General features: G+C 31.6%; 1 protein-coding gene across 1 annotated transcript; it reads left to right on the top strand.

The window, feature by feature from the left end:
• Positions 1–26,814: 26,814 nt before the first annotated feature.
• SI (sucrase-isomaltase) lies at positions 26,815–126,936 on the top strand. Its single transcript, XM_019023079.4, has 48 exons — positions 26,815–26,878; positions 29,297–29,414; positions 30,645–30,781; positions 36,041–36,158; positions 36,405–36,514; positions 37,747–37,898; positions 39,832–40,003; positions 41,722–41,821; positions 42,777–42,889; positions 45,231–45,356; positions 45,959–46,090; positions 46,178–46,297; positions 49,969–50,082; positions 55,393–55,477; positions 56,030–56,147; positions 58,256–58,427; positions 62,081–62,197; positions 64,759–64,913; positions 65,877–65,961; positions 66,713–66,769; positions 67,826–67,950; positions 69,380–69,468; positions 72,415–72,464; positions 73,173–73,343; positions 74,958–75,113; positions 82,043–82,249; positions 84,423–84,577; positions 86,032–86,200; positions 87,736–87,832; positions 87,929–88,041; positions 88,129–88,254; positions 89,715–89,843; positions 90,556–90,666; positions 92,758–92,820; positions 96,385–96,501; positions 97,786–97,873; positions 98,832–98,970; positions 107,123–107,256; positions 109,022–109,056; positions 109,143–109,259; positions 111,390–111,538; positions 113,395–113,479; positions 113,559–113,615; positions 114,323–114,447; positions 118,613–118,701; positions 122,793–122,842; positions 123,427–123,594; positions 126,399–126,936. The coding sequence occupies exons 2-48, from the start codon at positions 29,297–29,299 to the stop codon at positions 126,465–126,467; spliced, it is 5,484 nt and encodes a 1,827-aa protein (XP_018878624.3). The 5' UTR covers positions 26,815–26,878; the 3' UTR covers positions 126,468–126,936.
• The last annotated feature ends 551 nt before the right edge of the window (positions 126,937–127,487 follow it).

The following is a 127,487-nucleotide window of genomic DNA, read 5'->3' as shown; positions in this document are numbered from 1 at the left end:
ACTATCACTATTAATTTTTTTGTTTCTACGTGTTTTCCTTGATTTCTTTGTATTTTTCATGTATATATTCATTTTATCTACAGTTAAAATCTCAGTAGAATCTTTTCCCATGCTAATAACTTTGTTTTCTTTCTTCTATCTAACTGCTTACATTAGTAGGTCTAATTAACAGTGTTTAAGTGTGGTGATAATGTCCTGGATAATGTTTATTTTCGTTTTTTGTAACAGCATGTTGAAAGTCTCAAATTTCCCATGGATTTGCAATTTAGAGGGCTGGCTTTTATTACTGTTTCTTCTTTTTATTTTACTTTTAGCAGACTTATGTAGATATAACTTACATGTAACGGACAATATATTTATTATACAATTTATTAAGTTTTGATGTATACATATACCCATGAATATATCACCACAACCAAAAAAAGAATACTCCTATCACCCCAAAAGTTCCTTATATACTTCTATAATCTTTCACTCTTTCTCTTACCCTTCTCCTTAGCACCCTTTGCTCTAGCAAAAAATGATCTACTTTCTGTCACTAAAGACTAGTTTTCATTTTCTAGTATTTTATATAAATTGAACCATACTCTATATATTCATTTTTGTTTAATCCATGCTGTGAATGTATTGGGAAGGAAAAATTCTGTTTTCTCTATTGATTTTTAAGTTCTTCACTGAGGGCCCTGTAAATTTGATTAAGAAAGGACAGATTGACAGGAGAAAAACAAAAAAAAATTAACCTGCATTATGGTAGCATTAAAAGATGAGTAATTGAAAGGATTGGCTGGAACTTGGACTTACATACCAACTTAACAAAAGAATGGTAAGTTTTTAGAGAAAAGGAAGTTTATGATTTCAAGGGCAATAAACTGTGGGATGGTAAATAGTAATATATGGGGAGGTGGAATGGAAACTAATTAGATTTTCTGTGAAGGTCCATACGGCACTGACTTTCTGCTGTATGGCCATAGAACTTCCCTGAGCTAGGATATTTATGGCAGTCCTCATTTTTCAGAATTTTCTGATTTTAGTCAGATAAGAGACGCTCTGAGAAAACTTTTTTCTGTATCTGCTGACTCTCATTTGCCTCCAGCTTAAAATAATCGTTATGCCATTTAGCATGGTGTATTTTGATCCTTACAAGTCAATTCAGAGTTCATTCAGTTTTTTCTTCTTCTTTTTTTCATTAAGATGTATTCCATTGTATGGATATAACACAATGTGTTATCAATTCACTTGTTGATGGATATTTAGGTTATTTCTAGTATTTAGCTACTACAAACAAAACTGGTACAAACATTTATTTACAAGTATTTATAGAGATCTATGCTTTCATTTCCTTTGGGTAATTATCTAGGAGTAGAATGGCTTGGTAACATGGTACTTGTATGTTTAAATTTTTTAAAAATTCTAAACTATTTCCCCAAGTGATTGTACTTGGGTTCAATTATTCCACATCCTTACTATCACCAGTTATAGTGAGTTTTGTTTTTAATTTTACACATTCTAAAAGGTTTGTATTAGTATCTCATGGTAGCTTTAATTTGAAGCTTTTTAATGACCACTGATGTCAAGCATCTTATCATGTGCTTATTTGCTGTAGTAAATCTTGGAAAAATCATTTCAGTACCAAGGGAAATGGAGAGGAGTCAGCTGACAAGATCAGAGAGACCAGTTATGAGCCTGTAAGAATGCAGGCAGGAAGTGATGCATATCTGAGTTAAACAAGAAGGATAAAAGGGCTTTAGTGCAAAAAGCAGAATAGATACAGAAGATATTGTCAAATTTTATTACACTTTCTGTCTGAAGTACACAATTCTTATTTGGATCGTTTTATATAAAATGTATTTATGAAATCACAATTTCATGCTATTTATAAATTTCGTTATAGTACCTTTCAGGCTGGCGTGAGCTTAGAAACTCACTTACTTTAAGTATAGCACTTCTAATGGTTATGGAATCCCTAATTTTATTGTCACATATTATACCTTTCATATCGCCCATAAAATTATCGCCAGATACATTTTTAATTGCTTATATGTGAACACTTGAGTTCTTCCTGATTCTCTCACTCAACCCACTTAAAAACGTTGTTCAAATGGAATTGATGTTATTCATAAATGGCTTGATGAATCCAACAAAGATACTTTTCTGATATCAAATTATCACAATTTATTTTAATGTTCTCAAAATAATATATTCCAGATTTTTTCCTCATTAAATCAGTTTGAACAAAAAATCACTGAAATGCTTCTAAACAGTTACAAAATTTTAAGCTGGATCAATATGCAAAGTCAATAGTATTTGATTCATAGATTCAGTTTTAGTTCTTTCTTTGAAACAAGAAATATTTACTCATTTTGATAGCTCCATCTCTTTATCTTTCTACACCAATGAAAAATTAGCATTTTTTCTATAATTTTGAAGTAATCTGAGGTACAGCTAATCCAGAACATGAGATTTAATCCCATACTATAGAAGCCAGGCACTCTTGTGTATCTTCCGCTTTCTTGAGATTTATTCTTCCACCGTACTGTTTTAGTGAGAAAGTTATTTTATTTGCCAGAGAAGATAATCCCCTACAAAAGGAATAAAGTAGTGTCTGTCATATAATATTACATATAATATTATTTTACCATTTGTCAAAAAGAGTAATACTTTATTCATTTTTCAGTCCAAATTTGGTTTATGGGTCTTAGTAATTTTCACAAACTTCTAATTTAGAACATTATGAGTCCACATAGTTGTCTTAAAAACTCATGTGATTCATCTATGTGTTTTTGTTTTTACTCTTTATTTCTATCATTTAAATATGCACTTTGTAAACTTTAAGTTCAGTGAGACTTGTCCTTGCAATTACTCTTTTTATCTTCTAATTTTCTTCTTCATTAATAGCTTTTGATTTCTATGTAAAAATTGTGTTTATGAGAAATTCCCAATAATACTGAATCATATTCTCTGAAGTATCCTACATGGAATCAACAAGTTAATGACATAAAAGACTGTATAGTCATTCATTAATCTTAATCTTCTTGTAAGATGATAATTACAGCTGATCAAAATCAGATGTTTGCTTTTCAAGCAAAGTAAATGTTTTCAAAAGAAAGTTGTAGTAGGTAATTGAATATAATTTCAGCCAATTAATTATCTGCAATTGGAGAGCAATAGAGAGCTTCATACTTTATGCAGAATATAATCCCTTAAGGATTTGGGGGAGAGATAGATAATTATTTGAATATTTCATTGGTTTAAATAATTTGATGGGAGCATCGTTTAATTAGATAAGAAGGCACATCTAAATATATTGTCTATTTTTCTTCATTTTCTTTTCTTTCCTTTCTTTCTCTTTCCTTTTGTTTGTTTTGCTTTTTCTCTTTTGTTCTACCTTTTTATTTTTTCTCATTTAGCAAGACTGAAACAGAAAACTGTTTTAATTTTCAGGAATGAAATAAAACTACTGAATAATAGTTCAAAATCAAGTGAGATATAACAAATAGTAGACCATTATTTCTTCTATTATGTACCTGGAGTCGCAGACTTCTCAAAATATCATTATCATACCAATAAAGCAAAATGAAAAAGTTGTTTTTGTAGGCTGACAAAATTAACATAAAAAGACATTTTCAAAAAATTTTTGATTTTAGATTTTGTTTTCCTTTATATCTAAAGAAAAAGTTCAATTGAATTTTCACATTAAACACAAATTTGCACGTTTATGAACGTGATAGTCCTGTTGAATAAGAATTTCATCAACTTAAAAATGTTTATATAATGATCTTTGTTATTGAGGAGTAGCACAGATACTAAGCTACACACACACATGGCCCATGCTCACATATAGATCCTAACTGATTAAAAATTAGGTAAATAAACAACTAGGCTGTAATTGCGGATACAACCAAATAAACTGATCATTACTTCACAGTGTCAATTGTTAGCATGCTGTTATCTTACATTTTAACTATTATATTTCTTCAACTTCAACTTAATTATGGAATATTAGGAAATACAATTCTTATCAATAGACTCAGCTTTAAAGTTGCATGATTTTAGCATTCTTCCTTTAATTGGTTATGAAGTACAGGCACTTTAGAACCACAAAGATAATTAGGTTACATTAGTCTACAGTTCTTCTCAAATAAAACTGTGATGCAGCTCCAGAGACAAACTTGTAAATTTCTGTCTATATTCCAAGGTTAAGGAAAATAAGCTTTATATCAAATATATTTTTTAAATAAACACCTTGACTAACAAGTAGAAGTGGAAAAAATGAAGTGAGGCAGGGGATTGAGAAGCAGACTGAAAGGAAATGGCAATGATGTGAAATGAACTGTTTATGGAACTGCTAATCCCCCTGAACTGCTGATTGATACAGGCATATAGAATTTCTTATTTGTAAACTTCCTCCTCAGTGGAGGTATATTTGTGTTAACTGATACTGCTCTGAGTTTCTGATGAACTGGGAGGTTAAAAGCTAAACCTTTTCATGGCCCTTCATCTGGATTGTGGCTTAATTGCTCTAGGTGAGCTATTAGACACCATGGTTGCCCAGGGGACTGGAGGCAGTCACTGGAAATTGCCAAAGACAGAATGTTCTGTTTAACTACATGTTGTGTAAAGGACTGTTTCCCTATGTGGATATCACTAATTTAAAATAAATATGTATTGTTACATGATAAACAAATTGTGTGACATTTTAAAATTCTAAAGAGACTCAGAAATTAGAGTGTGTTTTGAACATCATTATGGGAACTGAATAATTTTTCATTCTCCAATATATTGAGGAGATGTTCTAGTAATTCTTTGTTTCCTTTATTGTTTATGTTCAGGAGATATGGATGCTTACTGAGATCATAAACCTAAGTTTTGCATGGCTTTTTTTTTTTTTTTAACCAGGGACCAGACTTCATCTCTTAGTATCAACAAAACATTCAGAAAATGGGTAGAAACCAAAGGATGCTAGGTAGTGCCGGACACAGCTATGATAATGCCCTGAGAATGATCTTCTTAGGAGTCTATCAGCACTGCTGGACCCACAACTTCGCTGCTTCCCAGTGAATTATCTCTGGAAGTTAATGTTGCTGCTGAGGGCAAGGAAAGACTCTATGCTCCCTTTTATCATGAGGGACGGTCCTTGTTTCCCATGTCTGGGATCTTTCCATTAATAGGAAAGATTTTTGAGATTTTATAACTATGATTTTCATTTAGCCAATCTCTATTGAAGATAAAAGAGAATATCTTGAACAAACTTCAGTGTTTCCTGAGCTTGATGCTTCATTACAATAACAACATTAACTAGTAATAATATACAAGAGGCATTATACAAAATTTAAAACTAATCAAAGATGTCCTTTTTAACACCTTAAATATTTTGTCTTATCTTTTCTTATGGTAACATTTGGCAGTCAGCCTTTTGATTTTATGTTTTATTACTTTGTGTTTATTATCTATGATTCAGTGGGTTTTAATTGTGTCTATAAATAACCTAGAATATATTCAAATATAGACAATGATTTTATTATTCCCTCAGAATGGTGTTGCTTTATTTATCATCAAATAGAATAGTTTCGAGGGTCAGGCGTGGTGGCTCATACCTGTAATCCTAGCATTTTGGGAGACCGAAGCAGGTGGACCGTTTGAGGTCAGGAGTTCGAGACTAGCCTGGCCAACATGGAGAAACCCCATCTCTACTAAAAATACAAAAATTAGCTGGGTATGATGGTGGGCACCGGTAATCCCAGCTACTCGGGAGGGTGAGGAGAATCGCTTGCACCCGGGAGGCAGAGGTTGCAGTGAGCCGATATCCTGCCACTGCACTCCAGCCTGGGTGATAGAGCAACACTCTGTCTCAGACAACAACAACAAAACAAAACAAACAACAACAGCAATAAAAAGGAAGAGCTTCTTTTTTGCAAGACTGATTTTCTTTACTAATCTACCAACAGCCATTCATTATCTGCTTTATTTTCAGAGTTGGGTACGGTTTAAGGAAAAAATAAAACATTCCATGATATATTAGGAGAAAATATGATTATAGAAAATTTTACAAATTATACGTCAGAGTAGAATTAAACCAAAGTTCTGTGTAACTTTGAAATAGACATATTATTATTCTCAGTCTCATCAAACTGTCTGTAAAATGGGAATTATGGGTTATACTTAACATAATTTTGTTAAGATTAAAAGTTATTTAGGTAAGACATTTAGCACATAAAGTTCATAGCTAAGTCCACATACATAAAACCATTAGGGAACAAAGCAGAATTACCTAGTATTAAATGTATTTCTAAAATTCTATAGAAATTCTGAGAAGGGGAAAAGCTTAAGAGCTGAGATGATCAGAAGCTTCATGCAAGATCTGACATGAATTCACCTATCTAATGAAAGGTGTTAGATAGCTATTGAGGATGGTTACTTTAGAAATAGTGGCACTAAAAAGGTCTTGAAACATTTTAGGAGCAAGTTGAGAAAAAGAATACTGAATTTGTTTCAGAACTGTCGACTTTGAAACATAGAAGCACATTCAAGTAAAAATGTGTGGCATTTTGTTAGGCATATTGTAGCTTAGGTAAGATGATACTACACAAAAAAGTACAATAGAAAGTTTGGGACATAGTAGTTTTGATAAGAAAAAAATTAGAAAAACAAATTTAGTAGTTTTCAGCATACATACAACAATTAAAGAAAAAATTTTCTGAGGGGTAGGATTTTAAGAAAATACAGAGGTCTAAAGTAATTTTAAATTCAGTAAACCGTATTATTTTTGCTGTTCTTTTAAGACATGCTCAATATTCCCTTCACAATTATGAAAAAAGATTCCACTTTTAAAAGGCAAATGTTGTTTCCATGAAATCCTAGCTGAAAAACACAAATATAAATCTAATTTCATTTTAGCTAATATACTGGTAAAAAGAAATGCTTCATTTATGAATCAGCTAGCTACATCTTTTCTAATGGAATTTTTCTTTCCCAAATACTTTATCCATTTGGTATAAACAATCCTTGAGAAGCAGTAAAGTATCTTTATTTTCTGGTAATGTACACTTTCTAAAAATATCTTGGGTAAAGAATATAAAGTAAAAAACAAAAGTAAAGATAAATTGTAGATAAAAGAAAATGTAATGTTTTTCATCACCTTAAGTTATAACTGAAAATATATTTATAGGCTGGGCGCGGTGGCTCATGCCTGTAATCCTAGCACTTTGGGAGGCAGAGGTGGGCGGATCACGAGGTCAGGAGATCGAGACCATCTTGGTTAACACGGTGAAACCCCGTCTCTACTAAAAATACAAAAAGTTAACTGCGCTTGGTGGCGGGCGCCTGTAGTCCCAGCTACTCAGGAGACTGAGGCAGGAGAATGGCGCGAACCCAGGAGGCGAAACTTGCAGTGAGCCGAGATCACACCACTGCACTCCAACCCGGGCAACAGAGCGAGACTCCGTCTCAAAAATAAAAAAAAAAAAAAGAAAAGAAAAAGAAAATATATTTATAAATTTTTTATTGCCAGTTCATGACAGAAAGTTTTATCTAATGCAGATGATTTCATTTTCTTACAGATTATTAATCAGCAATTGATTATGATTAAAGATAGTCATATCAGATGCTTTCCCTTTAAGACAAGTTGTGCATTCAAGATGTGAATATTATAAGGGTCGATATAATCAAATGATTTATTCACTAGTAATTTTTGCTCTAAAATTGCACAAACAATTTTCCGTTTATACTGTACACCTAAATATATTTTAAACCACCAAAAAGCTAGGATGGACTCATCATTTATTATTATTGTTTTAGTTATACCATGTCTCTTAATATCTTTAACTACTTTCAAGTGTAATCCAAATTCTCAATATTACTTTTTCTGATATTGAAGATACTTGTCTTAATATATTATTTTAATAATTTTCCTCATCTCATAAACTTAATATATACATTCTCATAAATTTCTTTTCTAATATTCTTTTTTTCTGTTTTTCAAAAATACCTTTTTTAAGGAAGGAGAAAATAAGATGGAAAGGGTAATGGATAATATTTACATTTATATCTTAAGTACTTGCGTGCACGCGCTCACATACACACACACTGAACCTCCTTGGGTATACAGTTGAATTGTTGCTACTCAAATTTATTCACCTTTCACTTTGGAGACCAGAGAGCAAGAAACACAATGTAGTCCTGATAATGAGTAATAGAGTTAGTCTTCTGGTTTTAATCTTTTATGTTTCCAGAGATTTAAAACATATTAAATGATCCCAAATTGTATCTTTCTTTTTTAATACCATAATATGTATTTCTGGGATTTCATGCATATTTTTTTCACATTTGATATCATTATTAGTTTACTTAAATTCATTGAGCCTTAGATTGAGGAAAATTTTTTCAGCTTTAATCACACCTAAGGATATCTTTTTCTTTTTCCAAATAGTCCTAATTGGACTATCCCAATTAAATGTCCTAACTATATGAAACCACTACTTTGTGATCACTGACATTAAAACTTGCTCTTTTTTTCCATTTTAAAAGTATGAGAAAAATTCAAGAAAATATTCAAATATAGTAGTTTCACAAAGATTACTCCACAGTTGTTAGGTAGCATTGAGTAGCTCAATTTGTAATTGCTTAGAATATTTTTTCATCTGCTGATGTCTAGAAGTCTAGATTGGAATATGAAGGTAGTTTATGGTGCCAGTATACAGGAGAATGTGTAGAAGAATAAAAAATTGAAAACGGGAAGGTTAAGCATTCTACTATCTGTACTTGGATTAAGCAAGATAAGCAGAAATTTAATCATAAAATGCCATGGTTTTGACTATAAAATTGATTATACCGAACTACCTCCCTGAATAGACCCTTTATTAATCTGTCCTCACACTGCTAACAAAGACATACCCTGAGATACAGTAATTTATAAAGGTAAGAGGTTTAATGGCTCACAGTTCCACATGGCTGGGGAGGCCTCACAATCATGGCAGAAGGCAAATGAGGAGCAAAGTCATGTCTTATGTGGTGACAGAAAGAGAGCTTGTGCAGGGGAAATTCCATTTATCAAACCATCAGATCTCGTGAGACTTATTCACTACCATGAGAACAGTATGGTGGAAACCGCCTCCATGATTCAATTATCTCCACCAGGCCCTGACCTTGATACATGGGTATTATCACAATTCAATGTGAGGTTTGGGTGGGGACACAGCCAACCATATCCGACCCATTTTTGTTTAGGTCTATATTGAGAGGACAAATGGATGAAACTTACTGCCTTAGACACTGTAACAAGGTGAGGTGATATCCTTTACTTTCCTGTACCCTATGCACCAAGACCCGTGAGATAAATATATTCACACTCTCAATATAAGAAACTGATGTGAGCTTTGTGGACAACTGGTTTGATTTTATTTATGAACACTGGAAATTACGTAACTAAGTCTGACTCATTTGGCAGAGACTACTAGAGAGCATAAAACAAAATTTGTTATGATCTGTTCGAATATTGAAGAAATTACATCATCAATATTTGTGTTACCATCAATTCTGGTTTCTTCTAATCATATTTCATGTTTTCTATCATCTTTCTTTGTTCTCTCTCTCCTGCTTTTCTCATACACTCATTTCAAATGTTAATCTATTTTATGATGTTGTTTATATGTAAGTAAACTATAAGTTCTTTTTGTTATTCACTGAGGTAATCATGCGTAAACAAGAAAGGTTACTTGCTAACACATTGAGTGATGTTTGGAACACTGTGTTATTAAGATGGTTGGCAAATATACACAAATATTTATAAAACAGGAAAAGGGAGATAAGAGGAATCTAATGTACCATAATGGGGTTTCAGGGATAAAATGGCTGTTAGCTAGGGTGAATCAAGTGGGGTGGAGGAGTTCAGAAAAGTCTTCATTATAGTGAGAGCATTAGACTTGATCTTTAAGGAGTTCAGATTTAAATATCAGTGCTGTGCTGTATGAAATATAATTATTGTAAATCTATTGAAGTTTCAAGTGAAATTACTTCTAAAATTTTAAATTTACATTTCTTATTATAGCAGCCTGTCCAAATATTTTAAGCTAAGTAAGAGAAATAAATTTCCCCTCACTGATTTGATATGGTAACCTTCCTAACATTGGTAGATTTTAGGAAGGTTTGTTTTCTTCAGGTTTACTAAGTAACTCTGTCTAACATTTACCAATTTACATGTGTCAGGCATGCCATTCACTATGAGAAATGAAAACATGATAAAAAGTTAAAAACATAAAAATCATATAGTGAATTACAGGCTATTTCATGTTTATTATCTTAAAGAAATACTTCAATTACAATAACTTAAGTGAATAAAATATGAACTTATAGAAAAAAAACAAACACAGGCAAAACTTCAAACACAAAACCCCATGATCTTATTCTGTTACAATTATTGTACAAGTATAAAATAAGGAGAAAATAAGAAGCATCTGTTTTTTCTTACTTATTCATACAGAGCATCAGATCTCAGAAATTAAGAGGATAAAATATCAAAATAAAAAAATCAATGCAAAAGTCAATAACCATCTGCAAAAGCAAAGACTTTCATTCTGGAAAGCACTGTGACTGCCAGCGATAATCAGACCCAATCTTATTTGATCTTAATGCACTTTACTTTTTAAAATACATTATCAAATGTGTTATATTTAAATACATTATCAAATGTGTTATATTTAAATACATTATCAAATGTATCAAAAGGCAAGAAAACACAATCTCAGGATAGGAAGAACTGAATTTGTGGCTTAAACTCAATAAACTATTTACACAAAGATAAAATTTAAATAAACATACAATAATTATTTATGTTGATTTATTTTTAGTATTAGAAATGAGGATGCAATAAACATACATATGCATGTGTCTTTATGGTAGGATGATTTATAATCCTTTGGGCATATACCCAGTAATGAGATTGCTGGGTCAAATTGCAGCACTATTCACAATAGCAAAGACTTGGAACCAACCCAAATGTTCATCAGTGATAGACTGGATAAAGAAAATTTGGCACATATACACCATGGAATACTATGCAGCCATAAAAAAGGATGAGTTCATGTCCTTTGCAGGGACATGGATGAAGCTGGAAACCATCATTCTCAGCAAACTAAAACAATAACAGAAAACCAAACACCACATATTCTTACTCATAAGTGGGAGTGGAACAATGAGAACACATGGACAGAGGGAGGGGAACATCACACACCATGGCCTGTTGGGGGTAAGGGGCTAGGGGAGGGATAGCATTAGGAGAAATACCTAATGTAGATGACAGGTTGATGGGTTCAGCAAACCACCATGGCACGTGTATACCTATGTAACAAAACAGCACATTCTGCACATATACCCCAGAACTTAAAGTATAAATAAAAGGGATCCCAGGAAAAAAAAAAAAGAAGAAATGAGGATGCAAACTCTTTTGGTTTCCAACAAATTCTTTTGTGCTTATTAAAGGCTGTAACCAAAAACAAAATAAATTGAAAATAACATAAACAAAGCAGAGTGAGAGGTGGAAATAATTGGATTTGAGATGTTTATGTACTAAGTCTTTAGGATATTAGAGTTAAATATTAGTGTGCTTTAACCACTGTTTGTCTCGCTGTCTTCTCCACTTAATTGTGTAAAGCAAAGTATTGTCATTTTTGCTATTTATCATTTGTGCCTAAAACAATGTCTGATAAAAAGTTGATTAATAAATAAATTTAAAGTACAAAATCTATCTCATAGCAATTAGCTTTCAGAACTGAAGGTCTCTTGGAAATCATTATGTATTTGTGACAAAAATTGCACTTACTCTATAAAATATTTGAAAACTAAAAAAAATTTGATTTTCTCACTTCAATTTACTTAATTAAATATTTATTCTAATTTAGAGACATAAGGGATGCATTTAAGACATAGTTGCCGTTTTTGAGGGGCTTTGTGGTGTCATTAATATGACAAGTATGTGGCAAATTGTAAAGAAAGAAAAGTGTGATTTAGACAAGAATTTATGGAAGTTGCCTCTCTACTTATTTTATGACTCTTAATAAAATCAGACTCCAAGGCTGAAATCAAGGTGTTTCTGTTTTATCTTGAAGCAAAACTGATCTACCAAAATATTTTAACTGCATTGATAATGGTATTATTAACCTACTCTGTTTACCTGAACTAAATTACCTGCCTAGTATTTATTTGACTTTTCCTTTTTTTAACAGAAAATATTTAACTTATGGTTAACCTTTCTTACGTTTTACATTTTAGGTACCTTTCACCCCACAATAAATGGTAGTTGCCCAGGAAAAAGCAAAGCTATGTAAATTTACATCCATAAAATTGAATGTATATATACATATAAATAATATATATAATATTATATATATAATATATAATATTATATATTACATAATATATATTATAATATATTATATATATAATATTATATAATATATAATATTATATATTATATAATATATTATAATATAATATATAATATATAATATAATATATAATATTATATAAATAATATATATAATAAATAATATATAATAATATATATAATAAAGCAATAATTTTGATTTTGAATAACTTTCATTTATGTAGGGAATTAAAAATTAATGTTATTTGTTACATAGTCTTATTAAATATCTTTTCAGTATCTCTATGCATAATTTAATTAACTTATGCAGTTTTACTTTAAATTGTGATGATCAATTTACTTAATCAAACACTTGGTAAATTTATTACTACTACTCTAGTTGCTCAGATGTGAATGCCGTCTTTAATGAGTCTAAACCATATAGATGAACAAAAAATTCCAGTCAGAATTTAGTGAACTCAAATTTCTTATCTTGTACATTATATTGGATGATGACATCTGATCTTACATTCTAAATAAGCTACTAGACTATAATATCTATGAAAAAATAATTTATAGGTAAATATATAGCTGAAAAGAAGCCCCCATGATCAGATTATTTCACTGATAAATTCTAACAAACATTTAAGAAAGAAATAATGCCAATGCTTTATAAATACTGAAGAGGAGGAAGATTATAGAAGAGGAGGAAGCACTTCCCTGTTGATTGTATGAGGTCAGCTTTACACAGATATCGAACCAGACTAAATAATTAGAGACCAGTATCCTCATGAACAGAGACACATGAAAGCCCAAGAAAATACTAGAAAATAAAACCAACCATATGTATTATAATAATACATATGATCCATGTATAATAATACATATAATAATACATATGGTTACGATAAATATATAATAATACATGTAATACATATGATCATGTAGAATTTATTCTATAAATGAAAGACTTTTTCTAACATTAGTAAACTAATCAAGGAAATTCACCAGTTTAACAGAAAGAAAAGCAATTTGATCATCTTAATACAAGCTGAAAAGCTTTAAGTAAAAATTAGCATCCATTTAGCCAAACAAGAAAGGTAACTTTTTCAACCTGATCAAGAGTATCTACAAAGAAAAACCCTATAAATAACATTACTTAAAATAGTGAATGATTGTAGGGTTCCTCTGTGATCAGGAACAAGGCAAAAATGATTAGTCAAATCACCCCTATTTAACATTGTTTTGGAGGTCTCAGTGCAATAAAACAAGGAAAAGAAATAACAGACGCAAACATTTTTGAAGAAGAAATAAAACTTACTCTATAATCAGACAGCGTGGTCATTGTTGTAAAAGTCTCAATGATTATCAATAATGGTACAAAAGCTCTGTGAGTTTAGCAAAATTGCAAGATACAAGATCAATATACAAAAATCATTCGTATTTCTATAATTAACACTTAAAATTAAAATTTAATATAAGAAATTTATTTTACACTAGCACCATAAAACATAGAAACATTAAGGTGTAACTTTTAAAAAATATAAACAAGATCTGCATGCTGAAAACTTCTAAATGAAGAAACCAGAGAGCCTAAATATATCGGAAGATATGCCATGTTGATGGATTGAAAGACTCAATACTGTTATGACGTAATATCTCTCGAAACTGATCTATAAATTCAAGGCTATCACAAGTAAAATCTCAGCAGGCATTTTTGGTAGAAATGTCCTAACTGATTCTAATATATATATATATATATATATATATATATATATGGAATTCAAATAAGTAAAGCAATTTTGAAAAAGAACAAAGCTAGAGGATGAACTCTACCAGTTTTCAAGAATTACTCTAAAACAGTAAATAGTGTAGTATTTGAGAAATGCTAGACATAGATCTTTGGAACAGAATAGAGTCCAGAAATGGACCCACACTTATATAGACAATATATTTTAAATACAGGTGTGAAAGTTATTCAATCGAGAAAGAATACATTGGTTTCTAATGAGTGGCACTGGAAAAACTGTACATCCATATGCAAAAAATAAATCTTCCCAGATTTTACACAGTTAATAAAAATTAAGTCACCATGGGTTAGGCGAAGACTTTGTAGATATGACACTGAGGTGATGAACCAACAACTACAAAAAAAGTTAAACTTTAAAAAATTAAGAAAATTAAAACTATGTTACACGAAATGAAAATTTCACATGGTCTTTGCAAATTAAATATATAATAAATATGCAAAATTTTATATAATTATGTGTACATTATATAATCACATTATATATTTTATATAAGCTGTATAATCACATTGATAGTATATTCAATCAATATATAGTCAGCTATGTAAATCTGTTTTAAATGCATAAATTTATTTATATAACTACATACATAAGTATATTAGTTGCATATATTTTAAATTATATAACTGATTATATATAACACATAGGATTATTATAATTATTACATATATTCTGTATTATACAATAACACTACATTGAATATATATGTCACATATGTCATTATGTATACTTATATGTACGTTTTTCTTTGTGGCCTCATTATAAGTGTACTTCAATGGTTGAAAAGTTCCTTTCATTTAAAGGTTAAAATTTTTACATATAAAGCAATATATATGTATATTTTAGTAAACAACACAATTTTATTTCTCACAGTTCTAGAGGCTGGAAGTTAGAGATCACGGTGGCAGCATGGTCAGGCTCTGGTGAAGACTCTCTTCTGAGTTGCAGACTGTAGACTTCAGATTGTATGCTCACCTGGCAGAGACGATGTGGGGGGGTTCTCTCTCTCTCTTTTTTTAATAAATGCAGTAATTCTAATTATAAAGGCTCCACCCTCAGTTCCTAATTAACTCCGATCTCCTAATACTATTACATTGAAGGTTAAAATTTCCACATGTACATTTTGGGGAGAAAAACATTGTCTATTGCAATTCCCAAGATTTCATTACAAAAAGAGCTGTCATTTTCCACCTTCTTGCTCTGTCCTGTTTCTTTCCTCAATCTCTGTCTTTGTCTCTGTCTCTCTCTCTTGTTTCTCTCTGTGCCTCTCTGTTGTATTTTTCAAACTGAGGATGTGAGCTCCAATGTTATAAAGTGCCCTGTGTATATGCTTACATGCCAGAGAACGGAGAGAGTACCTAGGCCAACAGACAGGGAGGAACTCAGGCAGAGAGTAGTTCAGTCCACACTGAATCCTGGTAGCTCGTCCAATCCAGGTTCATTTGAGACCACAGTCCCAGCCTCATCAGACACCCTGAGGAAAGGCGCCCAGCTAAGCCTTGCTGATTCCGGTCCGTACAAATTGTGAAATATTAAGTAGTTGTTTAAAATACTAAGCTTTGGGGTGATGTTGTCAAAGAAGAGCAGATCGCTAACCTCATCTCCCAGGGCCCAGGATCCTTCCTCTCTCTGCTCCTGCTCCCCACCCTCAGAATCTCTACAGCCACACTGGCCCCTTATTCACTTCTGACAGATTCACTTCCAGTTGTGAGTGTCTGCACCATGGGTGGCTGCTCTTTGACACTGTTTCCAGAATTGTATAGGGTTGGCTCTCTAAAGTCATTCTGGTCATAACGTAAATGTCACCTCAGTGAGGCATTTGGGTCATGACTTCTTAACCCTCTCTCCCAACATCTTTATTTTTACTTATAAATCAATAGTTTAATCTCTCCTGTTTCTATTTAATATTTGCTCTCTCATTAGTTTTATATCTTTATCACTTCCTTCTGAATTCTAGAAGGACATCTCTGTTTTTCTTTTGTATCTTCTGATTTAAATTTGCCAGTATGAAAGCTAAAGACAGCCATAACAATATTCTTCAAAGAAGATGAATATACCAATTTAATTTAAAAAAAAAAAAAAAGAAAAGAAAAGTCCGTAAAAAGTTAAAACGAAGACAGCAAATTTGGGAGGTGAAAAAGTTCATTTGAATGTGGGTCAAAGGTCTCATTTCTAAGTTGATGGTCAAAAATATTGTTTTTAGCTTGATAATGTTAGCTAAAATTTAATTATCAAAGCAATATTGATTTTATAGTAAATAGCAATACAACCTGAATCCCAATCATAGTTAAAGTTTAGTTCTTAGTATTTATGTACAGGAATATTTGTCCATTTTCTTAATACATTTTTCTAAATAATTTAGTCAGAAATTGGTAGACCACGTTAAAAAGTTTAAAACAAAATTTTAAATGTTTATATTCAGTTCAGCTTCTGAATTCTGAATTTTAATGCTACCAGCAATTTGACCCATGTTGTTTTTTTTTAATGTATTTATTATTTATTTATGAATTAATTCAATTTTTGAGACAGTCTTCACTCTGTTGCCCAGGCTGGAGTGCAGTGGCACAATCTCGGCTCACTGCAACCTCCACCTCCCAGGTTCAAGAGATTCTTCTGCCTCAGCATCCTGAGTACCTGGGACTACAGGCGTACACCACCGCCTAGCTACTTTTTGTGTTTTTAGTAGAGACGGGGTTTCACCATATTGGCCAGGCTGGTGTCAAACTCCTGACCTCATGATCCGCCCACCTCGGCCTCCCAAAGTGCTGGGATTCCACGTGTGAGCCACCACATCTGGCCTATTTATTTATTTTTTGAGAGAGAGTTTCGCTCTTGTTGCCCAGGCTGGAGTGCAGTGGTGTGATCTGGGCTCACTGCAACCTTAGCCTCCTGAGTTCAACGGATTCTTCTGCCTCAGCTTCCAGAGTAGCTGGGATTATAGGCATGTGCCACCACGCCCAGCTAATTTTTGTATTTTTAGTAGAGACAAGGTTTTGCCATGTTCTCCAGGGGGGTCTTGAACTCCTGACCTCAGGTGATCCACCTTCCTCGGCTTCCCAAAGTGCTGGGATTACAAGTGTGAGCCACTGTTCCTGGACCTTTATTTTTTATTTTAATTTTACATACATATGAATTTTTTATTGTCTTAAGTAAAAATAGTTTTCATGAAGAATTGTAAGTCCTACATATATACATAAATAAGCACGGGTTAGCATTTCTCCTGTAGTATACCTTCTGGCATTAAAACTTCATAGAATGTACGTATCTCATTGCATCACCAAAAATTTGCCTCAATACATTTTAATCAGCTAATGTGCCATCACTAATATGTTTACTGAATAAGGTAAATAAAGGAGGATACTATACCATCCATGTTTTTATGGGCACACATTATTTAGCATAGTTGGATAATTAATATAAATCTGATAGTAAAATTAAACCGGGATATCTTTTGTAGGATAGTGGAGCCTGAGGTAAATAGTGTAATACTTAACGCCTGGAAAAGGTTACATTTTTGCCTTTGCTAGGCCTTTGTTGTGGAATGTTGTGTCAATCTAGTTAGGAGCTAAACTGGGTTTGGATATTGTTGTTGCTATGAGTACCCTAATTGAACTATAAGCTTCATATATCTATAGAATCTCTTTAAGATTGAAGCAGGGGTGGTTGTAAGGATGGTTGGCTTGCAGAGTGTGTTTTTCTCGATGTCTGCTGATCCTTGGTTTTAGGTCATATATTTTCCTCTGTGCCTCAGAGAATATCTCTTTCCATGCTCTTGACCATTCCCTTAACAGTAGACTACTGTTCCCTGTTTCTCAATGCTCTTTACCTGGTTTGATAAGGGTGTCGTTCTCTGTTCTAGTTTGGCCTCCATTATAGCATGTGCTGGGTCCCTGGGTCTCAAGGGCGTGGCCTTCTCAGTGTTTGTGTTCCAACCCAGGGGCAGGGAGACCCTCCTAGTGGTCCAGGTCCAAAACATATTTCTGCCCATTCTCCAAGAGAGTTTTTTTGTTTTCTTTTGTTTTGTTTGTTTGTTTCTATTTCATTCCCCTAGCTTCAGGTCTTCACCTGTGTCCTAAGGACACCAGATTTGTTACCTTTTCCCAGCATCCTAAGGCCTTTGCTCTGTAGGGGAGCACGTGGGATATTGTACTTTTCTTGCAGTAGCAGTCATATATTTCCACTGAAACTGTCTCATAAGGGAGGGATTCACAAAACTCTCCACCCAGTCTGCAGTTCTACGCATGAGAACTTGTGAGTGGGTGCAAATTCCCCTGTGCCTTTGGCTGACAGAGTTTCCACACTCTCATGATTGCCCACACTCAGCTTTAGCAATTCATTACAGGTTTCAGTGGCATACTCCTTACTCACTTGCATGACATTGATGCCCATCTGCTTCAAGAACACAAGAGCTAATATCCTGTAACTCTTTGAGCTCTTCTGGATTTACTTAGATTTTGAGTTAATAGTTTTACTGTAACTCCAACTGCCAAATGGGTTCAAGAAAAGTTGTATTTTGAAGAGTATTCAAATGTTTTCTTATAAATGTGGTAGCCTTATGACCTTTCCAACTTTCTAAATTTTGTGCAGAAGGCAGAATCTAGACATTTTGAAGCGTAAACTACTTTTTGAAAAATCCTGTTGCCAAATTAACCTAACAAAAATGTAGAAAGTCCTAACAATTCTGTATTTGTGAAAGATGCTGACATATTATTCTCATTAAAGCATGTCTTGATGTGGTGTTTTCAGTTTTGTGCCAACAACCTAGTTCCTATCCAAAGCACAGCATTAGATGTTTCTAGGATCTTTTGTTGGGTAAGAGTGAAACAACTCATTAGGCTTATGTATTATGGGTGACATGTAACATGGATTTTTTTTGCAATTAGGATTTCTTTTTTTTTTTTTTTTTGAGACGGAGTCGTGCTTTGTTGCCCCAGGCTGGAGTGCAGTGGCACAATCTCAGCTCACTGCAACCTCTGCTTCCTGGGTTCAAGCAATTCTCCTGCCTCAGCCTTCCAAGTAGCTGGGATTACAGGTGTGCAACACCCTGCCCCGCTAATTTTTGTACTTTTAGTAGAGACATGGTTTCACCATATTGACTAGGCTGGTCTCGAACTCCTGACCTCAAATGATCCACCCACCTCGGCCTCCTAACATGCTGGGATTACAGGTGTGAATCACCACACCTGGCCAGGATTTCTTTTAATATAATTTGAGTACTACAATGTAAACCTAAAATGAACCCCAACTATTAGTCTGATGTCATATTGTAGCTATAGAACTTTGCGTATTCTGGGGAAAATAATTACAATGCTAGTATTGTAACATTTGTCTTGTATATTATGAAAACATCAAAGAAGTTTTTAACAACATAAAATGTCTTCACAATGGCTGATTCTCTCATTTTAATTGAACACTTTTCCAATTTATTCATAAAAAGTTTAATAAATTGAGACTTTTGCATCCAGTAGAAGTGCACACATTGTTTATGAGGCAGTGATTGTAGAAAGGGAATATTATTCTTTCATTTATCCTCCCTATTACAGATATGGCATTATTTAACATACCGATAGGTTAGAATGGTCATAAAAATCTCACACTGTGGTAAATGTGAATATTAGAGCTGGACAGCGTTTCTTGATTATGTTGGTGGCCATTGGCTTAGAAAACATTTGAGTTAAATGAGCAATTGAACCCATATTTTGTGCCCAAAAACTTATGTTTCTAGAAATAATTGATTATGTGGATGAATACAAAAAGGAGTTTTGGAAGATGATTGCTGTAATCTTGATTGAAGAATTAGAAAGGTCCACGTCTTGGAGATGCTTACTCATAGAGACTGCTTCATTACTTTCAAAAAATTTATACTTGAATTGATTTCAAATGTACTTTTAGTAACTGCTAGTTAATTAACAAATATTATTCCAATTAGGTTTTATGTGTGAAGAAAAGATAAAGTAAATGTTTAATCCCTGTTTCATTGATAAGTTACTATCATTGTTAAAACCTTCATAGAATTAGAATTAAAAATTAGTTTGAGAGAGTCTGGTGAACACCCAGGTCTATGAAGTTTTACCAATTAACTTTAATAGTATAGCAATAACCTTAGAGAAATTTGAAGAAAAAACAAGTTTCTAAGCTGGTTTTAGGATTCTCAATTTATTTGCCAAAGAAATATGGCCATAAGTTTCTGTCAAATATTTAATTAAAAGTAGGTAAGCCTCACAGTGCTCTAAGCAGAGTGGATTAATTTCAGAGTTGCCTCACTTTATTTTTATTTATGTTTACTGTTATTTGTGAAACTTCTATTTCAGGAATGTATAAGTTAATAACCGTTACAGAGAAATCATGTCCTGTTTAAATTTCTTATTGTCTCTAGTCTTTTTAGAATAGCTGTTTCCAATATGTGAACAAATATTTCACATTCCAAAAGTGATATTTTCTGTAATAAATTTCCTAGAATAAAATATGGAAGTAGGAGAAAGAAAATTATTAACAAGCTGAATATTTTAGGACTGGAATATTTCAGGAAAGAAATGTATTTTCAATTATATTTATAATATTTATAGTGATAATTATAAATATTCTCAGACATTCATTTTTATTAGTTGTTAATTTTTGTGTATTTCATAGCATGGATAATATTATACAGAAAAAAATTTTTACATATCAAATGACTGAAACTTACTAGGTAGCAATTTGTTTTGTCAATTTGCTTCAGTGAAGATTAAAGAACGTTTTTTAAATATAACTGGGAGGAAGTTCCCCAAGAACTTATATTTGAAATCAACCAGCTCTTCTCCATCTATCTTAGTCTGTCTGGGTTTCTGTAACAAAATACCACAAACTTGGTGGTTTGTAAACAATAGAAATTTAATTCCCACAATCGTGGGTGTTGAGAAATCCAAGATCAATATGCTGCCAGATTTGATGTCTGGTAAGGACCCATATCCTTGGTTTATAGATGGTGCATTCATGTTGTGACTTCACAAGGTGGAAGGGGAATAGGTTCTTTTTGGGGCCTTTTTTATAGAAAAGCACTATTTTCATTCACAAGAGCTCCATCTCAATGACCTAATCACCTCCCAAAAGCCCTAATTCCTAATAGCATCATCTTTAGGGTAGGAATTTCAGCATATGAATTTGGAGGGGATGTAAACCTTCAGACCATAGCACCATCCAAGTCCACAGTTCACATTTCAAAAATGCAGATTTGACAACACAAATAAGACTTTTGTCATCAAACAACAAAGCATGAGTGAAACTCCTTTTCATTTTACAATTATCTATAATGATATTATAATCCTTTTAAGGTTTTTGTTTTTTATTATTTCTTCTTAGTCTTACATGTTTATTCAGTGTATCTATGCAAATAGTTTCCTGATTCATAAAAATACTTGGCAAGTTACATAATGGAAGGCCAAAGAAGGTAATAGATAATGCACATAATCCAACTAAGAACCTCTAGATCCATAGTAGAGGTACTTAACATTTTATTGTTAGAATTCATAATTCAATGGCCAATATCTTGTCATATGTTATTAGATGAGTATGAAACAAGCTACTCTAATGAAAAGATTCAAATGTTCACTGGGTAAAAGAAGATAGATTATTTCTTTTTCATTTACTATTCAGAAGAAGGTGAACAATCTAGGGTAGACAGGTAGCTATGTTCCACAAAGTTGTCATGGAATCTTATGAGCCTTCTAACTTTTTACTCCACTATCTCCAAGGAAATACATGGTCAAAGCTGACTTACAGAAATACATATGTGTTTGGTTCATAGAATGAAGTAAAGGATGAATGAGAGAAAGCTGTTTCTTTTTAAAAGAAATGTACTATGGAAGTCACATGCATGAAATCAGGTTTCATCCCATTGACTAGAATTTAGCTACATACACAAAATTAGCAACATGAAGGGTTTAATAGCATAATCTGGACAGCCACATACCCTATTAAATTTAGGTGGTTCTATCACTAAAAGAAAGAAAAGAGAGAAAATGAAAAATTAGCTGTTAATGGTCAGATTATAATAAACCATGTTTTTAACAAGGCCATATTGTAGCTGCAAAAATTGACTTTTGAGTATGTTGCTGTTTTATTACCAATGATATATCCCTAGCATGATTTTGTGTCTCCAGTGTCCTGAACAAAGATTATGATACCTGGCAACTATGTTACTGAATTGCTCTTACTTCTGGGCATTATTCAATTCAAAGCTAGCCTTCCTTTCTCTAGCCTCTATAGCCACACAGCACAAGTCTAAATCCTATAATAAGCCTCTTCCAACTTCCTGTTACTAAGAGACCCTGCTCTTCCTTGTTTGACCACATTTGAGTTCTGTATAGACTTTGACTGGTGAGCTTTGATAAGGGAGAATTGATATGGATATACAAGTGGCAGTCACTGCTATATTCTACTGCATTTAAAACATCCTGAAAAGCATTTTGAATTAAGGGAAGGCAAGGAAAGCATTGTTCTGGCTCTCTCTGCATTTTGTCTCACATGACCAATTGAAGCAATTATGGATAGCTTTAATATGAGACAAGCTAAGACAGCACTATACTACAAGCATGAAACACATTGTTATGAAGGGAAAAGTAGGGGAGATGAAATGGCAAATATGAAAGGTATAGGGTTTTAAAAATAAGGTTAAGAAATTTGGTTCTCCGCCTCCAGGCATTAAGTATCATTGGACTACTGCACTGGGAATATAATGAGTTGAATTATTTTGTGGTGAGAGGTGGGTGGATTTACTTTAGAGAAAAGAGAAAAGTTGAATAACTGGAGTTTGGGAGACCAGTTAGGAAACAATTACAATAATGTAATTGTTATACCAGTAGCAGCAAAGTAAATAGAATTACATATGAGACACTGAGGAAGAGCACTTGCAGAATTAAGTGTCAATGTATAACGCTTAACAAAAAGGAATTAAAAGTCTTGAGCTCACGTTGCTTGGGGAGATGTAAAGATATCAATTGAGATAGAGCTAGATAAAGAATTGTCTTGATGGAGCTGGTAAAGAGTTCTACTTTAGACTGTTGAAGATATCTGGAAATTTGGGCATGAAGCTTCTAAGAATCGTTACATCTAGAGATACATCTAAAAAGTCATCTGTGCTATTTATTAGCAAATGTGTGATGATATTTATTTATCTATGCATCTGTGTGTAAGACTGGAATACCAGCACTTGTATATGTCCTATTTTCTGGAAGCTCTTCACGTAACTCTCCATCTTTTGGTCTTTCCAATGGTTCTGGTGTCTTGCCCCTGACTTTGTCTTCTCCTTCTTCTTCTAAAATCTTTTGTATCCAATATTTTTTATGACCCAGGCAGGAACCTCGGCTTCCCTTTTTATATTTGTGTTCTATTGCACCTGCTTCTGTCTTCTAGGAGAAAGAACTCAAACAAATTCAACACCTCCCAGAGCTTTCTTCCATTCCTTCTTCTCTTGCCATGTGGCTGTTTTCTTTCTAGTTTTTTCACAGGCCTCTAAAAGAAGCAGAACATTTTTTATTATTTAATATTTTGAAATATCTCTGCATTATCGCTGTGAAAATTCGATTTTTGTCTTTTTGTTGCATCCTGGTGGCAAGTAACATATAAAACTAGTATATTAATTCATGTAACTTTTAACCTAAAGTGCATATTTGAGGTCCATGATTTAACTACTGTAGACGTCCATGATTTAACTACCATATGTTTGAAATTCTGACATGCACATTTCAGAGAGAAAGTACATAATACTCCCTAAAGAGAGTAGTTGAACATTAATCTGTTCTAATTACACTAGGTGTCAATCACCAGTTATGATTCACTTTTGGTGTTCACAACTCATCCTGCCTGCTGACTATCCAACTCAATTTGGGGATCATTTTGCTTATGAAGTTTTAAAGTTTTTGGACAACTTTATATTAATAATTGAAATTTTAAGAATTTATATTTGTTTTTAAATAAAATGATATGTTTTAAGTTAAAACGCCTTTTTAATTACTGTACATAACTTCCTTATGCTTATAATTGAATACATTTATTTTGTGATTTTTATCTGAATTTACCTTCTAAGCATTTTTTGAACACCTTATTCTATTGATTGAGGTTCATTGTTGGAACCAGAGCTAGGGTGGCAGAAGTAATTGCTTAAAACAAAGGCCAGTTTGTCGACATGACAGGGAGATAAAGATACGAAATAGAAGGTACACAAATTCAAAATCACACAAAGTTTTTTTTTCTGTTTCTTTAAGACTTTCTTTTTTTTAATTATACTTTAAGTTCTAGTACATGTGCACAATGTGCAGGTTTGTTACATATGGATACATGTGCCATGTTGATGTGCTGCACCCATTAACTAGTCATTTACATTAGGTATATCTCCCAATGCTATCCCTCCCCCCTTCCTCCACCTCATGACAGGCCCCAGTGTGCGATGTTCCCCTTCCTGTGTCCAAGTGTTCTCATTGTTCAATTCCCACCTATGAGTGAGAACATGCAGTGTTTGGTTTTTTGTCCTTGTGATAGTTGGCTGAGAATGATGGTTTCCAGCTTCATCCATGTCCCTACAAAGGACATGAACTCATCCTTTTTTATGGCTGCATAGTATTCCATGGTGTATATGTGCTACATTTTCTTAATCCAGTCTATCATTGATGGACATTTGGGTTGGTTCCAAGTCTTTGCTATTGTGAATAGTGCCACAATAAACATACGTGTGCATGTGTCTTTTTAGCAGCATGAAAATCACACAAAGTTTTTAACTGGAGAGAACAAAAGCTGTTACTTGAAATATTTCTATAAATAAAGGAACATGTAAAGGAGGACTGTTAAAACTTGACAGAGGCTTATCGTTTCAATTCAATGATGTGGAAAGCTGGAAAGAATCTTTGCTCTCACTTTTAAAGGAAGAAATAAAAAGACAACTTGTTAACTATTTATCTTGAATCTATCAGAGAACTAAAATTAAAGAGAAAACAATTGATCTGAAATATAAGATTTATCAATGTTGTTGCATAAATCAGTAGTTTATAACTTTTCATTGCTGAGTAGTTTGCTATTGTATGGATATGCCAGAGTTTACAGACACTTTTGTTGTTTCCAGCTTGGGGAAATTATCAATAAAGCTGTTATACAAATTGGTATACAGAATTTACAATCAGCTTGTCTATATTTACTTCATGGAATTTTGATTTAGATTATATTTTATGTGTAGATCTAATAGTGGCAAATTGGCAGCTTAATACTGAGTTTTGCAGTCTATGAATATGGCATATCTCTCAATTTTTAAAATCTTTAACTTTTTCATCAACATTTTTTGGTGCTATTCTAATTGATAATCTAGCTATCGACATATCTCTGTCTATATCTATATTTTAGTTTCAGTTTCCAATTCTTCCTTGCTATTATGTAGGATCATGATTGACCTTTGTATGTTGACCTTATATCCTGTGACCTTGCTTTGCTTGCCTATTGGTTCTAGGAGCTTTGAGTTCATTTAGTGAGATTTTACACATATAAAATAATGTGGCATATGAATAGAGAGTAAATCACTCAAAAGTTTTATTATATTTTTCCTATTTAGATCATTCTGGACTGATTTTAAACTTATTGCTATATAACTGATTTTATATACTGAAATTTCTCCTTTTTATAGCTACTGAGTCTTAAAACAATCCATGCATACTTTTTTTAAATTTTCTTTTTAGACTCATATTTAGTTTGCTTCAAAAACTAATTGCTCTACTTTATGCAAACACATTATTTTAATATATATTTTGTTGAAAAGATAGTATCCAGATGGTATGCAAGGCTTAGACTCTGACAATTTCAGAGTCAAATTGGGGTCAATAATAATTAAGCAATATTAGCTCATATAATTCTCTTAGTGATTTTATAGGTAGTATTTTGCCCACAATTTCTCAGGTAAGCATAGTACAGCCAGCATTTATATCCAAATTTATTATATCAAATCCATTGCTTTTAAACATTATGCTAGCTTAAACCAGTAGTGTAATTAATTTTATACATTTTACTACATGAAATGAGAAGGTTTACAATATGATTTTTTATAATTCAATGAGTGCTATCTGTGGTAAATAAACAGATAAAAATGTTGATTTTATCTCTAAATTACTGATCTGGGCACCTCTACTTTATGTTTTATACTTAAGGATTTGGTCACTTTTTCAACCTTAAGATCGAAGACAAGATACAGGGAATAATTTTTATTTAATCATTACTTTTTATAAAATATTATCTTCTAATTGTTATATCGTGAAAATTTTTCACAGATTCTGTCTTTCAAATATGTTTCTACTTTCCAGTGAGGATCTAAATTGCACACAATGAAACAAAATAGTTATTATAACAAAATCCCAACATAAAATAAATATAATTTTGAAAAGAGAAAAAATAGAAAACTACTTTTATGTTCTTAAGATATTAATAGTTCACAGCTTTGAGAAATCAAAGAGTATCTGACAGTACAATTACTAATTAACTTAGATTCCCAGAGAGAAACATTTATGTAAACTACTTTCAGGGTTAAGGCTTTTAACAATTGTATGTTGAGCAGAAGATTATTAAATACTGATAGGCTGGTGAGGGTGCAATAAAACTTTATGAGTAGGTCAATATATACCTAAGCAGCTTTCCTTGATCATTATTTTGGCAGCCTTATCCAAGTCTGGTACAACATAGCAAAGAGAACAGGCTATGAAATAAGGTAAGTCTATGGCTCATATGTTTTTTGTTATTTTTATGTTTTCAACTAATTATATTTTTTCTTAATTTGTGTTAGCAGTATTCCCGTCTATCTGCCCTAGGCTAAAATAGCAATATCATATATTTTAAGTTGCCATTTGAAATATGTAGTACCTTGTATTAAACAGGAAAAAATATTTCTAATTTTTTTTTTAAATACAGGATTTTTTTTGGCCCAACTCTTCATTATAACTTTTGTAAGACTTAGGCGGACTCATAGCAAGTTTTGTTTAATGACTCTATACGAAAGAAAATGACTATTGATTAAGATTTTGAAAAATAGATGAATAATAAAGTATGCTTAAATATATTTTAAGAAAATCTATATAAAATAGAATGCTACATTTATAAAACATTACTGTTTTCTAGCTGACCTTTTAAAGATCATTCAAGTTGTTATACAATAAAGTATTATTCATCTTCATAATAAATATGCAGAGAAAGGGTATCAATATATATTTTCCAAGAAGAGTTGCTTAAAATTACTGTAATCCAAAAATTACAGGGATCATATTTTTTATCACAGTAATTTTAAGCAATTGTTTTAAATTTTGTTTTGATTTTTCTAGACAAAGGAGAGTTTGTTTCATGACAAAAATGCATTTTTTAAGACTTTCCTTATCAAAAAGGAAAGCACAATTCTCATTATTGACTTCTTGGTAGCAAAGTAGGTTATCACTTCAAATGAGATTTACACTTATTTAAAGTTGTACACTAAATGTAACTTTGTCATTTCTCAACATAACATCACGCAACTGGGCTTCATTTTTCGAACAGCTTTGTATGTTACCTGTCGCTCTGTTTACTTTACATTCATTTTCTTTGAAAATTACTGATGCAATAAACAGCTTACATATCTGTAACAGAAAATTGTACACTAAGAATTAATGCTAATCTGCAGATATTCATTTATAAGCTATACTAAAAAATTAAGTTTTTGCTTACTTAATATTAGCCTCTGACTACTTTTATAATTTTTGCTAACAAGAATGTAACGATCTAATGGAGGAAATTAACATATACATAAATAATTGCAATGGACATTTAATATGCTATGGTGAATGAAGAAAGGCTAGATTAACTGTGCCTCAGAGTGGTAAGGAACTCACCATGGCATTTGAATTGAGCAAAATTTAGAATTCACCTAGAAGAGTGGATGGGGAGGGATTGAAATTGAACAGCAGGTATGAAGGCAATATGTTATCTAAAAATTATGCTGTGGTGCTGGGGATAAAATGAAGGCATAATTCTAAAAATACTTTGAAGATAAAGTCAAATGAACTTACTGAATGATTGAATGTTGTAAAACATGGAAGAAGGAATAAAAGGTGTTTAGGTTGGGACAACTGGGTACATGAGTTGACATAGTTACAGAACAGGGACCATTGTGAGACCAAAAAAAAAAAAAAAAAAACAAACGGTGATTTTAAACCCAATAATTTATTAAAGCACTTACTGTAGTAATTCTAAGTTCTACTTTGGTATATGTCTTTGAATTAAGATTTATACTAAAATCATAGAATACAGATAATCCATGGAAACTTGAGAACTAAGAAAAATAAGATATATGTGGTCAAAATTTAATTAAACAAATATGATTTCAGATAATTATTGGAGATGTGTTCTTTCCTGTCTACATTTGGGTATCTTCCATATGCTACCTCAAAAGTATAATGTCATTTAATAATAAATATGTATTCTTGATATAAGAGTTTTGTATATCTCATTTGCTGCTGTTTGATGAAGGAACTTGGTGAAAATTCAAAAGATTTTTAAACAGAGTAGCAACTCCCAAATATATACTATTCTGTCAAATATATGTATTTATGTTCTTTTCGACAATATTGTGGAAAGTAGTGTTGGAATTAGAGAGAGGAGAGTTCAAGAAAAAAACTGAAGTTTTTAACTTTGAACTATAACTTATTCTTTGTTAAGCTTAGAGTTCCTGATCAGTAAAATGCGAATAACTATTTCCTTCATAGAATTGTTGTGAGAATTGAGAAACAGTGCAAGTGGAAGCCTTTGCCTTGCAAAATGCTCTAAATGAGAAGGCAAGACACACCTACTTGAAGATCTTTTTTTCCATCTGTATTTTCATCTTAGTGTACTACTACTACTGTAACGTGCATCAGTAATTCATTCCTTTCACTTTAAATTGCATGTGTTGCTTACATTTTATATCAGTATAAGTTTCAGGTTATTAAGTACATGCTTAATATATTATTAAGTAAGTGCTTAATTTAGGATATTATGTAAGTGCTGTCTTCAACTCTGCATTATACTTAGTAAAAAACAGAATATGTAATTTAATGAGAATTGTTGGTGGTTTATTATAGTTATATATTTTACATTTTAAATATATATTCTTTTGTGTTTTTAGATGGCAAGAAAGAAATTTAGTGGATTGGAAATCTCTCTGATTGTCCTCTTTGTCATAGTTACTATAATAGCTATTGCCTTAATTGTTGTTTTAGCAACTAAGACACCTGCTGTTGATGGTAAGTAGTACATTAAAAGCATGGCTACATTATCGTGAAGTTAGGAGGAAGTTACTCCACAATAGTTATAGGTTTTAAAAAATAATCTGTGTACGATGAAACACTCATAGAAAAATCCAGGGTAAGTTACACAATTACTTCAATTTTTTCTATTCATTATATTCCATTTATTTCAATGATGAGCTCTTGTAATTAAGGAATCCATGTGCTTTGACATTAATTGCCTTCCCTAGCTACTTGACAAAGAGCAAAGAGGCAAAGGGATCAAATTGTTAATGTAAGGTGGAATAATCGCCTACTGGTGTGAGCATCATCTCATTAGTGGGAAAACCTGGGTTTTTGCTCCAGCCTTCACACACTTGCAAAGGAAATAAGGATTTTAGCAAATATTCTTTGTTCTGGTTAGATTTTATTTTAAGGAGAGAGAGAGGTTGTATGAGAAAGGCAGGTAGAGGAAAGTTGAAAAAAGACTTGGATAGTTTAATTATCTTTTCCTGAATATTTTAATTCTAATTTAGAGTTGGTACATATGGAATGCTGAATCTCTTTCTTCATTATTCTCTCTTGAGCAAATCAGCATTGTAAAGGATGTTACACATTATCTTCTAGACTACAGTTAGCATTTCCTATTCCTGTTAATCTTTTGTTTTACCTACTTCCAGAAACTGAGAGCTTACTGTATTATGAAGCAATATATTTTAATGATATCTCATTGCTGGAATGTTATTTATATGGCGTTGGTATCTACCATTCTTCGCTATTCCAGCTTTCTCTACTTAACTATCAAATTATTCCCTTGCAAGGGATAATTTGAATAACTTTCACCTACTTTCCTCTTCTCTAATTTCTTCTCACCTTCTCTATATGTTTTTCATAACTCATATTGCTCCATCTTCTTTCTTCAGCTATAAAATACAAGTTGTAAGTACAGTATGAATGTATATTTTGTTACCTTCTGAATCTACACCAAGTTCTTTTGTAAATATATTTTGTATTTCTGCAGAAACAGTCAATAGGATTCTACACTGTCAATTTTAAAAGTATGATTGGATCTTTTCCTTTTGATGACTAGTGCTTGAATTTGTGGGTCTTTTTAAATGCAAAATTTATTTTAAAATTTTCATTTTATATGAATTCATGTATTCTTTCAAAAAGTACTTATTACTTGATAATTCTGAGAAAATTAATTTAATGTCATGTTTTATTTTATTGAGTTTTTTCCTCCCCCAGAAATTAGTGATTCTACTTCAACTCCAGCTACTACTCGTGTGACTACAAATCCTTCTGATTCAGGAAAATGTCCAAATGTGTTAAATGATCCTGTCAATGTGAGAATAAACTGCATTCCAGAACAATTCCCAACAGAGGTCTGCAGCAAAAGTCTTTAATATTTTTAATGAATATATACATTATTATATTAAGATAATTGCTGAATATTGGATCAATCTTATTTAATAAAGATCTAGACATAAATTAGGCTGAATTTATCATTTTATTATAGCTTCCTATTATAAATGATAGATAATGGAAGTTACTGACCTTGCTTTCCTTTATCTCTGCTCAATTTAAATTAACAAGTTAATATTCATCCATATTTAACAAGTTATAGTTAATTTTATAAATCTTCATGAAATTCTGTCATCTCAAATCTACTTCTTGAAGAAACTATGCCTTTGATAATATAGAACATTTAGGAGGGAGTATATATGTTCCAGCAGAGTATTTGTAATGATAGCATTAAGAAGTATCTGTGGAAAACAAAATGATACTCATTTTATGAAAATTATTAATTGTTTTTAATTTAGCAATTAGAAGTGAAGAAGAGAAAATGGAGAAAATTAGGAGTAACCAATTGGATTAATGTAACCCAAGTTCACTCTTCCTTTTTTTTCCCACAAACCTGTGTGGGAATAAAAGTCATTGTGGGTGGGTGTATATGTACAGTCCTTCATGGGTATCCTCGGGGAATTGGTTTCAGGACTTCTGAGGATACCAAAATCTGCAGATGTTCAAATCTCTTATATAAAATGGCAGTATTTGCATATAACCTATGCACATTCTCCTGTATACTTTAAATCATCTGTAGAGTATTTATAACTCTAATACCATGTAAATGCTATACAAATAATTGTTATAATGTATTGCTTTTTATTTGCATAATTTTTATTACCATGTTGATATTTTTTGTTCCTTGAAATATTTTTGATCCACAGTTTGTTGTATCCACAGATGCAGAGGGCTGACTCTATATATTGACATTTTGCAAATATTTGCATTTGCAAATATGATATGCAATTACAAATGTCACCTTCTCCACTCCACCTTACCACACACAAATTAACTGAATAAACTATAAAATTTATTTTGTCCCTATTCTGTCTTCCTTACATCATAGTAAGCATGTAATTTTCTAATTAATTTGAAAAAAAATTGAAAGAGATGAGATTTTCCTTTGAGTAACATTACAAATAATAGGTCCTATAGCTTACCTGCTGATAGAAGAGCTAAATAACATAGTATTTACTGAGATACACTGAGGAAAGTGGCCAGATATTCTCTCTACTTAACCTTCTTAGACGGAGCTTGCAGTGGGCAGAGATCGCGTCACTGTACTCCAGCCTGGTTGACAGAGCGAGACTCCGTCTCGAAAGAGAGAGAGAGAGGGAAAGAGACAGAGAGAGACAGAGAGAGTAATGACTGAAGCTGAACATAGAATTCTATTAGGAACAATATGGGTTTTGAAGGTCTTATAGGGAAACAATATTTGAAAGTCAGTGGTTTACATTTTTCTTGCCTAATATTAGTCTTTCGTGTCAACCTAAACTGTTAGATTGCTGAAGAATGTTTTCAGTGTGAAATAAACTGTATTTGTGAAGTAAGCAAGTTAAACTTCAGCCAATATATTTGTGCTTGTTATTTATAAAAAGACAACTTACAGTTTTAAAAGTTTAACTTAGTATATCTCAAAAGAATTTGAGTGTTTTCTTGACATTTTTAACTAGGAAAAGTGCAACTTAACAAAATGGTTTTAAGGAGATTATCATTTAAATGGTATCTTATTCATAAAGTTTTGGATTTATATGGAAGCTTAGACTGTTTTTCAAGGCTAAATTAATATTCCAGTGTCACTTTGCTAGTTTACAGGCAAAACTGGAATTAGAACAGTGGTATGCAAATTTCAATGGGAGCTCATGTTTCACGAACTCAGTAGTCACTGTTCTTTAACTAGCATGTCATAATTTTCTAAGTAGATGAATTTTCAAGGTAGCATTTTTCTATTATAGGAAATGGATTTAAAAAATAAATCATAAAGGAATGAAAAATGAAATCTACCTGAAATCAGAAAACGGGCCTAAATATTTGCATTTTTTTTTCTTCAGGAGATGTTGCAATTTTCAAATATGATTTTTATTCAAACTTTGTCACTCAGGGTTTTTTGTTGTTGTTGTTGTTATTTATAGCTATGTATCTTTAATAATACTTTTCATTAAATACCCTAAAGATTCTTTAAAATACTTCAAATGTTCATTTTCCACCATCTTAACGGATCAACTAAAGCAATTATTTATCATCTGAAATATATACCCTTACTCTTTTAAATATTTGAGAAGCATTCCATCTGACTAAATATTATTTGTTACAAATGCAGTGGTAGAGATTGAAGTTGGTTAAAGTAATGATTTTCTAAAAATTTCCTTAATTTAAAAAAAAGATTTATCTTAGGTTTTCATATACATGAGGATAGATCATGATTGTTAAATATTGGAAAATTGGTTATATTAAACTTACTGTATAAATTATTGTATACTAGAAATGGCATGTTTATTGTATATTAGAAAGGGCATGTTTACTTATTGCACAATGATGACAAAATATAGAATAATCAAATGGTTACCTAGGTAACAGCCATAATTCCATGCAAAGTGCATTAGCTTGGGCTGCCATAACAAAATTCCACAGAATGGGCAGCTTAAACAATATCAATTATTTTCTCACAGTCTTGGAAGCTAGATGTCCAAGATCAAGGTGTCATCAAGGTTAGTTTCTAGTGAGGCCTCTCTTTCTCGCTTGTAGACAGCTTCCTTCTCATTTTGTCCTCACATAGTATTTCCTCTTCGTGCACAGAAAGAAAGAGATCTTTGCTGTCTTTTCCTCTTCTTATAAGGTCACCAGTCCTAATGAGTTAGGGCTCCACCCTTATATCCTTATTTAAACTTAATTAACCCCTGAAAGGACCTATCTCCAAATACCTTCACATTGGGGGTTAGAGCTTCAACATATGAATTTCGGGGGCATAATACAGTGAATATACATATCTACATATTGAATACACATTATATATTATTACATATGAAATTATTACATTTAATATATAATCACTTATAATTGTATATACATATATATGGTAAAATATGTTAAAATATGATAAATTTATTATACTTTTATTTGCTAGAGTTTAACTGTGTCAAATGAAGGCAAAAGGAAAATAATTAGATGAGAAATTAAAAATAATGAGGAAAATGCCTAAAACCCTGAAAAATAGGAAGACCAACTAAACATAAATAACAAGTATCAAAATCTTCGCAAGATAAATTAAAATTACTAATATTTTGAAAGCAACAACAGGGAGATACATTTTTAATTAATATATTGGAGTGTATATGTAGTAGGTTAAATAATGTTTTCCAAAAATTCGTGTCTACTTGGAATCATAGAATATGAGCTTATCTGGGAATATAGTTTTCCAGAAGCAATTAGTTAAGATGTAGTCGTAGTAAATTAATTTGGGCCTTGCGTCGAATGACTAATGTCCTTATAAGAGGAAGGAACCACACACAGAGACAGTCAGGGAAGAAAGCCCTGTGAAATGGAAGCAAAAATTGGAAAAATGCGCCTATAAGCCAAGGAATGCCAAGGATTGCCAGGAGCCACTAGAAGCTAGAGAGAGACAAGGGAGAATTATTTTGTGAAGCCTTTGGAGGCAGCATGGCTCTGCTGACACCTTGAGTTAGGACTTAAAACCTCCAGTACGGTGAGAGAGTAAATTTCTGTTGCTTTAAGTCACCTTTTCCATGGTTGTTATGAAAGACATAGGAAACTAATATGGCATATTTTCAGGAAATTAACGTAAGCCTATTTTACTATATATTTTTAATTATGTAAATTGTGATTATAGTGTGCTTATTTCTTTCCTTTTATTTTTTAAACTTAGCACCTTTGCGTGTTTATAGATGTATTTATATAATTGTATTTAGAGTTTTATATACAAATCTTTCATAGAGACTGCTGTAAGTAATTTTTTTGTAGAATTGTCTCTTTGTATTGCTAGGTATTTCTACAGGTTAGATAACTGGAGATAAAATTGCCTGATCAAAAGTTGCACACACTTTAGACTCTAATAAGTTATTAGATCCAATTGTACCCCAGTTTGCCATGTATATGTGTATATGTGCGTTTGGGTATAAATATATAAATACATACTCAAACACACACACACACACATATATATATATATGGTGTTTAGAGAGATTTTATATATATAATCATATATGTATATTTATTATACATAAAAATAAAACTATGTGTATTTTTTATTCTATATAAACATATTTTATATATAATATATACTTTAATATATAAATAAATATATCAAAATATATTTTGTATATAATAAATATACATATATCCCATATACTTATCTATTTAAATATTATATAAAATATATAAATATATAGTACATACACTATATATATTATATACGTGTGTGTGTGTCTGTATCTGATACCATTTTAATTTGAGGATAAAAGAGGAGAAAGGTTAGTGCACACTTTCAGCTGATTAAAATGGAGGCTTTTAAAAACTTATTTTCATGGAAAGTAAGCAAAGGGGAAAATCCTACAATTTTTCAAATTATGAAAGTGTGTCACACTATTAAATTTACATAGATTTATAATTATACTGCTATTCATGCATAGCATCACTATTTTGCTAAACTATTTATAAATAAACATTTATAATTTTTCTTTCACTTCAGATAGTATTTCCGTATGGTTAATAAAATTACTGAGAATTCAGTATTTTGCTTTATTAATTGAATGCTATTGCAGCAACTACTTGTGATACCTGGCACATAAACTAGTTAAGATAGTTTAAATAATTAAATATGAACTAGTAAGTAGGTAGAATTAAATCCCTTACACATTTTAAGTGGGTTTAAATTCAAGGCCATATTTTCATCCTCCTAGTTTAAATTTCAACTTGATACATAATTAGTACAAAATAAATATTTCAGTTCTTCCATGTCAATACCATGACAACAGAATAAATTATAATTACTTAGAGATCAGGTTCCTTTAAAATACATGAGCTTACAAAAATTTGTATAGATACGTGATTTTAATAATCACATCTCAGGTCATAAATTTCTGACAGGGTGTAATTAATTCAATGTATTAAATACCTGTATTTCTTCCAGGTAGAAGAAACAAAAGAGCAAATGCTATTTTGGCATATTATACATTTGAAAAAATTAGATTATTTTAAAATATTCATTCCTTGGAAAAATAGAGACTGGGACATCTGATAATAGTAGTAATGATATAATTCCTTTAAAAATATTTTATCAGGGAATTTGTGCACAGAGAGGCTGCTGCTGGAGGCCGTGGAATGACTCTCTTATTCCTTGGTGCTTCTTCGTTGATAATCATGGTTATAACGTTCAAGATATGACAACAACAAGTATTGGTAAGAAGTCCTCTGTTATAATGATTCAATATGATATATTCTAACTGGAGCGAAAGTGTGGAAAAATACCTTAAATAGAATCAAATAAGAGATATGTTCCTGGGAATGTTCAAATTCCTTATTTTTGCATGATTGTAGCAAATTTAAAAAGTACTCATTTGTGGTAAATACAATAACATAAATATATTTAATAATTGTTAACATTATAAATCAAGTCACTCATGGCAGCTTTTTTTATTCTTTAAGGAGTTGAAGCCAAATTAAACAGGATACCTTCACCTACACTATTTGGAAATGACATCAACAGTGTTCTCTTCACAACTCAAAATCAGACACCCAATCGTTTCCGGTTCAAGGTTCGGTTTTTAAGGTTTCCAAAGATTTAATACTGAAAGACATTTGATGGGCTGGGCGCGGTGGCTCACGCCTGTAATACCAGCACTTTGGGAAGCCGACGTGGGCGGATTACGAGGTCAGGAGATGGAGACCATCCTGGCTAACAGGGTGAAACCCCGTCTCTATTAAAAATACGAAAAATTAACCAGGCGTGGTGGCGGGCGCCTGTAATCCCAGCTACTCGGGAGGCTGAGGCAGGAGAATGGCGAGAACCCGGGAGTTGGGGCTTTCAGTGAGACATTTGATGAACACACCTTTCATCCTACAAATACATTTTCTCTCTTGAGAAATATTTATTCCGAGGCAAAGAATTAATTAAACTGCACTTCTCTCAAATTGTTTATGCAAATATAACATACGAATAATAATAGTGTGCTCTGCACTTATTTTTGGAGGCTTTAAATAATATCGTTCATGTAAAATATTTAGCTTAATGCCTTGAAGAAAATAAACATTCTCAAGAAACATCTGAAAATTTTTATTATTTAAACTACAGGCTATGATAGAAGATTAATCTAAAATTTAATTTGAGAAAAGTGTTAGTGTCGTATACATGCAACATAATACTTTCACTGATTATAAATTTTATTCATGATTTTAAAAACTATGATTCTTTTTTTTAGCATGTAGTTTACTAGTATAAATATTTTGGATTTGGGAGTAAAAACAGCACCAAATTCTTTGTATATCACCTTTTTAGCAATAATTTCACTGGAACTAAATTTTTCTTTTTCTCAGTGATTCTGCTTTATTTCAGTGCTTCTTTTTAGTTTCTCTAAAATTTTTTTAAACAGAATTTCTTATCTTTACGGATAAGATTCTTATCTTTATATAGTTATATAAGGACCCGAACACTGAAAAGCATTGAGATTGATTAAATTCACAAAGGTCTAATATTCTGTAATCAATATTTGGTAATACTGTCATTTTTATATCAGTCAATAAACATCTGTACTTAATTTTATACATAATACTTCATAACCAACTAATTCTACGTATTCTTTAAAATTTATACACTTTATCTGTGCATAGCCATTCAAAAATATTAAAATTAAGATTCTGAATTAATACTCTTCTATGAAACTAATAACCACGTTATTTTTTATTTGGAACTTGCATTTAACAATTCAGAATTGGAATATTAAATAATAGTTTAGAATCAAGTAATGCTACCTTGCTTAAATCTTTCCAGATTACTGATCCAAATAATAGAAGATATGAAGTTCCTCATCAGTATGTAAAAGAGTTTACTGGACCCACAGTTTCTGATACATTGTATGATGTGAAGGTTGCCCAAAACCCATTTAGCATCCAAGTTACTAGGAAAAGCAATGGTAAAACTTTGTAAGTGCATTATCTTACAATTATATAAGTTTATTCTATTATTATAGAATTGGAAAGTCTTAATTTCAAGACATTTTCAGTAGAAATAAATTTCCTCCCAAAAGAGGGTAGGCGGATAAGTTTATAAAAATTACGGTGATAAAGGAGTTTGGTTTCTTGTGGATGAAAGATACTGGAACATAAATTAGAATCTACAAATAAAGGTTGAACAAAGATGAAGGTGGAGAGCTTCACTAATGCAACCCTAGCCTTGCATATATTTGTACATACCTAGAATAGCTCTTGTGTCTTTCCCCCTTATATTTATCGTATTTTGTTGCCAATTTGTAGAATCAGACAGTTACTATTCAAAGACCAAAGAGGAGTTATTTCCCATATTAATATTAAAATAATTTATATATATGTAGAATCCAATATAGACTGAACACCTTCATTATGATTGTGTGAGGGGTGTAGGTGCAAGAGATTTGGTAATTTCCTAGGAATGGTTTCAAGATAAATGCTCTTGTATCCCCAAGAATTGTTAATAAGGCAATTGTCAAGATTGAATCTCAGCAATTACTCTTATTAAATGTATCTTAGTACTTTTGTTTATGACTTTGTGTTAAATCATAAAAATATTAAATGCCATGTGAAATAAGCCAGGCACAAAAAGGCAAATACTGTATGATCTCCCTTGTATGTTGAATCTAAAACATGTTGAGATCATAGAAGCAGAAAGTAGAATTACGGTTTCCAGAGGCCGGGAGTGGAGGAGAATGGGGGAGATGTTGGTCAAAGGATTAGACAGAAACAACATGTTTTTGAGACCAATCAACATGATGACTATAGTTAATAATAAAATAATAATTTAATATATATTGCAAAAGTACTAAGAGACTACTATAAATTCTAAATGTTTGCGGTAAAATGTATGTGGTGTGGTGGATATGTTAATTAGTTTTATCATCAAATAATGTACATCAAAACATCATATTGTATCCCATTAATACAGACCTCCCTCAGTATCCATGGGAGACTGCTTTCAGGATAATCCCCGCTCCCCCACTGAGTGTACCAAAATCCATGGATGCTCAAGTTCCTTATATAAAATTGTATAGTATTTGCATATAAACTATGCACATCTTCTTGTATACTTAAATCATTTCTAGATTACTTATAATAATGAATACAATGTAAATTATATGTAAAGAGTTGTTATACTATATTGTTTAGTGAAGAATGACAAGAAAAATAAGTCTGTATATGTTCAGTATAGATGCACCATTCTTTTCTTTCCCCTTAAATAGTTTCTATCCCTGGTTGATTGAATCCGTGAATTCAGAACTCACAGATATGGAGGGCTGACTGTATATGCAATGACTAATTGTCAATAAAAATAAAAGCATACAAATTATAAACATCATTTAGCATTTCTTGTAGTAAATATTTCATCTGCATAACACATAAAACTTTTTGGGGGAAAAATGCTTTCAAACTTAATTTTTAAGTGTGGAAGCCAGTAAAATAATGTATTTTAAAATCTAGTACCTAGAGCAAGCAGAATTGGGTTTGAAACTTGGCTCTCCTGCCTACCAGTTTGTGACCCCTAAAAACATCAATTAATTATCCCAGTTTGTGTCATCTTTGAAATGTGATTGATAATGGTAGTTATGCTTTGAACTTGTGATGAAAAGTAAAGAAATGGATGTGAAAGATATTGGCAAAAATTGTGTTGATGCAGTGAACAAATTTCTTTTATGGGGTAATTTGTGTGTTTCTAAGAAGTGACCAAAGCTAACCACTGGCATGTTTATAATGAAATCTTCTGGATGATGTTAACATAAACCTGTATCTGGTAGAACATTATATATATATATATATATATATATATATATATATATATATATATATATATATATAAGATTATTTCTTTATTTCTTTTATGGTGCAGGTTTGACACCAGCATTGGTCCCTTAGTGTACTCTGACCAGTACTTACAGATCTCAACCCGTCTTCCAAGTGATTATATTTATGGTATTGGAGAACAAGTTCATAAGAGATTTCGTCATGATTTATCCTGGAAAACATGGCCAATTTTTACTCGAGACCAACTTCCTGGTGATGTAAGAAATTACTTTTCTTGTTATAAATAAAATCATTATATTGCAGCAGATGAAAATCTTAGCATATTTGAAAACAGCATTTATTTTAACTGATCAACTAAACTATTTGAATGTCACTGATACCAATATAGAAGCTTGTTTAGCTTGGGGGGGACAATTGATAGGTTCTAAATTGACTCAGTGACCAACAGATTTTGTAAAGGTTTTCACAGGATTTCCAGTTTATAAATGTTTTATTTTGTCTTTCATGATCGTATTTTATTATTCCTTTTTCACTCACCTTGTACTTATATCCATCAATGGCTAGCCATTGCACTAGAATAATTCCAAACACTGTTTTACATGTCTTCATATAATACAATGTCTGCCTAGCTACCAGATATTATCTCACGCATCTCTGTCCTTCTTACTGTTCTATAATATATGGTCATTTTCCGTAACTTCAAATCTTTGCACAGTTTGTTTTTTTGGTAACTACTGAAACTTAATGTTCTTTATCACTCATATATCATTCAGCACTCAACGAAAATTTTATCTCATAAGAACTTCTCCCAAACTCTCCCATAAGGGCTTAATCTTTATCTTTATACTTGACTTAGTACAATAATCCTATTAGTGTATTATTCCTGTATATGTTTGTTTTTATGTTTGTTGCTCAAAAAATGTGAGATTTTTGAGACCAAACATCATAACTTTAAAAAAATATTTTTGATTCGTGATGGATTTGGGTCAAACGTTTGTCAGTTACTTCTTTTTAAATGGCAATGCTAACTATTTCTATATCAAAGATAAACCAATGAGTAGTTGTTTTAAAGAGTTTCATTTGGTACAGAATTATTAATAAATTTTACTAATCTCTGTTTGCAGCATCACTATCTATAATCAACACCAGAGTGAGACTGTCAGAGCTAATTTCCATACATCCTTTCCTTTAAAAATCCATATCTAATTAGTCAGGAAGCCTTTTTCCTTTCATCACATCAGTGTATTTCCAGTTTGTCTCTGTTATGTCAGCTCTTCATCAGCTCTCAAGAAACAGACTACTAAATTTTTATTAGGGTACATATCATTTTGGAAGCTCCTGCAGTACCTTGGGCATACATGGGCCTAACTGATAAACATGCCATTACCTTATCATGACTAAGTTACTATTTTTATTTATTTTTATTTTTTATTTTATTTATTTATTTTTGAGATGGAGTCTCGCTGTGTCACCTAGGCTGGAGTGCAGTGACGCTATCTCAAATCACTGCGACCTCCGCCTCTTGGGTTCAAGCGATTCTCCTGCCTGAGCCTCCTGAGTAGCTGGGATTACAGGTGCGTGTCACCACCCCCAGCTAATTTTTTGTATTTTTAGTAGAAACAGGGTTTCATCGTGTTAGCCAGGATGGTTTCAATCTCCTTTCTCGTGATCCACCCACCTGGGCATAAGTTATTAAAATTAATGTAATTAAAATGAAACAGGACAGTTAAGTAATATATTAATAGTATTATATATGTTATATATTTTCTACATTACAATATTAATAATGTTAAAAAGTTTGAAGTTTTTTGTTTTACCTATAATGTTTCACTGGTACATGTAGTGAAGACAATTTGTGTAGAAACAGGAGAAGTAAATTATAGCAACAAATTAATTCATAAAGAGCATATAAAATATATAATCTTTTTGTTTTAAATATATTTGAAAATCGTATTTTCAAATTCTTGCCTTATAGAATAATAATAATTTATACGGCCATCAAACATTCTTTATGTGTATTGAAGATACATCTGGAAAGTCATTCGGTGTTTTTTTAATGAATAGCAATGCAATGGGTAAGAATAATTCATTTGATAATATATTTATAGATTTCACTTGAAATGTTTTAACTGCTCTCTTTATTTCAATCATTCATATTGTATGTGAGAGTAAACTCTATTATAGTTAATATTAACATGTGACATTATTATAAGAAGATTTTGAAATTAAAGACAAAATCAATTTTTGCATGCCAGCGCATCTATTTTGGGGAGAGTATGCTATGCTGTGGTATTCAGGCTCTCTATTTTCCTTTCAAAGGAATATTGAAACACATCCATGCCAATGGTCGTTTTCATTCCCACAATCTCATTTGTCGAGATGAGTAAACATGCCACTACAAATGAAAACAAAAAAGATGTCTATGGAAGTAGAAAATAGTATTTTTTTAGTTTATCGTAATTCATATAATGTAGTATTTTATTTTTTAACATTATGAGTGTAGTATCTAATCGGTGAATTGGTGATAACAAAAAATTAAAGAAATTAATCACATTTCAGCAGGATCAGTTTATTACATGGTTTTCCAGCCAGTTACTGTGTCTTACATTTAGAAAAGTTAAATTAAAACTTTTGACATTTTGTCTTTTAGAAATTAATATGTGATAATTTGATCTTTCAGATAATCTTCAATTCAAACGACTAATTAAAAATGCAGTTTTAGAGAAAAATCTTTTGGTCGCCAGAGAACTAATCCTTTGCAACTAACCCTTTGCAACACAATATCCAGGGGAGCTTTTGCCACCATCTGTGAAAGAAAATAGCTGGGATATTTTATTATAAGCCTCAGACATGTTGGCGTTTTACCTTTTTCCTATGTTATTCCTGCATTCAATATTTCATTATTTCTTAATTATTTAAACATATTGTAAAATAATGTAGTTAATACAAATTAATTTAAATGGACTTTGCAATTAATTACTATAATCCTTTTCGCTATTTACATATAAGTTTACCAATTTTATTTTGCAGAGATTTTTATCCAGCCTACTCCAATAGTAACATATAGAGTTACCGGTGGCATTCTGGATTTTTACATCCTTCTAGGAGATACACCAGAACAAGTAGTTCAACAGTATCAACAGGTGTGTTTCAGGTCTATTTTATAAAATTTTTTCTGCATACTTTTATTTCATCTAACATGACCACATATTTAGATGACTTTATTTTACATTGTAGGGGCCTCTTAGCTAAATGTTTTCGAAAATCTTATCATATTTAAGGTGCAGCTGGGTGTTTTTTTTCCCCCTATACAATGAGCTCTACATATACTCAAGTATCTATGTTTCTGAATTCAAAATTTCTTACCTCTAGGCAGCTGAGTTCAAGAATTGGAATTCATTGAGATGTTGAATATTATATATTTACTTATTCATGACTTTATCTGATGGAATAAAGCAAAAGGAACTATCTTATTTAACACTGAGGATAGGCAATAAATGTGTAGGTCATATATCCTTTTGGTCAAAATCCTAGAGGTAACTGAGTTGTGAGAAGACCAATGAATCTAGCCATAAATTCACAGCAGGTAAACTCCAGGAAAATTGGCTCTTATCCTGGGGACTTCAGAAGGTTGAGTTTGAAACCTAGCCTGAAACTTTACATCTCCAGTTACTATCTAAGCAACTCTTATTCACATATTAAGTAACGTCTTGTATACCTGAGCCCAATATGGGCTTTACAGAGGTGGGGAACCCAGGACCTACACTGAAGATGATTCTAAAACTTTCATGTAATTTCTCTCTTCTAACTGTTGATATGTATGATTCCTGGTGTTACAATGGAAAAGAAAATTATTTTCATTGGTTTAAGATTTTAAGATTATGCCTATTTTAAAAATCTTATTTTCTTGATATACCTTTTGACATAAAATTCCCATTTGCAAAAATGATCTCAAAAGATAATTGATTACTATAAAAAAATTTTAAATTAGGATCCAAAAAGCTGAAATGAGAGCAGCTAAGGTTTTTTGCAGTTTAATCATTTACAATGTCTAATCATTCCCAAATTCATGTTTATAAATGTAAAATTTAGAAAAGAAGCGCAGAAAGTTTACAGTATCTGTAATATAAAATCATAATTACAGTTCTAGGCTGGCCTACATATAGACTTTGTGTGTGGTTATCACATGAACAAGAGAGAGAAACAACACTCTTTGATATTCCAATTGTCAAACATAAGTTGGCATAGCTATCTCCCACATGTTAAGTAAAGTCAGCAGAATGTCAAACTATTTCAAAAAGAGTATTGTTACATATATGTTGATTCTTCACATATATATGAGAAAAAATTTACGTCAACATATATGTTGATTCTTCACACATATATGAGAAGAAATTTCAATCACATGTCTAAATCTTTAATTCTATGGAACATATGGTGTTTAGGAGTATAGTTTAAAACATACTAATTCTTGAGAGCTTTATTTGATATCAGGTTTATTTGATATCAAGTTTGAAATAAGTTTAGTATTTCATTTGAATAGAAAACAATAACCCAACATGAGTAATTAATTTCTTTTTGATTGTTACCTAGTAACTTTTTACATATGTATCATGGAGAAATCATGGATCCAATATATATATATATTTTTAATATATATACCAGATATATATGTATATATATAATATATATATGATATGTATATAAAAGCCTAAACCAAAGAAAATTTATTATGTTGAGTATGATTATGCATCATATATAACCTAACTGGTGAAAAAAAAAACACCAGTTACATCCAAATTTCCATGTGCAAAATTATATCATCTGTTGTAATGTGACACTGATATTCTCTTGCACTGAGATTGCTTGGGCCATTACAGAAATAGGAAGAGATGTCGATCCATTTGTCCCCAGGAGGAAGAAATGAAGCTGAGGCACTGCATGTGAATAAGAAAGAGCCTATGCAATAACTGGGTGGGAGCATTGCAGAACATATATTTTATTAACATTTTTGCAAACCAGGAGATAGATAACTGCCAAAATGTAAGGAAACAGAAATTCTGTACTTTTAAACATCTTTTCTGTTTTTCTTGTATGGTGACTTGTAATAGAAAATAGGAGTGTGGTGGAAAATTTTCCCTTTTGTTATTTATTTGTTGCTTTTCTTGTATTATCTTATTTAACTTTCTACAATAGACAAAACATATCTTGGCAAATGCTACTTTCTGATATGCTACACTTTCTAATTTTTAAACACAAACTAAAACGTGAAGTACAAGACATAAACTTGTTAAAAATTTCATAACACATTCAAATAGAATAGGAAATTGTTTAGAATCCAGGTAACACTAAATGTTTGTTTAAATTGTATAAATTTAAATGAATTTTAGAGATATAAGAAAATAAGAGGCACATTAACCTTGGTTATTAATGCTAAATATATTTATTTGTATTCAAACTAATTACATGCTCATTTACTTTAAGCTTGTTGGACTACCAGCAATGCCAGCATATTGGAATCTTGGATTCCAACTAAGTCGCTGGAATTATAAGTCACTAGATGTAGTGAAAGAAGTGGTAAGGAGAAACCGGGAAGCTGGCATACCATTTGTAAGTAGAATAAAGGGTCCGTGGGAATATATATCGAGTTAAATATTGTCACATAATAAGAACTGTAGGAAATTGTCAGGAATATCTACTATATACATTATATAATATAATTACGAGGCTGCCTTTTAATTGTAAAATATATTTTATCTCATATGTAATGCCCTTGCCTCCTGAAAGTACAAATATATGCTTTTGAAGAATCAATTGTTAGTTATACTAGAACAGAATACATATTCCACTGTAAACAAAATCATATTTAGTTTTTAAAATAGACCTTAATTTTAGAATCTATATATTTTTAAAAAATTTTCTGAAAAGTGTATTTTTGATTTTTGTATGTTGAAATCCACGTATATAAAAACAATGCATTCTAGTCATTATCACTGACAAATATGAATAATCACTTAATGCTTTTGTACTTAATAATTAGAAAAACCAGTTTACAAACAGTACAATTGCTTCTTTAGTGAAATGAAAAGGATGGACGTTCATTTATTTTTTAAGGGTTATGTTTATAATACACGTTCAATGGAGTTAAAGATTGACCTGATTAGAGAGCTCTTTCAGTACTATGTATTGAAATATAATCTTCTAACTTTCAGGATACACAGGTCACTGATATTGACTACATGGAAGACAAGAAAGACTTTACTTATGATCAAGTTGCATTTAATGGACTCCCTCAATTTGTGCAAGATTTGCATGACCATGGACAGAAATATGTCATCATCTTGGTAATAATCAGTTATACCTTAATACATTTTTAGTGTTTACACATGTGTAAGTTAATAGATTTTGCAGTTTCTTCTTTCTATTATTAGGACCCTGCAATTTCCATAGGTCAACGTGCCAATGGAACAACATATGCAACCTATGAGAGGGGAAACACACAACATGTGTGGATAAATGAGTCAGATGGAAGTACACCAATTATTGGAGAGGTAAAATATGATATTTATTAAAACTGTGTTGCTCAAATTTTCTTCTCTGAAATAATAAAGTTTCTGTGGATGTGCATGTGTGTGTGTGTGTGCGTGTGTGTGTGTGTGTGTGTGTGTGTGTGTGTATCTGCTTTCAAGTCTGAATTTTATATTTTAATTGTGGAGAAAAATATTAGACAAAGAAACTATTCCAAGAATTTATAAAACAGTTCTTATAAGAAGTCATGCAAAATGTAAAGATATACCAGATAAATTTTGTCATGGTTTAATCTTAGTAGATTGTATGTGTTTAGGAATTTATGCATTTCCTCTAGGTATTCCAATTTATTGGCATATAGCTGCTCATAGTAGCCTCTAAAAATTATTTACATTTCTATGTTATCTGTTGTAATGTCTCCTTTTCAATCACTGATTTTGTTTATTTGGGCCTTGCTTTTTTTCTTAGTCTAGCTAAAGGTTAGTTGATTTTGTTTATATTTTCAAAAAACCAACTTTTCATTTCGTTGCTGTTTTGTACTGTTTGTTTTTCAATTTCATGCATTTCTTCTCTGATCATTTTTTCTTTCCTTCTACTAATTTAGGGTTTGGTTTGCTCTTGCTTTTCTAGTTCTTTAAGACATATGATTAGGTTGTTTATTTAAAGTTTTTCAACTTTTTTGATGTAGGTGCTTACTGCAATAATTTTTCCCCTTAACACTGCTTTCATTTTATCCCATAGACTTTGGTACATTGTGTTTCCATTATCATTTGTCTTAAAAACATTTGTAAATTTTTTCCTAAATTTATTCATTGACCCAGTGGTCATTCAGGAGCATATTGTTTAATTTTCATGTTTTCATATAGCTTCCAAAGTTATTCTTGTTATTTATTTCTGATTTTGTTCCATTGTGGTGTAAGAAAATAGTTGATATGATTTCAATTTTTTAAAAAACTATATTTTAAGACTTGTTTTTTGGCCTGACATATACGGTCTACCCTTGAGAATAATTCATGTGCTGAAAAGAAGAATGTCTGTAGCCATTGGATACAATATTCTGTAAAAATCTATCAGGTCCACTTAGTTTATAATAAAGATTAAAGATAATGTTTCTTTGTTGGTTTTCTGTCTGTCTGGATGATCTGTACAATGCTGTACAAAGAATTCTCTTTAGCATATCTTATAGGACTTGTCTGGTGTTGATGAAATCCCTCAGGTTTTGCTTGAGAAAGGCTATATTTCTTTTCCATGTTTGAAGGATATTTTCACTGGATGTAGTCTACTATGATAAAAGTTTTTTTTTTGTTTTTCTCTACAGCATTTTAAATATGTCATGCCACTCTCTCCTGGCCTGTAAAGTTACACTGAAAAGTCTGTGCCAGATATATTGGAGCTCCTTTGTATGTTATTTGTCTCCTTTATCCTGCTGCTTTTTGCATTCTTTCTTTATCCTTGACCTTTGGGAATTTAATTATTAAATGTCTTGAGGTAGTCTCTTTTGGGTTAAATCTGCTTGGTGTTCTATATCTTTCCTGTACTTCAATATTGATATCTTTCTCTAAGTTTGGGACGTTTCCTGTCATTTTCCCTTTCAATATACTTTCTATCTCTCTCTCTCTACTTCCTCTTTAAGGCCAGTAACTCAGATTTGCACTTTTGAGACTATTTTCTACATCTTGTAGCCATGCTTCATTGTTTTTTATTCTTTTTTTGTCTCCTCTGACTGTGTATTTTCAAATAGCTTGTCTTCAAGCTCACTAATTCTTTCTTCTGCTTGATCAATTCTACTATTAAAAGACTCTGATGCATTCTTCAGTATATCCATTGCAGTTTTCAGCTCAAGTTTCTGCTTGATTCTTTTAAATTATTTCAATCTTTTCATTAAATTTATCTGACAGAACCCTAAACTCCTCCACGTTATCTTGGATTTCACTGAATTTCCCCAAAACAGCTATTTTGAATTTTCTGTCTGAAAGTTCACACATCTCTGTCTCTCCAGGATTGGTCTCTGGTAACTTATTTAGTTGGTTTTGTGAATTCTTGTTTTCCTGGATGGTCTTGATTCTTGTGGATGTTTGTCACTATCTAGGCACTGAAGAGTTAGGTATTTATTATAGTCTTCACAGTCTAGGCTTGTTTTTGCCCATCCTCATTCATAGGTTTTCCGGGCATTCTAAGGGACTTGGGTTTTGTGATCTAAGTCTTTGTTAACTGCAGCTGTATCTGCTTTAGGAGGCACCTCAAGCCCAATAATGCCATGGCTCTTGCAGACTCATAGTCTATGGCTAGCGCTGTTCTAAATGCTCCATCCATGGGTGTAAGCTGATTTCTGCCCCTTTGTACTTTCTGCTGTGGCAGGCCAATACTGAGCTCCAATGCAAAAGACCACAATCACTTTGCTCTCCCTTCTCAAAGTGCACAGATTCTCTCTCCATGCAACATGGGCACTGTTGAGGAATGTGAGAGGGGTGGTGTATGCAATCCAAGACTCTCTTTCCTACCCTCTTCAATGACTCTTCACTTGATATGATGCTAAAATCAGGTACTGTGATCACTCACCTGAATTTGGTTCTTAGGAAGGTGCTTTTTTTGTGTATGGGTAGTTGTTCAATTTGATGCTTCTGCAGTGGGGAATGGTCACTGGAGGCTTCTTTTCAGCCATTTTTCTCTGTCTCTCTGCCATAAGCTTCATTCTTATCACATTCATCCAACTTAAAGTTTCCTGTGAAAGTCTTTTAAATAATTATGAACTCAAAAAGAAAGCCCACACAATTTCCTACCCTTAATTAACATTTCACAGAATACATGTTAACACCAGCTTTGTTCCTTATGGACAGATCAGACAGCCAATTTGAAATGTTTGGATACAAAACAATATAATTTAGCTCAACTTATCTGAAATTAAATTCTCCTTGCCTAATGTGATTATTGTAAGTAATAAGTCAAATAATGTAAAATAATTTCAAGAAGCCTAAATCAGAAAAAGACAGCATAATACACATAGTGTTTAACAGCATGGACTCAGGTGTAAGACTGTTTGGGTTTAAATTGCTGCTGTACCTGTTATTAGTGGTTTGACTTTGAACAACTTACTTAACTTCTCTGGGCATCACTTCTCTAATCTGCAAAATGACTTTAATTACAGTACCTATCTCATCTGTAAGTGGTGATAAAAATAGTACCTGCTTTCAAAAATTCTAATGAAGATTATATGTTAGTAATTATGAAAGTACTTGAAATAGTGCCCAGTATGTATCATATTTATGTTTATTCATACAAATAAACATAAAAGACAGTTTTTAAAATTGCTTGGAGGCATACACCTTTGGAAATAAGCTAATCTGCTTTATTTTATGGGATATAAAATATATTATATAGAATATTTATTGTGTATGTATTAAACTATCCTACAAGGATGCTTAAAAACAAATTTACAGTCAAAATAGCAGCCTTATACCATGTTCTGATAATTTTTTTCTTCCTAAATGTTTCATGATTTCACCTTTTTTTTACTGCTCTTCTTTAAATGCATTTTAAAGTCATGATATTCTTGTAAATTTATATATGAGTCACATATACCTAAAGAAGTAGAATAACTTTATTGTTTTTACTATTCTCAACTTTATTAATTTGAAATTCCATTTATTTATTTTTCTATTTTTTATGTATATATGTGAATGATCTATTCTTCTAGGTATGGCCAGGATTAACAGTATACCCTGATTTCACTAATCCAAACTGCATTGATTGGTGGGCAAATGAATGCAGTATTTTCCATCAAGAAGTGCAATATGATGGACTTTGGATTGTAAGTAGCTATTTTAAACCAGTGATTTTGGTCAATGACCATAGACTTATTTATCTGTAAAAATTACTAAGTCAACAAAATATTTTTTTTCTGATGTATTCAACGTAAAATTTAAAGCTACTATAATGTTTTTTCCTAGAACGGATAAATATACCCATCGTGTGCATAAGTAAGAAAACAAAACAAAAAATGCCAATCAAGTTTTTCTTTTTTAGCAATACACTTTATAGAATAAATTTTATTTCTGTATGCAAGGTTTTGTTCCTTTATGACTAATACTTTACCTGAAAATTAGTTAATAAGATTTGGTGATAAGCCTATTGCAGTGCAATCAGCAAAACATTTATTAAAGTTGACAACAGTCAAGCAACAGCAGCAATATGATCTGAATAAGCCCCTGTCCTTTAGAGACTTCTCTTTAGTAAGCTATGGAACAGAACAAATAAAAATTGGCAATAGGTTAAGTATTACTGTATCTCAAAAAAGCAACAAACAGAATCCTAGTTTGCTCATAAACTTATTAAAGAAAAATACAGTCTTGTGTGGTGGCTCATGCATGTAATCCCAGCACTTTGGGAGGCTGAGGTGAGCCAATCATTTGAGGTCAGGAGTTCGAGACCAGCCCGACCAACATGGTGAAACCCCATCTCTACTAAAAATACAAAAATTAGCTGGGCTTGGTGGCACATACCTGTAACTGAGGCAGAAGAATTGCTTGAACCCGGGAGGTGGAGGTTGCCCGTGAGCCAAGATGGTGCCACTGCATTCTAGCCTGGGCAACAAGAGTGAAACTCTGTCTCAGAAAAGAAAAAAAAATACAAGTGTTTAAGAGTTTCTTTAAATGAAGTTGTGTATCTGTAGTTATTGATGGCCTGCTGCTAGGGATAGAAACTAAATTACCACTGGCAAGAATTTGGAAAAAATACATAATGGACACACTAGGGATGACTATATTTTCTTTGGTTTTTAGGTCCACACCATCTCTATTTTCCTTAAGTGCTCATTATTGATTCAATCATTATTCTAATTATTCACTTATTTATTAAATCAATCAATCATTTAGTTAGCAAATATTTATTTTGCACCGTGTATCTATCAGACATGTTGTTAGGAATACAAAGATGGAAAAATTATGTTTCTGCTGACAACATGGATTTGGGTAAAGGATTAGCATAATCTTCAGGATTCCTATGATGACAGTAACAAAATGAAGATGAAAAGGCTTCAGTTATTTAACATAAAATCAGTGATATCACACCACTAATAACTAGCAATTGGTAGAAATAAAAAAAATTTACTGTGATCTTGAGCTTTATTTTAAATTCTAGTTCTTATATTATTTAACCTATATTGAAAGTTTCTTTAGTCTTATTTTTTTCTCAGTTAGGAGCCACTTTGATTACGGTAAAGTTACAAGTATAAATAACACTGTAGGAATAGTGAGACAGAGCCTGATTGCGTTACAGAAAGAGTGAATGTTGCATTTCTTGCATTCATTGAGAACTGAAATTCCTGATTCACCTCCAAAGTGTGGGAGAGAAGGTTATCTGAGAAAGGCAGAGTATTTCCAACACTGCTACAGAAGCACTGTAACTAAGCCTTAAACAAACAAACAAAAAACACAACATAAGAAGCAGTATAATTTCAAAGATCAGTGAACATCAGTGAACTAATATATATCATGGATAAACAGTGGATATGCTACTTGTAGCTATTACTTATATACTTGCCATATCACACTGCTAAGTGGTTTATCTAATTATTTCACTTTCTTCAGATTACTGTTTCTGATCCAGCTAAAACAAGTTGTTATTCAACTGATAAAGTTTTAATATTTATGTCAAGTATAAAAATAGTTTTATAATTTACTAGATTTGGAATTTAGTTTCCATGCTAATATTTGTGAATTTTAGGTTTAAATATTAAAATCACTTTGGGAAATGATGTGAGCTTAATTGTCATTGAAGTATAATTTTTGCGTATAAAATATAATAAATTTGAATTCTCTTTTTTTACATCATTTATGAGATAATCGAATAGTTGAGAAACAAAAGCCTACTGTACTTAATATAATTAAGACCAAAGCTATGATTTCAAAAGTGTTAGTCAATATTTTTAAAATTAAAATACCATTTCCATTGTTTGAATACGTATGCATATTTTGATATCATGTTATTTTGGTTCTATTCTTAAAAATCTAATAAGCAAAATTATTCAATGAAAAAACTGAATAATTTAATATATAGTATTTGGAAACATAAATTTTATTAAGAAGATATGCCCAAATAAGTTTACATATCCAAATAACTAGAAGCTTATTTGGTTATATTCTTCCTACATTTCATGTGAATCTTATAAAAATGAAATTCTTTTACAAATTCTTTTAAAAACAGGGCTATATATATTTAGATTTATTTTAAATGTGAGTATAAAATGCCGTCAGATCACTATCACAATTTTTAAGGAATTTTAAAGAAGCTTGAGGTACATTCTCAGAAACAAAGTTGACGATTTTTTTTTTGTTTTTTGAGATTAAGTCTTGCTCTGTCACCCAGGCTGTAGTGCTGTGGCGCTATCTTGGCTCACTGCAACCTCCGCCACCCAGGTTCAAAAGATTCTCCCTGCCTCAGCCTCCCTAGCAGCTGGGATTACAGGTGCACTTCACCACGCCCAGCTAATTTTGTATTTTTAGTAGAGACAGGGTTTTTCCGTGTTGGCCAGGCTGGTCTGGAACTCCTGGACTCAAATGATCCACCCGCCTCGGCCTCAAAAAATAGTTTTTAATAGACTTAAGATGATTTGAATGACACCTACATATCTTTAGATGTTTTTATTACTATCAGTCCACTGAGGCTTTTGCCTCATGACTACAGTGTTCCAAATCTACTCATTGTAATATTAAAAATCTTAATTTAATGCACTGGTATATGACATTAAATAACTGTAGTTTCACTTAAATCATTTGGATAAATTAGAGAATTAAAATGCTTTTATAATTTTCAAAATGCCACTTAAAAAACACTACAATAGATAAATTATTTTAAAATATGGGTAGTAAGTTAAATTTAATATGATCTTGCTATATAGACATACTTTAGACATATTTAAGGAAGGTTACTAAAACATTAAATGTCATGTATTATGTAAAATATGGTTAAAATTATGAAAAAAATTTTGCCTCAGTAGGTTAATAATTTATATTCTTGGTTCAGAAAACTATTTTCCCTTTTATTGTGAGCTGGCAAAATAATTACATTCTGATTCAATCATGTTGAAATGGTCATACAATAAAACTTTTAAATATTTTTAAAATTATTTTCAGTAAAACCAATTAACTTTTTTCTAAAAAATTGTTCATCCTTAAATTACATAATAATGTTTACTTTCAGTGATGAAAGATTTTGTGAAATTTATGGCAAATTTACACATATTTAACTCAAATAGAAATGATATTAATATCATAGTTCAGTGTTTTACCCTTGCAATTCCTCAACTATATTATATATTCGAATGTTAAAATTGTTTAGAAAAAGACTCTTAAAATTTAAAATAATGCAGCCCACTATTCCCAAATTATACATTTCAGCAGCAGTTTTTTAAAAATTTAATGTTATTGGTGGAATCATGAAGAAAAACGTAGTTTACCTACACTTATTTGCTGCGTAACTATGGTATACCATTATTAATTTCTACTGGACACAGGAAACAAAATTGAATATAACATTCCAGACAATTTCAAAAAAATAACTCAATGTAGCTTTAGATATTTTTGTACTTTGGAATAACTGTATTAATTTCTCTCATTTCTGCTTACTCTGAAAACATTTGGGAAGTGGAAATATATACCGATTTAACGTGTCATGATAACAAATCTATTCTTTTTTCCCTTGAGCACCATTAATTTATCATTTCAATTCCATGTATCAAATTTCCTTAGCTTCTTTTTATATCCATAGTTAGAAACTTTTATGAGAATATTTTGAGAATAATAGAGATGAATAATCATATTGAGTGTGCTTGGGTCAGAGGAACTCAATATTTACGGAAGATTTTGCAAACTAAATAAGTATGTCTAGTTATAGTTATAATTTTATGAAACAAATGACTACAATACAAATGATTCACCATTACATGTTTTTAAAAAATTATTTTATTAGTGTCTTTGAATGACACCATCGGTCTCAGATATTTTCTAATCTGTTAATAAATATTATCTGTTTGGGAAGTCTCAGAAAGTAGTATGAAAGATAGGTTTAATGATTGCAAAGTTAATATAGGAGTGTTAAGGTTAAAGGGAGGATTGAAAGCTGAAATAAGAGGGGAAGGATTCAAGAAGCTGAAAAGCAGTGAGTCTTAAAATATGGGCATGATGTGGATGGGGAAAAGGAAATGTAATCAAGAAAATCTACTTTTTCTGAGAGAAATAAAAGTAACACAGACAAGGATGTGACTGAATGTGATGTCTTTATGTGAAAGGAGACTATTATAGAGATGAGAAAAATAAGGCTTATAGAAGTCCTCAACACAGTTTGCAGAGAAAAAAGATGAAATGCATATTTCTTGAGTATATGTACTGTGATATATGATTTTATAAAATTTATCTTTTTTAGTGCAAAGACTTAACTGGGTTATGGTCACATAGCTAGCAGGCAGTGGGACGAGATTGGGGCCTATGTTAAAATGGCTAGAAAATCCATGGACATAATATCCCACCACTATTTCTTCAAGAGCTGTTTAGGTCTTGGTTCTCAGAGTGTGATCATGCTCACCTGGGGTTCTCTGAATGTTTCAGAGATTCTGTGAAGCCATAACTATTTTAATTAAAATACTAAAGGCTATTTGCCTTTTTACAACTTTCATTCTTTTATGAGTGTATAGGAGCTGTTGGTAGGCAAATTTTGCTGCTAGCAATGTGCTTAGCACATCACAGAAACTAGGTAAAGTTTAAATGAAACCAAACATATTGAATCAATGAATATGCAAGGAATGTGTATATTAATGGACTCATAATGAGAAGACTAACAGCTATTTAGAAATGACTTAATACTTATAATTAATGTAATTATATATAATCAAAACTAGACACATGAACTACATTTTGATTGTTTAAAATCTCTCTATCCCATCTAAGATACTTATCTGATATAGACATTCTGTTTATTTTTAGGTTGGTAGCTTATATTTATCTTCTAGGAATTAACGAGCATTATGGTTATCTTATATAAAACATTTTCAAACAACTAGAGAGTTTCTGCTAATAGGATTTATAATTATGTAAAATCTGCTGTTCTTCATTTTGTATCCATTCAGGACATGAATGAAGTTTCCAGCTTTATTCAAGGTTCAACAAACGGATGTAATGTAAACAAATTGAATTATCCACCGTTTACTCCTGGTAAAATTTACTTGGTTATCTAATTACTGTTTTAATTGAGAATAATTTTGTAGTTGACTAGTAATTTCTGACATATATTTCTAAATTACAATTTTTGGTATAGTTCTAAAACCGTAAAATCAACTTGTTTATCTTTTCTTCAGACAAATATTTTCTGCCTAGGATTATATTTAAATAGACAAATCTAGTATAAGGCTTTAAAATTGGTCCATAAATATATGATGTACAATATAGTTTGGTATAGGTATATTTCTATATTGTTAAAGGTTATTTTTAAAGTTAAATTATTTGTTATCGAAGTTAGGAAACAGAGTATTTGCCAATGTAAATATAAATCTAATAGTTAATCCAAGTTTAGCAAGAGTGAAGGATGAGGACCTAATTGGAACTTATTTTAGGTTTAATTGGATTGTCCTTTGTCATTGTTTTTGACCAAATATGGAATTTCATAACACAAATGAAAAGGAATATGACATTTATGATGGAAAATATATATTATAACATTTATAATGGAAAAAATATAAGAAATGTTTCTTATGTATTTTCTCAAAGATATTCTTGACAAACTCATGTATTCCAAAACAATTTGCATGGATGCTGTGCAGAACTGGGGGAAACAGTATGATGTTCATAGCCTCTATGGATACAGCATGGCTATAGCCACAGAGCAGTAAGTGCAATTTCATTCAAAGACTTCTTTCATATTTATTGCTTAAAAATGTTTTTGATAATTTATCAATGTATTCATAGTTAGGAAATAGGAAAGTTGAAAAAAGAAAGATAATATTTTATGCCTGCTAAAAAGTTATGGCATTCAAAATATCACTTCTCTTACTAATATTCATGAATTTGGGACTCATTTATTAAGAATGACATGGTAGGCTGGGTGCAGTGGCTCACACATGTAGCACATTGGGAGTCCGAGGCAGGCAGAACACCTGAAGTCAGGAGTCTGAGACCAGCCTGGCCAACATGGCGAAACCCAGTCTCTATTAAAAATACAAATCTAGCTGGGCGAGGTGGCAGGCGCCTGTAATCCCAGTTACTTCGGAGGCTGAGGCAGAAGAATAGTTTGAACCCAGGAGGCAGAGGTTGCAGTGAGCCGAGATCATGCCACTGCACTCCAGCCTGGGTGACAGAGCTAGACTCAGTCTCCAAAAACAATCAAACAAAAAAGAATGACTCTCTCTCTCTCTCTCTCTCTATATATATATATATATATACATATATATATGTATATATATATTTAACTAAGACTCTTTTTTGTAACTCCTAGATCTAAATTATCCTTCAAAATTTTACCATTTCTGAATATAACTGTGTTTTAAGCTTGCATCTCACAATTGGCCTGGGAAAATATTGCCCCAAGAACAGGTCTTTAACTATTTTTCAAAAAGAAGTATTTTAATTAAAATGTAGTTTTCTAATTAATATCCTTCTAACTAATTTTCTAATACATTTTTATAAAATATGATACAAAACAAAAGAAGAAAACAATCATATGTTCATTATCTGCTAATTTTCAAGCATTGTTTATGGTCCTGTGATATAATAGTCAGTAAACCAAATACTATTCTCAATATACTTACGATTTTCTCATAATTAAACAGTTGTGATTGAGTGTTTATTCAAATTTGTATTTTTATGGTCTTAAATCATACTGATACCAGAACTCTTAACCACTGTATTCATGGTGTTACTTTAATTTACTTTGTAAACTCAATGGAGTATTACATGAAGCAGTGTTTAAGTTAATATATCCTAGGAAAGAAAAAACAGGCTATGTTTTAATATAATAAAGATTATAACATGGAAAAGCACTTGAGAATGTAGTTACACATTTCCTAATTGTTTCCAATTATGAAAATGTTATCAATAATCGTTAGGTAACGTGAGTGATGCTTGTAGTTGTGGACAGTGGTTAACTTCTAAAAACTAAAAAAAAAATCTTCTTAAATACGTAAGTTTTATCCCAACCTTGCCTGCTAATATTTGAAAATGTAGAAATAAATATATAATTGGAGTCACCACACTAAAAAAAATGTATTAGGTTCAAGTTCAGGTATAATATTTTCTATTTATAAGGGAATTCAATTACTTTAAATAGTATATTTCAAAACCAAATGTTGAGTGGATACCAAATGCCCATGTTTATGTAATTTGATAAAGGATGATTGAAGTCATTCAAAATTTAGTGATTTCTAAAAATTCCTTTTCACTGTATTTTACCAGAATATATTTAAATAAGTAAATATTAATAACAAAATACAAAATTGATACAAAATTTTGACATAATTATTATAAATATTATGGCATGGTGTATTAGCCCAGTTTCATGCCAGTGATAAGACATACCTGAGACTGGGCAATTTACTAAAGAAGGAGGTTTATTGGATTTACAGTTCCACATGGCTGGGGGGGCCTCACAATCATGGCAGAAGACAAGGAGAAGCAAGTAACATCTTAGGTGGATGGCAGCAGGCAAAGAGAGAGCTTGTTCAGGGAAACTCCTATTTCTTTAAAACCATCAGATCTCATGAGACTCATAAACTATCATAAGAACAGTGCAGGAAAGACCCACCCCCATAATTCAATCACCTCCCATCGGGTTTCTCTCACAACATCTGGGAATTGTGGAAGTTACAATTCAAGATGAGATTTGGGTGGGGACACAGCCAAACTGTATCACATGGCTTTGGAATTATGAAATTTTAGAATTTAAATACCAACTTTATTTTTTAAAATAAATTGTATTTGTTAATTTGGTTTTATTTTTAGAGCTGTACAAAAAGTTTTTCCTAATAAGAGAAGCTTCATTCTTACCCGCTCAACATTTGCTGGATCTGGAAGACATGCTGCACATTGGTTAGGAGACAATACTGCTTCATGGGAACAAATGGAATGGTCTATAACTGGAATGCTGGAGTTCAGTTTGTTTGGAATACCTTTGGTAAGACAGTTTCATACAGTGTTACTCATAAAAGCTACAATTACATTAATTTTTAATGTAATCTTAATTAATTTTAGTGAAATGATCAAAAGGCATGTTACAGAAATAATTCAGTTTTTTATTTTTATGGAGTTTATGAGGAAAATAAGAATACAGATGGTATCTATAATTTCCAACCATCAAAGTGGGAATGTAGAACTAATAAAATTCAATGAAATCAAGATAATTGAGGAAAACAAATATAAATATAAACAGCATAGAAAAGCTTATATGAAAGATGTAAAGAAAAAAATAAGGTGGTGAAGAAAAGTTCAAATATATTGGTTATAAAAATAAATGTCAGAAGTCTAAGTCTATTTAAAATACTAGATTACCAGTTTAGATTTTAAAAGATAATCTTTTGTTTACAATATATATAAAACATAAGAACAGAAGAAAACGTTTAAAATTTCAAAAGTGGAGAAAATGTGTACTAGGAATTGTAGACATGAAATATCTGAGAAGTCTAACTCTATCAAACAAAAACATAGTATCCAATATTGATATTCAAGACTAAAGAGAGACACTACATAACAAAAATAATGTAGAAGGCATTATAAAACTGTAGTGATTTGTTTTCTTTCATATGCACAAATAAAACAAACACCAAAAACCCGATCAATAAAAGTAACACCCCCCCACACACAATCTTCTGTTTGAAAATTGAAAAATAGGCTGGACAAGGTGGCTCACTCCTGTAATCCCAGCAATTTGAGAAGCCGAGGTAGGTGGATCACTTGAGGTCAGGAGTTTGAGACCAGCCTGGCCAACATGGTGAAACACTGTCTCTACCAAAAATACAAAAAGACGGGCATGATGGCAGGCACCTGTAGTCCCAGCTACTTGGGAAGCTGAGGCAGGAGAATCGTTTGAACCTGGGAGGTGGAGGTTGCACAGAGCCAAGATTGGGACTCACTTTTTTGAGACCCTATCTCAAAAAAAAAAAAAAAAATTGAAAAACATATTACCAAATTCATTCATGAGTCAAAAGATAAACTGAATAGAATTGAAAAATAAAACAACCTAAGAATTAACTGTTAACAATTTTACTTATTAAATCTTGGGAAATTTCAGCTGTTAATATTTAAAGAAAAACTTACTGATTTAAATACTTAAAAAGAAAGAAACGCTGAACAGTGAGTGAAGTGCATGAATTTAAAAAGTGGAAAAGGAAAAACAATAAACCTAAAGAAAGATGTAAGTAATTAAAATAAGAGAAAAAATTAATACAATATAAACAAAATCTCTAGAGGAACAATTTTAAAATACAAAGGTGGCTCTACAAAAATTTTAATAAAATAGATCAATTTATAGCATATTTGTTAAAAAAAGAAGGAAAAACAAGCAATATTCAAATGTATTTTAGTATAAAGTGTCACTTATTATAGCAACCAATTAATAAACTGTAACCAACAGTCAATATTAAAACTAAATGTAGGACTTTTTGAGAAAATATAAGTGATAGCTAAGTAAATTAAAGATATACCCTGTTCAATAATAAGAAGGCTCAATATATTAGGAATAGGCATTCTCTACAAAATGTTATCAAAATTTTGTGGAATTCCAATTTAAACAATAAAAGGGATTTTGGGAAACGTAAAAGGTGACTCTAAACTTCATATGGAAAACAATACATTTTAAAGAAGTAGAGAAAAGGAATGAGGATTAGTTCTAACCAGATAAAGCTATAGTTATTAACACAATGATACTGGACTGTGGATATACAAATAGATTAACACAGCAATTTAAGACACAGGCCCATGCATGTATAATTTGTTAAATGACAGCAGTGAAGGGAAGTATCAACTATTTATATGGACTATTGACTCAGTATTTAGGAAACAATATAAAATGTGTCAATTTCTCACACCATGCACAATAAACAGTCCCAGATAGATTAAGGGACCTATGTGTGTAAAATAAACTTTATCCATTTTAGAAGAAAATATAAAATGGTAAATTTATGACATCAGGTTAGAGAAATAATTTCTTAAGCAGAATACAAGGAGAATAAATCTTAAGAGAAACATACATAAATTTGACTACAACAAAATGAAAACTTCTGTTCATCAAAAGAACATTTGAAAAGTTAAAAATTAAAAGCAACTCACCAGGAAATGTTATTTTCAATTCACATAGTCTATAAATGATATTCAATTTGAAGTTCCTACCTTAAATCTGTAAAAATTAAGAACAATAGAAAAATAAGTAAAAGATATAAACAGGCAATTCTATAGAAAGAGTAATCTATAGGGACCCAATAAAAATATGAAAAACTTCTCAATTTCCCTGTAATCAGAGAAATGCAAGTAAAAACTGTGGTGAGATATATTTTATGAAGAAAGGTGATAAAATTTGTCTGAAAATATCAAGAATTGGCAAGAAAATGAAGAAGGGGAATCTTTGTGTGCTATATAGTGCTTGCAAATGGTTACAAACAGTTCCAATTATACAATGCACATTATAAGTAAACCAGAAAAATAATCCTATGTATGTACACCATAGAATAAGAATATGTTTTTTACATATTCACAAGGATATCTATACAGGGTGAGTAACCCCTATCCAAAATGTGTGGGACCAGAAGAGTTTCAGATTTCAGGTATTTTCAGATATTTTAATATTTACATATATGTAATGAAATGACTTAAATGAGCAAATTTATGTTTCATATACACCTTACACACATAGTTTGAAGGTAATTTTATATAATTTTGTTCAGGAAACAGTTTTGACTGCAACCTGTCACGTGAGGTAAGGTATGGAACTTTCCACTTCTGGCATTATGTTGGCTCTCAAAATGTTTTGGATTTTGAAGTATTTCAGATTTTGGATTTTTGGATTAGGGATGCTCAGCCTATATATAAATTTCACGGAAGAATTTTTATAGTCATGAGTTCCCATATATTGGAGAACTAGAGTGACATTAATATTGAATTTCACACAAAAAGGAAATTACATTATAATGCATACAACATGTCATTTATACAGTTAAAACATGCAAAACAATGCTATATATTGTTTATAGATACATATATACTTACACAGAAAAAATAAAGAAATGTTTGTAAATGGTAAACACTAAATTCAGGATAGTATTTTCTGGAGAGTCCTTGAATAAGGATAATGCAGTCTTACATGGGTACACATTGGGCAAAGCTCAATTTTATTTGGAATAATTAATTTCAAAGCTCAACATGAACACATGGTCACAGTTTGTTATTTTATTCCTACAGTTACATATTATATTATAAATAAGAAAAATCAAATCAAAGAAGTTGAGTTAGGGATTAAGAAGCAACATATTTTAATACAGTAATTTCATCTTTTACAATGAATTAATGAGAACATCAAAATAAAAAATGAGTAAAATGTAAATACAAAAGGATAAGAAAATGCATAAAGAGACAATGAAGGAAAGAACATATAAAATAATGCAACTAGAGACAAGGATGGAGCAAAAATGGAAAATAAATTGGTTTAAGGAAGCATATATAAAAGGAGTAAAACAAATTGTATATAAGGCACATTCATCAGTTGAGGCATACAGTGTGATGCTCTAGGCAAATTTGAGAATCTTAACATTATAAATAGTAAATATGTATGTTATTTAGGTTGGAGCAGACATCTGTGGATTTGTGGCTGAAACCACAGAAGAACTTTGCAGAAGATGGATGCAACTTGGGGCATTTTATCCATTTTCCAGAAACCATAATTCTGACGGATATGAAGTAAGAGCCTCTTGTTCTCCATGTTGTGAAATAAAAAACAACCATAGTTTTTATTAATGTTCTTAAATTAAATCTATAGATTATATGGTCTGAAAGATTGTAGCATAATTTATAAGACATTGTTAGAAGTCCCTCTCTCAAGTCCTATACATATTTTGTATATTTTTACATTTTTTAAAAGACGGTCAAATAAGGAAATCATGAAATGAAATGTATTCACAGCACAAATATTTTAGTTGAGACTAACGCATAACTGTACAAGTATATTAAGTTACCGGTATTTTAAAGTAGAGCCAAAGCTTTTAGAGTATGAATTCTTGGATTCTAATAATGTAAGTTCCAGGTAACTTTTATACAAAGAAAAGTTATAATATACTGTCATGGATTTTGAGTTTGTGTTTAGTTCATGTAAAACAAGAATTTAAAGATAGTCACAAAACAATTAGAGTCCAGCGTCTTTCAATAATAAATAGAACTGGCATAGAGACAAAAACAAAACTAACACTTTTAAAACACAGTTTTGGACTGGTAGGAGCAGAAGTGCAAGACAATACAAAGCTAGTCTACCAGCCGTGGGAACTCAGCATACTGTGGGCTCATGATCATAGGCATGTTTTTCGGAGAGAATAGTAAAATTCAGTTAAACCATTAAGTCAATTAAGCATCTGTTGGTTAAGAAACCATTCAGTGTTCACACAGTGGTTGCATACAGGGCTTATATTGTGTTTGAGAAGAGGGACAACTACTGAGCTCAGCCTGGAAGGAGGCATGATGGAAAAGAATTAAAAGGTACAAATTGGAGATTAGTTTCTTCCTAATACACAGAAATGATACTTTCAGGAAATGTGTGTCCATGGGAGATTTTGATAGAAATTACATGACACTCTGCGTTCATTTGTATTCTCCAAAATGCTGATGATAAGACAGAAATAAATTTTGAAATTTATTGGTGAAATAATGTGAATGACAAAGGGAGTGGGCATGAGAAAATGAGGAGAGCCTGCAGACCACCGTTCAGGTCTGAACTTGATGAAGATGAAGGGAAGGAAGGTGGTTTGGTAGGGACAATCCCGAATTGCAGCCTAGTTCTAACCAAGTTTCAATCAAGTGAGTGGGGAGTCCTTCAGGGAAAGTTGACCATTGACCTTTCTTGCATCTCCCAAGAATAGGCCTGCATGGTGTTCTTACTATGCACATTCAAGGCTGGGAGCAGCACTGGGAAACATGGTTTTCAGTGCAAACTTAATAGTGGATTCAGGGAGACAGTAGTTGAGGTCTTCAGTTAATATTGTTACCCAAAGCAAGAGGTCTAAACAGCCTTGTCCATATCAGTGTTACTTGGCTGAAGGAGTCACTTATCTAGCCTGAGCTCAGTAGAGAGGCTGCACTACAAATTGTAAGTCTACAGGCTGTCCATGTAGCTCTGTTCACTGTGTTCCTGAGCCAGCAACCTACCTGTGATAATTCTAATAGCAATGGGATAAGACAGTAAGTCCTTAGGCAAGCCCATTTCAAGCCTCTGCTTTAGTGTGTCACATACAATAACATCCTATTGGCCAGAGTAGTTTGCATGACTGAGCGCCACATCAAAGCATGGGTAGGTACCCTCCACCTTCACTGGTAGGGATTACAACATTCCATGATAAAGGCTGTGGGTACAAGGAAGCATGAAACATTGATTTACAAGATAAAAATTCTATTTTGTAAAAAAAAAAATTTATTTTTTCTGTGGCAACACTTTAAATATGTTGAAATGTCCACTTCAAAATTAAGTTTAATTAAAACATATAACAAAACCTAGAAATATTCATTCAGACACTTTGATGATGAAATAGGAATAATTTTAATTTCTCATAAACAAGCTGAAATTTATTTAGTTGCTTTAAAAAGCAGATTAAAATGCTTCTACTTTAATTTTCACTCATACTTTAGCTTTCTTATTTTATTTTATTTATTTTTTGACTTTAGGAAACTTATTATAATTTTTCTTCAGAGAGAAAGCATTTTTTTCTTTTTCTTTCTTTTTTTTCTTTTTTTTATTATTATCATTATACTTTTAGGGTACATGTGCACATTGTGCAGGTTAGTTACATATGTATACATGTGCCATGCTGGTGCGCTGCACCCACCAACTCATCACCTAGCATTAGGTATATCTCCCAGTGCTATCCCTCCCCGCTCCCCCCACCCCACAACAGTCCCCAGAGTGTGATATTCCCCTTCCTGTGTCCATGTGTTCTCATTGTTCAATTCCCACCTATGAGTGAGAATATGCGGTGTTTGGTTTTTTGTTCTTGTGATAGTTTACTGAGAATGATGATTATAAATCATGCTGCTATAAAGACACATGCACACGTATGTTTATTGCAGCATTATTCACAATAGCAAAGACTTGGAACCAACCCAAATGTCCAACAATGATAGACTGGATTAAGAAAATGTGGCACGTATATACCATGGAATACTATGCAGCCATAAAAAATGATGAGTTCATGTCCTTTGTAGGGACATGGATGAAATTGGAAAGCTTTCTTATTTTAATTTCTCTTTCTATCTCATAGCATCAGGACCCTGCATTTTTTGGGCAGAATTCACTTTTGGTTAAATCATCAAGGCAGTATTTAACTATTCGCTACACCTTATTACCCTTCCTCTACACTCTGTTTTATAAAGCCCATGTGTTTGGAGAAACAGTAGCAAGACCAGTTCTTCATGAGTGAGTACTATGTACAATAATTATAATAATACCTTTTAAAGTATGTTCAAACTTACACAGAAAAGTTTAATGGAGATAAATCAAGATATCAATTAAATTTCTGCTGCTTGTTTTTACATTGGTGTAAATGATTTGAAGAGCTATATAATAATGCCAGTAAATATAATTAATTGGACAATATTTAGGTAGAAATGAGAGAATTAAATAGAACTTACAAGGAAAAGATATATAACATATGTTAGGATATTATATCAGTAAAGAGATTAAGCATAGAATTTTTAAAAATACATCAACTAAATATTGAAAGAATAAACTACATATGGATCAAGAGTTGAGTATAAAACTTACAAAAAAGGGAAGTTGTGCTTATCTTTGCATGTATCTTTGACCAGAGCAGGGCCTTTCTGTGATGACTTAAAGATCCTTTTAAATTCAGGTAAAAACTAGAGCTTACCACAAAATAGTTAAGTGAAGAAAGTAGAACATGAAAGATTTCCGATACTTTATGATCCTACTTATAGGAGAAAATAATTTAACAGAAAAATTTTTGTATAAATAAAAAGTAACCTTGTCATCTGTGATAGATTTTTCTGAGTATGAGATAAACTTTCTCCTTCTCTCTTTTCTTCCTTCCTTCTTCCCTTCCCTACCCCTTTTCTACTTTCCTTCCCTCTGTTCCCATCCCTTCCTCCTATCCTCCCTCCCCTCCTTCTTTCCTTCATTTCTTCCTTTTCCTTTCTCCCTCTTCTACTCCCCCCTTCTTCCTTCTTCCCTTTCTCCCTTCCTTCCTGTCAGGTGAACAATAAAGGATGTAAGAACTATGAATTGAAAATGTCATCTGAAACAAGCACAATTCAAGATAACAACAATTCCAAGGAAAAAACTGAAAAGATAAACTGAACCAGGAATTTGGATAAACTTATTTTTTCATTATTATACTTTAAACATTGTCATTGTTCTTAGGTTTTATGAGGATACGAACAGCTGGATTGAGGACACTGAGTTTTTGTGGGGCCCTGCATTACTTATTACTCCTGTTCTAAAACAGGTAGGCTCTACAGGTTTAATAACCTTATTGTTTGAACTTTGTATAACTAAATCGACCCTACATTACAAAACATCTGAATAATAGATGTTACTCAGTGGACTGTTTCAAGCTGATAAATATCAAGTTGGAATTCTACGATGTGAAACAAATTTCAAAAAGTTATAAAAATATTAAGTAGATTGCTTACCAAATATGTGATATCTAACTGGGGACAAGAAAATTGTATGAAGTTATTGTTTTCCTGAAAAAAAAACTGTATTATCAAATCAAAATCAATTCATAATAACAAAGTGTTCTCATTTAAGTAGACATATACATTGAAATTTTGCTCAATTGTAAATAACGAGGAACTGGAAAACTCGCTGATCAGATGAAAATGTTGGAGAAACACTGGAGTGGGTTGATAATTATTACCTATTTTTAAAAGGTGCATGTGTCCATTGAGGTATACAGAAAGAAACATATTCACATTCACAATGACCATGTGGTTTATAACAATACACGTATATGCATGCAATATTTTAATTGCTATCTAAATTACTTTTTTATTTACCTCTTTGCTTTTTTAAGTTTTACAATATGATATTATCTAAAGCTAATAAAATAGCCCTTTGATTATTATCTATAGGAAATATTGGAGTGTAACAACATAAAGTTTTTTTCCCTTGACTATGAAAACCCAACTTAATATTTGATAAGATCCTCTTTGTTAAAAATTGAAATTAAAAAATACATATTATCTTTATTTTAGGGAGCAGATACTGTGAGTGCCTACATCCCTGATGCTATTTGGTATGATTATGAATCTGTAAGTAACCTTAACACACTAATGGACTCACAAGTATTATATTTTCAAACACTTCTACATAGAAACTTAATTCCATAGAAACTTAACTACATAGCATACATATTTTTAGAATTTCTGTCATTACTATAAAAAATAATAATTTCAGACTTTAAAAATGTGTTAAAATTTGTGTAAGTATACCCTTTGTTGCACATGAGCTAGACTCAAATATGAAGTTATATTATTTAGCATAAAGAGATATTATTTATTTTTAAATTTTGGAAATAAAAGGTTAGCAGTAATTTAGGAAGGAGTGGCAACTTATTTTAATGCTTTTTCCTATTTTACATATTTATCTTATTGCCAGAAGACTTGAGTACTGAGCTAGTCTTATATATTTGTTTTTATATGGTATATTCAAATATTTGAAAAAGGCTTTTATTTCAACCTTGAAGAGGCAAAATAACAGCACTCAAATACACCATCCATTTTTTCAATTGAACAAGACCTTTTGAGCAATATTTATTTTATTTTTTTTTTGAATTTTTTTTTTTAGTAGAGATGGGGTTTCACCACGTTGGCCAGGATAGTCTCGATCTCCTGACCTTGTGATCCGCCCGCCATGGCCTCCCAAAGTGCTGGGATTACAGGCGTGAGCCACTGCGCCCGGCCTGCAATATTTATTTTAAATGATATTATTTTGCATATCACTTACATTGGCTAAGTATACCCTTTATTTTTACAGAAATAATCATTTTAAGAAAATCCTTCCTAAAGGCATAAACTTTAAACCAAAACAAAGAATAAAAAAGCTAATTAAAGTACTGTTAATTATTGTAGAAAGAAAATGAGTCTCTTTTTGTTGATTTTTTTATTTTTGAGAAAGTGAACTTATTTTTCCTCTGCTTTGTTCAGCAAACTGAAAAAAAATTCTCCTAAAGTTAGAAAACAATATATTCATATTCATTTGGATGACATAAATTGCTCATAATAAAAATTCATACCTTTTAATTCTTGTGAAATAGAGTTTAAAGTCTTCAATAATATTAAGAATGTTTTTAATCTTCCAATTATTAGGGTGCAAAAAGGCCATGGAGGAAACAACGGGTTGATATGTATCTTCCAGCAGACAAAATAGGATTACATCTTAGAGGAGGTTATATCATCCCCATTCAAGAACCAGATGTAACAACAACAGCAAGGTAAAATGAAAAATCATTAGTTGAAATCTAAAATAAAATTCAAATCTTAATATTTCATATTTGCATTAAGAATTAGAGATAATATTTAGTTTCTGCACCAGAAGATATTTGACATACAGAGGTAATACTGAACTATAACCATCATAGCTATAAAAAGAATGAAATTATTTATATTATTATAAATATCTTGATTTTCAAAATTTCTAATTTACTTAGAAGTTAACTTCCTGTATCAAAAATTTGCCCACATTAGCATATTAAAGATAATATTTGATTCTTAATAACTATACAAAACGTGAATATTTGTTAAATAATTGAGTGAAGTATTCGTTAATTTTTACATATTTGAATTTCCATACATAAATAAATCCCAATGTATTTCTTTCTGCTAAAATACTTTAAGTTCATAAATGAACTGGATATTTCATGTTAGGTAAAGAGCGAGAGAGAAACTAAATTGCTCACTAAGTGTAAATCTCAGAAATATTTTCTGAAAATAAAAGAAACTTGAAAATGCTGGTGCTCCATTTCACATATTCATTCTGAGTACAAAGAGCACAGAAAGTGCCATATTTAATTTACATACTTTTCCCTATTCTGCCACAACCCAACAGGAAGTTACTCTTTATTCCTTACCCTACTGTATTTTCTTCATAACATTAAGAATATCTGAAATTATATTATTTATTCTTTTCTTGTATGTAGTATGTTAGCGATATGCGTTAGTAATTAGTAATTTAACTGTTTTGGCATTCTGGAATGGACTAGTATCACAATGTAACTGATACAAGAGTATGTTCTCAAAAAATTGTTATACACCAGAGCTGTAATGATCAACAGCAACAAACACTTTGGTAAATGCATACTGGAAGGAATACATCCTATACAGTCCAGGAGATGCCTGGTAAAATGTAACTAAAAAAAAAAAACATATTTCTTGACTACATCTCATTACTCCTGTTATAATCATTTCATTTATAAGATTCTTACAGATTCCACTAAACTTTTTTTTAATTTTAATCATATTTTTTATTTTTTTCTCATAAGATGTAGACTTAATACGTTGAGATTTAGGATTATACAGGTTGAGTTTAGCCTTAATAAGACATTTAATTTTTCTTGTTTGAATTAAAATATTATATTATTTCAATTTTGCAAGTATCTCAGCCTTCAAAAAATCCATTATTATTGCATTTATTACATTTATTCTTTTGACTTATTTTCTACATGTATAAATTATTTCGGTATTCACATAAGAGCATTGATATCGGTAAATTATTAATACATATAAATACAAATTTATTGATGTCAATGTCCTTACTGAATTCAGGGCCCATAAAACAGACAGGTTGAAGTGGACTTGTTCATAGGATATTGTATTATTATGGATTTATTTTTAATCATATATGCACCTAATTTTTCTTAACAGCCGTAAGAATCCTCTAGGACTTATAGTCGCATTAGGTGAAAACAACACAGCCAAAGGAGACTTTTTCTGGGATGATGGAGAAACTAAAGGTAAGTCTGAAAGTAATATGCTTTAAATGTTCACTCTGATAATGGGAAGTTTTGGCTTTATTGATACAGGTTGTATCATTTTTTAAATATCACAAATTTTTATTTTTAATTCCTAATGTTTTTTATCTGTTTCAGGCTTTTAGGCTACTTTAAAACTTTTAACATTGTTATTTGCTTTATCTATATGTAACTAAAATATCCAGTTTTGTGCTTTTGTTTGTTGTAAGTCTTTGGCAAGATTTTTAATCTATCTTTATCTTTTAGATTAAAATAGTCAATAAATTCTCAGATATACAAATTGCATTATATTTTCAACTGTTTTAAAGTAAGGTAGTGATTATAACTAATATTTTGTTACTGTAAACAGAAAATAAAACCAACATTTAAAGATTTAGTTATTTAATGTCATATTATTTGAGGTAAGAATATCATCGTATCAATTGTTTACAATTTATTTTCCTTATTATCTTTAATTGAATTTCTTGAGCTCCAAACTTGGGAATTCAATATACCGAACAAAATGTTTAAAAGTAATTTTATGCTATGGTATTTCTAATTATGCCATAGTAAGTTTGTCTATTTGTATTTAACTATTCACTTACAATTTTCCTTATACATTTTTAGAAACTTTTTAGAAAAATCTCGTTTCTTCTAATAGAGGGCTGTTAGGTATGTGTTTTATATATGAGAATAAAAAATTATAATTTATCTTCTATTTTAATTAACTACTTCTCAGGTGTATTAAGGAATATCCTTGTACAAATTTTAAAGAGTTACAGATAAATATAGGAAGGACAACAAGAAGAAAAAGACTATCCTAAATGCCTTTAAATGTATATGAAACGTGAATATTTATTTATTTATTTTTGAAAATGTGTATATTTAAAAATTACCACAGGATTCTATAATTCTCTCCTAAGACTTACATTCACCCTCAGTTAACATTCATTTAAATAAATTACATTTATTTATGGCATTATATCAATGTATTAGCAATCAAACTTATTCTAAGGAAAGATCTATTCTCTGGGTGATTTTCTCAATGCAAGCTATGAATTACTTGTATCATTAACAGTATTAATTATAAATATTCTCTGTCTTTTAATTATTACTATTCTTTACCAGTAGTCCTTTCCTTGATAAATGTAGTCTTTTATACCATTTACCTGACTTTCAAATTTATATCTCCAAACCAGTCTTCTATGTACTTCTCTATTTGTTTGTCTAATAAAAATCTAAAGCATAATCTGCCAAGATAGAACTTGGATCTTACCACCATGTATCTGCTCCACCTATGGTGTTCCCTTTGTCAGTTGATGGTAACTTCATTGCTACAGATGCCAACACCTTGGAATGGGCTATTATCTCTCACAACCTAAGGATTTCATTGGTTCTACTTTGATCTGAAGCCTCTCATCAGTTTCCCCACTGTCACCACCATCTTTCATGTTAATTTAGGGCAATAACTTCCTAACTGGCCTGTAGCTCTTTTTAACCCCTTTTAAAATTGTATTACAATCCAGCAGGTAGAGTAATCATTTTAAAAGGTGATTCCAGTAATTGCATCTCTTCTCAAAACCTTCTAATGATCCACCATTTTACTCAGTTAGGAGACAGAGTTTTATCGAGACCTAGAGAGCTTATTATTTGTGCTTTAACATGTGCACACGTGCATGCGCGCACACACCTACACGCACGCACACACGCATAAACACATCATCCTGTATTGCTTTCTATTTCTCATTGAATTTTAGCACACCAATCTTCTTGCTCTTTCTTAAATACCCTGGGGTGTAAGCACACTAGGGTGAGGTCTCGTGTGAGATTAGATTCCAAACCTATTCTCTGGCTTTTGTAGTAAGCCGAAACTTAGTACATAGAAGTGTTGTAAAAGTGGATTTCAGCTGAACTTAACATTACTTGTAGTCATCAATCAAACAATGTTGAGATAATACCTCCATCGATAGCATGTGTGGTGCAATTATAAGATTATTCCTATTACTCAAATTATATAAATATTCCAAATACATACTGTCTACTGATAAAGATGCATATGAATAGCTTACTTTCATATAAGTAAGTAGTTAAGAATATGAATAATATAATTCAATCAGTTATCTAATATGACACCTATGTAGCTATGTGCATTTAAAAAGTGAAAGAAAACCAGAATTCTGATTAATGGATTTGTAAGCAAACATGGAGACAGTAAAGTGATCTTCAGTTCAGGTTCTGAATATAATTTTATTTCCTAGGACTAAAATTTTAAGCAAATTAATGTTATGGAAAGTATATTATATGAATCCTAGGATTCCCTTTATATTTTAACACTGTTTATGACAAACTATTTCAGTCCTTATCTTCAGTTTTTCTTTAAAGAGATACATTGAATAAAAGTTATATTGCATATACGGTACAGAATCATTGTATTCATCCATTTTCCTCATTAAAGTTTATTTAAATTACAGACTAAAGTTTATTTCAATCTTCAACATGTCTCCAGATTTATTTTTTCCTTGAATACCAAAATAATAGAAAAAAATAAAAAGATGCAAAATGTATTATAATATGCCATGTTTTCCTAAGAAAAATGTACTGTTATGAGGTTTACAAGGGAGAGAATATCTTTCAAAATAATACATTTTTAATTATATATTATTTACTGTAAGTTTTGCTTTCTCTTAATTTCCAGAAATATCTTGGTAGTCTTTGAAAAAATAAGCAAGGCAAATATGTATTCATTACCTCTACTTGCTGTGAAAATAAAATACCATTATTATATAATTTAGAGACAATTAAAAAATTTAAAAACAAAATCTGTTTGGGATGCTTCATTAATAAACAGCATCTAGTTTGTTCAAATTTCTTAAGTGTTATATAAGTGTAAAACCAGAGCAGAGAATTTAACATTGCATTTTGTACTGATCACGATATTTTTCATTTCAGATACCATACAAAATGGCAACTACATATTATATACATTTTCAGTTTCTAATGTAAGCACTCTCTTTGTACATATACTTAAATGTATAATTTGTTCATGCCTAGGTTATTCTTTTATGATGAATTTTTTGGAAAAGATGTTTACATTTGCCTACAGATTTTAATGGAATGTAATGAAATAAATTGTTCAATTAAATTGTTATATTTAAATTGTTAAATTATAAATAAATTGTTACCTTAAAATTTTATAAAGTTTGTGACCATGTAATTGATGGAAAGAAACCTTTAGACTTCTTGACATGTTATGTTTGGTTTTAGGCAACATGCCCTAGGAAAACAATTTCAACATATCTGAAAATGTTTTAATCAATTGGTCACAGTAATAATTTGTGTGGATTTTGGTTTATTAAATTTTGAATAGTTAATAGAAATGATTTTTTCATAGATTTTGGGTTTTTTCATACATTCTTCTTTAGCAAAGCTAAATTATTCTTCATCAATGTTAGGGCTAAAATAAGAATGAGTATATATGTGTTGCATATGAGTAATTAAGTTTATCTCTGAAAATAAAATTTTCTGGCATATATATAAAAATGAAAATAGATATTAATGAGTATATTTCTATGTGCTACTTGGATGAGGAGAGCTGGTGGGAATAGAGATGTAGATGATGACCTTTTTTTGCTGTTTCTTACCTGTATTGTTATTTCAGGTTTGTATCTGATGACCTAATATATAATATCTTATGCTATTTTTCTCAGAACACATTAGATATTGTGTGCACACATTCATCATACCAGGAAGGAACTACCTTAGCATTTCAGACTGTAAAAATCCTTGGGTTGACAGACAGTGTTACAGAAGTTAGAGTGGCGGAAAATAATCAACCAATGAGCGCTCATTCCAATTTCACTTATGATGCTTCTAACCAGGTAATTACAATCTTTTAAAATATTTTAGCTATCATATAATCTCACATTTAATATTATATAACCATTCAGGCACTTATCCTATTTCTCCTCACAGTGTGTCTTCCTTTCTTCCCTTCGTTGCTTCCTTCTTCCCTGCATTTTTTCTTCACTTTTTCTGAACAATATTCCAATTTATGTCAATCCAATTTGTATTTAGATATCAACATGAAGGGAATTCCTTGCTATTTCTCTCTATATATTTCATTTTCTCATGCATTCTAATTATATGGGACTTTCTAATATTTTCCATAAAAATTCTTCAAATCTGAACTCTAACCTACCTATTGCACACAAAAGAAAATCCCAAATGTTTTAGCTGCTTTAGACTCTTTAACAAATTGGTTTTGTTCATTTCTTTAGTCTTTCTCCTGTTTCTTTTTTAGTGAGGTCTCATTGTCCTCAAAATATATCTTGTACTTTTCTGACTTTAATTTTGTGTTTACACTTTTCTTCTCCTGTAGAAAGCCTTCCTTATATTGTGATTTCTGTCTCTTTTTACAGTTGTAGTATAGAGGGGAAAAAATAACAAAATGGGATGCACTGTTATTGGATGCACAGATTATAACTCTGCTATCTCTGCTTCTAAACGCATTAAATCAATCTCTCATTATTTTAGCTTTCTCATTTGCAAAATGTAATATTTCAATCATAATGTTGTTTTGGGTAGTAGATTGATGTATTAAAAAAGAGACTGTAATATTTAAAAACATGAAAGCAATTATTTTTGTCATTTACCCTTTCTCCATTTATATAATACTAAATTATTAGTAATATTACCATAAATAATTTCTAAATTATTTAAGATATAGAACATTGTCTTATAATATTTTTGTTTTAACTCATAAGACCTCTGGCCCAGGGCTTTTCAATTATTAGTTTTCAGAAAATATGTACTGGTCAATTATTTTTTATTTAATAGGCATATTATGATTTATATTTCCTAACACTATAAGAATAAATTGATATAAATTAAGTAATACAAGCTTATTGTGAACTTTATGACTCTAATGGAGATTAAAAGAGGGAATAATAAAAAATAATTTTATTGGTTATGTATGCAATATAAAGGTCTGTCTGTGGCTATTTGTATGTCCACTTTTATGCTTATAAATATATATATATTATATATATAATCTTCATAATTCTGCTGTGTATAGATTGATCTCTATATGAATTTTCATTCCTTAAAGTTTTGCAATTATGTTTGGTGGGTATCAAAAAGTAAGCTATGCAGATGAAAATCTGGGTGTGGGATAAATCTTGCTCACATTATTCCCAAGGCATATAAGCAATAATCAAACATAATTTTGAAATCCCAATTATAGACACAATTCTATGTGTGTGACATGTACATATGTGTATATATGTACATAAATACACACATATATATTGCATATATATTTTCTGTTTTTCTAGTATTTTATCAAAACTATTAATGATTTAATTTGAAGAATTGCCCTCGTTGCCACATTTTGTGAAATGTAAAATGTTTTTTTAAATCATCCAATGATCAGATACAGTGTTTAATGTTTTTGTTTGTTTGTGTTTTTTTTCTTTTTTTTTTTGTCTTCAAAGGTTCTCCTAATTGCAGATCTCAAACTTAATCTTGGAAGAAATTTTAGTGTTCAATGGAATCAAATTTTCTCAGAAAATGAAAGATTTAATTGTTATCCAGATGCAGATTTGGCAACTGAACAAAAGTGCACACAACGTGGCTGTATATGGCGAACGGTAATAATAATTTTAATTATTACTCATGATATGGTTATCACATAAGCATTTTGATGCAAATTTTACATATTATAATTTTAAATCAGCAGCATATAAACTAAATTCAAGTAGATAATCATTTGGAATTTGAAGTTAGCATCTCTGACAGGCAATTCACTTTTATCTTAATTAATTATCCAAAGACATATCTTAGTAAATGCCAGGCTGAACTGATGTGTAAATTGCTTTCCAGGCACTTTGGATAATGTAATTTTACTTAAAAAAATAATACTCAGTCTGAGAGTTACACTCTACTTGGTGTTGACTGTAGCTGATTTGCTCATTTGGGTAAGATATGCCAGTAGTGGACACTATTTTGAAAGAGTTGTCTCAAGTTATTAAGACATATGATTTTGAGTAATGGGCTACTTCTCTTCCACTAAGGATGATAATCTCTTGCCAGTTATTTTGGCTTTCATTTTAACAAAATGATGATGGCTGAGGATGGCAGGAGTTTTTACCAATGTCACAGGAAGGACATTGTAAAACATTCCTCTTGCTATGCCTGTTTTTCAAATTCTGGGCTTTTCGTTACATCATTGAGTTTTGTCAACAAATATATTTATTTAATATAACCAAATAATTAAATGCATTTGTTGTATCACTGAGGTGAGTCAAGACATATTTGTCAGCAATTTCCCAGAGACATTTACATTTGTATAAAGAGATGCACAGAATCTCTGCCTCCAGAGAAATTATCCCAATTTCTCTCCATTAATTGTTAAAGCAGCATAATCTGTATCACTAGTGAAGAATAGGGAAGAATATAAGAACAGAAAAAGTAAGGAGAAGAAAAGATTCTAAAATCAATAAGTCAAATAGTGAAGTTCACTTCTCTAAACCTTCTCTTTAAGTTGCCTGTTTTCAGCCAAATACACATCCATTCCCCTTTGCACTCAAAGTATGCTAACTTTATCAAAACGAATATAAAGGACAGGTGGGAACAATTCATTTTACTAAAGATTAAATATCTTCTAAACATGAAAATGTGAAAATTTATCTTTCCTATTAATTTTAATGTTATATATATAATGCTAATGTTACATATATATATACATATATATATGTATATATATACACCACAGTTTTTTTATCCACTCATTGATTGGTGAACATTTGGTTTGGTTCCACATTTTTGCAATTGCAATTGTGCTGCTATAAACATGCACGTGCAAGTATCTTTTTTGTATAATTACTTCTTTTCCTCTGGGTAGATACCCAGTAGCGGGACTGCTGGATCAAATAGCAGTTCTTCTTTTAATTCTTTAAGGAATCTCCACACTGTTTTCCATAGTGGTTGTAATAGTTTACATTCCCACCATCAGTGTAGAAGTGTCCCCTTTTCACTGAATCCATGCCAACATCTATTTTTTTTTATTTTTTGATTATGACCATTCTTGAAGGAGTAAGGTGGTATTACATTGTTGTTTTAATTTGCATTTACCTGATCATTAGTGATGCTGATCATTTTTTCATATGTTTGTTGGCCATTTGTTCATCTTTTCTTTTGAGATTTGTCTATTCATGCCTTTAGTCCACTTTTTGAAGGGATTGTTTGTTTGTTTTTTCCTGCTAAATTATTTGAGTTTGTTGTAGATTCTGGATATTCGTTCTTTGTCAGATGTATAGATGGTGAAGATTTTCTCCCACTCTGTGGGTTGTCTGTTTACTCTGCTGACTGTTCCTTTTGCACTGCAAAAGATCTTAGTTTAATTAAGTCCCAGATGTTTGTCTTTGTTTTTATTGGATTTGCTTTTGTTTTTTGGTCATCAAATCCTTGCCTGAGCCAATTTCTAGAATGCTATCTTCTAGAATTTTTGTAGTTTCTGGTCTTAGATTTAAGTCCTTAATCCACCTTGAGTTGACTTTTGTATAAGGTGAGAGATGAGAATCTAGTTTTATTCTCCTGCATGTGGCTTGCCAATAATCGTAGCACCATTTGTTGAATAGGATGTCCTTTCCTCACTTTATGTTTTTGTCTGCTTTATCAAAGATCAGGTGGCTTTAAGTATCAGGGTTTAATTCTGGGTTCTCTATTCTGTTCCATTGGTCTATGTGATTATTTTTATACAGTACCATGCTATTTTGGTGACTATGGCTTTATAGTATAGTTTGAAATTAAGTAATATGATGTCTCCAGATTTGTTCTTTTTGCTTACTCTCACTTTTGCTATGCATGGTCTTTTTTGGTTCCATATGAATTTTAGGATTGTTTTTTCCAGTTCGGTGAAGAATAATGATGGTGTTTTTTTGATAAGAATTGCATTGAATCTGTATATTGTTTTGGCAGTATGGTCATTTTCACAATACTCTTTCTATCCATCCATGAGCATGGGATGTGTTTCCATCTGTGTCATCTATAATTTCTTTCAGTAGTGTTTGTAGTTTTCCTTGTAGAGGTCTTTCACCTCCTTGGTTAGGTATACTCCTAAGTATTTTAGTTTATTTTATTTTCTGCAGCTATTGTAAAAGAGGTTGAGTTTTTGATTTGACTCTCACCTTGGTTGTTTTTGGTTTATAAAAGAGCTACTGATTTCTGTACATTAATTTTGTATCCAAAAACTTTGCTGAACTATTTTATCAGTTCTAGGAGCTTTTTGGAGGAGTCTTTAGGGTTTTCTAAGTAAACAATCATATCGTCAGCAAAGAGCGACAGTTTGACTTCCCCTTTACTGATTTGGATGCCATTTCTTTCTTTCTCTTGTCTGATTGCTCTGGCTAGGACTTCCAGTACTATGTTGAAAATAAGTGAGAATGGCCGTCTTTGTCTTGTTCCAGTTCTCAGAGAGAATGCCCTCAACTCTTCCCTATTCAGTATTATGTTGGCTGTGGGTTTGTCATAGATGGTTTTTATTACGTTGAAGTATGTCCCTTGTTTGCTGATTTTGCTGAATGCTGGATGTTTAAAATGTTTTGCTGTGTCTATTGAGATGATCCCGTGATTTTTGTTTTTAATTCTGTTTATGTGGTGTATCACAATTATTGACTTGCATATGTGAAACCATCCCCGTATCCCTAGTATGAAACCCACTTGGTCATGTTGGGCTATCTTTTTGATATGTTGTTGAATCTGGAATTTGGTTAGCCAGGATTTTGTTAAGGATTCTTGCATCTATGTTCCCAGGGATATTGGTCTGTAGTTTTCTTTTTTGGTTATGTCCTTTCCTGGTTTTGGTATTAGGGTGATACTGGCTTCATAGAACAATTTAGGGGGGATTCCCTCTTTCTCTTTCTTGTGGAATAATGTCAATAGATTGGTACCAATTATTCTTTGAATGTCTGGTAAAATTCTGCTATGAATCCATGTGGCCCTGGACATTTTTTTGTTGGTAATTTTTATTACCATTTTAATCTCACTTCTTGTTATTGATCTGCTGAGGTTATCTAATTCTTCCCGATTTAAGGTTGTGTCATTCCAGGAATTTATCCATCTCTTCTAGGTCATCTAATTTATGTGTGTAAAGGTGTTCATAGTAGCCTTGAATGATCTTTTGTATTTCTGTGGTGTCAGTTGTAGTATCTCGCATTTCATTTCTAATTGACCTTATTTGGACTTTCTCCTTTTCTTGATCAATCTTGCTAATGATCTATGAATTTTATTTATCTTTTCAAAGAACTAGGTTTTTGTTTCAGTTGTCTTTTGTATTTTTTTGTTTCAATTTCATTTAGTTATGCTCCAATCTTGGTTATTTCCTTTCTTCTTCTGAGTTTTGGTTTGGTTTGTTCTTGTTTCTCTAGTTCCTTGAAGTGTGACCTTAGATTTTCTATGTGTGCTCTTTCAGACTTTTTGGTGTAGGCATTTAGGGCTATGAACTTTCTTCTTAGTACTGCGTATGTTGTATCCCCGAGGTTTTGATAGGCTGTGTCACTATTGTCATTCAGTTAGAAGACTTTTTAAATTTTCAACTTGATTTTATTTTTGACCCAATGATCATTCAGGAGCATATTGTTTAATTTGCATGTATTTGCATGGTTTTGAAGGTTCCTTTTGGAGTTGATTTCCAGTTTTATTTTACTGTGGTCTCAGAGAGTGCTTGATATAATTTCAAATTTCTTAAATTTATTGTGCCCTATCATACAGTCTATCTTGGAGAAAGTTCCATGTGCTGATGAATAGAATGTATCTTCTGTGGTTGTTGGGTAGAATGTTCTGTAAATATCTGTTAAGTCCATTTTTTCTGGGGTATGGTTTAAATCCATTGTTACTTTGTTGACTTTCCATCTTGATCTGTCTAGTACTATCAGTGGAGTATTGAAGTCCTCCACTATTACTGTGTTGCTGACTCTCTCAATTCTTAGGTCTATTAGTAATTGTTTTATAAATTTGGGACCTCCAGTGTTAGGTGCATATATATTTAGGATTGTGAATTTTCCTGTTGGACAAGGCCTTTTATCATTGTATAATGTCCATCTTTGCCTTTTTTAACTGCTGTTGCTTTAAATTTTGTTTTGTCTGATATAAAAATAGCTACTTCTGCTGGCTTTCAGTGTTCATTTGCATGGAATGTTTTTTTTCTACCCCTTTATCTTGAGTTTATGTGAGTCCTTATGTGTTAGGTGAGTCTCTTGGAGGCAGCAGATAGTTGGTTGGTGAATAGTTATACATTCTGTAATTCTGTGTCCTTAAAGTGGAGCATTTAGGCCATTTACTTTCATGTCAGTATTGAGATGTGGGGTACCATTCCATTCATTGTGCTATTTGTTTCCTGTATACCTTATTTTTTTATTTTGTTTTATAGGTCCTGTGAGATTTATGCTTTAAAGAGGTTCTGTTTTGAGGTATTTCTAGGATTTGTTTCAAGATTTAGAGCTCCTTTTAGCAGTTTCTGTAGTACTGATTCTGGTAGTGGACAATTCTCTCAGCATTTGTTTGTCTGAAAAAGGTTATATCTTTCCTTCATTTATGAACCTTAGTTTTTCTGGATACAAAAGTCTTGGCTGATAATTGTTTTGTTTAAGGAGGCTGAAGATAGAGCCCCAATCCCTTCTAGCTTGTAGGGTTTCTGCTGAGAAATCTGCTGTTTTCTTTTATAGGTTACCTGGTGCTTTTGCCTCACAGCTCTTAAGATTTTTTCCTTCGTCTTAACTTTAGATAACCTGACAGCAATGTGTCTAGGCAATGACCTTTTTGCAATGAATATCCCAGGTGTTCTTTGAGCTCTCTTGTATTTGGATGTCTAGGTCTCTAGCAAGGCCAGGCAAGTTTTCTTTAATTATTCCTTCAAATATGTTTTCCAAATTTTTAGATTTCCCTTCTTCCTCAGGAACACCAGCTATTCTTAAGTTTGGTCATTTAACATAATCCCAGACTTCTTGCAGGCTGTGTTCATATTGTCTTCTTCTTTTTTCTTTGTCTTTATTGGATTGAGTTAATTCAAAAACCTCATCTTGAAGCTCTGAAGTTCTTTCCTCTGCCTGTATGATTCTATTGCTGAGACTTTCATTTCTGTGTTTAAGGCCATGTGGTAGGATGATATCATCAATGAAATAAGCTTGAATAGATGAGAAGTGTTCAAAGACTAAACCCTGGGCGATTACAAAGTTTAGCCAAGGAGGAAATGACAAAGGAGGCTTAGAAAGAACAGCTCAAGTATTGGGTTGGAAATAACATGCTGGGTCCTGGAAGCCAATTGAACAAAGCATTTAGAATGGAAGAAATGATCAACTATGCAAATTGTTTGTCAGTAAGATAAGGACTGGAAACTGACATGTGGATTTGGCAACATGGAAGTCTTTGGTAACTTTAACATGCAAACATTAGATGTAGTACTAGGGATAAAAGCCTGGTTAGAGTGAGTTCAAGAGAAAATCAAGGGACAAATTAGAGATAGTGAGTATGATGAACACTTCTATGTTTTGCTGTAAAGAAAGCAGAAAAAATAGAACAGTAGTCAGAGAAGTTACTGAAGTGACATTTACTCTAAAAAAATGAGAGAAATAAAATCAGTTTATGCTGTTAAAAATAACATAATGAATGAAATATTATTGATGCAAGAGAGAGGGTGGAGAATTGAGGGAGAAATATTTTTATAGGCAAGGAGGCCTGGGATAGGGTACACAGATGAAATTGTTCACTTTAGATAGAAGCCAGACAGTACACCCTTAAGAAGATGAGTCAAACAGAGTATCTCAATTTAGTTAGCTTAGGCCCCTTTCTTTTAAAGAGCTTTTATGAGGACCTACACAACTTCTTTAAAAGGAAATTGGAAATGTAGATAAATATACTATTTCTCTGCAAAATATAATAATTTAATAAACAAGGAAGATAGGGAGAATGGATTGTGGTATGGCAACCAGCCATCAATGCCACAGTTTATAATTCTTTTTCTTAGGTTTTATCTCTCACTTCTATGTTAAACCAATCAACTCTGATTCTTGGCCAGGGTTCCTATTTCAAATCCAGGTCAGGATGTAATTAACCAGTATAAGAACATGTTAAAAAAAAAGAAGGATTCAGAGTTTCATTATAAGTAACAGGATTCTAGCACTTGCCCTTTAGAGGCATGTTATAATGCCATTTTTATACACAATAATCAACAATCAATATGAAGAGTAAGAGCAAACATGGAATCAAAATTTATTAGTAATATACTTGCTTTTGCAGACAACACAATTTAATGCTATTTTTTGAGTTAAAAAATGTATGACATTTGATCCTTCTGCTCTACCATTCTTTCTCTAGAGTGTAAATGTAAATATTTTGTATAAAATTTTAGTACATGGGATCGCAAATTGCATAAAATATATTTTGTGTTATAACTGATATTTCATTTTTGTATTAATGAAACTTGTAAATCATACAATGTGTGACTAAACATCAGTATAGTTTTAAAGAGTCAAATATTACAAGGCTTATAATTTCTGGCAATGAACGTGCATTGTGTTTTTAGGGTTCTTCTCTATCCAAAGCACCTGAGTGTTACTTTCCCAGACAAGATAACTCTTATTCAGTCAACTCAGCTCGCTATTCATCCATGGGTATAACAGCTGACCTCCAACTAAATACTGCAAATGCCAGAATAAAGTTACCTTCTGACCCCATCTCAACTCTTCGTGTGGAGGTGAAATATCACAAAAATGATATGTTGCAGTTTAAGGTATGCTTGATATAAACTACCCCAAAGCTTAACTCATCTTGTGAGATGAGATTTTGAATAATCCTGTGATTGATATTTAATGTAATATTAAAGGTTATTAACAGATTTGATAATATTTTGATTCTATAAAAATATTTTTTCCTACACAACTCATAGGTAGGTGCCCAATAAATGAAACTGTTCATTCCTGCTAACTTTGTGATTAATACAATGATGATTTTAAAAATAAATTTAAATTCTTACAAAATACATAAGTCATTTATTATCAAACTATGCTGATAATGTAATTAAAATAAACAAAATTGGATGGCTACTGTTTCTATTATTTTTAAGTTGTGGTCTTAATTTTCTGGCCAATGCAATAAGACATACCAAAGCAATAATTTCATTCAACTTTTAGAGATAGCATTTTTTAACTTAAGAATTCCAAAGGAATCCATTAAGAATAGTATTATAAATTTAAAATATCAACAAAATAACTAGATGTAAAATTATATTTCCAAAGATATTTTCTTGTGCATTATTGCTCATTATTTAGAAGCAGAAATGGCAACAAATCTCATTAGCAAACTCAAATGAAAAAATCAAATAATAAATCATCAAAAATTATAGGACTAAGTGGAGTATCTATAAGGAGAAAAACTATTAAAAATGTTCATATTAAGTATTTTAAAATTATAAATAAAAGTAAACGATATTTTAAATGTTAATTCACTTTAGCTCAGTCGCTGCTTTTAAAGTATTTTCATATAAATCTTAGTGAAATATCTTTTGAGACTTCATAAATTAACTTAAGTTTGTCTGAAAAAATAAACATCTTGGAATTGTTAAAATTCAGCAATGGGTAAAGAATAAAAATTCATATAATTAAAACAGGGTGGAACTGGAGATAGCATTGCCTGGTTGTTTATTGAAACGAGACGGCACAAAAGCATGGAAGATGTTTTGTGTGTGTGTGTGTGTGTGTGTGTGTGTGTGTATGTGTGATGTCACAAAAGCATAGAAGATTGTGTGTGTGTGTGTGATGGCACAAAAGCATAGAAGATGTGTGTGTGTGAAGAAAGTTTCGCAAATTAATAATGAAGAGGTAGGTTATTTAATAATTTATATAAAAAAGTGTCTGTTTTTAATCATACGCTAAAATAAAATTTAGAATGAGTTCCATGTGAAAACTAAACATAAGCCTAAAATAAATTTAGCTGCATATTTATTTTGTATCTGGCTAGCAAAGGCCTTTCAAGCCACAGATTAAAAGGCGTTAAGTGACATAGGTAAAAATCTACACATTTTCTAACATAACAATAAAATATGTTTTCACATCAAAAAACACTATAAACAATTAGAGGACAAAAAATGGGTAAATATCGGATAAAGATGTGACATAGGGAAAGCAATTCCAATTCATATAATCAAGAAAAAATATCAAGACCTCTCATAAGAAGACATTTAACAGAAGAAACTAAAATATCAACATAATTACACTCATTAAAAATTCCAGGAGCAAAATGCAGTTTAAAGTACAGTGGAACATAAATGTTGAATAATAATGTAGAAAAAGATGAAACCTCATAAGTAGGAAATGAAATGATTAACAATGAAAAATAAATGCTTTTAATTTAACATAAATTAGCATTAGAGTACACATTTTGGTGAGAAAATTAATCAGTAAACAAATTCTGGAAAGCAGTTTGTCAATAGTTATCAAAGACCCTAAAACGGTAAGTATACTCAGACCCTAGTGGTATTTAAGAAATGTGCTGAAGAAATAAAAACACAAATAAACATAAATTAGCATTAGGGTTTATTGTATAATCATATGTATTACAAAAAATATTGAAACAACTTCTGTTTTTAACCATGAAATAATTTTGGTATACCCATACAACAGAATATTTAGCTCTAAAATTTTTGTTTTGATTTCTTATTATTTAGAAAACAAATCACAAAACATTTTTTAAAGGTTCAAAAATGCAGTACTCAGTTAGGACCCATTATAAATGTGTATGTGGAATTCTATATTGATATAGTTATATGGACCATGAATGTAGAATTAGAAATTATATGGAGAAAAATTCTAAATATTCTTGTCTGAGCCATTATTTAACTTAGTTCATGATATGTACATGCTATGTCAGCAATCAGAATAAACTTTTTTACTACTTATCTGCAATAGATTTATGATCCCCAAAAGAAGAGATATGAAGTACCAGTACCGTTAAACATTCCCACCACCCCAGTAAGTACTTATGAAGACAGACTTTATGATGTGGAAATCAAGGAAAATCCTTTTGGCATCCAGATTCGACGGAGAAGCAGTGGAAGAGTCATGTAAGTAATTGAATTATTTGATATAAAGGATATTTTAATTTTAGCTTAGGAAGGGAAAAGTAAAATGATTAACAGCCTTCACTGTCCTAGAGTAGCATCACACAAAAAAATTTAAGTCGTGTTAAATAACTTTGCCCATTTTAATATTTCTAGCTAAACATAGTCCATGGGACTATTTTAAAGGATTGGCCCACAATTTTATCTACACTTTGGAGGTGTTCAATTTCACTATTAGTATCAGACTCATTCTTCTAATCAAGTTGAGAACCGAAACCAAAACCTCTTTTAAAAAGCATGATGAGTGTTGGCAAAAATAAGTATTTGGAAACGTGAAGTAAATATTTTATTAAAACTGTTGAAATAGTTTATTGGTGCTTGAATCTGATAGAATTAATAATTTATCTGCCAGGTATTAGTGAAAATAAGTTACAACACATAAGTCTAGATATATTTTTATGTTACAATGAATAAATTTAATTTTAAAATTGTAGTCTTTATTTTATTCAAAAGATCTATAAACTATAATATATTAAAATATACTTTTATGTAATTTAAGTTTGCCATGCCATTCCTTAGATGATGTTATCAGGATGTTTTCTGGTATTGTCAAGATATGTACCAATAATATCTAAAACTATATCTGGATTATTTTAATAATTTTGTTGTTATGACAATATTTTTGTTCAAAAACATGGGAAGCTAAGTCATTTTATAAAAATATCCTGGTGCAAGGGCATTATTTATTGTCATTTGACAAGCATTATTCTCGATTAAATAGTTTTCCAAAATAATAAATATAAAAAGTTAAAATATGCCCAGATTACTTGTAATACTTATGCTTCCTCTCCTTGCCCATGTTACTTTCCTTCCTCTTTATGTTCTTCTTGCAAATGAGTTGAATAATAATATGTTTCTTGTAACACATTTCTTCATACACAGCTATTTTTGTGAACATAAAAAAGGAAGAAAAACACAATTGGGAGTAGTAATTGGAGAGCGTTCAACATTTGAATACCCGTTAAACTTAAAATTCATTATAATATTGATTTATTTTTATTCCATATGTAGAAAAAAATGTATTGTGATTATCTCAAGGGAGCAGGAAAATTGAGACCTTTTAATTTCTAGGTCACACATTACTAAGTCATTTATGATTTCATATTAATTTTATTTTTAAAAGGAATACTTGTCTAAAGAAAAACATGTACAATCATATTATTTATATTATGATTCTCCTATAAGTATATGAAACATATTTTACATATTCCTTAACTTAGCTAAAAGAAAAAATGTATTAGATTAATCATCTATTTCCATTTGGTACCTGGGTATAATTAGGAATATGGAAAATAATATTGATTTTTAGATAATCTAAGAAAGAATTACCATTATTATTTGTGATACTACTTTGCATATATTTTGACAGACATAGCTTTATTTTCTTTTGTTTTCAGTTGGGATTCTGGGCTGCCTGGATTTGCTTTTAATGACCAGTTCATTCAAATATCGACTCGCCTGCCATCAGAATATATATATGGTTTTGGGGAAGTGGAACATACAGCATTTAAGCGAGATCTGAACTGGAATACTTGGGGAATGTTCACAAGAGACCAACCCCCTGGTGTAGGTACCAACTTGTGACCACTCCACGAGGCAACTAGGACCATGAGTAGAATCCAAGCCACTTCTTTATGGGCCTGTGCTTTAGGATTGAAGTAATGACAAAGGCATTAGCTAGAGATCTCCAGAGCAGCTATAGCAATTTTCTGAGAAACAAACCCAAAAAGTCACCATAAATTACAGGTGGAAGTAGACGAGTGGATAGATAACAATTTGCTTGACTACTGTGAGAAGCCAGGCTTTGACTCAATACCTTAACTGTTTCAAATGCATACAAAGAATATGCTGATTCTGTATTCCCTGTCAAGTTTACCTTTACTCCAGCTTTTAGAAAATAATTGCCTAAAGTTTTCCTTGATTGTTTTTACTTCTCAGGTACTGATTTGATCTTTTTTCCCTTTATAATCTACAGTTGCAGTTGGGTAACTTTATGTGGTCAAACTGCTAATTACATCTTTACAATGTGTTTTTATATACTCATGACTCTTTTTCCAAAGATTTGTCTTGTTAATGCAACACATTTTATGAATATTTAATGTACTGTGCAACAAATAATATTATCTATAATATTCCAAACATATCATAAAAAATATATTTTAATAAAAATTATTCTATTTGTATTTTTCACATGTGATGTATACTTAAAAGGATATACTCAGTACCATACTATAAGTCTGCGAACTATTGTAAGCATTTTTTATTGTTAGGTGCTCAAACAGCTCGCATTTATATCATAATACTCCAAACTTAGGTTATTGAAGGGTGTTTTCTATTAACACTAACTTGAAAGAATACGTTTTACCAAAACTGATTTCTTAAAATCCCTTCAGCATTTGTACCGATATTATTAGACTAATATACTTTTGATTCTTGATATCTAAAATTACTTCCACTAGTAATTTTGTATATTACTAAAAATAAATTACTATAAAATCTATTTCACTGGTAATTTTATATATATTAAGAATCAAAAGTATATAATCTAATAAAATCTGACTATGATTACAGTATGAAACAATAAATTAAATATTTTATAAATATAAAACTTTAAATGTTCTATAAATATAAGATATATAAACAGATATTTTCTGGACAGTTTAATTGTATTCATCACTTTTATCATTTCTAGGATATTTTACTATGGAAAAAATACCAATTTATAGATAAGTTAAACACATAACCTTTGGAAATAAACCAAACTACTCTAATGGCAATAGTATTCTACATCATTTAATGTGGAAGCATTTGTAGTTGTTACATATTTGTATATTAATACAAATATATACATATTTGTATATTAATTTCTATTAATATACAAATATTATAGAAACATTTGTAAACTACACGAAAGCAGGAAAAATTTAAATAATTATTTTCTAGGGAGACACATTTATTTGAACTGAAGCATAGTTTAAGGTTGGGAAACAGGGGAATTTAAATATCAAGTCTCAATTGTATAATAAATTTTAAAATAACATTGATTAAATTCACATGCTATTGTTACTTAAAATATATTGTGCTTATTTTTCATATTTCAGTACAAACTTAATTCCTATGGATTTCATCCCTATTACATGGCTCTGGAAGAGGAGGGCAATGCTCATGGTGTTTTCTTACTCAACAGCAATGCAATGGGTAAAAGAATCATTTGTTGAATGTCTTTTATTTTATGTGAATTTTTCATAAACTAGTATACATAGATGAAAATGGGATCTTATTTTGGATTTCCAGATGTTACATTCCAGCCAACACCTGCTCTAACTTACCGTACAGTTGGAGGGATCTTGGATTTTTATATGTTTTTGGGCCCAACTCCAGAAGTTGCAACAAAGCAATACCATGAAGTATGATTGCATATTTCTTTTTAAAAAATTAAAAATTTTTATAGCATAAAGTAATTCTCTTAGTTCACACATGAATTTTTTTTAAAGGTAATTGGCCATCCAGTCATGCCAGCTTATTGGGCTTTGGGATTCCAATTATGTCGTTATGGATATGCAAATACTTCAGAGGTTCGGGAATTATATGACGCTATGGTGGCTGCTAACATCCCCTATGTATGTATATCAATTTTAAAACAATGTTAGATATGGAATATGTAAAAGTAGAATGAAATAATTAAACATGTATACTTTAATTTAAGCAGCTGGTAATAATGCTTAGCTTTTTTTACTGGCACCTTATGTATTGGATATGAGATTTATAAACAGTGTCTTTGTCAGACTGATAAAGGAGAGGAAGAAATACCATTCCTTTTCCTTTTCCCTACCTAATACTATCATGCTGTGTTGTGCTAAACAAGTCACTGTGCACTTGATTTCCTCTCACAAACTCTGGGTTGTACAGGCAGTCACTATGTTCTCTTCATGTTAACGTTCACAGAAATATGTATCGTCAATAAGATAAGAAATCTGTATCATCAACCAGAGAACAAGTTGGAGGTGGAACTAATTTTTTTTTGCCCTAGAATAGATAATAGTTGTAATATATAATACAGATTCACTCAATATTCAGGAAGCTAAATATTCCAAAGTATTGATCAATCTCTGAATTTCCTCATTTTTTATCAAAATTAAGGAATCCTAGGGATGCTGCTGCTAACACCTAAACATTAAAATATAGAAGCCTTGATATATAAGAGTTTATTCTAAGAAAAATCAGAAAAACCTCATTATAAGACATTGGTATTTATAGTAGGGTCCAATATAGGGTTCCTGAATAACTAGTATGGGAAATTAATTATATATGTTGACAATACAGAAACATGCAAGTGGAAATTTATTATTTAAAAGGAGGTATACATTATTGACCATACTTTCTATAACACATAGAAGAAGAAATTGAGATAATGTCAACTAACAGAAAATAATTAACAAATTTTGTATTTAGGCTTAAATTGAATATTCCATGATATAATTCAAATTTTTGTTGGTTTAAACATACTTGCAATTACCTATCTTAAAGCAATTCTTGCTTAGATAAGCAGGGCTGTTATCCTAAAAATGACTTTGATGGATATTACAAGAACAAGATTATAGTAATTGATGTAATTGTTAATACTCCTTTTGCCAATATTAGAATTATTTGAAATTACCCGATATTTGCTGTATAGTTCCCGGAAACAGCAACATCTCTTTCTGTATATACTGTACAAAAGTTCTATTTGTCATTTAACCTAATTTCATAGTATCATAAATCCTATTGCTCAGTGTCTTTCTGTTTCCTTTGAGGATTACATAATATATACCAATTTAGAACAGTTTTTACCTCTAAATCAAAATGACTAAATGAACTGTTGACAAAACAGAACATTTATAGAAAGTTGTTCTTACAATACTTTACATCTTTACATGCTACTTTTATTCCTTGAACACTAAACCACTTAATTCTTTTTAGGATCTAGTGAGGAGGAACTCAAACTTTCATATTGCTGTTAGTTTTATAAGTATGATAAAATATGATACACTTACTATTTTGTATTTTTTGCCCTACTTTGATGAATTTTTGTGTATTTCAGGATGTTCAGTATACAGACATTGACTACATGGAAAGGCAGCTAGACTTTACAATCGGTGAAGCATTCCAGGACCTTCCTCAGTTTGTTGACAAAATAAGAGGAGAAGGAATGAGATACATTATTATCCTGGTCAGTACTTGGAGTTTATCTGAGTCTTATTTCTTGTTTCCATTAATTCACCTAAAATGGGGGGGAGAAGATGTTTCAAAATAGAAAGTATACAACTTTGAGTAACACGCCCAAATCTAAAACTCTCTTCCTTTAGCACTTCATTTTATTTGCATGGGTTGTGATCAGCTACCTTTGTATTTAGGTATATCCCTAGAGATTTAAAACCAAAGCTGAGTTAAAGGGAAGCTGTTCTCTAGTTATCATCCAAGCTACAAATTGGCCTCTATTTATGGGAGTTATCAAAATGTAATGGTAGATTTTCTATTTTTATACAATTATTAGTTCATTCTCTGGGATTGCTTCTGAAGTTTTTCATATTTAAAAATTTGCCTTCAGATTGGTGATTCAGTGAAGATAATTTTTTATCACTATCTTATAGGAAGTAAGCTAGGTAGCCAGATATCTCACCATAGAAATAAAAACAAAATAAAAACCTCTACTAATCTTTCTTGAAATGATAGCTGATGCATTTCCAAGAATCCTTAGAATTTCCTTCTAAGAAATTTGGAGGGTAATCTAGCTAGAACACTGATGTTTATATCATTTGTCATTTCATGTGAGAGCACATTATTATGATAATGTAGTAATGAAAACTTATGCTTCATAATCACTGTCCAAGTAGTTACGCTTTTTTCATGTGTACCTTGTTTATATTTCATTTTAATTTTAGGATCCAGCAATTTCAGGAAATGAAACAAAGACTTACCCTGCATTTGAAAGAGGACAGCAAAATGATGTCTTTGTCAAATGGCCAAACACCAATGACATTTGTTGGGCAAAGGTACTAAATCGATATCTTGAAATAGAATAAATACAAAAATTATATTTCAATGAAAGTTTCCATTTAATTAGTAAAAGTTAAAAACGTTCAGGAGAGCTATATGGAAATGTAATGATTTAATAGCTAATAAAATAATGTACAGTCTTTGGTTCAATCCAAATTAGACACAAAGAAAGAATTCATATAAGTCACATGTCCAAATATGATTTGTTTCATCTTTAAGACATATTTTATTATATTTATTGGTGCCACTTGTAATTTATTATAAAACTACCATTAGTAAGATGGCTACTCATTATTCTGTACTGCAAGTTATTTAAATGTTCACTTCTCTTGAAAACATATTGTTAATAGTAGCAACAACATGTTTTGACAGCTATACTTATAGTTAAAACTTAGATCATGAAGTATAATTCACTGTATTTTATATAAGCAAGTATATTCAGACCTGATATATTAATATATTACAAAAATATTTTGATTTGGCTTTTATATAAAGCAATCAAGAAAAAAATATCATAGTAAAAACTAGAATGAACAACAATGATAACACCCTCAAAAAAATCTATGATGAGGGCCAGGCGCGGTGGCTCACGCCTGTAATCCCAGCACTATGGGAAGCCAAGGCGGGCGGATCATGAGGTCAGGAGATCGAGACCATCCTGGCTAACGTGGTGAAACCCTGTCTCTACTAAAAATACAAAAAAATTAGAAGGGCATGGTGGCGGGTGCCTGTAGTCCCAGCTACTCAGGAAGCTGAGGCAAGAGAATGGAGTGAACCCGGGAGGCGGAGCTTGCAGTGAGCCAAGATCGAGCCACTGAACTCCAGCCTGGGGGACAGAGCGAGACTCCGTCTCAAAAAAAAAAAAAAAAAAAAAAAAAAAAAAAATCTATGATGAGAGACACAATTAAATGAAACGTGAGAGGCTTTTTGAATCTTGGGCCAAAATTAAGACATTAGTGATTAAATCTGCGAAATGCAAACATGTTCAATAAATGTTGATTGTACTGTATCAACATTAATTTCCTGGTTTTGATAAGTTCACTATTGTTATATAACATGTTAACATTAGAGAAAGCTGAGTGAAGAATATAGACAGGGCTGGGCACAATGGCACATGCATGTAATGCTTGCAGTTTGAGTGGCTGAGGTAGGAGGATTGCTTGAGCCCAGGAGTTCGAGATCACCCTGGGCAACATAGGGAGATTTTGTATCTACAAAAAATTTAAAAATTAGCTAGGCATGGTGGTGCATGCCTGTAGCCCCAGCTACTTGAGAGGCATATTAATCCAGAAGGTTTGTTTTTTTTTTTAACTTCCTACTTTCTCCTCATTCTGTATTTCTACACATTTTGTCAGATTTCTACCATTTCTCCCCTTCCTTTAGAGCACTATTCTCTACCATCAGCTAATCCCTTGTAAATAATTCCTTTTTGGTGGATTATTTATATTTTTATATAGGACTTTCTAACTTCTACAATATAGATCCAAATTTCCAGAGCTTTCAGCAAATTGAATTTCAGCTCTGTTTTGTGTGTTTCTGGTCAGAGTAGAAGAAAAAAAATGTTGGTAGGCAATGAGGTCAGGCTGGGAATAGTGGTGGGATGAAGGGAGAGGAGGATTTAGTACTAATTCTGAAAATCACTGGGATGTTTGATTCAGCATGACATTATTCAATCAGATCTTTGCTTCCTTTCAAACAAAAAGATTTATTGTTTTTAGTTTTTAACCCTGGAGTAATTCTACAAATAATTCTAATATACTATATTAAATTAAATTTAACTTATATTTTTCATATTAGTTTTTGACCAGAACCTTTTGGTTATATGTATTATTTTCAAAATCACTAACTACCATAAAGGTTGGCAATGCTATTTTGTATTTGCCATATTAAAGAGTAGACTAACATGGAGAATGGGAATAGTTCGCAAATGATATGTGTGTCAATAATAATGAGATTTGAAGGGATTACAGATCTGAAGACTTTGAGTTAATAATATGCCTCTAATACTCCATTACACTTCATCTACATAGCAATCATATCATGCTGACTATGTTTTGATCGGCTTTTCCATGTCTTGTCTCTTGTAGGTTTGGCCAGATTTGCCCAACATAACAATAGATAAAACTCTAACGGAAGATGAAGCTGTTAATGTAAGTTTTACACGGGCTAACTATACAATGAAAAGAAATTCAAAACTTAGACTTGATTATTTTAATCAATAACTAAATTTGAATGCTTTTCTTTAAAAATAGATGGCCATTTTAAATTATCGATATCAGACCATATTTAGATAAAATTTACCTAATTTTCCTAAATAACAAAGTACCAGTCAGCCTATTAAACAATTCTATATTTTGCTTTATTTAATCCAAGCAATCATTCCTTCATTTAAAAAGTTATGGCCTGGCACGGTGGCTCATGCCTGTAATCCCAGCACTTTGGGAGGCCAAGGTGGGTGGATCACGAGGTCAGGAGATTGAGACCATCCTGGCTAACATGGTGAAACTCCATCTCTACTAAAAATACAAAAAAAATAACCAGGCATGGTGGCAGGAGCCTGTAGACCCAGCTACTCGGAAAGCTGAGGCAGGAGAATGGTGTTAACCCAGGAGGTGGAGCTTGCAGTGAGCCCAGATCGCACCACAGCACTCCAGCCTGGGCAACAGAGCGAGACTCCATCTCAAAAAACAAAACAAAACAACAACAACAAAAAATTATTACAGTAATAACATTTAACATTAGATCTACCCTCTTAATAAATGTTTATTCATATAATAAATCATTGTAAACTATAGGGGCAATGTTGTGCTGCAGATCTCTAGAATTTATTTACCTCGCATAATTGAGATTTTGTGTCTATTTCTTAGCAAGCCCTTATTTTCTCCCACTTACAGTCCTGGGGAACTACCATTCTACCCTATGCTTTTATGAGTTTAACTGTTTTAGATACTTCATGTAAGTTGAATCATACAACATTTGTCTTTCTGTTACTGGTTTTTTTCACTCAGTATAACATCCTAAACATTCATTCATGAAAGCAAAAGGAATGAATAAGATATTAAATGCAAATGATAAACAGAAGGGAACAGGAGTGGCTATAGTTATATCAGAGAAAATACATTTTAAGACAATGACTGTCACAAAAGACAAAAGAAGTCATTATATAATGACAGAAGGGCCAATTCATTAGGAAGATACGATGATTATAAATATTTGCTCCCAACATGAAAGCACTTAAATATTTAAAGCAAACATTAACAGAACTGAAATGAGAAACAGCAATGCTGTTTGAAGACTTTGTTGCCACACTTTCAATAATAAATAGAACAATAATAAATAAATAATAACAATAATAAATAATAACAATAATGAATAAATAAATAATAAATGATAATAAATAAATAGAACAATAATAAATAAATAATAACAATAATAAATAGAACAACCAGAGAGCAAATCAACAAAGAAACAGCAGTTTTTAACAACACCGTAGGCCAAATGGACTTAACAGACATACGTAGAACTTTCTACCCAAAAGCAGCCATATATACATTCTTCTCAAGTGCCCATAGAACATTTTCTAAGAGTGATCACGTTAAGTCACAAGACAAGTCTTAAAAATTGTGAGAAGATATAAAACATACCATTTATCTTTCCCAGCCACAATGAAATTAAACTAGAAATCAGAAAAAGAGGGGAAATAAGTCAATTCAAAAATACGTGGAAATTAAACAACCCACTTTTGAACAGCCAGTGGAACAACGAAAAGATCAAAAGAGAATTAGAAAATTTCTTCAGACAAACAAAAATAAAAATACAACTTAGCAAAACTTCTGGGATGCAGCAAAAGCAGTACTAAGAGACAAGTGAATAACAAGAAACACCCACATGAAGAATAATAAAAATCTCAAATAAATAACATTACCTCTCAATGAATTAGAAAAAGAATAAACTTAAAGTTAGTAGAGGGAAGAAAATAAAGATTAGAGGAGTAAAAATTAAAAGAAAAACACAAAATAAATAGAAAATATCAACAAAACTAAGAGTTGGTGATCCTTCTTTTAGCCAGATGAATTTATAATCATTAAATTATACAAGTTTAGGTAACTGTGAAAAATTTGGGAGCTTAAAACTTACCAAAACTACTTCTAAAACAGAGTCAGATAATTGAACCTACTGAACTATGTCATTGAAGAAAAAAGTGTTATTTCAACTTAAGTTCCACCCACTATTCTTGAGAACCACTAGAGAGACAGGCATGGATTTTTATATAGGTGTTGGAGGACAGTGTCAATTTACGTAGAATGGCTTATGCAGAATTCCCTGGGATTCTCTTCCACAAAAGGTATCAAGAGTGTTGGATTACATGTACCTGATTGATTTTCTGGATATAATCAATGATTTTATACAAGTGATAGAAGCAGCCAGCTAATAGAATAAGTTAAACTAAAAAATGAATTATGTAAAGAGCAGAAAAGTGAAAATTAATGAAAAAGATCTGGTGCTACCATTTGTTATTAATTATCATACGGGAGATCCTTGCATAGAAAATATTCAATATAATCCCACCAAGCCTTATGAGTAAAATGTAATTAATGGGTAAGATGATAAAATTAAGTCCCTTTCTACTCTTGAAGATATTCATCATAGGCCAGGTGCGGTGGCTCACGCCTATAATCCCAGCACTTTGGGAGGCCGAGGTGTGTGGATCACCTGAGGTCAGGAGTTTGAGACAAGCCTGACCAACATGGTGAAACCCCGTCTCTACTAAAAATACAAAAAATTAACCAGGCGTGGTGACGGACATCTGTAATCCCACCTACTCTGGAGGCTGAGGCAGGAGAATCCCTTGAGCCTGGGAGACAGAGGTTGCAGTGAGCCGAGGTTGTGCCATTGCACTCCAGCCTGGGCAACAAGAGCAAAACTCTATCTTAAAAAAAAAACAAAATCCATCATATGTACTTTGTAAATCTCTATATTTCCTACTCTGTGCATTTTCTGTATGTCCTCCGATATCTTGTTCATAAAGAAGACTGTTAAGGCCGTTACAACAGAATCTTAACATGTGCCAAAAAAGCATCCAGGTTGTCATGTCATTTTTTTGAGACATACCCAATTAACTTAGCTGCAGGTCAATCTTTTGCTAACACACGGTTACTCTGACACTGGAACTTTTATGTTTCGACTGGCAAGTAGGGAATATTCTTAGTAGAGATTGGAATAAAACACCTCTTCTCTGTTGGGATGGGAAGGGCTAGATGTGAGAGACAAAAAAAGAAGCAGTTGATTAGGGTGGTGAGATGGTTCTGGGAAGTGAGAAAGCTATATAAAAACAGGCTTTATACTATGGTCCTTTGCTGTTTCATTGTGCTCCACAAAGGTAAACCTGAAGTATGGGCTCTGCAGTAACAGAGAAAAAAAGCTTCCCCATTACTCTAGGAAGCACTAAAAATAATGCTTTTGTGGGTTGTGAACTGTTCCTTTATAATTCACATAGGATTCCAAAATGGCTCTATTATCTCCACCGATGTCCCTCTTTACTCTATTGAAGTGTTGAGGAAGAAACCACACACATTTATGTAATTAAGATTGATGTCAATTTCCTTCATTATTAGTCATACATGACTTGTGAATCTGTCAAATACATTCAGATTTATATGTATATAATCTCTCTTAAGACTTTCCACATGTGAGCCTAAATTTTGGTTTTACAGGCTTCCAGAGCTCATGCAGCTTTCCCAGATTTCTTCAGGACTTCCACAGCAGAGTGGTGGGCCAGAGAAATTGTGGACTTTTACAATGAAAAGATGAAGTTTGATGGTTTGTGGATTGTAAGTAAGCTTTGAACAATCTATGTTTTAAGTTATTTATTGTGCAGTGATTATGCAAAATTAGTACTTGGCTCAAATAATGTCAACAAAATATTTTATTTGAAAACTAGTCCACTTTTTTCCCCCACAGAACTTTCTTACGCAAACAACTGCTAAAGTAAAGTTTTAAAAATTAAATTTATGTGTATGGATGCTATTTCCTGGACTTTTTCAATTTGCAAAATTCAAAAAGCAAAATATTCTATATATTAATAAATCCTTGTAAATATTTATTTCACTTTTATTTAATATAGGAATAAGTCTCAGGCTTAAATAACCATTAGTCCTTTGTATGAGAGATAAAAATTTCTTAAATTTGGTAACATTGTCTTTTAAAGTTTCTTTTTTGAAGTAACCTTAAAATGTTGGTAGTAAGATTTTTAATAATATATTTTTTGAGATAGCATAAAAATAATTTACTTTGCTACAAGTAAGTGCTTAATACAGAAAATTTTATGTAATATATTTCAATTTCCAGAGGAAAAATTTTTTACTTTGTTGATTTTTCCAGTGTAAAGCATTAATTTACTTATTTTTTAAATTGAAAAAAGCTTTATACAGCTGTCACTATGTGGAAACTTTGTAGATATAAGATTGTATAAAGCATATATTTTGTTTAAAAATTCATGGAACATCTATGTTTATTAGATGTATCAATTGGTATACCATAAGGGATTCTCTTAAGTATATTCCTGAGAATGTCATCTGGATCCAGAGAAAATTATCTTTCTCAGGTGGAGGCAATCCATTTTAAATGGTGGCTGACTTATTTATTTAGATCATGATTCTTTTAAATATGACTACTGAGATTCTGAGATATGTACTCAATAGAGATGCTTCTTGAAATTATCTGCATTTGTAAACTATTAATATATCTTGTAGTTTTAGCAATAAAAGCAATTGATATCAGGCTCAGGGCAAGAGTGGAGGGGAAGGAGATGATAGGGCACATATTATTATAATGCTATGTCTTAAAGATATGAAAATAAACTATTTTTATGGGTATAATGCATAATACAGAGAAAATAGAACATCTTATTTTTCAAAAGGAAACTGATTGAAAAAAGCAATCAATGAGATAAACTAATATCATTGAGATGTTTTACAATTTTGTTTGTTTAGAATAGTGACTATATATAACATTGTTCAAATATGTTAACCTACTTACTTTTTGAACTAGCTCTTTTGAGAATATACGTTGTAAATTTATTTTTTGTTTACCTTTTTCTGTCATCTTTTTTTAAGGATATGAATGAGCCATCAAGTTTTGTAAATGGAACAACTACTAATCAATGCAGAAATGATGAACTAAATTATCCACCTTATTTCCCAGGTACAATATTGTTGGTATGCCTTTGATATTATCATGTTATTATTATATATTAATAGGTATATAATATAAACTGATATATATCAGTTAGCTATACATAGAATATATATATAGAATATATATATGTATATATAAGAAATCAATTTGATATATATAGAATGTAGGGAATAGGATTCACACACCCAATTTTCACTACCCACCCACACACTGGACCACACCTTGACCCATTACCAATATTATTTAACACTATTTTGAGAAAAAAATCAAGGAATATATTTTATCTACATGAACACAATTCTAAATTTGTTTGAAGTTGTTATTTTGGTTTGCTTAATAATTTTCCCAGATTCAAAAAATGTTAAATACTCTTTAAGATAAAAAATAAAATTATTTTGAAAGGAAGTTTTTATAAGTGTTTCTTTACTAAGGATAAGGGAAAGAATGCTAACACTTATCTGTTTACCTTTGACATAGAAGGAAATGAAGATGAATGTGATGTTTCATATTCATCATCATTCTCTTATGCAGGCAGAAAACGTCACAAACTATTAGCATATAAAGTGATGGCAAAACTCTGGAAAAAAATCTTAAACTGAGAAAATGTGGATCAAAAGGCAGTGTTATAACATTTGCCTAGCCCTTAAACTCTGGGCTTTATGATACCAAGTGAATTTTTAATAAAATTCTAATCAGTGTTTTCCATCTAAATGCACTACAAAGAGTAGACATTGAGGAGTGTACTTATTTTTCAGGTTTTTATTAATTCATGTAATTCAGTTACAATTTCAGGCCATTTTAAGTTGATAATTAACTCATACAAAGTATACAAATGGTTAAAATATACATAGGTTTTATAAAACACTGATTAATTTCTTTGTCAAGGAATACATAATTATGTGTTACACGTTTCATTGTAGGGCACTGTATAATATATTAATATTTTTTCATTGATTCTTTCCAGAACTCACAAAAAGAACTGATGGATTACATTTCAGAACAATTTGCATGGAAGCTGAGCAGATTCTTAGTGATGGAACATCAGTTTTGCATTACGATGTTCACAATCTCTATGGATGGTCACAGATGAAACCTACTCATGAGTAAGCAATGTTCTGAGTTATCCTCCATGACTCTTTTATTCTTTGGATCTTACATTTAATGCTATCATTTTAACAGTCCCAACAATCTTCTCTTGTATCTCTTTACTTCCCAATTGTTCTCTGTAACTTCTTCCTTCATAGCATTTAGAAAAAATGTGTTTCTTTCTAATTTATCTAAATATCTTTATTGTGATATTCTAATTTCTATACTATTCCAAAATAAGTCCTAGACCATTTTTATTTTGTTTCTATGTGCCCAGCATAGTGCCTGGCCAATTGTAGGTGCTCAATTAATAATATTTGATTAATATTAATAAATGAATTAATAACATATAATTTGATATCATTAAGACATAAAGCATCAAACATTTGACTAAATCTGTTATTTGAATTCATTGTCAGGCCAGGTACAGTGGCTCACGCCTGTAATCCCAGCACTTTGGGAGGCTGAGGCAGGCAGATCACTTGAGACCAGGAGTTCAAGATCAGCCTGGCCAAAATGGTGAAACCCCATCTCTACTAAAAATACAAAAAATTAGCCAGGAGTGGTGGTGCAGAGCTGTGGTCCCAGTTACTCGGGAGGCTGAGGCACAAGAATCGCTTGGACCTGGGCGGCAGAGGTTGCAGTGAGCCAAGATTGCGCCATTGCACTCCAGCCTGGCAACAGAGCGAGACTCTCTGTTTCAAAATAAAAATAAAAACATAAAATAAATAAATTCATTATTAGTAAATTAGAGCCCTTTTAATGAACTTCTCAAATATTAATGATCATACTAATTATCTGCATTTTTAACAAACTTTTATGTAAGGCCAATGATGATGCAATACAGACCATTCACTGAAAATCAATTCTTCATTAGCACTTTCCAATACAAGTTTTGCAATGATTGAAATCTTCTGGCCAGGCACAGCAGCTTATACTTGTAATCTCGACACTTTGGCAGGCTGAGATGGGAGGATCACTTGGGCCCCGGAGGTTGAGGCTGCAGTGAGCTGTGCTTCTACCACTGCATTCCAGCCTGGGCAACAAAACAAGAACCTGTCTGAAAAAATAAATAAATATATAGAAATCATCTATAATTCTGGGTGCCAATGTGGTACTTACCAGCCATATATGGCCATGGAACAATGTGTCTAGTGTGACTCAGGAATGGAATTTTAAAGTTATTTAATTTTAAGTAGTAGTATACAATAATTAAATATGAAATCATAGATAATTAGTGGCTACCGTATTAGACACTGCAGTTGTAGATCCCTGGCTTTTGACTACATATTATAATCACTTGGAGATTTTCTTTTTAGGGTTTAGATTTTCTTTAAGTGTCATGTGCACATAGTAGGTGGGTATATATATTGGGTAAGTGAGATATCTACTAAGCATGCAATACACAGTAATCATCTCATAGAAAACAGAAGGATTTTTCCCCCCAAGATTCATCCTTTGTGTTACAAACAATCCAATTACACTTTTAGGTTTTTTTTAAGTATACAATTAAACTATTATTGACTATTATTGACTATCGTCCTGTTGTGCTATCAAATAGTATATATTATTCATTCTTTCTAACTATATATATAGCACCCATTAATCATTACTGCTGTATTAGTCTATTTTCACTCTTCCATAAAGATACTACCTGAGATTGGGTAATTTAAAGATGTTTGTTTAAAGACTGGGCAATTTAAAGAGGTTGAATTGACCCACAGTTCTGCATGGCTGGAGAGTCCTCAGGAAACATACAATCATGGCAGAATGTGAAGGGGAAGCAAGGTGCATCTTACATGACTTTAGGAGACAGAGATAGTGATGGGAGAACTGCCATACTTTAAAACCATCAGCTGTCATGAGAACTAACTCACTATTACAAGAACAGCATAGGGGAAACCGCCCCCATGATGCAATCACCTCCCACCAGGTCGCTCCCTTGACAGGTGGGGATTGCAATCCCTGATGAGATTTGGGTGGGATCACAAAGCCAAACCATAACACTTGCTTTCCCTTCACCCCCACACAACCCTTCCTAGCTTCTGGTAACCATCTTTCTCCTGTCTATATATATGAGTCCAATGTTTTGCTTTTTAAAAATTTTTAGCACCCACAATAAGTGAGAACATATGAAGTTTGTCTCTGTGTCTTACTTAATTCATTTAACATTTAATGACTTCCAGTTTCCTACATGTCGTTGCAAATGACAGGATTTTATTCTTTTTTTATAGTTGCATAGGACTCCGTTGTATACATGTACCATATTTACTTTATCTAATCATCTGTTGATGGACACTAAAGTTGCTTCCAAACTTGGCTATTGTGAACAGTGCTGTAATAAACATGGGAGGGCAGATATCATTTTGATATATCTTTCTTTTGGATGCATATTCAGCAGCAGGACCGCTGGATCATATAGTAGCTCTATTTTTAGTTTTTGGGAAAATTTCAAACTGCTCTTCATGGTGGTTGTATGAATTTACATTCTTACCAACAGCGAAAGAGCATTACCTTTTCTCCACAGCTTCAACAGCATTTGTTACTGGCTGTCTTTTGGATAAAAGCCATTTTAACTACGGTGAGATGATGTCTCATTGTAGTTGTGATTTGCATTTCTCTGATGATCAATGATGTTGAGCACCTCTTCATATGCCTGATTGCCATTTGTATGTCTTCTTTTGAGAAATGCCTATTCAAATATTTTGCCCATTTTTAAATCAGATTATTAGAAGTTTTTCCTATAGAGTTGTTTGAGCTCCTTATATATTCTGGTCATTAATCCCTTGTCAAATGATTATTTTGCAAATATTTTCTCCCATTCTGTGGTTTGTCTTTTCACTGCATCTTTTGATTGGAGTGTTTAATCCATTTATATTCAATTTCATTACTGATGAGTAAGGACTTACTCCCACCATTTGTTGTTTGTTTTCTGGTTGTTTAATGGTCTTCTCATTTCCTCTTTCATTTCTTCTTATTTCCCTTTTCTCTGGTGTTATTTGATTTCTTGCTTTTAATATTTTGTATATCTGTTGTATGCTTTTTCATTTGCAATTACCAGAAGGCTTGTGATTTTTAAATAAATTATTATTTAATTGGTCTCTTTTATAGCCTAAGCATCTGAATATTTAAAACTTTCCAGGCAGTTCTAATGAGCAGACAGGGTTGAAAACTTCTGTTCTAACAAATAGCTGAAGTTGATAAAAGAATAAAAAGCATTTTGAAGAGTATGGATAAAATTTCTCACTTTGTAAAACCTACTTATCTTATTTCTAGCAATTAACTCTTAATCAACTCAGAATACATGAATGTATGACCAAAAACTCACTTGTTCACCAAATCCAAAAATAAAACACTAAGCTATTTTAACAGTGAATAAACTGGCATTGAACAATGCCTTTTCACTGGGGCAAATGTTACTTTTGATTAACCCTGCTGGAACATAATATTGGGGCATAATTATCCACAGCTAAATTTACTTTAACTAAAACTGTAGACATTAAAAAGAACAAAAATATTGAAAATTGACTGATGATCTTATTGACAAAAATTATGTGCTTTGAGTTGAAAGTATGTAGCTTAACAAAAATTGAAAAAAAAAATTCCTCTCCACAGAAGACAGGAAATAAGTATACTTCTGAAGCACATTACAGAGTCAAACATGATTCTTGACACATTGTGGATGCTTAGTAAATTTAAATAAATTCATCATTATCCTGTTATAATCACAGGTGTCAAAGTTATTTTGATAAGTTCAAGGTAGATACAGGTAAATTTCCAAATAGTCCATATGCAGAGATATTTAAGCATATGTAAGGTCCATTTCCACTTTTAAGTAAAATTATGAGGAGGAAATCAGCACAATCTTCCATGGAATGTCCTTGAAAATGAAATCAATATACATATACTTATTAGTGCTAATTTTGCTCTCGTTCATAAAACTTTTCAGTGCAAGTTTCAATCACATTACTTATATTGAGTAGATTAATTGGATTAAGTATTAAGTAGCCTACTTTATGCAGTCTTAGATTTTTCATATGTTTCAGATACTTTCTTAATATTTTAATTTTTTCAATTACAAAAAACTGTTGAACTCGGAAAATTTTAGAGATTAAATAATTAATTACATGTATAAAGACCTTGACAAATGTAAAAAAACACTATAAATAAGGTACATGTTACATTTAAGCAAATTATGAAGAGTAAAGTCTTTCTGTTTATCATTGAGGAAAACTGAACAAATTATAAACACACGTTTTTTTCTCAAGTTATACAGACCATAGCATTTTGTTTTTTAGTGACTTATTTTCTGTCTTACAAACTGCCACATATTTGACATTTAGCTATTTCTTGCTACTGTGCTCTTTCACTTAACATGAAACAAACAAGAAATGCAACGAAAGAATAGCATGCATGGATTCAGAAATGGGATTTAATCAGCTTGAGAAATTTCAGATAGTTTTACACAAAGAATCATGGACACTAATGGCAAATAAAAAAAGCTTCATATAGAAATCCTGCACAAAAAGTTTTGAGTCTTCAATTGCTCTCATCTCTTGTAATTTGAAATTCAATGTTGTACTGAAATAAAGCCTATTCTTCAAATGTAGAAAGAAATACATTCAAAAATCTACTTCAAATTATGGGTTCAAATTTCAGACAAATATTCAAGGATTATGTAACTACACATATATTATTTTCATTTTTACCAAAAGCTTTAAAGATGTTAGGGATTAGTACATACTATTCATTAGAGAGAACTTAGAAAATTAAACATCTTTGACTCCCTCTGAATGCTTAGGTTGTGTTTTAATATACAATTTTTAAATAAGTGCCCAAGAGTTTTGTAATCATAAAATGGAATGGAAAAAGTCAATATTTATAAATTATTTTTGCAGATATTCTTATAAACTGGGATAATTTGCAACTTGGAAAATTATATTTAATGTAACTTTCTGGAAAAATAAGAGTGCCTTTTTGAAGTGGGGGCATTGTAAACTCTAGGAAGTGGTCTCTTGTATATATTTTTTTAAATAAACAAAAACTAGTCTATGAAAAACAAACACAGTATACCTCACCTCATTCACTAATTTAGAAGTTACTTTAGTTATAGCTGTAACTTTCTATTAATCAGCTGTTCGTCTCAAGACCAGATAGTAAATGCATGTCTTCCAGACATTAGAGTCTGAATGATATAGATGAATAGAACGTTGATACAATTGGTATATCAAAATATAAAATTTGAGATATGAATCTATAAAACTCTTACCATGATATAGTCTTTCACATTGTCTTCTTGCTAAAGGAAATTTCAAATTTCATTAATTTGTTATACACTAAAACATAATTAAAATATTTTAGCCTACAAAATACTTGTTATCCAATTTCAAAATTAAAACAGATATTACATTTTCTGATCTAATGGTGACTATTTGAAATGTGAATTGGGAAAATTTATATTTCTAATAAATACTAAATATATAATACTAAATATATTGCCTTCAAAAATAATTCAATAAAATATCTTTGATTTTTCAAAGAGTTGTTTTCATAAAAATGAGGATAACAATTCTGTAATAACTTTCTTTTCTCTACTATACAGCAGTCTATATTCTAAAATAATTTAACACCATCCAATCATGAGAACACCATCCAGTCATGAGATAGAAGTGTTTGGAAAATGTTTATAAATTGATTTCATCAGTAATTAAAGATAATAGTCACATTAATTAATTTAACATTTTCTTTTAGAAACTATGACTAAAATAAAGATATTAATTATTGTTGGAAGATTAAAAATATGTTTTAAATTTTTAAATTTAATATTCTCTTCACATTTCATTTTTGTAGTATATATGTAGAGTTTCTGGTTTTACTTCTATAAAAAACTTTTTTATAATAATTGAAGATATATTCTAATTTTTAAAATATATTTCAAGAAAATGCTCTTGTAGGCAATAATAAACACACAACAAAAATATCTCTTTCCTATAAGCTGAACTCTCCAATGTCAAGTGGTAACAAAGAATAAACTCTTCTGGCTTAAAGCTGTTTCTCAAGAATAACTTAAACTAAGTTAATTGTGACTGAACAATTTGTAAAATTGAAACACTGTTGGAAATAATTAGAATATATTTACCGTGTTTGAACTTTATATCTTTAGTGGCATCAAATACATATTCTGTGTGAGGGTTTACAGAGGAGATTCCTCTTATATAAGAGTTTAGAATTCCCTTAAGAGAAAATTATTATGAAAATACTTCATTTATTTTATAGTTTTATTTTAATTTACAATTAACAGTAGTAAATATGGAGTACCTTGTGATGTTTTCATACATTATACAGTGTGAAATGATCAAATAAGGCTAATTAGCTTATTTATCTTCTCAGATATTTATCATTTATTTGTAGTGAGAACATTTAAAATTCTTTCTTTTAGCTATTCTGAAATATACAATATATTAACTACGGTCATCTTGCTAAATTTATTCTTCCTATCTAACTTTGTGCCCATTGTGTGAAACTACTTTATGTAGAATCCTTATCAACCTGATAAGCATATATTCAGCTATTAATTTAAAGTATCAGTAAAGAATTTTTTCAAGTGTAAGATATATAATAGAGAAAAAAAAGAAATCCTCCAGAAACATAATTTTCTTGCATGTGAACACGTGAAGAATTTGTGACAACACTGTCCTTGTAAATAAATTTTATATTAAACAAAACTAATTTTGTTTGCAAATGAACTGAACTCCAAAAATACATTTTCATATAGATTTATAGAATTATCACCAATTATTACTCTTCATATTTATATATTTATTTCTTATTAAATTTCAAAAAATATATGTAATGTATATTTAAAAGATTAATATTCCTAAATGGCCCTTTTATATTTGTTACGAAAAAATAAAGCAGTGAAGATCATTTTCTTTTATTGGTTTTTTAAAAGAGTGACAATTAGTAGAACATTTTAAGTTAACTAACACAATATTGCCTTTATTAGCAAGTGATGGTTCAATATGTTATGTCTGTTTAATACATTTTTAGTTTCCTGTACTTTTGACTTGAGACATTAATTCCGAACTTTCTTGAGCTACTATTACATGCCAAGCATTGCATTAGATATAAGGGATGCAAGGAAGATTAAAGTATAGCACTTGATTTTAGGAATCTCAAGGTGTCATGGAAGGAGCTTTATATACATACAAACACTGGGATCCTGCTGTAACAAGGAAATGACTCAATACTTTTGATAATGTGTTAGTGTCCAGTAAAGTCTGCCTAATTATGTTTTTGTGGTATCTTCTAAGATAGTTCTGTAGCTCTTATTCATATTCAAATTATTTGAGTAATATAAAAATAAAATTTTTATTTCCAACTAATATTAGAGTAAAACGTTATTGATACTCTTATAATATAATCTGTGTTCAGTCAGAGAGAAAGGCAGAGGGAAAAGAAAGGGAGATAGAAGAAAACAGATGAAGATGATATAAAAATACTTATTTTTTTTTCTAAAACTAGAACATATTTTAACATGCATGTCATTAAATTCATTCTCCAAAGACTGAGAAGGGAAATAAATCATATGATTTCATTTACACAACCCATTCTGTTGAGAAGAACTTACTCCCAATAGATTCTACACTTGAAATGGAGCAATTCTTTTTAGTTTTAAGACCCGAGAATACTTTGCTCTCTTCAAATTAAACCTTTAAAGCAAAGAGTATGATAGTAGGCATTGTCTGCACAGTAATATGTACATTAAGTGTTGATATGTTACAGTTGAGAGGCGTTGGGGCAATGAATAGTTAGAGCATAAGCCTTTATTAAAAATACATTAAAGTAAAATAAAAAGCTCAATGTGATGAATTTGTTGATTTCATTCAATTAATAGTTGATTTAACTTGTATACATTGAAGGAATATATAAAGGCCTCTTAATATCTGCATGTCACTCTGGTAAATGTTGGAAGGGAAAAAGACGTCCTTTATGTTTTGAGGATTTTATAATTTAATGAGAGAAGACAAACTTATCAAGAGCCAGTTGTAATAAGTGACAATATAAGCACCACAAATCACTATTTTTTTTTACAAAGTAGTCATAAGTAGATATATTTGGAGAAAATATCTCATGTAAAAACTCAAAAATACTTCTCTACTATATTAGTGCATTGCAGAAGACAACTGGAAAAAGAGGGATTGTAATTTCTCGTTCCACGTATCCTACTAGTGGACGATGGGGAGGACACTGGCTTGGAGACAACTATGCACGATGGGACAACATGGACAAATCAATCATTGGTAAGTGAAAGTCACCATCTTTATTATTATTTTGTGTTTTCTATTAGATACTCACTTTTGCTGGTGCTAGGTCATAACATTTATAAGTCCTCAGAATTTTGCTCTTCACATCGTACTTTATGTCATATAGCATCAGAAAAAGACAGTGGGCCAGGAAGCTGGATTGAGGGTGCTGTGTAGAAACTAATGATCTTCAATTAGTTTATTTTGAGGAAATAGTGTCATTGTTATTGGCCTGAGTTTCCTTACTGAAAAGGGCAGTAGCTGGCAAAGATAACGTCTAGAGCTGATAGAGAGAAATGAATAGAAATTCTAGATTTCATGGCTATTATTAAAAAGTCAAAAAATAACAGATGCTTTCAAGATTGTTGAGAAAAGTTGACACATATACTGTTGGTAGTAGTGTAAATTAATTAAACCATTGTGAAAAGCAGTATGATGATTCCTCAAACAGCTAAAAACAGAATGACCATTCAACCCCAAAATCCCATTAGTGGTTATATACCCAGAGGAATAGAAATGATCCTACCATAAAGACATGCACAAGAAGGTTCATTACAACACCATTCACAAAAGACACTCTTCACCAAAGACATGGAATTCGCCAATTTGCTATTCACCAAAGACATGGAATCAGCCTAAATGCCCATGAATGGTAGACTGAATAAAGAAAATGTGGTACATATACACCATGGAATATATACAGCCATAAAAAATGAGATCATGACCTTTCAAGGGACATGGATGGAGCTGGAGGCCATTATCTTAAGCAAACTAACAGAGGAACAGAAAACAAAATACCACATATTCTAACTTATAACTGGGAGCTAAACACTGTGTACACATGGACACAAAGAAGGGAACAACAGACACCAGGGCCTATATGAAGTTGTAGCGTGGGAGGAGGGTAAGGATTGAGTAACAGCCTGTCAAGTACTATGCTTATTATCTGGGTGACAAAATAATCTGTACACAAAACCCATGTGACAAGCAAGTTACCTAAATAATACACCTGCAAATGTACTTCTGAAACTGAAATTTAAAAGATTCTAGATTCTAGGGAATATAAATCACTGATAGATGCTAAAAAAAAAAGAAATATTTCGAACCAAATTTGGAAAGAAATTTGTGACAATAGTAGAATAAGTGCTAAATAAGACATTATCATTTTAATAGGGAAATAGATACTTTTGTGCTCTATGTTTAGTCTTAAAATTTGTTCACCACTGATAAATAAATTCAAGGAAAACAATTAATTCTTAGAAATATTCCTTTAAAATAAGAGCTCAGAAATCATATTCATTGTATTTTATAGAATTGATTACTCCTTAGAGGATTTGTTTAATAAGAATGATTCAGTTTTTTTCAAATGATAGTCTGAAACCAATTGAACCTATAGTTCAATCAGACCTATAGTTAAGTAACTGCAGAAATAGCATATTTATTTTCAAAAATGAAACTGTGGACACCACTTTCTTCTCACACTATAATGTGTTTATAATGTATTTGTTGTCTGAATATGTCACCTTGCAAGTGTCAAGGAAGCTTATAGTATCTTATTTTTGTAAATGTCATAAATGCTACAAAGTCAAAATATGTGAGCATTATGAGAAGCATTATGAGATAATTATATTAATAATCTGAAAAATGTTTCAGGTTTGGAGGTTGATATTAAAAAGAGAACATCATCATAAATAGAAATAAAAAACAATATTAAAATACATGAAATAATAACTTTCTAAGATATTTTTTCTAACTTTTTCAGGTATGATGGAATTTAGTCTGTTTGGAATATCATATGTAAGTAGTTTTATTCCTTTTATCTTCATAAATTATAAACATTCATAAACTATTCAAATTTAACTAAATATAACAATATATTTTAGACTGGAGCAGACATCTGTGGTTTTTTCAACAACTCAGAATATCATCTCTGCACCCGCTGGATGCAGCTTGGAGCATTTTATCCATACTCAAGGAATCACAACATTGCAAATACTAGAGTATGTAATTACTACATTTACTTTCAATATTTTCTTACTTGGGCTATGCTTCATTATACTTTAGTGTACATGGCTTGGTTAGCTGGTATATTTATTGATGTTATATATAATTTTGGAGTAGTGGTGAAATTGTCTGGAGGAACTTTTTTTGAGTATCTGGGGAGACATTACTAAAAATTATGGAAGAGTAGGAACAGTTAGAGCCAATATCTAAATAAGCACTAAATTTCATGATGCTGACTTTCAGTGAAGAAATGCAGAAAAATGATAAATTAGCAAAATGTGCATGATGGACAGGTTAAAGACAGAGCTGGCCTTTAAAAGATGTGCTCTGCCTATAGTAAGTAAATGGCAGAGCTCGTGATGTGCTGTGAAATCTACATGGTCCCCGCACTGGAAACTTGGGTAGAAATAGAGAGTAGGATTTATTTTAGAAAATGCTGAAATACAAGGATTGTAGGCAGAATGGAACCACGTTTGAAAGAATTTGAAAGCTGGACAATAGAGACATAACTTGATGAAACAGTAATATCTCAACAGGAAAATTTGCTGTCAATAATGCAATTTAGAAAGCTGTAATATTGGGAAAGTAGAGCATGAATCAATGAAAGCTTGGAGAGAGATTCATTATTGAGAATATACTATTTCATATTTACGAAGTCCTTGCTCAAATGATTTATATATTCTAAAAAGGGATATAAATAATAGACCATTTTATATGTAATAGGTCAGATACAAATAAATGTTAATAAGGGAAAATAGATTAAGCTAAAGTGATGGAGTTTTATAGAGATTCTGCTTTAGGAAAAGTGCTCAGAAAGGTATTAAATGAAGGAATACTAGAGCTGAGATGGGTGTGGGGAACAGTAACCAATATAAACGTATGGAGAATTCCACATGGGAGCGACAAAGTAAAATACCCAATGATTGTAATGTGGTTGGTGTTTTTAAGGAAAATTCAAATGCAGAAGGAGGGAAACACTGAGGAAGTATTTCTAAACAAAAATCTAGAGGATAGAAAACTCTACTTAAGTTTAAATATGAGTTGGTACAAATGAACTATTGAAATGTATTACTCGAATTGTATAGTTTAGAATTAGATGCTTGTGTATCAACATGTTAAAACTAAAATCATATTAATGAGGTCAATAAGCAACAGATATGATCTTTGCCTTTTTTCTTCTTATTTAACTTTGGAAATACCAGCAATAGGATTACATACAGCTTAACAGTTCTTGGACCATTTTTACTTTCAAGATTTTCTGTATTCTAATACTGCATATAACAGCTATGGCACGAAATTTTCATTCAAACTTTCTTACTCCTAAAATACAGAAAAATTGGAATCATCATCGATATGACACAACTATAAAGGGCTCCAGTCATGCTGATGTCAACGAAAAACATTTAAATATTACCTCGAGCTTTGTGATGGCCTTGCTTATTCCCCTGGTGCAAATCAAAATACAAAATAGTAATAACTTTTCCTGCCTATTATTTTTTAACTAATATGTGCAAGAACTTTTTTTTGTAGACCTTTAATCTTCCACTCTAAACTTTAGACTAAAAATTTTAGTCTTTTGAGCTGGAGTGTGCATTCCAGAGCATACTCAGGCACATTATTTCCTTTCATTCAACTTTATGCCTTCCCTTCTATCTGTACTATGTATTCTTTAGTATTCTTTAGTACCATAATCTGTTCATTTCTCCTGAGAACCCACAATGTGCATGGTCACCATCATTTGCTCTGCTTGTCTATGTTTATTTCAGTCGACTTTGGATAGCCTATCATTTCATTTATCTCCTACACTGATCACTCTAACACTGACTATCACCTAATTGACAACATATTTGTCATCCATTAAAATGTGAACTTTTCTTTGGGTATGTTCACTTAAACTAAATCAAGCCATGGATTTAATTTGAATTTCTCTTATTAAAATGTTGTGTACCTTTTCTCTTTATCATGTGATAGAAATATTATTGTGTAAGATTTGGGGAAGAAAGTACATAGCACATGACAATCAATTAATATCATGTCTTACTTTTTAGTTCTTCAAATATGAATATGAATATTATGACTTAAACAAGGACCAAAGCTTATAGCTATGTTATTTTGCTTTGTTTCAGAGACAAGATCCCGCTTCCTGGAATGAAACTTTTGCTGAAATGTCAAGGAATATTCTAAATATTAGATACACCTTATTGCCCTATTTCTACACACAAATGCATGAAATTCATGCTAATGGTGGCACTGTTATCCGACCCCTTTTGCATGAGTAAGTACAAAGTTTGTTTTCTCTTATCACAGAGAGGTACTTTTCACTTAATTTACCCGATGATCTCTTATAGTGCAATATAAAATATTTTAGATTGGCAATTTTTCCATTGTTATATTAGCATACATTTTTTAATTAATAAAGCATTTACACAAATATGTCCATTAATAAGTAGACTAGCATAAGCCATTAAAGAATGAACCACATTAATTAGTTATTAAAAAGTAATGATTCTATTTCAGAATAATTACTGTATACAAGGTATTGTTCTACATGCTTTGTATATGTGCTTACATTGAGTATTCTCAACATTTCCAGGGAGATAATTAATGCCCCTCATGATTTAATTAATCACGGTTTACTGCAGTTACGTAAATCTACTATATACAGATGTCTTACTGGAGACCATTCCACCTTTTCCTTGATGTATCCCAATGAGATACACAGGAACAGTTTCAACATTATCCTTATAAATTTGTTTTGGATTCACCTCTTAAAGCTCAAACTTTTATATGACCAAATCTTAAAAATTCTATTTCATGGCGCATATTTGCAAAAATTTTCACCCATTTTATTTTTAAGTTGAATACAACAAAATTCTTATTGTAGATATTACAAAAAGCAAAGCATGCAGTCAAACATAAAAAACAAAAAAACCCTGAATAATCACAGTATATTTAGCTTTTTGAGCACCCTATATTACCAGAGTAATTGAATGAGATTATCTGTTAGATTTCACTATTGATAAGCCCACTTAAAAAAGGCAAATATTTACCCAAATTAAAACCATACCCAAAGTAAATTTACCAAAATAAGAAGTGAATTGGTATGCCTTCTCTTTTGATGATAGGATAAGCGATCCAGTTTTCCTAAAACAACAACAAAAGATTCTTTCTGGATTCAAATTATGTTCTGGTTGCTTTATTAATTTATCATCTACCATAATCCCTTCCTTATTTCTGATAACATTTTATTGATCTCCTTTTTATTTACAGACTTTACCCCTTTTTGTTATTCTTATTTGCTTCCCAGGATAATGGAGTATCACCTCCGGGCTGAGTCACTAGTCAGAAATATTATTAACTATACAGACTGTTGTTCTATTGAGATTACCTGGGTTTCTACTTTCATGAGTTTATGGAGGTGTAAGCCCATCTTTCCAATTCAGCATTAATCTCAGCTTTTAATAAGGCAAAACAAAACCACAACAAAAGAACAAACAAATTTTAAGAAACAGCTTTTCTTTTTCATTTCAATTGGAGAAGAAATGTGAACATTTAATAGTGGCTCTTAAGCCATTAAAAAACAAAACAAAACAAACAAACGAAAAACCTTTGTTTTTCCTAGCCATTTGCATCTCAAATTCAGAAATCCATTAACATGTTACAGAGCCTTTAGGAACATGTAAATCTACTATTTAGAGAGTTTATTAAGTAAGATAAGCAAACTCTTTTTAAAATTAATGAATTAAAATTCTTACAGTATGTCTCACAATTTTCTTCCAGTGTTTTTAATGTTTTTTAATTTGTTGATCATATACTAGGCAAAGTTAATATTTGTACCTCTATTAGTTCTCTTCCAAAGTAATTTCTCATTTAGTTGATGTTACATGTCCATCAGAATTCTCTATTTTCTCCGGAAATTTAGTCATAGTCTAGATTTACTCATAAAGTATTATACTGCTGAGCATTGTACTATTACATTCCAACTGATATATTTTTTAATTTTTTTACAGTTTTGTTTTTATTTTAATCCACAAAAGTCCATACTACAAAATGTAATTTGAATAATGATTTTATGGTATTCAGAAGAAAGTTATTTGTTTTAATTTAATTATTTGTGATAATTTTGTCAAGGTTCTTTGATGAAAAACCAACCTGGGATATATTCAAGCAGTTCTTATGGGGTCCAGCATTTATGGTTACCCCAGTACTGGAGCCTGTAAGTCCTACCACATATTTTTGTTTACACAATTTTCTTTGGTTTATATACAACTAATGGCTATTTATTTACATTCCAGTATGTTCAAACTGTAAATGCCTACGTCCCCAATGCTCGGTGGTTTGACTACCACACAGTAAGTATTTAAGGAATTCTGGGGAATTGACTAAACAGAAATGGGTAATTGTTTGGCCCTAGCCTTTTCATTAACGGTATGTTGGATTTACTTTCCACTTAAAAAGAGTGGGAAGTAACATATTTCCGGTAAATTATAGCTGAATTGAATTAATCCACAGTGAAAGAGAGTTAATTTATTCTGCTACAGTTTGTTATGTAGTCATTGATTTATTTTAGCAAATAAACATGGTAACTACACATTACATACAAAAAGATAATTGTCTTTTATTGGATATGTAAAATGATCATTAAAGGTAGAGCAGTCCTTCTAAGAATAATGTACATGGCAAGTCAAGCAGAGCTTTTGTGACTTTTCAAAAATCCACACACTTTAGGCATGTGAACTCCACAAAAACAACGCTATCAAAAATAGATAGATTTTCAAAGCTATCATAAAGACTTATATTTAACTAGATTCTAAAGATATGCTTTTTTAAAAAGTAAATTTCACCATGTATATTTAAGGTATACAACATCATGTTATGAGATATATATATAGTAAAATGGTTACTATAGTGAAACAAATTAAGATTTTCTGAATAAATGTTAATTTTTTAATCTAAAAGTGTATCATTTGATTTTTTAAAATGTATATCCTCAAGTACCAGTGTTGCTGATGATTCCACTTCTTGCTCCACCTGTTCTTTCCATCCCTTTCATTTCCAGGGCAAAGATATTGGCGTCAGAGAACAATTTCAAACATTTAATGCTTCTTACGACACAATAAACCTACATGTCCGTGGTGGTCACATCCTACCATGTCAAGAGCCAGCTCAAAACACATTTTACAGGTAAGTGAACTGTTTACAAAGCTCAGGTTAAATTTTGAGATACATCATGCTAGCATTGTTAAGAAATAGAAAGGGTTTGAAATTTTAACCCATCGCCAAGCTAGTACATTAGCCTGCCTCAGTAACATGAATGCCAGGTCAGAGACAAAAGTGTTTGTGGTTTATAGCATAGCAAGAAACAGGAACTTTATCTTAGCATCAGGTTTTCTTTTCCACCAAGTCCCATGGGGATGACATGGAGCGACCCAGGCAGACGTTGCACATGTAGGAGGTCTGTGTCACAAATAAGGAACCCCAAGTTTAGGAAAACCCTGTCTTTAATAAGACTACAAACAAATCTATCCATTATTTGCTTCAAAAAAAATATATTATCTTTTTTATATTGGACAGTCAAAAGAAATATTAAGAATTTTTAAAAAGAAACTCTGCCGTCCAATGCTATTCATTTTTTTTTTTTTTTTACTATACTTTAAGTTTTAGGGTACATGTGCACAACGTGCAGGTTAGTTACATATGTATACATGTGCCATGTTGGTGTGCTGCACCCATTAACTCGTCTTTTAACATTAGGTATATCTCCTAATGCTATCCCTCCCCATCCCCCCACCACACAACAGGCCCCGGTATGTGATGTTCCCCTTCCTGTGTCCATGTGTTCTCGTTGTTCAATTCCCACCTATGACTGAGAACATGCGGTGTTTGTTTTTTTGTCCTTGCGACAGTTTGCTGAGAATGATGGTTTCCAGCTTCATCTATGTCCCTACAAAGGATATGAACTCAATTCATTTTTAAAACATCCCTGAAAAGACAGCTCAGAAGACAGGCTGTCAATGCCTCTGCCTATGACATATAAAAATGCAAGAGACCCATGGAAAACTGTCTTCCAATAGGATATTCCCTCTTAAAGTAAGAAAGCTTCCCAGATAAAAATATAAATGAAACCTTTATGATCTCTGTCTATAATATGCAGAAAGTAATGACAAATTAATGTCTTATATTTTGAATGGCTGCCTCAACAAGATTTTTACCCTACTTTTCTGTTTCTGACATGTGGAAGATCTAGTATTATGAAGATCACTTTACGAAAACATGAAATATTTATTAACCTGTTTTTCAAAGACTTATTTTTTAGAGCAGTTTTATACAGCAAAATTGAGAAGGTCCAGAGATTTCCCATTTACCCCCTGCTCTCCCACACATGCATAGCCTCTCTCATTTTCAACACCCCCCGTAAAAGTAGCACATTTGTTACAATCATTGAACCAACACTAACACTTATCACCCAAAGACCACAGTTTACATTAGGGTTCACTGTTGATGTTGTAAATTCTCTGGGTCTAAACAAATGTATGATGACCCGCATCCACCACTGGTGTCCTTTAGAATTATTTTACTGACCTAAACATCCTTTGTGTGCCACCTATTCATTGCTCTTTCAGCCCATGGCAACCACTGATATTTTACTATCTCTGTAATATTGTATTTTCCAGAATGTCATATAGTTGGAATCATACAGTATGTAACATTCAATTTGACTTTTTTTACTTAGTTATATGCATTTAAGATTCCTCCATGAGATACCTGGGTTGTATCTCATTTCTTTTTAGCACTGAATAATATTCCATTTGATGAAGCTTTTTATAAACTTTAAGTCAGTATTGCTTGGAGGTGTCTCTTTCCTTTCCATTAATTTGCTGTTTCCCTTTCTCTGCCTCTCTTGGTCTGTCTTGTGATATATTTCCTGACTCATTACAGTACATGAAAATGTAGACATTCACTGGCAGTATCGCTACTCCATCAAACTACTAAGTGTCCTGCTGTCCAAGAGGAAGCAGACCTGTTTCTCTTCTCTTCTTTCTCTTCTCATCTCTTCTCCTCTCTTCTCCTCTCCTCTCCTCTTCTTTCTTTCCTTTCTTTCTTTCTTTCTTTCTTTCTTTCTTTCTTTCTTTCTTTCTTTCTTTCTTTCTTTCTTCCTTCCTTCCTTCCTTCCTTCCTTCCTTCCTTCCTTTCTTTCTTTCTTTCTTTCTTTCTTTCTTTCTTCTTTCTCTCTTTCTTTTTTTTGACAGAGTCTTGCTCTGTTGCTCAGGCTGGAGTGCACTATCTTGGCTCACTGCAACCTCCACCTCCTGGGTTCCAGCGATTCCCCTGCCACAGCCTCCCAAGTATCTGGCATTACAGGTGCCTGCCAGATGCCTAGCTAATTTTTGTATTTTTAGTAGAGACGGAGTTTCATCATGTTGGCCAGGCTGGTCTGGAACTCCAGACCTGTTTCTTTTTTTTAATTATGTATTTATTTATTTATTATTATTATACTTTAAGTTTTAGGGTACATGTGCACAATGTGCAGGTTAGTTACATATGTATATATGTGCCATGCTGGTGTGCTGCACCCATTAGCTCATCATTTAATGACTTTGTCCCATATAAAGATGAAGGCTATCCCAGATTTCTGTCTATCACCATTTTTATAACTGATTGTCTGGCCAGGCCCTTCTCTTCTTTGCCTGAGAACCTCTACCTGGATTTCTGTTTCTCTCATTCAGCAATATGTCCAATTTACCAGGGACAATGGATCTGCTCTGTCTTCTCAGACTGACATAGGTGTAAATCTCTTATTCCTGTCACAGTCTTTATTTCCATTGCAAAATTCCTTGCTTTGACATTCAAATTCTAGAGGACCCTGTCTCTGTTTTTCTTCTCTTTTTATGCTATATCATCTCTCTTGGTGATGTACATGCTGACAGCCCCCATTGGCATGAACAGAATCTTCTAATCTACTGGACCCACCCAGGTCCATTTCTACTAATATTCTATCCTGACATCAGTTAAAGAGGAGAGACATTATTGCACCTGAAAAGTGAGGGCTTCATGGAGGAGACCATTCATAAGGTGTGCCTTGAATAATCCTTATTTTTTTATGAGAGAGAAGACAGATCATTGTACAGTATAGAAAGTTGTAAAACTCTTTCTAATCACAAGTTTTAGTATATGTTGGGAAATTGCAGGTTAAGCCATATTTTTGATGTTTCTAAATTATATTTAAACCCCAGTGACTGTGAACTGAAATTCATATACATATTCATGATAAGGTATGTTAATATATTTCACTGGAAAATATCTAATTACTGTGGAGATTTGAACTCTAGAGATTCTGGAAATTTTAGGAGACTTCCGTGGCTGTACATTCTTCAACATTTGTGATTAGAAAAGGCAGACAGCTAAAACAATTGGTCTGGTAAATTATTTCAAACAATATGAGGCTGCCAAATCAAGTTGCTTCTCAAGGATTGCTGGAGATGTAACATGGAAGCAAGTATTTAGTTCACAAGTAGCCCTATGCAGGAACATGCTTGAAAGGTATTCTCTATTACAGAGATAGAACTTAGAACTTGGAGGCTACTTTATACATTCTTATTAATTATAACCAGTGATAACTCCGTGATTTATGTATGGAAATGTGAGGAAGGCTTAAGTCAGAAAAGATTTAAAAATGCTGTTAAAATTGTTTCATGTTTAATGGTTAATGACAGGATTACCCAAGAGAAGCATGAGTAAATATATGAATAAAATTAATGTGGTTTTAATTACTTTCAATTAGGCCACTTCTGATTTGTTACATTACATGAAACCTTGAGATCAAAAGACATGCATGACATTTCCTATTAAATGTGAAGAATTTTTTTTTTGATGGAGTCTTGCTCTGTCACCAGGCTGGAGTGCAGTGGTGCAATCTCGGCTCACTGGAACCTCCACCTCCCGGGTTCAAGCAATTGCCCTGCCTCAGCCTCCCAAGTAGCTGGGACTACAGGTGTCTGCCACCACGCCCAGCTAATTTTTTGTACTTTAGTAGAGACGGAGTTTCCCCATGTTGGGTAGGATGGTCTCGAACTCCTGACCTCATGATCCACCCGCCTTGGCCTCCCAAAGTGCTGGGATTACAGGCGTGAGCCACCGCGCCCGGCCTAAATATGAAGAATTTTATTGTTTTATATCATTCCTGTTAACTAATTTAGAAAAATGGAAATGCTTTAATTTTCTTAGTCTAAGTCAGTTTGCACACTCCTTAATGCTTGGGTTCCTGTAGATCCTTATGTGGATGTCATATCATAACTAGACATATGCTATTCTACAAACATGGGTAAAATTATATATTTCTTTCTTATAGTCGACAAAAACACATGAAGCTCATTGTTGCTGCAGATGATAATCAGATGGCACAGGGTTCTCTGTTTTGGGATGATGGAGAGAGTATAGGTGAGTGCTCGATTTAGTAGATAAATTTAATTGATGTCGTATTCTTTCACATTACTTTTATGTTATCTATTATTGTTCTTTGGAAGCTGAGTACAAAGCTATTAATATTATTCAAGGCTAAAAGATTTTACTAAATTCACTGAATCAACTTAAAGAGATAAACAACGTCACAAACATTTAAAGACTTCTCTTATCCTAAATATAGTCAATCCCTATGGTAAGTGTCTAGGTAAGAAATTTGTGTGGGCAGAATTATGTATCTATTATCTTTGTACTTTCAGAAGCTAGCACAGTGCTATTCACATAATAGACACTTGGCATATATATAAAGTTAACTTAGCTGAATAACCACATTATTATATGTGCAAAATATTGATACTATAGTGACAAAAAGGGGTGACACTTTTCCTCATTTATCATAAGGGTCACAGCCAACACCTCTATAACAAAACACAAGTTAACAAGAGAAAAGCATAACAAACATATGTAATCATAGTTTTATGTAAAACAGGAACCTTCAGAATAAAGGCCCAAAGATACAGAGAATGCTCTCAGGCTTTATTCTTAGGTTCAATGAAACAGGAACTGCCATGTAGAAATGTGATTGGACAAAAAGTGTATAAGCTAATGGAAACAGATTGAGTGAGGAAATCTAGTAAGGCCTGTCCACATTCTTGTTGGCTTATTAATTGTAGCATTTCTTCCTCTCAGGTATGGGGTAAGACCTCTCTGGAAGGAAGTTGTTAACTTCTTCATGGCCAGCTGTTACACAGAAAAGCAGGAAAAGAGAGTAACATTTCTAGGCTTTATAGCTAGCTTTGGGGGAAAAGGATTCTAGTTTCTGTGACTTGCCTTTGGGAAAAGGAATTCTAGTTTCTATCACTAGAGAGTAAGGAGCAAGAGACAGGAGGGCAGGAGAAGGTCAGAGAGAAACTTTCTTCCAGTGTTGCTTCTGGGACCTTTATTTTGAGAAATCACTTTTTGAGCCCCCAAAATGTACAAGTGGTGCCTCTACAACAAGGAGGTAGTCCAGAAACCAATCTCAAGTAAATTTGATTTCTGTGTTTTTATATCTACTCTTTTGGCTTGTTTGCTTGTTTTTGGTATTAGTATTTAGCATTTTTTTACATGAGGAGATATATTTTAATTTAGATCTAGGCTTATTCCATTCATAACTGTTCCTCAAGACCATACTAAACGTCTAAACTCCTAGCCATGTGAAATTCATTAACCGTTGTTATCAGAAACACCTGGGACAGCTTGCTAAGAATGCAGATTATAGGACTCATTCAAGTTTCATTAATTTTAGGAGAAACTCAGAAATCTCCCATAGGAGATTTTTATTCTGTATGTAAACACTGATAGAGGATAGGTTTACTGACTGCCATTTAATAGTGTCAGTACTACTAGATGAGCATTCTGAACATTTTGTTGACACAAACTTTAATCACAAAAACTGACATCTGTGTGAAGTTGACAGTTCTCTGCAATTTAAATAACTTATCCGAAGATAATAGTTTTTTCATTAATAGCAAAGACATGCATCTTTTATCTTTAAGGTAAATCATAGTTAATATTCTGCAACCATAAGAAATAATCCATTAGTAAATAAGTGTAATAAAGTTGATATAAGAATTATATGCTAGACAGCAAGACTTTTGGGAAAAATAAATCCCCTTTTTAACATTTTGTGACTTAGAAAGTGAAGATATCAACACAAGTTAGTCCTTTGCTTTTAGAGCTCTGACCTTCATCACCACAATGACTGAGGGTCTATGAAGTTTTCAGCCTTTCCCTTTGTGTCCAGCAGGAAATTTGCCTACAATTTCCCAGGGGTGTAAAGTTTAAGTATGCAACTTGGGATCTTTGAATCTCATAATTAACAAATTAAGTTAATTCATTTCATCAGTTAGGTAGACAAAGCTTCTCTCAGAATTTTCTCCAGCTCCTCCTATCCAACTACAACATCGATGAAAACATTTGTTGTGGACTTTACCCTATTCAAGTTTCATGGCAGACTTTTTGTAATCACTGGAAAGTACCTGAGCATAATCCAAATATTTCTCTATGATCTCCTCATGCAAGTATAAAAAATTGTGTTTTGCCAATTGGATCTACTTATTTTGTTATGTTTCACAATATCAGTATATTTGGTATAATTTAGTATAAATATTTTTAAATAGTCCCTTGAAATTTCCTGAGTTAACAGCGAAAACCATATATAGCAAATGCTTATTCTCTGAATTTGTTAGATCAGAATCCCAAAGAGGTTTTCTCTCACAGCAAACACAACAATCTAGTTGGTGGGCATCTAATCTGAAATGATGTCTTTCTTTTAAACAAATATGTTCAAATTTTGTGATATATTATAATGTGGTAATGAATTATCTTGAAATAATTAAAGGTAAATCAAAATGAACTTCTCCTAAAACTTGTTAACATTAAGTAAATTTTAACCATTCTTGATTAATAAAGTTATAGCTTAGTAAAATGTTAATTTTTCTACTTATCTTAATGAAATAGTTATATGTGTGTCCTTGACCAAGATCATACGTGAGATCTTTCTTCCTCTTATTAAAAACAACAAAGCTACCCATATCTTCGTAATAGCTGTCACTTTTGCTTTTTTAACTCAGAATTGTATACTTAAAAGATTGTTCATGAAAACTTAAGTTGTAATTGTATATTTGAAAATAAGAACTAAAATGGTTAGGGAATATTGACACTAATATGTCTTGTAATACATATTAAATTAGCCATACATATATTAGCATACAAAAAAGTCTTAGGCAGAATATCCATTTTAGTATAGGTAAAATCAATAATAGCAAATTAATTTTAGTTGGTTAATGAATACAGCCCTGATACGTATAAGTAGAGAAGAGAATAAAAATATATTGCTTTTTCAATGTTACCCCAATACTTCTTTTATTTGACTCTACTCTGCTTTTTCTATCTTATGTCTGCTTATTTGTTTTTTTACATAAAAACACAATCTTAGAAGTCAAGGAAAACTGGGCTTGATTCCAGACCTTGACAGTAATTAGCTTTTTTGTTTTTTTACTTTTGGCAATTTATTTAACTGCTTTGAAAGTCACTTTACTCTTCCATACAGTGGGAATAATAATAAAATATCTTTTAGAGTAAAGTGATAAAGTATTTAGAATTTGGCAAATAGTAAGCACTTAACAAGTTTTACCTTTAGGATGATCATTAAAATGGGTTTTAAATATGGCAAGATTATACTTTAAACTGGTGATGGTGGCTCATGACTGTAATCTCAGTTCTTTGGGAGGCTAAGGCAGAAGGATCATTTGAGTGTAGGAGTTCAAGACAAACCTGGGCAACATAGGGAGAACCTGCCTCTACAAAATTAAGAAAATAAAAAAGCCAAGCATGGTAGTGCATGCCTGTAGTTCCAGCCACTCAGGAGGCTGAGGTGGGAGGATTTCTTGAGCCCAGGAGGTCCAGGCTGTAGTGAGCCATGATTGTGTTACTGCACTTCAACCGGGCCAATAGAGCCAGACTTTGTCTTAAAAAGATAAAAACTAAAAAATAATGATTATACCTTAAAGAGGTGGCTATAAACCTATATTTTGCCAGTTTAATTTTAGTTGACCTGTAACAATCTCTAACTATTGAATTTGTTTTTTCAAATGACACTAGAATGTGTTGCTACCATATTCTTTTTTCCTTTATATTATTGTGTCAGTCACTAAGGTGACAAGTAAGTGTCGATTGCTATCATCACTGAATTCTGTTTACTCTTGCATTACTTGTGCACTTCTTGCCACCCTCCCAGTGTTGTGTGTGAAAATGATTTTAAACCTGTTACTGCTTTATCATTACCCCTACACACACATACACCACCTAGCTTGTCCTCTTAGGACCTTACCTGGTGACTCATCCTTCATTTCCAAGGCTCCTTGGATTGTATCTGAATTAGTTAAATAGGCTTAGAGAAAAAATAGGTACATCTTGATACTATTTGCTACTTTTTATACTGGGAAAGAGAAGCAAAGTATACAGGTATTTACTATGGTTCTTCTTTGGAAATAACAATATATCACATTTTTTTTCTCTCTCTACAGACACCTATGAAAGAGACCTATATTTATCTGTACAGTTTAATTTAAACCAGGTATGTAAGATTATTTATATGCAATTCTGTTAAGGAATATTTGAAGTTCACAGCTGGGTGGGATGGCTCATGCCCGTAATCCTAGTTCATTGGGAGGCTGACATTGGAGGATTGCTTGAGGCCAGGGGTTCAAGACCTGTCTGGGCAACATAATGGGACCCCATCTCTATAAAAGCCAGGTATGGTGGCATGCAACTGTAGTCCCAGCTACATAGGAGGCTGAGGCTAGAGGGTCGCTGGAATCTAGGAGTTCAAGATGGCAGTGAGCCATGACTGCACCATTGCACTCCAGCCTGGCAGTAATGGATTCACCTCCCCTTCTCTTGCATATTTGGTGACTGAATCCAAACTTTCTGAGCCTGGGTGGCAGAGGGAGACCCTGTCTCAATAAATAGATACACAGGAAAAAAGGAAGAAAATGTGAAGTTTTATTCATGTTTATTATATAAAATACCTTATATCAAATGCACAAATAAACAATTTATTATACTACAAAATACATTTTTGGTTAACAGACATTTTTTAAAGTTTTAATTGCTTTTGCAAATAAAGTGCTTATGTTATTCCTTTTTCTTTATTTATAGACCACCTTAACAAGCACTATATTGAAGAGAGGTTACATAAATAAAAGTGAAACGAGGCTTGGGTCCATTCAAGTATGGGGGAAAGGAACTAATCCTGTCAATGCAGTTACTCTAACGTATAACGGAAATAAAAATTCGCTTCCTTTTAATGAAGACGGTACCAACATGGTAAGTAATGTAAGAAAATATTTTTCAAAAGCGTACGTATTTAAAGCATCTACGTGGACTTCTTATATCCCTCATCCGTAAGAAACGTAGTCATGAGTCAATTATGACATTCTTCATATATTCCTTTTCATTAGGCCTCTATATTTATTTCCTTATTACTATCCTTAGTAAACTGTCATACAAATCAATCTAATGACATCTATTTTATTCTTATTATGATACAATCAAAGCAAAATTAAATTAAAACTTTAAATAACTGTTATCCCTATATGATAAAGTGCCTCAGAAAATACTTTTTAAAAATAAGATATCTGCATTTAAACATTGACTATGTCTTGAAAATGTATTTGAAAATTCTTGCAAACTTAATAAAACTGTCAGCACCCATTAATACAGGAGTGTGATACATATGATACAGATACTACACAAGGAATCAGGATTCTTGTGTTAAAGCATCATTGCTGCCAGTATTTAGCTCTTTACTTTGAACAAAAAATTTTAGGCGTATTATTCTATCCAATTGAATAAAAAAATGCAAGTAAATGATCAATCTCTTAAGCTCCTTCCAGTTATAAATTCTGTGAATCTATGGCTTGCAAAGTTGAATTTCAAACACATGTTCTAGAAAACAGCTAACTGTTTTAGGTGTTCATTTTAAGTTTAAGCCTACTTATGCACTACTAAAACTGTGTAAATTTGTGTGCACCCACCCTTAATTGTTTAAACTTGGACAAAAACAAAGAGCCTTTAGTCAGTCACTTTAGATGAACTTAAATTCTAAAATTGTCAGTTGTTCGACCAACTTGAACCTAAAAAAATATATATATGCATCTTGGACACAGTCCTAGGTCCTTGTAGGTGTCAGAGGATGTCAGAGTTAAACAGCACCTGAAAGTCTGTTCCATCTTTTTGAAACTCAACACCCATCCTACTGCTACTGCTGTTTTGTTGACAAGTGGGGTTTTCCTTTAATATGGAACTATGTTTTTCATACTGCTTTTGCACTGCAACTCGCTATTTTTCTTAAAACTATATCAAGGATGGGAAATATAAAATAAAATTTCCCAAGTTTGATATATTTAATGTCCTTCCTTGGTAAAATAAAAGTTAATATCTTAGTACCTTACACTCATGTTTTTATTTTTATAATTTGACTGATTTATAAAATTCCAGAATACCTGATCTAGTCCAGTAGTCTTATGTGGCTGACAAAGAAATTAAGTCCCCAAAGAAGGAAATTAATTCACCAAAACAACTACTCAATAGTTATCAATCACAATTAGAAATCACTTTTTTGCACGGTCCAATGTTCAATCAGATAAAGAAAAGATGGTTTGGCTTAGATAATATCTTACCTTTTATTTACTAAATTACAATGGTGAAAATTAAGCTCACAACTTTTATGGTAAAAATAAAGTAAATAAACAATGCCAAATAAGATATTTTAATATTTTGGGGTGTTATTTCAAGGTCGTTTTGATCAAATATGTAGCATAAAAACAAACCATTAAAAATCATTTTTTTCTATTCTCTTTAAAAACATTCACAAAGAATTTTAAGTGTTGAGAACAAATATTTGACAGTGTTTCATTACCTCAGTGATGAAGAAATATACATTTACTTTAACCAACAACTCTGGGCAGTTCCTTCTAAGTGCATTTAAATAAACTCAGTATTTATGAGTAATCACTGTTTTCCAAGCCTTCATAGATATATAGGAAACGAAGAGAGGATGGTCAATTTCTTTCTCCACCCTGCTTGTCCTTTAATTTATGCAAGAGATTATTTAATTGCTCTAGCAATATAATTTCAAAAACTTTTTCTAGTAACAATTATGTCCAGCTGATTTATGTAAAAAGTATTAAAAGCTATGTGGTGTATTTTTGCTTTCTACATTTAAGTTAAAAAAATAGTTTAGGTTTTGTTACAAGATGCATCTGTTTTAAACCTAACGAATACTCAATTATTTAACTATTACTTCTTAAATTAATTTATCAAATGTGGTAAATTAATCCAAATGTGCTGTGCTTTAAGGAAGATTAAATTTTATAAAGCCCTTATGAAAAGGCCTGGTATGTGGTAGGCAGTAAAGGATTCACCTCCCCTTCTCTTGCGTATTTGATGACTGAATACAAACTTTCTGAGCTAAAGCACAGAAAATCTTGTCAGTTCATTGGACAAAAAGGAGCAATGGTAAAGTCTCCTGAAATCGTCATATCATAAAACTATGACAGAAGATCATTTGACTACAGCAACTTAATAATCTCCATGATAGAGATAATAATCTCTCTAGAGTCTACTTTAGATTATCTCCAGTGAAATAAAGTAACACATGCAAAATTGAATCATTGGCAATAAATGAAGCATCATAAAATCTTTTTTGATTGAGGTAAAATAACACTTTTAAATCTAAACTTTGGCTGAAGATTACTGGATAATACTTGACAAAGGGATGCACTGAGATTCATGCGGTGCAGTTATAAATAACTCCATATTTCGAAATTATGTGAAAAGAGTAAAGTCATAGAAATCAATAAAATTGGCTAAGAGTTTTGGGTTTTTCAGTATCTTTTGACAGCAACTTCACCTTTCTGAGATTTATTTTAACCTTAGGTAAAATGGATAGGTTGGGTGAAATTGTTGCTGAAATGGTTGAAAACTTTCTGAGAGTAAAAATTTCTCAAGATATAAAAGAAAATAAAGGTATATACTATTTATTAGAAAACTTTTTTTGAAATAGCATTCATGAAAATAAGAAAAATGTGGTTCTGATTAAACAACTAATTATCATTTTACTTTTTTAGATATTACATATTGATCTGACCACACACAATGTTACTCTAGAAGAACCAATAGAAATCAACTGGTCATGAAGATCACCATCAATTTTAGTTGTCAATGGGAAAAAACACCAGGATTTAAGTTTCACAGCACTTACAACTTTCCCTCTTCACTTGGTTCTTGTACTCTACAAAATATAGCTTTCATAACATCGAAAAGCTATTTTGCAGCGTACATCAATGATAATGCTAATTTTATTATAGTAATGTGACTTGGATTCAATTTTAAGGCATATTTAACAAAATTTGAATAGCCCTATTTATCCTTGTTAAGTATCAGCTACAATTGTAAACTAGTTACTAAACATGTATGTAAATAGCTAAGATATAATTTAAACGTGATTTTTAAATTAAATAAAATTTTTATGTAATTATAAATTATATACTATATTTTTCTCAACGTTTAGCAGATTTAAGATATGTAACAACAATTATTTGAAGATTTAATTATTTCTTAGTATGTACATTTAATTAGAAAAAGAGAATAAAAAATGTAGGTGTATAAAATGTGCATTTTGTCTTTATTTTCCTAATGAAAATTGTCTTAGCTTGCACTGCTATAACAATTTATCATAGACTGGGTGGCTTAAACAACAAACATTTATTTATTACAGTTCTGAAAGCTGGGATGCCTGATATCAAGACATTAGCAGATCCACTGCTGATGGTGGCAGTCTTTATGGCTTACAGACAATTATCTTTTTGTATCCTCATATGGCAGAGAGAGAGGAAGAAAACTCTCTCATGTCTGTTTTTATAAGAGCACTAAGGTGCAGGATACAAAATCAACATGCAAAATTTAGTAGAATATCTATATGCCAATAGTGAACTATCTGAAAAAGGAAAACAATCCAATTTACAATAGTCACACACACACATAAAAATGACACCACTACCACCAACAAAAAATCTCTGGGAATAAGTTTACTCAAGCAGGGGAAAAATATGTATAAGGAACACTAGAAAACATTGATGAAAAAAATTGAGGAAACACAAATAAGTGGAAAGATATCCCATGCTTATAAATTGAATACAAAAATAAGTTAAAATATT

Source organism: Gorilla gorilla, chromosome 2 (assembly GCF_029281585.2).
Source record: "Gorilla gorilla gorilla isolate KB3781 chromosome 2, NHGRI_mGorGor1-v2.1_pri, whole genome shotgun sequence".
NCBI classification, from domain to species: Eukaryota; Metazoa; Chordata; class Mammalia; order Primates; family Hominidae; genus Gorilla; species Gorilla gorilla.
Note: the sequence above shows the minus strand (reverse complement) of the source record. Positions and strands in the feature narration are given on the sequence as shown.

What these genes read in the sequence shown, in the direction of transcription:
- SI (XM_019023079.4), top strand. Translation starts at nt 29,297, where the DNA reads ATGGCAAGAAAGAAATTTAGTGGATTGGAAATCTCTCTGATTGTCCTC. An exon ending in AGAAGCAGTGGAAGAGTCAT is followed by an intron (nt 84,578 to 86,031) that starts GTAAGTAATTGA and finishes TTTTGTTTTCAG; the next exon opens with TTGGGATTCTGGGCTGCCTG. An exon ending in ATCCGACCCCTTTTGCATGA is followed by an intron (nt 111,539 to 113,394) that starts GTAAGTACAAAG and finishes AATTTTGTCAAG; the next exon opens with GTTCTTTGATGAAAAACCAA.